Here is a 144,179-nt window from a genome sequence, read left to right as displayed (position 1 = left end):
CATTTTCCCCAGTGAATCAGTCTTGAAACAGAGGGCTTGAAAAAACGTTACTGTGGTGTGCTAAAAGGTGTCTGCCAAAGGTAAATGTGCCAAAAACATAATTAAGGAAAATGGAAGTTGTTATTAATGAAACAAATTGAGATGCTGACAGTGAGGAAAGAGGTTTGGGAGGCTGTTATTTGGAAGCAAAATCAGTCATACCCACTTTAAATAAAAAAGAAAAAAATGGTTAGGCAGGCAGGCTTTGGGCTGGAATAACTGAAAGCAAAGAACTGTAAATCAATAATGCAATAAAGGGGGCAAAAAGCTAACGGTTCTTTTGTTTCCAATTGTAAATGGCATTTCTGTGTTCCACTGTAAGCCTTAAGTGAAGGCCCTGTTAATTACAGCATAGCCAACCTGCCATTTCAGTGCCCTGTACAACAGTTTCTACCTTATCAAGCCTTAGCTGTATTTACTCTGCATTTAGGTACGTTCAGGTGTGAATTAAGAGCTATCTAGCTATTCTAGCATAAGGAGAACCAGTTTCTCAAGACAAGATTTACATTTTTCATGATTAGGGCTGATCGATGAGAAGAAACACACAAAGAAGACAATTAATAAGTTAGAAATATTGTCAAGAAGTGAAGACCAAAATATTTTAAAATATTTTGTTACACTGAATATCGTAGTCATTATCTTTTGTGTTTCTATGTGTAGGGAATACAATGACAAATCTGAAAACAATCCTTATATTAAACTTGAGGGCCTAGCTCTTAGGCCCTCGTGTCCTAGGTCTTCTGGTACAGGCTAAACAGCTAACTCAAAAAAAAAATTAGAGAATACAGAATACCATGCTTGAACAGGCTGTTCTCTAATACAGGCTTGAGGTGTTTCCTGAACCCATCGTAATGAGCCAATGGTCCATTGGCAATTGGTTGATACTATTTTCTATATATTTTGTATATTTCAAATAGTACATATGTATATATGTTTCCATTTACAATCTGTCTGCAGCTTTCACTGTCTCCCCTTTTCGCCTTCTTCCCTCCCTTTCCACTCTAGACTCCCCCCACCCCCATGAAATTTAACGGGCAATCTGCATATTCATTAGCTTTTCTTATGTTACAAAAAAAGAGGCCTCTAATTGATTCCCAGTTTGCTAGTGCCCTGATTTATTGAGTGTTCTGTTACTCTATTACACATTGTAAGAGCTCTATGCTGGGTTTAATTTCAAAGAACGGTCTCCATATGCCATTTGTTATCATGGTGTTTAAGAACAGGGTTATGCCGATGACCTTTTTTTAAATCTATTTTATATATTTAAAATAGGTCAAACACAAAGACTTACCCCACCCCTGTATGTCATGTATCATTAATGCGGCTCAATTATCTTCCTTGGTACCTTCTTTTTTCATATTCAATAGGCTTCATCCTCTGAAACTCTCCTGTTAGAAAATTACTTTATAGTAATCACATCTCTTATCCTCAAGATTTTTTTTATGCAGTGGAAATGCTCTGTCATCTTAGAAATTAGATGAGAAAAATGGAATGTGTTGTGTAAAATGAGGGCATTCATTTACCATTGTATTTTTCTGAATTTCTCTTTATTCATATGTATGGTGTTCTATAAAGGAGTCTTCAGTGGTATAAATGCATTCAAAACATTGACATTTCTAGGATGGTAATAAAATAATGTGTTTACTAGGAGTTATCGGGAGGCAGGAAATAATTTTTATGTAAGCAAATACCACATGCCTTGCCAAAGAATACTCAAGGTACCTTTTATTTGATGGATGTGTATCTTTTGATTTTTTGGTCAGAGTCAGCATATCATACCAGGAAGTACAGGTAAGGAAGTACAACTAAGGAATAGTTGTACTTATCTTAAACATTAGGAACCTGAGCAACTCGTCTAACACAGATTGATGTTGAAATGCCTAACTCTGAAACCTATATTGTTTTCATTGTATATTACTAAAGCCCATGGTATTGCCATGGTAAAGTGGTATGACCATTTATAATTTTGAATGGATTATTTTTCTCAATCAGATGTTGCATAGCAACTAACTCTCCAGTGGCAGGTAGGAGTCGTGGTGCAAAGAAAGCGTAATAAATGTTCACTTTCTAGCTATAAGTTGACTACTTTACCTTTTTTTTTCTGATTAACACATTCCATTTCATTAGCACCTCTGGGTCACTCTTAAAATATTGAGAGTCCCTACTCTGAAGAGTCTGAAGCCATATAAATAATTGTGTAGTGATAAGAATGCTGATGATGACCCTTGCAATTTATATAGCACTTCTCTACGTATATGGTCTCATTTGATTTTCACTGTAACTTAAAGAGGTAGAAAAACAATTCAAACAAATTGATTTTTTAAAAGAGAAGCAATCTTCAAGTCATATTATAATTTAGTAAATTTAGCAATATTAGTAAATAGCTGTGATATGTCTACTATCCATGTACTCATTTTCCCTGCCTGGGTCTTCTGCTATATAAGGGGCCCCAAACTCATTTTCACTGAGGGCCACATCAGTCTTGCAGTTGCCTTTAAAGGGTTGAATGTAATTTTAGGACTGTATAAGTGTAACTACTCCTTAACTGGGGGCAAGGAGCTCAGCGTCGCCACCAGCTAGAGATAAGATGCCAAGCCAGATAAAACAAGGTGGAGGGCCAGATTCAGCCTGTGGGCCTTGTGTTCGCCACCTGTGTGCTACATCATATTATCTTCCTTTGACTTACCGGATACAAGCTTAATGCAACATTATAGGTCTGTTAACCCCAAATTTATATTCACTTGAAAATAGTGATTCACATATAATATTCAAAAGGATCTACCATTCACTTTAGCCAATGGCCATTTAGTGCTAGCCAGCAGCTAGCACTTTCCTTATATCTTTACCCTTGTCTCCATGTAAATATATGTGATATTTTTTGCAAATTGGCTTACTCTGCCCAAAACCAGTATATCCTCACTGTATTGGGAAACTTCCTATTTCTAGATCAAGAGTTCTACATCATGATACTTTTCATGAAATTTTGTTTTATTATGACTGAGATAAGTGGAAATCTTTGAAATCTCTTGTGCTTTACAAGAGACTTTATAAATATTGTAAGCTTGAAAATATTCTGAAGAGTAGGTAAATTAATTAATTTTTAACCTAATTTAATGTGCAAGTAATGCAAGTGAAATGTACAATGCAAGTCATTGTATTCAGGAAAGTCCATAATTTATTCTCTTCCTTTGCATAGTAGCTGAATCATTTTATCAAAATAAAAATCACTGTCTTTTCAAAATTTCTGAGATCTTGAATAAAATAATAAGGTTCCTATTATAGGAACTTTAATAATTTAAAGTTCCTATAAATTATTCTTTATTAACATCGCTTATGTTCTTTAAAAATTTTATGAATTTTCCCATATTGGTTTTATATATTTATTTGTGTGTGTGCTACTTAAAAGGTATTATACTATATTGTTTTTAATATTTTGGATTAGATTTTTTCCTTTGCCTTTTATAAATGGTTATTCTTGTAGGGTTCCCATACATTTTACATAAAGATTAGTTCTTTGTGTACCGTGGTTTGCACGACTCATTCTAGGATCAGAGCAGATGGGATGGATATGGATGTAAATATAGGCAGCCCTTACACACATTATTAACTATATTTAATAAGAAAGTAATCAAATGGCCATCTTTCTATGACTGTCTCTCCTTGTCTTTCTGACTGTTAATATGAAAAGGTTTGCAGATTAAGAAATGTTTACCCTAGACTAAGTCTCCATGAGAATAACTTCCTTATCTCGTCTCAAAAATGCAAGGTTTAGTGGGGGATCAAGAGTGAGTCTTAAAAGAGGTTACTGTAGAGGTCCAACAATGAGAGGAAATAAGGAGAAAAAAGAACAACAGAATGATACAGGGGCTGGACCAGCCTCAAAATATCTACATTTTAGGCTACAGATATGCCACGACTAGTCAGGCTACCCTTGTAAATCTACCTCTCATATACCCCTCTTTGACAAAGACTGATGAGTCTTACATTACATATCTAGTTCAAACAAACATCTTATTTTTCTTCAAAATACATTAGACTTGGTTTTAGCCATGTCTAAACCTCTGCTATCCACTATAGCAGAGGAGAACAGAGAGAAGAGTATCAAACCTGGATTCACGAAACTAACAGTATTCGCATGAGCCATAATTGTATGAGAAAAAAATTGTGAATATAGTGTTCTTTCTTTTCCTATTACAAGAAATCACAGGATCAAATTTTTGCCTGCTCAACCAACATGTTTCATTTTTTATATTTTTGATATTTTGATCTTTGTTAGACACAGGGCAAGGAGCAGAATATATCTATCATACATAGATCCACTAATACACTTATCTCTTCTTTTTCTTAAATGTATCATCCTAAAATAAAATAACTTTAAAATTTCCAAATAAAATGTGCAATTGGATGCACATGCCCTCCATTCTATCTCTGTGGCTAAGTTGATTTTAAGAAGATTATTGAGATTTCTGCTCTGGCCACAATGAAATGATTGGAATGGACTTATCTTCTTACCATAAAAAATGAAGAATGGGGCAAAAACTGTAAGACAACTTTTAAAGACATTGGACAACAGGAAATACAAGACTGTGATCCATGAAAAAGGAAAAACAAGGTGATTTCTATGAGTACCTTGGATTCACTTTCTAGATGGTCACATAGATAGATCACATCGGTCTTGCTGAGCTGAGAACACAAAGATGGCTACTTGTGGCGATTGAGATGGTTTGAATTAGTAGGGTGGAGAATTGGAGATGAAGCAGCTATGCAGAGAAATATGATAGGGACTTGCTTTGCATCTGTTGAAGAATATTAAGCCAACATGAGCAGAGAGGAACCGTATGAAGCCAGGAAAAGAGAGGACCCTCGCCAGGTACTTCAGTTGGTTGGAGCATTGTCCTGCTATGCCAAGGTTGTAGGCTCAATCCCTGGTCAGGGCACATTCAACAATCAACCAATAAAACCATAAATAAGTAAAATATCAGATCTCTTTCTCTTTCTCTCAAAATTAATAAAATCAATAAATTTAAAAATAAACTAAAAACAAATATTGATATCAGATCTTCATGAAAATGTGGAACAATGCTGATATAAATACAATATGGCTCAAACACATTGGGAAAAAAATGGGAGTGGTTTCTGTAAAGTTAAGCATCTACTTAATATACAGGCCAAATATATCAAACCTAGGTATTTATACAAGAAAAATGAAAACATATATCCATGGAAAGACTCATATAAATCTTTATCGCAACTTCATAATAGCCTTAAGCTGGGAATAACCCAAATATCCACCAGCAGGTAAATGGATAAGCAAATTGCTATATATTCTTACCATGGAATGCTACTCATCAATAAAAGGAACAAATATTGCTATGTGCAGTGATATGAATGTATCTCAATAGTAGGCATAAAAGGACTTATACCATGTGCTATTATTGGCATGGATTTTATTTACATATATAAGGTAAGTCTAATCTTAGCAAGAAACTGGCAAATCTGTAGTTGCCTGGGGACAGGAATTGAGTAGGTAATTATCTACAAAAATACATGAGAGAACATCATGTTTTTGTTTTTACTTTGAAGTGAGAAGATATTCTATATCTTGATGGCAGTAGTAGTTACATGGAGACATACACTGGTCAAGACTCATCAAACTGTACCCAGGAATTATGTATTTTAATAACTCATAACTTAATAGATTTGATTTAAAGAATATAAAACCTATTTAAACTCTAGTAGAAAAATAGACAAAAATCTTGCTTTCCCAATGGCAATAATTTTTGCCCGTAATAAAAAAGAAATGATTCATTGCTGCTAGTTTCATATTTTTATTAATATTTGTTCCAAACTAAGAAAATGATTCTTGGAATATTATGAGTGGCATAGGATATTTAACTCTAAAGAAAATTTTCTGCTGTGCAAACACATGTTAATCATATCATTCCCTAAAGAAAAGTCTGGGCTAAAGAAGAGTAGTAGGGATTGTATAATTTTCTCATTCATATAATTTTTGAACTGCATCTTAATTAATTCTCTTTTGATCATAAAGGAGAGGACAAAGAATAAGAAGGAACCAGTGACAACTCTGTTGTGCTACCTAAACGCCAGCTCTCCACAGTCTCAGTCTTTCAGATCTTTACAAATCACAAAAATCACATAAGGGACCCTACATCCATATAGGTATATTGATTATGTCAAGATTATACAGTGTTTTGAGTCAGAGTATCTGGTTTACCAGATGACTGAGTGATTGATTCTTCCTGCAGTCTTAATAGAAAGAAGGAAATGCTTCACATGAGGTGATTAAGCTACAGTTAGGTTCTCATAGAAGTTTATTACTTACTTTAGCTCATGGTGTAATGTTGCAAGGCATGACAAGCCGGGCTGTTAAATATGATTGTTATGGCTCCCCATAGGCTAAGTTATAAGCCAAATATCAGCACAAATTCTAGAGAGGGGTAACCTTCTGGGGCTCTTCCCTGCTTTTGCCTCTAATTGCAGAAGGCGTAGACAATGAGGTATACTTACCTCTTGGAAAATGCCTCTCTATGCTCCCGAGAAATTCTACAATGACAATGATCCGTCACCATTGGTTTAGTCACTGGATGTGCTGAGCACATATTGGTAACATATATGAAAATGGAGCAAAGTTTTTATGTATAAAAAATAAATAAAATGGTCCTAGCTAGTGTAGCTCAGTGGATTGAGTGCAGGCCTGCGAACCACAGGATCGTGGTTCAATTCCCAGTCAGGGCACATGCCTGGGTTGCAGGCCAGTTCCCAGCAGAGGATGCATGAGAGGCAACCATACATTGATATTTCTCTCCCTCTCTCTTTCCCTTCCTCTCTAAAGATACATAAATAAAAAATTAAAAAACAATATCCTTAAAAAACAAAGAAACAAACAAACAAATAAATAAATAAAATGGTAAAGCATCCCAAGTTTCTAAAAGCGTACACAATATCAAGAATATGAATTTCTCTACAAATCATCCCAACACTTACCCCAGGGTAAGTGTTTTTTATACATGGAACTAACTCAGTGCAAAGGAAAACAGAACGATGGCAATCTTTCCTGATTCTTTATCTTAACATATGGCAACTGACTGAAAACAACAATAAAAACAAAACAAACAAACAAAACCCTGACCCTTTACTATGCCTTGAAAGAGTGTACTTGAGAATTCTCATTAGTTTGTTGTTGCATGAAATTGTAACTCAGGTTTTCTTGTGAAAACAAGCAAGTGTATTTTGCTGAGTGTCTGATACAATATGGTATATCTTCAGCAGAGTCTGTAGTAACTGGTCAATTTGTTATCTTCAGAAAGAAGTATAGGACCATGTTTTTTTTACATATATTTAATCTGAATAAGGAAATTCATTGGCTCACTAAAATAAAACATTTGGGGTGTTCTACATTCAGATATGGCATATTGTCTTTTTAGAAATCCACGTGTAACCACTTTTGACATCAGTTTTGACAAAGCCAATGTAACCATCAGTAACCAGTTTTGAGAAAGCTGATGTTGCCTGTCTATGAGGATTCATTCAGCTGAACCTCCCCACAACCTCTGCCCCATATTTCAAATGAGGAAATTGATTAAGTAGTTTTCTCAAGGCAAAACAGCCAGTCACAAGCTTCTGCCACAGTTTAGGTAGGGTGACAAATGATTCCCATCCATTTTCCCATTTAGTCCAGTAAAATGATGATGCTGTTATGGGTAACATTGCAATTTTAAAAGTGAAGACAGGAGCTTCAAATGGTAGCATGAATTGCCCAAGGATATGGAGCTAATACATGGCAAAGGTTTGATGCAAGGTTTTCCTGAATCCAGGTAATGTGCTGGCAAATAGAATATGTTCTGCACTGTAGCTCATGTTAGTTAGTGGCAGAGCCAAAAGTGTAACTAAACATGGTCATAAGCATATACTCCTGGGGCCTGTGGAATTACCCATATCTCAAATCATACAATTTATTTCTCCAGTTAAGGAACATATTTAAATTCATTAAACCCCTAAACCAGGAACTTTATTGCCTCTTTATAAGAGGGGAGCAGGACCCCAAGCCATCTCATGAACAATTAATATATAAATCCAAAGACTCCTAGAGATTCTCATTGATAAAGCCAACAACCTTGGAGAGGGCATCATGTTTTAAGCCAATTATTCAACAGAACATAGCTCCTTGAAGGCAAGCATTCTGTAGAATTCATCTGCAGCTCCAGAGTACCTTAGCATAGTAGAGAATAGAAAAGATGCCCAGGACATGTTCGTTGAAGAAATGGCGAATGATGTTTATTCTCTGAGCTCAGACTTGACTTTGCATATGTATTCCCCAACATGAACTTGCAACAGTACTGGGCTGAAGCACCTTTCAGTGCCCTTCTCAGATGGCACCAGTAGCACATAACCACACACCCTTACTCTCAGAAGCCTTAGGTGTAAAACCATTTAAGGTTTCAGAGGCACACAATAATGAGTGTCTTGTCAAGGACTGTTTTATCTTTCAGGCGTTGAGGAAGGCAATGTTTCTGTCTCTAACTCCTTGACCTAGAGTGTAGTACCTCCAACAGGTATGCTACTGTCATTTGGGACAGGAAAATTTCTTGTGTGGGAATACTCTGTAGATTATTGCAGGAGGTTTAACATTCCTGGAGCCTGCTGTCTTATGTGCAGAGCCCTTGCTGCCCTAGTCATCGTGAAAAACAAAGAGTGCCCTGAGAAACAAAAAGAAGCTTCTAGTAGAAGGCAGAAGAAAGCTAAGAAAGAAGTAGCATCAGTTAAGTTCAGAGAGTGTGCTTTGATTCAGCTTGCTAACTTGGAGAACAGAAAGAGGGTGGAGATGTTCTCTGACAGAAAAAAAGTCCATAAAAAGCTGTGAATTCTCTGAGTGTAATTTCTAGCAATACCTGGACTTTCAGGCAAGTATCAAAATATAGTAAGTATTGGAAAATGCACACATGCTACCCACATCCTGTTCACCCTCATTTCTAAACCCTTGTTAGCCAGGGAGAGATTTTAGAGGAGACAAGAAGGCACAGATTGATGTCTGGATGTTTCATTACTGAATGTATGTTTCATCGTGGAATGAATGTCAAGTTCATAGTAAATGATTTAAAAGAGTCAGTCTCAACAGGAAGCAGATTGAAGGAAAGGTGGCCGATTTCATGTTGTTAGAACTCTTTCATGCAAAGAAGAGTTTTAGAAGTAATGCTGTGTGTATGCATATGTGTGTGACATTTGCTGCTTCCATCATATAAAGGATGCTACTGTACCCATGGAGAAGGATGATAAGGGGTGCTTCTGTGGTATGTACATGCTTGGTACCCAACTATGATGAACTCTAAGAAAACACGAAGAGCCTGATGGAAGGAAATGGACATAAAACTGAAGCCCAGACCTTACTCTTGCATGAACCATATACCCACTGATTTTTGAATGGTTAGAATGAGAAGTGCTTATGTTTAATTCAACTTCTAAATGATGTCAGTGAAAACATTAGAAAATAAAAGAAAGAAAAGAAAACATGTCTTCCTTAGGATGCTTCATTACATCTCTTATTAGCAAAGCCAACAGTTTGCCATTTGAGGAGGTTTCATTTGACCAGTTTAACTTTTGAGATAAATGACTCATCAACCTTTGAAAAACAACAGCTTTGAAATATTATTCAAATACCAATGAGTCTTTTGCATAGGGAGAAAATGCCCAGTCCCAGGCTCACTGGAGCAGAACACGCCAGTGACGGCTTTGAAGACCTTTGAAGTCCCTTGCAGCCTGAAAAAAGAAGCAAAAGTAGATTTTCCTCCAGAAAGAAAATTAAGCTAATGAAATGCTTCATAATAAATGAAGTTGCACCCCAGGTTTACTAGAGAGGTGAATCATTTTTAGTTAGCATAGCAGCAAACTATATAAAAATACTTTAGGAGTGTTAAAGTTTCTTATAAATAATTTCTAGCCCTAGGTAATGTATTAGTTTCTCAGGGTGCCATAGGGGCTTAAACAATGGAAATTTATTTTGTCACAGTTCTGGAGGCTGGAAGTCCAAGATCAAGTTGCAGGGAAGGTTGGTTTCCTCTGAGGACCATAAGGGAAAATCTATTCCACCCCACTATCCCTTGGCTTGCCCAGGGCTACCCTCTTGCTGCCTCTTCACATGGTTGTCCCTCTGTCCATACATCCCTGGTGTCTCTCTGGGTGTCCAAATTTCCTCTTCTAAGGACACCAGTCAGATTGGATTAGGGTCCCCCTTAAGGTCCCCATTTTAACTTACTCACTGCTTTTAAAAGCCCTCTCTTCAAATACAGTCACATTCTGTGATACTGGGTGTTAGGGCATCAACATATGAATTATGGTGGGAGCTGGAGGGATACTTTAGCTACTAACAAGTAATTTTAAGATACTTCTTAGAATTCTGGGGGTTTCATTTATTTTTGCTCATTTTCTTTTCACTACATTGTTGCAAAATAAAGGGTCCTAAAACTGACATAATCTGTTTCTCCATAGCAGCTTCTCAACCTCAGCACGATGGACATTGGGACTGAACAGTTCTTTGTGTTAGGAGTTCTTTTCTGCATTACATTTTCAGCAGCATTTATAGCTTCTTCCTGCTAGATACCAGGAGCTCGCCCTGCAATTATAATAACTTAAGTTGTCTCCAGACATTGCCCAATGTTCTGTGGGGTGCAAATTCTCCCCAAGTTGAGAACCATGGCCTTAACATAAAGGAAATTAAAAAAAGGAACAACAGTAATGAAAGAGTTGAGTCTGAGTGCACCTGATTAGGACTCTTTTTCTGAGAAATACTTAGCACCTTTAGTGTGAGACTGGCCGGGTTTTACATTCTGGCTCTAATAGATCAATGCTAGCCATATGGTTTTAAGTCAGCTTCTCCTAAAACTGAGATGTCTCTGTGTCTTAGTTTTACTTTTTGTAAAGTAGTGATGATGACAGTCCACACCAGGATTTTTGTGATAATGAGTGAAGAACTCACACAGTTCTTCCTGTTTGCAGTGGAAGGTGTTTGCTGTAGTAGCAACGGTTGTGGTAGAATTCTAACCTGTTAATAGAGTGGCCTCAGTTGTAAAATGTGCGGGGACCCAGGACTGAGCCGAACTTTACCTTGTAAACTCGACAGACATCTGTTTAAAGATACCTGAGAATAGGGCTTCTAATTGAAGATCCATGAATAAATGTCCGTCTGGTAAATAAACTCCTAAAATCTGCATGCAATTTTTAAAGAATGTGCGAGCATATGTGTTTTCCTGAGGGAAAGACCATCCATTTTAATCATGGTCACCAAGAGTCCTATATAACATAAAAAAATATGAAGAAGTACTGCTTCACATATATTAATGAATCAAAATATTAAACTAAGAAGCTGGTCTTCTTGAAGAAAATTCTGAACATGACAAACCACTAGCTAACCTAGTTATAAAAAACGGGTATGAAATACATACACACAAAATAAGAAATTAAAGCATAAAAATTAATAGAAAAGCAGAGGAAATTAAAGAATCACTCCTAAAAGACTGCTTTGATGATCTTTATGCTAATAAAGATCCATTATAAAAGTATTTATTATTATTATTATTGTTATTATTGTTATTATCATCATCATAAGGTGTATGATGCTTTGGTTCTGATCCCGGGTCTCTCTTTGTTCTCATCCCATGACAGTGTGTGGCCCTAGGAAAGCCAGATGGCCTCCGGACCTGGGGCTGCAGCCTCAATCCCTCAACAGGTGCCTGGAGACTTCCCCCCTTCCCAGGGCATCCTGAGCCCCAGGACAAGGGCCCTGTAGCCTGTAATTCCTTGAGGTCAACTAGTCTGGGCCATGGCATTTTAGTAGCTTATATAAAGCATCTGCCTGTCTGCCTGTCTGTTTTCCTGTCATGTGTCTATCAGACGGTGTGTTTAAAAAGTGATTTGCTTGCTCCTTCTCAGATACAAATAGTGCAGCTATTTCAACTGAGAGTGACATCATGCTTAGTAGAACTCGCTAGAAGCGTGCCCATTAAAATACTGGAATCAGGATTATGACAGCATGTCCTTTATCACCAATGGTGTTTAGCCTAGCCAGCAAAATTAAAGAAAAATATATGAAGTAGGAAAACTGGGAAAATTAGAAAGGAACATGGAAATGATCACTTTGTGCAAATCATAAGATTGTTTATGCGGAGGCCCCAAGAAGGTCAACTGGAAGCCTCTTGCAAATGATAATTCAGTAATTTAATTATTTGAATTTAATATGCAGCATATATACACATTTAAAATGTACACAACACAATTACACAATGTGATGGCAATAGCTCATTTACAATAGCAAATGGAAAAATTTTAAATTATAGTAAATACTAGGGATATATATATATGTGGGCGTTTATGTTTAATACATATAGATTAATTTTTTATATAAGGTCATATTAAAAAGACTGAATAGCTCGGGTGGCGGAAAGGGACTTACTTTACATTTTACACAACTCTACAATGTTGAGTTTTGTATCGTGTGTATAAATTGCCTTTTTAAATTGCATAGCTAAAATATATTTTTAAATAATCATTTATTTTTATTAATAATACCAGTGTCCACAATATTCAAAATTAAACTTTCCTTCCAGGAACAACAATAAATTTGAGAATGCCTCAAACCACACAGTGGGATTGGAACCACATATAATTTAAGTGGAGTTAGTATAAGCAAAATTACATATGATAAACAATAAATAACCTGTATTCTACTTCTTATTTAAATACACATTTCCTCCCTGGTAAAGAATTGTAAAAAACTCCTAGTAAAATTTTATTCAAAAATAGTCTCTTCTAGGGTGGATTCTTTCAGCCTACATTCTCTAAATTGCCATCTGTTGTCTGTTCCAACCAGACGTTATTTCATGTTAATTTAGTCCTTGTTTGAATCATAGCCCTTATTAATATGTTTAAAGCTGTATTCAATTTCTTTTAAGGTGCACATTAAGTCAACAACATCTATCAAAGATAGTCATAGTATACTCATACCAATATGTTTTGTGCATTTGCCTTCCAAACATTCTTTGAATTTCTCTTCCTGTTTCTCATCCGTCTGTTCTGAAGACAGCTCAATCCTCATTTGAGGGGAAGATGTTCCATTATTTCTCTGTTCCCTCCATGCTAGGGAAATAAAAGATAGCTTACCCTTTAGAGAGAAGAATCATTTTGTGCTGGGAGAATGAACTGAAGAAGAAGAACCTGCCACTCGTACGTATGAGCACTAAACACTTTCTGTGTAATGCCATTAAGTTTTTAGCAGGATCAAAAACACCTCAGCAGTTTTACTCCTTATTCTTTTCAGGTGCGATGCAGTACTGGCCACAGCAGTATGTTACCATTTTCTTATTGTTTTCACGTTTATTATCTTATGCAATGGTTTACTTCAAACAAACTTTGAGGTGGTTATGAGTAGACTGGGATTCTGAGGAATGAAACCTCTATTTATGTAACAGAACACTGTAATCAGTCATCGGTGTTTCTAGATATCTAAGTTATTTTTATCATTAAGAGAGAAAGTCAGTGTAAAGCATCTTCAGGAAAATTAGTAGGCAGTCGAACAGAATGGCTGAAAACATAGACTATGGTGTCAAATACTCTTGGATTTGAGACATGGCTTTGCCATTGATTGGTTATATGACTTTGGAAAGTTGGTAAGTACTGTAATTGTCAGTTAACTCAAAAATGTATTGAGATCAGAATGAGAGTTTATAGAGTTGTTTATTTGTTCGTCCAAAAGCGGTGAGGGTCAATAATGTGAGAAACAGTATGGGTATTATGGTAAGTCAAAGCAGGAGTTTCAACTCCAGGAGACAGAGTTTGTTCAAATGATAACATTGATAAGCAAAATGAACACGATTGCAGTTGCAGTGATGTAGAGACCCGCTGCCGGAGCGTCAAAAACATGCTATTTCTGGGTCTTCATACTTATTGTTGCCATTGCGTGCAATCTTTTGCCCTCAAAAAATCCCCCTGAGTCATCATCCCTTCCTCATTCTCATCTGTCTTCAAATGTCACTTATCATAGAATCCTGGCCTATTTGTCTAAAGTAGCCCCCACGCTCATTTATCTCACCTTTATCTTGCTCTGTTTTTAGCCATAGCACTTAATCCACCTGACACTGAGTATTTATTTATCATGTATGATGCGCCATCCATGATCAGAACATAAGCTTTGTGAGAGTCAGAACCTCATCTGTTGTGGTTTGTATCCCATACTGAGAGAAGTGTCTGGCACACAGTGAACACACAAAAATAATATGTGTATAAATAAATAGAAAGATTAATTACTTAACAGCAGAGAGATTTGGAGTTAGAGCAGACTTCCCCAAGAAAGTGATGCTTGGAAGAGCAGAAGAATAAATAGGAGCCAAGCAGGCAAAGTTGTGTGGGATGTGCATTTCAGATAGAGGACAGCAGCTACCAAGGCTTGGAAGACAGGAATGTGTGTGTTAGGCCACAGGGCCGGAGCAAGGTTAGTGTAGCTGCAGCAAATCAAGTGGAGGGGACTCTGAGGCCAAATGAGAGAAGGAGGAGGTAGACCCTCCTGGATCTTGAAGGTCATGTTAGGAGGTTTTTGTTTACGTACCAGTCACAAGGAGCCTTTAGAAGTTGGAAAGGGGAAAGGTATGGTGACAGGAAAAGATGTGGTCAAATTTTTAAATTCGAAACATCTCACTTTCATTGAGATTGGAGGGTGTGCTGGGCAGGAAAATGACCCTCTAAGGATGCCCGGGTCTTCATCCCAGCACCTGTAAATATGTCAGGCCACAAGGAAGGAGGCCACAAGGAAGGAATGCTCATGGCCTCCAGAAGCTGGAATAGGCAAGGAAGTGAACGCGCCCCTGGGCCCTTTGGAAAGGAAGGCAGCTCTGTCAACACCTTGGTTTTAGCCCAGTGAGATCCATGTCGGACCTCTGATCTTGAGAACCGTAAGATAACAAATGAGTAATGTTTTAAGCCAATACCTCTTGAGAAATTGTTACAAGAGCAACAGGGCACTAATACAGAGGGGGTGATGAGCAATTCTCTTCAGAATTATTTGAGATAATATACATAAAGCACTTAGTAAAGTGCCCGGTCGTAGTAAACATTCATTGAAACAACATAAACATAACATTCTGTCATTGATGTTGTTGACATCGTTTTTAAGGTTGTTGACCTCACTAGAAATTCATGTTTATTAATTCTAAGGAGATATACCAGATATAGCTCCTATACTGAAACCTTTAATTAATCAATATTTTAATCATTATGATTTCTTAGCAAAGAGTCTAATGAACCCCAATTGGCCTTCAAGGCCTGGACCCTTTCCACACCACAGGTGGTAGATTCAGATGAGCAGTGCACAGAGTGTACAACAGCCATTTTGGATCCTTCCTTCCTGATGTTACTATAATATCTGCAACGCTGGGCTCTGCGGCAGACACACAGGAGACAGAGAGGGAGGGCACAGGCTCCTCTACACTCAGACATTGTAACAAGTCAGAATAAGGATGGTTTTTATATGACCTCCTCACAGAGAGACCCAAAATTAAAAACAAATGGTGTTCACTCAAATGTAGAACAATATAGCACTAGCCAATAGACAGACAACTGTCCCGGAGTGGGGCAGAAAATGACCGATCCCAAGTACTAAAAAATTAAAACACTGCATTCATAGATATGCAAAAGCACTTTCTCTTTACACCGAGGATTATAACTATCAGCTGTAAAAATAATTAGGCGCATGTGATGCCAAATGATAGCTTTCTTAGTTTCCCGGGGGCGCTTGAACTGCCCAGTCTATTAGGAAATGCCACCCCCTTGCTATTTTTCCTTTTTGATGACACTGGCTTACATATCTAATCATTATTTAACAGATCCTAGTGCACAATGTTATAGAATGAAGAGCCATTGGTTGCTTCTGACAAAGGAGCTTTCCTTAATCACAAGGAAGCCAAGCCTTAATTAGAAAACGGTAATGAATTTGAAGAAGAAAACAATATTTCAAGGCTTTCTCCTTCTGTCTATTATCTCTCTGGAAACGGGAAGTACTAATCCTGTTTTCAGCTGCAAAAGTCTCCATTCTTAGGAGTCTAACTCTGCTAGGTTTATTTATTTTTAAAAAAATCTCAGGGATGCCTCAAAGATGCCTTTGAAAACCACTCAGTAGAGTGACTGATCTGATGTGATTTCAAAGCTGGAGAGAAACATTATCATAGGAACAAGATCTTGGCTGATTTGAATTTCTTCTGTTCCTGCTGCTTATCTCTTCCTTGTGAAGTGATAATGTCCCTTTATGACTTTAGTCTTTTTCTGCTTTACCAAATGTATTGTTAGGAATAAAATGTGGTGATTCTAGCTAGGAATAACAAGGGCAGATGGAATTCTAAACTACAAAGATTTCATATTCCTATATGAGAACAGCTTTCAGGATTCCCTTTAGAGTTCTATCTGAAATTCTATCATTAAACCTGATAAAACCAAAGTTTGTGATAAAGAGCAAAATTTCTTACTCGATTCGGTAATCAGTGAAGTTTATTAGAGGGCAACTACCAGATCATTCTAAACTGTGATTAGATTGAAAAACATTTTATTAACAAAATTTCTTTGAAAAATCTTTGTTAGGGGCCAGACCCAAAATACTGTGTTATTTTTATTCGTATCATAATATATTGCAAAGTTTATAAGGCAATACAGGAGTGAGCAACAGTAGGTTTATAGCTAATACAATATAATACCAAAATTAATAAATAGTAATACAAGAATGAACTCTGTGTTTCGTGTACTTGCAACGGTAAATCTCCTTTTGCACACCCTTGTTCTTGTCTGTGCCCAATAGAAAGTCATGGATTAATAGGTACCCGCATAGCAAGATGTCTGCTGGTTTTTCATAAACAAAAGATAGAAAGAGATATAGCTCCTCAAACTTCCCAAATGGGTTGTGCACGGAGAGCATTAACCGTTAGGACCTGAATCCAGTGGGGAGATATGCTGATGTCCTGTATTATAATGAAGTCGACCCATGTAAATTGTTGCTAATCAGGCACCCGCTGGGTTTGTAGAGTGATAGGGAAGATCTGGAAGTCCTCAAGTTGTGGTGTGTTAAAAAAAATGAAAACAAAAGCTAGAGGTGTGTGTGTGTGTGTGTGTGTGTGTGTGTGTGCTGAGGTTGATGCACATACAGCGTCCATAATACCTGCTTGAGCGTGGTTGGTAGGATGATAATGTGGATGTAATAATTTATAGTTTTAATTCGAACACTTCACCTAACATGTCATATGGTGTGCTTTGGTGTGATATTATGGCAAAGCATTACATGCTGATGCTTTTGTAATAAAAGATTTTGTAGTAAAAAGGGGGCATTATTTGTGCCGGACCCTGTATATTTTGTGCATATTCATTCAAGGGGAATGACCAAAGTATTGAGGGTATTGTTTGGACAAACACTATTTACCTTTACAAATGTGTTAATATGCAATCTTGGCTCTTTTCCCTTCCCCTAATTGCTTAGGATTCTATGTGTTGGGTTCTTTTAATGACTTCTAAGACTGCATGGACAGCCTATCAGATCTTTTGGATCTGACTTTATTTTATCAGCTAGAAAGGTCATCAGCACAATCCATTTACATGGCCGTTAAATAACAGTCCAAGGATCGGTGATGAAGGGCTGATGGCAATGGCCTTAAGAAAAATGTCAGCTGCTATTCGCTTCATGCCCAGGGAGGCATCCATTCTTTACCTCTGAAGACAAATTTATCGTAATTTTTAAAAGACTTTTGAGTGAGAACACTTATTAATGGTCTTATAATTGCCCGGAATCCTGTGCCTTCAAATTATATATTCCTTGCCTCTGTGACAGTTGGAGTGTTTCCTGAACCTTTTCCAATAATCTTCCCAAGCTAAGCTTGGACTCCCAGGGGACTGATCCAGACTGTCCACACAGGGTTGTCCTTAGAGAGGATCCAATTGACTTTGAGATATTTTGTGAGTTGTAGAAGAAAGAGTTTGGGTCCCTGATTATTAGTAATATTTGGTCATGTAGTGTAATTCGCTCATGCAATGAGATTAAGTAGAGCAGTGAGTGTTTAATTTCTTCTCTAATTGAAGTGGTATCAGTGCAGGGGCTAGTGTTTAACTGTTGGTTTCTGTTAGGTCTCTTCTCCAGGTGAATTTACCAACCCCTATAGTTGATGGTAAAGTATATTTATTTCCTTGGAAGTAAGTGTGTATTATTGCTGATTCTCCTATGCAAACCTGGATCAGATTTTGGATGGGGGAAAGAAAATAGGAAAAAAAAGCTTGACCTCTTAATATCTGCTAATAAAGTGAAGACTATCTGGGAGATATAGTCTAAGAATGACAGTAGTTCAATGTCTTTTACTATTCCATAGCACATTGTCGCTGCCAAATGTTGTAGGTTTTTTTGTGTTGTTTTGTTTTTTCTCACAATGGGTTTAAGAATGGTGGAGTCCAAGTCCTTTACCTATAAGATGAAATCAGAAATGTCTTTCTTTTTATATATCTCACTACATTTTAATTTTTAGGTGACTATATTTTTAAAAATTATTGGTTTTGATAGATGCTATAACTAATTATCTGATTTTCTGTCCATTGGTAGTTTCCCCACAACTACACTAAATCAATTCTAATAATATTTTCAGAAGCATAATGATGGGGAAATTTATGGGCCTCTTCTTACGACTTAGTAGTTCCTGTTTCTCATACAACTATTCTTCCCCAAACCACCTACATTAATTCATTTCCTCAAAATTTGTTAAGGATTTCAGACCCGAATGTAATTCCTTTCTATTAAAATTTTATTTATTTATTTAGAGAGAGGGGAAGGGATGGGGGGAGAGAGGGAGAGAAGCAATGATGTGTGAGAGAAACATCAACCAATTGCTTCTCGTGTGCCCCCAACTGGGACCAGGATCAGGACTGCAACCCAGGCACGTGCCCTGACTGGAAATACAATCTACGACCTTTTGCTTTGTGGATTGATGCCCAGTGCACTGAACCACACCAGTCAGGATTCGATATAATTCTTAATCCTTTCCTCTAGTGAACCCCAAGAAGATTGATTTTTACTACTTGCTGAATAAATTTGCATGCATTTTGGGGTCTTGTGTTCACAGGATGAATGGGAAATTGACATTTAAAGTGGGTAGATGTTAACTTTTCAATAGCCAAGTATTTATATGGTCAAAATTTATTTATTTATTTGTTTATTTACATATTACCACTGAGATAGTGGACAAGGGTAAGATACAGTATTAGAACTGAGACTTACAAAGTCTGGAATAAAGAACTTGAGCTTTCTAGTTCATGCCTGAAATACAGAAGTCTTATCTTTGACTATTTGCCTCGTAAGTGGGAAGAGCTAGTGTGTGGTAGAGGGAACTCATAATCAACAAGCTAAGCCTACATAGCTCTTTGGCCAGAGACGCAGGCTATGTCATTTCATCAGTTCCAACCTCTGGGTCCAAAAATCAACTTTAAGAGAGAAAATTGTTACAGTTATGTATTTAAAAAAATAATTCTGAGAATGGCATAAGATGATGTGTTACATACTCCATAATAACAAAATCTACATCCATAATTCTTTTCAGAGCCAGGCAGGCCTAGATTCATATATTTTTGTCAACAGTTACTATCTACGGAGCTTTGGTAAGGCAGATACTCCTTTGGGTCTCCCCACCTTTCAAATAGGGACCAAAGTATTTAGCCCTTAATGAGAAGATTAAATAGAGTAAAAATGCCTTAACCTAACAAATGCTCAGCAAGTGTAAAGTAATCCCTAAAGAGAGGTAGTAGAGCTAGACCAAGTGGTAGTTACTTTGCATGGCTTATTTAATATTCAAAACAACCCTGGGTGTTAGGTGTCTGTCTTAAGTGCCCAGTTTTGTGACATTGTTAACTTAAAAAGTTTAAGCAACATATTAGTATTTAGACCCCAGAGGAACCACGGGGAAGTGATGGTGAAGGCGACTCAGACTGTGGACAAGGCAGGAATCGGACCAGGTCTCTCGCTGTATGGGATCTCTTTCTCCTCATGTCCTTTTCTGCGGATGTGTGATCTCCCACAGATCTGAGTCTCGGCACACAGGAGGAGCAGATTCGGCTGGTTGAGCTTGCCATTGAGTTCACTTTTGGGAGACTGACACTGAGTCAGAAAAGCCAATAACAGCAAATGAACTAGAGAGACTGTCATTCGTAAAGAAAACCAGGACTTAAGCCACTGTGTTGGCAGAGGCTTGCATTTTAGAGGCAAGTATTTACTCTTCTGGAGGCCTCTCATCCAGTTATTTTCCTCCTTGAGTAAGCTACAGTTTGAGTTTGCTGAGAGATTATTTATTTTCTGCCAGTCAAGTGTGAGGGTCATATTTATATTTGAAAATGGTTGCATAAACTTTGCAGTAATTTTGACCTTAGGGGACTTTTACTCAGGCTTTAACTGTGAGAATGCATTTTTAAATTTAACAGAAAAAATCAAATTATAGAATTTTTTTTTAAAAAGTACGCATTAACATTTGATTGCATTGTATTATTTTGTTTTACATAGAAAGGTGCCCCAAGAGTAGATTTCTTGGAATTTAGAACTTCTTCATACAAGGTCAACACTGACAACTAAGGATATTCAGTGTTGAGTTATAGTTGTCAGAAAGAAACATTCAGGGAGTAGTGAAGCTGCTTCCATTCAATTAAATTCAGTTTTTGAAGAAGACTGTTTACGTTGGTTAACTATGGCACATTAACGAGACATCCTTTTCTTCCATAGCCCCATGATCCCGTATAACACACTTTTGCTTCAGCTTCTAAAGCTATTTTTTCTCTAGCATATTATAGTGGAACAGATTCTGGGGTTTGTCTGTTTTTAATTGTGACCAATATATTTTCCACATGTAAAGTAGATGGAAGAGAACTGCATAGAAGGCAAAGAAGTAAAGAAAGAATAATGCGTTACAGGGAGTGAAAATGAATGTGATACTTAGCAGAAATTTGTTGAATTCACTTTAGGAAGAGATTGTGACAAATGTAAATGAAGACACTTAAAGTGAAGCCAACACTTAATTGTCCACTGCCATTTAAATGCTTATGACGATTCATAGCATAAGACAGATGAATTTCATCTTCCAAATATTACAACAAAATCTAAAATCAAACAACAAAATCTGTGTAAGTCTGCTCTGATGCACAAAAGAAAAATGGACTAGAAATTAGGATATTCAGATCCTTGTTCTATTTTCTAAATAGTTTTTATGCGTGAACTTATCCAAGTCATACATTTTTCTCTCAATTTTTTAATCTAAAAATGATGAGAAGTGATATATATGCCTTCCATAGTCTCTTCTATCTCAAAAAAATGTTTTTGATGGGAAAAGTGATACATTTATTTTGGTGCATGTTGAGTTTGAAGTACCTGTGAAACATCCATATTTCTTCTTCTTTTTTTTTTTTGCTTTTGCTTTGTTTTATTTTTTTCTGTAAGCCTATTTCTATAAAACTATATTTATTATTTATTTCCTTCTTGAGAATATATTGATATTTTATTTTATGCATTATATTGGGTTGGCCAAAAAATTTGTCTGGTTTTTGCCATAAGTTGGCTCTAGTAGCACTTAGTTGTCTTTAACTTTATCTGAAACAATTTTGTTAGATTGTGTATGATAGTTGTCATATCAGCATGCATTTTAAAAAGCATCAAAATTGGTGCATTTTTATGTAGCCATACTTATACCAAAGATGGAATATGCAACGTTTTCAGCATATTATGCTTTATTAGTTCAAGAAAGTTAAAAATGCAACTGAAACACACAAGAGATTTTCACATTGTATGGGGGAGGTGTTGTGACTGGTTGAATGTGTCAAAAGTTGTTTGCCAAGTTTCACGCTGGAGATTTCTCACTTGACGATACTCCATGGCCAGATAGACCAGCTGAAGTTCATAGTTATTGAATTGAGACATTAGTTGAGAACACCAGAGATAGTCGACATACTCAAAATAACCAAATCTAAAAGTTATTGGTGAAAATGAAAAATTGTATCTTTTATTTTATGGAAAAAACATTCGGACCTTTCAAGAAGCTCAATATTTGTAGTACTATAACATAAGTAACAAATGGTAAGAGTAGTAGAAGAGATACTCTTTATTTAAGGGAAATTTTAGCACCTACAGTTGGCATGATTCCTTAAGGCTAAAGTCATATTCTACATCTCTATATAGCTGCCAATTCTCTTTCTCGAATTTACAATCAAGTTCATAGATAACCGAAAGATTATTATTAAATTAATAAGGTAGGCTTCCTGTAACACCTCATTTTGTTGGCTTAGTCACACATTGCTTCAATTTGGCACCATAATTCCCTTTTAAAATAATCCTATTTCATTGATGCACTTGTTGAGTCTTTAATGAACAGTTACCATAAAATAAATATTGTACTAGATGCTGAGTATGTATTGCTGGGAAAAAATACCTCAAAGTTGGTCACAGTCTGACTAGAAGGTAGAAAATAACAGAAAACAAAAAATCAGTTAATAATTACAAATATGGACTTCACACACATAAATGAAGAATGAAATTAAGGGCAGGGATGAACTGTTTAGATAGAACCATCAGGTTGGTGGTATTAAAACTGACTTGAAGAGTAGTGTGGAATCAGCCAAGGGGAGAAGAGCAAAGGGAAAGAGAGGAACCCACAGAGCAGTATTAGAGCATGCGTCGTGATTGGGAGAGTGGCCTAAGATGAGTCTGGGCAGGCAGACAGGTGACAGTGGCAGGACCTTGGAGGCTGTGCAAAGTTTCCTCTTTTTTTCTCAAAGTCCAGAAGGAAATTGTTGAAGAATAATAAGCAGAATAATAATATGATACCATCTTTTTAGAAAACAACAAAAAATAAATCTGTATTGTGGTACTTAGGGCATCCTTCTAAGTTGACATATAGTTTTGTCCATCTTATTGGTAAAAAAAAAAAAAAAAACTAGAGTTTAAGAGAGCTAAATAGTCAGATCAAAGTTCCCACAATGGGAAAGTGGGGGGCCAAGAAATTCACCAGATAGCTTTGACTCAGAAGCCAGTGCCCTTTCAACTACGCCTCCCTGCCTCTGTAATGTGCCAGTTTCATCATAGAATTGTTGAGGATATATGGACTTATCTCATAATAAAGAACACAAATGGAGATCAAGTTGCAAAAGCATGTGGTGGGCAGGAATAACCTCCATGGGAAATAGGTTTTGAAGAGTCCAAGGTGTAGTACCAGTGAATTTCCAGGGAGTAGGTTTTGTGACATGTCAGAAGGAAAGTCACTTGGCTTTAGGCATTGACCAGAGACCAGACAAGTGGCGAGTGACAGACGGAATGCAGGCTGTGGAATACAGATCTTATGGGATGATCATTCTGGTACATGATGTTGTGTAGAGCAAGGCCAGAAACAAAAAACATGGAGTTGGGCAACGTCAGGAATTTGAGGCTGAGATGGTAGTTATGAGGCCAGAAGAGTAGTTGGAGGGGCCTGTACTGAAGGCTTTTTTTTTACAGTAAAAAGGGAAGGAATAAAAATGCATCACATGTGTTAATCCTGTCTTGACACTAGAAGCCCAACTAGCTAGTTTCTTTTGCCTTTTATTTGGTCTTCAACGCTTTTATTTTGGCCCAATGAATTGCCAAAACGTTTCTACGAGATTAGATGTTGCAAAAAATGCTAGTTTGTATTAACATACATTAACTTAAATTTAAATGAATCAAGAATGATTATTTTAGAACCAACTAAACCTACTTTAAACACTTTTGTTTTGTTTTAGAAGTAATATATGTACATGATTTTCAAACAGTACAAGAGGCACAAAATTTTAAAACATAATAAAAGTCTCTGATGCAGAACCCTTCCCTGCCCTCACCCACACACTTACATGTATACTCTTTAGAAGTAGCTGCTGTCACAGTGTTTCAGTGTCTTCTGTGAATTTTCTGTGGTTGTAATAATAGAGAAGCACACACACTGAGCTAACCAGGGTGTCCTCATCGCCTCTACCACTCTTTGAGAACACAGTGTGACCCACGATGTTACCAAGATTCCAGTCTTTCTTATTTTCTTATATGGATCTATTTTGCTGGTGACCGTAAGGGACTCACTCCACCACTATAGGGTATGTGGCCACAATAGCACCCATGAAGAAAAGAAGGGAAGTGAAGCTATGGGAATATATTGGGAAGGATGAGGTAAAAGCAACTGCTCTTGGGCCCCTGACTGTGTGAATGGTTATCTCACACATTTGTCAATCACATCCTAGAGATCTCCATCAAAAACAGAATCCTGTGGTTTCTTCAGTGGATGTGACTACAGAGAGGAATGGATTCTCCTTATAGAGGGTCAAATCCCTCCCTTGCTATAATGAATAGTCTCATCTCCTGTGGTCAAGTATCCCTCTCAAGTATGGGAGCTGCTGATTTAAATTATTTTAATTTAGACTGAAATGAATTCTTCTTGCATCACTTGAGACATACCCATGAAAATATGATTACACCCCTTTGCTCATGAATAGTACCTATACATCATACTATGAATCACAGATATTTTATTTTATGAATTAAACATGAAGCTTATTTTTCATGATTGAACTATTCCTTGGGGGGGAATGGGAAGATTATAATTCTATACTCTTCTGAGATCTCTATCAAATGACACAAGATGATCACTTCCTTTGCCCTAAACAGAGGTCATAAGCAAATTTCAGCTACTTGGAAGATGAAGATAAAGTGATCTCAGATCTCCTAGAGCCCAGCCTTCTTCCCCTTGTCTGAAACCCCTGGTTTATATAATCTCTATGTCTCACTTGGCCCCTTAGGCATTCTCTTGTACTGCTAACTATCTTTTTATTAATTTATATCCCTTAAGAAACCTGAAAGCAGAAATCAAGTGTATTAATTTTTCAAACATTTTTTTCAGAAGATAATGATGACCATACAATAGGGATCAAACCAGAGCTTTTCTGGTAATTCTTTCATCCCCCTGATAGCTCTGGTCAGCCCTAGGGATCCACAGTCCTTTCTGATTGTTTGAACTTGGTTTCCTAAGAATGAAATAAAGGAAACAGGTCTGTGAGGGAAAGAATCAAATAGACGTTATCTTTATAAGACCATGGCATAATGAAGCTAGCCTGGATTTTATAATTCAGGTGTGTGACCTTTTATGTCACTAGGCAATAAAACAGCTCCACAACTAATGAGAGAAGGAGGTGGAAGTAGGTAAAGAGCAGAGGAGGGAAAAGAAATGTGAGCCTTGTGAAAACAGGCCCAAGTCTAAGCATCCAAACAGGGGGATAGGCAGGGCACAGGGTAGAAAGAGCAAAGCTGAAATGAGAGGCGGATCTAGGAGCAAACCCCTCACTTCCCAGTATGGCTTCAGAACTCCAGGAACTAATTCGATTACAGTTATTTATTTATGTTTGGTTATAGGACGGAAGGGAGGTGAACAGTTTTCAAAAAGAAATTTTGATTCCTAACGCAGTTTACATGTGATCTCACTAGCCATTTTGAATGAGATGGTCTTCATTGGTCCGGGGAGAGATTGCGAAGGCCACAGAGTAACCGCAAAGCTCTACCGCTGACACGGATAACTGTGGTGTAAGGGGTGATAATGATTCCCAAATGACAGTGTACAAATGTAATTTCTTGCTGCAAATGTTCCTTTATAATTCTCTGTTGGAGGATGGGGAGCAATACAAAAACATGGCGGTGTGCATGGACAAACATAATTTTGCTCACTTTAATTACTGCAACCAATCTTGGTATATTCTCAGTAGCAGAATACTCACCATCCAAAAGAAGCTTTGATTTCCTCAGTAATATTCATGACAGATGGAATCAAACTGCTCATTCTGTCTCTCTTTGGAAAATGACAGACCTCACATTAAATAGTTAGGTGTAAATCTAAGATCTAATGAGAGCAAAACTTTCCTTGAGAAAAGACTGGTTTTATTATAGAACTTTTCTAACTTTAATAATATTTTAAGTTGATTTTAGCTATTGTCTGCTACTGAACAATTAACCTCTATCTTCTCCCCCTGGAAGACTAGAATTAAAAATATTTATGGTTTTCAGTAACACGTTCACAGTTAAGGCAAAATGTTGCCAATTGGTGTTTTTCTCCTCTTTTTCAAAAGATGATTACATGTTCACAATTTACAAGGTATTGTACACATTTCAGCAGGAAATTGTAAGCCTTTATCTTTTGACAGCAAGACGGAATTACTGCCCTTTTTAAAATAGCCTCCCTATTTTGTCCAAATAAATGATTCATGCTGGAGACTTCATGATGTCTTTTGTTGGTTTCTGCGAATTTCAACACAGGCAGTCAAAAGGGAAAAGAAGTAATGCATTTCTGAAAATTTCAGAAAATTATAGGGTTTCTATGGGAAGGAGGATGCATTCAAATATCTTTAGTTCTGGTGTCTTCTTCCTTCTGTGCCTTATTAATGCAAGGCTTACATCCAGGGAAAGAAAATAAACGAGCGGGTAGAAAATTATTTCTTTCTCTCTTCAGTGACTGCTCAGTGCTGGTCAGTTTTCTAACCCTGAGCCCAGTAAAGAAAAGTACGGGAAGCAGCCAGCTGACCAACACTTACCACTGGCATAAAAAAACCTCCTACTAGTGTGATTTCTTCCAGAAGCTTCTGAGCTAGTTTTTTGGCTAAATAATAAAAATGTAAAAAGAATATTAAGTTTGTGTAGTAACATTATTTTTGGTGCTATTTTACTTATAGTTCACTTGACTCCTTCATCTCTTAGGGGTAGTTGGCAGGTGACTTACATGTCCTCCGATTTTGCGAATGGTTGTCCCCTCACACACAGCAAGCTCCTCCACAGCCACAGCTAATCAACCAGTAAGCGGTGGTACAAGTTTGCAGTACTTTTACTCCTGATGGAATCCTGGCGCTTTGCCTCTATCTCTTGTTTACCCAGTACCCCAGGGCCTCTCAGCTTCAGCACTATTGATGTTTTGGTGTAAAGAATGATTTATTGTGGAAGGCTGTCTTGTACGTTGCAGGAAGTTGGGAAGCATCCCTGGCTTCTTCTACACATGAGATGCCTGTAATATCCCCCTCATTTTCAGCAACTGAGAATCCCTCCCCCAAATCACCACATGTCCCCTTGAGAACAAAATCACCCCTAACTGACAACCACCACCCTAGCTCATATTCACATACCAATGTGTTTCAGAAACCATTACACAAGAATGCCTTATCTTCTCTGGTATTCGGTGGGGGGTGGAAATTGTGCAGGTATGGCTAAACACACATTTTCTTTTGCCTAATCTGAACATATAAGTTGCTGAGCTATTGTACGTTTCACACACACGGAGACACACACATTTGCACCTATGCGTCTAGTTTTTAAAATCTCAATGTCTGTCCCATGTCACTTATAACAGAGTATTGATTTTTGATATCAATTATTAGAAGTTTCTTATCCTTGCATTTTCAGAAATTTAGTACATATCTCCATATCTTACATCAATTGGAAGCCAGTTGTTTTCATAGCAATTAGTGGGTGTATTTAGACATAACTTTGTTTAAATTTTCTTTGCTATTTAGTTGCATGTCCCATTAGAACCTTACTGGGAAAACTGAGTCAATAACAACAACAGTAACATAACAACAACAACGACAGTATGATCACATGATTGAAAAGCAAAAATAGATCAATGTGTGAAAGTATACAGCACAGTGACTGGCACTTAATCTATACTAAAACAACACAAACAAAACAGAACATTACTTTCAACTGTTTAAATCATTAAGTATAAATCAGTACCAAAAAGTGTAATTTTCTACTCCTCAAACCTCCTCCTCAAACATGTATTTCAAAGAGTCATTAAGAAGTAACGAAAAAGGCTTGAAGCTCTAGGACTTCAAAAGACTTCAAAAGACCAGAGATTGACTTCGAGCTCTGATTCTTACTTGGTGTAACAATTTTTAAAAATCGTTGACCAAGGAGGAATTTCAGGGGGAACGACTGCTCCAGCTTCCAAATTCACTGTGACCCAACCTGAGGTCGCAGGCAGGGCTGGGGCCTGCAAGGGCCCTCTCTGCCTACCCAGCTGTTTGCTGTTAGAGCCGGGTCTGCAGCCCCCACTGCTCAGGCCACGGAATGGAAAGGAACAACCACTGAGTGATCTTAATCTGTTCTTCCACAAACTTGTAAACAAAATGGAAATAAGGTTGACAGAAAATAAAGTTTCTAAAAAAACGAGCCACAGTTTTCTTGAAAAAGATAAATAAACACATAAATTTGAAAATACTTATAAATTCTGAAGCATGGCAGGAATGCATGGCTCTGTTTTTATGATGGATAAGTAATCCGGAAAGACAAACAAACAGATGGATGTGTCCCCACTGAGTATCACGTTCCTACGAATGCCAAGTAATTTATAAACTTGTAAGTCCACAGAGAACTACAGAGAAACTAGCAATGCCGGTAATCAAAATACAGAGGCTGTGAACAAGTTGGAATGTTCCAGGGTCAGAACAAAGCTGCTAAAAGGGTCAGCCCTGCAGAAAAAGGGCAAGATAACTGTTCGTTTCTCAGTGTGATTGACAGCAACCTTCAATATCGAGCTGCTCAAGCAGGTCCCTGACTCCCTGTCAGTTGGCACAGCCGAGCATCAGAATCCTCATTCTTATTCTAGTGGCCCTGCCTACAATTCTGTAAACAGCGGTTCCCACCCCCTCCCTGCAACTACAGGGGACTCATTCTCTTTAGAATAAAAAGGTTAATGGGTTTGGCAAATTCAGGGAGAAGTGGGCAGGGGAGGGTTCCTTTTTCAATACAGTTTTTAAACAGTTATGAAGTGTAGTGTTGAGACTCTTAGGAATCCATGACCTATTGGATATGGCACATTATGGCTTTTCTGGAGATGCCGACTTTAATATCTCTGCCTGGGTGGGCGCAATGTCATGAGCACTGCTGTTGGCGTCCATCCAGTTCCTTTCAGCTCATGGCAAACATCTGCCATGACCCCCTGCCCAGATACCCAAATGTGGATCAGAGCGCTTTTACAGGACCTGCAGTAAGAATTGCTGGCATGGAAAATCACTTCCTCGATGATTAATTCCAATAGGAAAACTGATGCCATGAAGTTTCCTTTTTTCAATTCATCATTATTTTTAACATCACGTAGATACAAACAAATATTCGTAATCACAGTACTACAAAAGTTTATGTACCTACTGCTGTCTGCCAAGGGCCCATACGTATCCTCCCCTCCCAGCTTAGATAACCGCTGTTCTACATTTTGTGTTTATCATTCCCTCGCTTTCTTTTTAAAGGTGTTACTGCATACATTTGGGTGCCATTTGAATGTTTTGCATGTTTTTGCATTTTATGAAAATAGGCTCATACTCTATGCTATCTTTTAGGATTGTTCTTTTAAGTCACTGTACTGTTCCTGAAATACATCTATATTGTTGCAACCCATTTATTTCCTCGGCTGCGCTTTGTTCCGTTCTGTTCTGAGTGGCTTTGCAGCATTTCCAGTCCTTGCTACTATAGATGGTGCTCATGCACACACCTGTCCATCGCACCTAGAGCTCGCGTAGAATGTCTGAGTCACATGGTAGGTGCATATTCAATAGTTCTACATAATACCAAAATGCCTCTCCAAAGTAGTGCTGCTGTTTTTCACTCCCAACCACTGTGACAATTTTGTTGCTGCTCCATATATATATACTGACATATTTGTTTGCCAATATTTGGTATCATGTGGCTTTTTCAAAAATAATGTGCCAGTTCTGATGAATTGAAATGGTATCTGGTCAAGGTTCTGAATTAAAATTCCCTGATTACTGAAGAATAAAGACCATTTTTTAAGCTTATTGTCTATGTGATTTTCCTCATCAGTTAAAAGCCTGCTTAATTCTTTGCCCATTTTTCTACTTGGGGTTTGTTTCATATTCTTTATGGAAAGATAACACATTTTGGAAAAATAACTTTGACAATAGCATTTGTTCTATTCTTTTCACTGTATTTTAACACTTTTGATGGATTATCATTATTTGGACATAGCTGAATTAATCCACTTTCTCCTTTATAGTTTGTGCTTTGTGTGTGCGTGTGAGTGCAGCTAAGAAATGTTTTGCTACTCCTGGTCATTAGGTTTCCTTCTATAAAGTTCTCTAAACATTTTAAAGTTTGTCTTTTAAATATCAATCTTTCTATGCAGAATTCATGTTTTCCATAGTGTAAGGTCATGGCAGAGTATTATTATTTTAATATGAATAAGTAATTTTCCTAGATACCTCCATTTAAAGTTCGATTTTTGCCACTGGAAAAATTATAGTTCAGTCATAATTAATCAAGTTTCCTGAAATACATATATTAGTGTCTGTCTCTCTGTGCTGTTCTGGGGCCAATTTTTATGTTCTCCTGCTGGTACATACCTTTCTATTCACTATAGCTTCATAATCATTGGCCTCAGTCTCTTGCTCTTCTCACCCCCATCAATTTGTTCATTTTAGGCATTATTTCGTTATTTTTGATTATTTGGTCTTTTATAAAAACTTGAGGAGCTTGGCAAGGCAAAGACACCACAAAAAGGTGACATAAATGACTTTGCTTTTGCTGTGTAACTACCACCACCAGGCTACGGATATGTAACCATTTGTTTTTCTCCCAATTCTGTGGTTTGCCAAAGGGAACTGGGCTCAGTTGGACGGTGCTCCTGGTCTGATCCATGATTGGCTGCTGTTAGATAAGTAAGACATATACTAATACAAATTGTATTAACAGACTCAGGGTTAAGTCTGTACTGTGTAAGAAAATACCCTGAAACTTAGAGGCTTAAAAGTGATAGATGCTTACGTTCCCTCATAATGTTAAGGTCAGGAATTTGGAAGTGGCTTAGGTGGGTGGTCAGGCTGCAGCCCCAGGGTTGCCCGAGTGCAGTCATCTGACCGTGTGACTGGAGCAGCAAGATTTGCTTCCACAGAGGCCCGTGCACAAGGCTAGCCAGGTGGTGCTGGCCGTGGACCACTGTTGAGATCGTCAGCGTGTGGCTCCTTCCATGGGGCAACATAGCAGTTCTCATGATATGGCCTCTGGCTTCCCCGAAGCAATCAATGCAAGAGAGAGCAAGGTGAAAGCTTGCATGTCTTTTATAAGCAAACCCTGGAGTTACACTCCATCACTTGTACAACATCTTACTGGTTATCCTCGTCAGCTCTATTCAGTAGAGGAGGGGACTGAAGGAGGACGTGGACACTAGGAGGTATGAATGGTCCAGAGCAATCTTGGAGACTGTTTTCTACAGGTTTTGTTATTGTTGAGACATAAATTACAGTGTATCTACATATTATTGTAAGCAAAATGTCTTTGGATTTTAAAATGCAAACATATTTAAAGGCAGATTTAGATCAGGGAGGAGGGAAACCGGAAAACTAAGTTTATATTTCTAAATATCATACTCAGAGTGTGGTTTTAAAATAGTTCTTATTATAGAGCAACTTCTCTGAAAATAAATTTTGGCACATAATGTATTTTAATACTCATGACTACACTTCTCCCTTCTAAGTAGGTATTCGTATTCTCAGTTTAAAGTTGAAGTAATAAATTTAGAAGGCTCACATCACTTGTTCAAATGTAGAAAGCTACAGAGTGACAGAGATGGGCTTCTAACATTGCCATATTAGTCCACATCTCCTACTCCTTCCAGGTAACCAACTGCCCAGTGAATAGGTAAGAGGACTTTGGTGGTATTACCAGATAAAAATATTGGGAGTAACTCTCTCTAGATACAAATTTCCTAAAGGCCATTCTGTTTAAATTTTAAATACATGGCAGAACTGCAAAATACGCTTAGAGTCATCCAGTTAAGAACTCTCTTGTTCCTCAATAATACGGAAGGGATTCCTTTAGATCAGAAATGTAAAACAAATAAACAAACAAAAAACAAAAACAAAGCAAAATGTTCAATTGAAATCAATCAAATACCTGATGGAAGACTTCCTACTTTTTCACTAATGTATTTTCAAATATATCTAATACTCACAATTCATATGATTTTAGTCTGGAGTCTGTAGTGTCTCTAGAATCTCTCTGTAAGGGAGCCGTGAGATGGTGGCTTTATCTTGCTGGGCTCCCTTTTCCTTCTCTATAATCTTGCTTTTATTTTCTATGCTGTAATGGTAAATTCTTTAGACTCAGTTTAACATATTAATTACACAAGCAGGATAACATTGATAAAATGAAACATTGCTACAGTGTTTACAAACACTGTCTTTTTGTGATTTCTTTTTTCCCTAGGAAGAGCTTTGTGTAAAAGTTGTCTTCCCGATGCTTTAAAAGTTGTGTTAGAGTCTGTGTCCTGGGTTCAGCAGACAGATAGTATCTTCGGAAAAAGTGGTACCTAAAAAAAAGACCCTAAAACGTGCCAGTTACTCAAAAGTTCTTCATTATTGCTTCTCACTCTTATCCTCACAAGTTTATTTGGCTACAGAAGCTCAAGTTTAATACTTTTTTCAAAAACTCTTTTGTAGTTTCTGGTTTTGACTGTTAGCTCTTTAAGGCTCCTGTGCATGAATAACACAAATGTGTTCTCAGTGGGGCACTGGAAAAATCCGGTAAGTGAAAATCAAAGTCTTTTAGGTCAAAATTTAAAAAAAAATGCAAACCTTAAAGTGTTGTTTGAACTATAATTAGAACGCAGTATATTCAAGATAATGTTAGCAACTGAGAAAATATTTACAATGGCTTGAGATACATGCCTTTTCAGAAAATGTCTATTAAATAAAGCAAGCCAAATGTGCAGCATTTATCTTTAATATCACAGCAAACTTTAATTAAGTCAGTAACTTCATCAAACCTCCCTGGAAATTCCTTCGTAATTTCAAGTGACAACAATTTATCCTTCCCTCTAGACCTCCTGCATTATTAGATGTAGTTATTTTGTACAATTACCACATTGCTCTACAAGGAAGTTTGTATTTTACTTTTAGGGTTTTAACTTTTATTGCAAATGTTAATGCAACATTAAAATTCAGCATTGACGTTCCCAGGAGGGAGGAAATGCAAAGGGCAATGTTCTCCTAATGTGATTAATTTGCTATTCTATCTCAGGCTTCTCACTGGGACACATATTATGTTTCTAACATATAAATTTAAGAAAAATTAAGCTCAATTTTTATTTTATTTTACTTAGAGGGGAGAATATCTTTAGTTACCATTCATGATAAAATGGAAGTGTTCTGTTTGTTTGTTTTTAAACTCTGTATCCACAAATTATATTTTCTTTCCCACCTCACAGAGCTCCCTAATTTCTTGATTCAGGTCATGTCTGTATAGTATCAACCAAACTAATTTAAAAGTTGAAAGTCCAGCTAAACATTTTCTTTTAAGTCCATAAAAAAGCACATGCCAACCTATATGCTGTTAACAAAAATTCTACCTATTTCTCATCAATACTAAGGCTACACCTCTATAAAAGTCTTTCTACCATATGCACAGTATAATTTATGATAACCAATCTACAGTTTTTAAAATACTTATTATTCTAAAATTTAACGAATAACTGCGGAAGATATGAGAGCCCCTGTTTTAGGTCTAAGTAAGCAAAATTTATGACCATGGACATATTGAAAAATTTTAAACAAACCTGAGGTTCAAACTTGGGGCCACCTGAATAGCTGTGACACCCTGGATAACTTACGGTTTGCCTTGAATTTCTCATCAGTAAAATAGGAATACCGTGGAACTTAACAAATTGGATTACTATGGTAGTTAAATTGTTAAATATGTATATGTGTAAAGGTACTTTGTTATTCATACATATATACATTTTATATTAATATTATTCTAAATTATGAAATTTAACATTCATCTCAAATATTTGTAATTATTTAATTTTTAGCTTTTCTCTTCAAAAATACATAAATTCCTAATGAATAGAATTTATGTTTTAGCACTTCAGCCTAAATGTTCTTACAGAAATCATGATAACGTACATGAATAGCCTAGGTGTATACACACACACACACACACACACACACACACATATATATATATACACTCAGAAATAATTAGACATATTTTACTTTTTAAAATAATATAGTTCCCTGGGGAATAGTATATATAGTAATATCACAAATAAAAACAACAGCTATCATTTATTGACCATTCATGATGTTCCAGGTACTGGCCTAGGTGCTTGGCATATATTATTTTCTTTAACTCTTACCACATTCCCAGGACATAGAAATTATTAATATTCCTAATTTTCAATTTAGAAAAGTAAGACTCAGGGACATTATTACCCAAGATTATGCAGTCAAAAAGCATCGGGCTATGTTTTCCAGGTTTCTAGCTCTTCACTGATGTCCTCTGTGACTGTTATACTCCATTCGCAGATTTCTCAAGGTATTAGACCAAAGCCCAGCATCGCTGGGGGTGAGGTTTTGGGAAGAGTTCCATAATTCAGTCACCAAAGAGTCAAATGTGAGTCACATGTTATGAGCTCGAGTAAGAAGTATAATCTGTTCTTTATTTCATTGTAATTTTTTTGATTTGGGAAACCTCTCACTGAAATTCTCAAATATAAAAAACAGGAGTAACTGAGAATGTAAATGTCAGGTACAGTTTCTATGTAATTATTCTTTAAAGGTTCAGCTCTTCACAAGCTGTTAAGAGTAATTGCTAAACATGCAATGTCAACAAAATAAAGCTAAATTAGAGAGAAAGAAAATATTGACATCAGAGGACAACTGGGGCCTTGCAGCCTGATTATGAACCGTTATCAATTACTACTTAATTTAGAAGCAGCTCATCTCCAGACTTGAATAAAACATATTCTACGTCCACATAAACTACTTAGGACTTGTTTTGCCTTGTTTGGCTGTTAAATCTGGAGTCTGCCTTAAATTACATGATTTGTCTTCTAATAAGTTAATGCTGTAATTATCTCAATCACTCTCAAAGCGTGTAAGACTGTAAAACACCCCAACTCTTGACTAAAAGAGAAACAACCCTTCTTTTTCTTCTTACTCCTCGCTATTTTCTCTTACACTTTCTCCCCTTTTTCGTTGCTCCCACCTCCTGCTCAACACTCTCCTATTCCTCTTTCTGCTAATATTCTACATTTGACCAGTAATGGACAGGTAAGGGAATAAAACTAGAAACGTCATTTCATGAGTCATATTGCTTCTTGCCAGATTGTTTGATCATATGTTATTCTTCTATACAAAAAAAGCAGAACTGAACACAAATTTGATTCCTTCTCTTCCTCTTTCTCCTTCTTCTTCTTTTTATATAACTAAAGGAGCACTTCCCAGCTACTTGCCCACTTACTCAAATCTGGACTTTGCTGGTAAAGTTAGACTAAGGTTTCTGAAACTTGGTGTTACTATATTTGTGACCAGATAATGATTTGTTGTGAGAGCCTGTCTCTCGTGCACTGTAGAATATTTAGTCACATCCCTGGCCTCTACCCGCTGCCTATAGGTACCATATTCCCCCAAGTTGTGATAACCCAAAATGTCTCTAGACATTGCCAAATGTCCCTGGGATTTAAAATGGTCCTCTATTAAGAACCACTATGTTAGACACTTTCTTTTTTTAATTGCATATAACCTTTTTGTTTCATCATCATTTTTAAGTTTTTTCGTTGTATATTTTTTCATTACGTTTTAGTCCCCTTATGCCATACCCTTTCCCCCATAATCATTACATTGTTGTCTATGTTCATGAGTCCTTTTTCCTTTTTGCTCAATCCGTCTACCTCCTAACATCCCCTCCCCACCTTAGCTGTCATCCTGCTCTCTATCTACTAGTCTATCTCTATTTTGCTTGTTAGTTCAGTTTGTTCATTAGATTCCACATATGAGTGAAGTCATGTGGTATTTGTCTTTCAATGACCGGCTTATTTCACTTGGCATAGTGTTCTCCAGGTCTGTCCATGGTGTCGTAAAAGGTGATTTTCTTCTTTCCATTGTGTAAATGTCCCATAGTTATTTTATCTACTCATCTACTGATGAACACTTGGGTTGCTTCCATATCTTGTAAATAATGCTGCAATGAACATAAGGGTGTTTATGTTCTTTCAGATTAGTGTTTTGGGTTCCTTTGGATATAGTCCCAGAAGTGGGATTGCTGGGTCAAAAGGCAGATCCACTTTTAGTTATCCGAGGTATCTCCATACTGCTTTCCATAGTGACTGCCCCAATCTTCATTCCCACTAACAATGCATGAGGGGTCCCCTTTCCCCACATCCTCTCTAGCACTTGCTGTTTGTTGATTTATTGATGGTAGTCATTCTTACAGGTATGAAATGGTATCTCACTGTGGTTTTAATTTGCATTTTCCTGAAGATCAATGACATTGAGCATCTTTTCATCTTTTCATCTTTTGGTCATCTGTATGTCCTCTTTGGAAAAGTGTCTATTTAGGTCCTTTGCCCATTTTTAAAAATTCTTCTTCTCTTTTAAAGATTTTTATTTATTTATTTTTAGAGAAGGGAAGGGAGGGAGAAAGAGAGAGAGAGAAACATCAGTGTATGGTTGCATCTCACACACCCCCTACTGGGAATCTGGCCTGCAACCCAGACATGTGCCCTAGACTGGGAATCGAACCTGCAACCCTTTGGTTCACAGCCCAGGCTCAATCCACTGAGCTGTGCCAGCCAGGGCCTTTGCCCATTTTTTAATTGGGTTCTTTGTTTTTTTGATGGTGAGTTTTCTAAGCTCTTTATGAATTGTGGACACTTTCATTTACAATTTTTGAAAACAATTGATATTTATTAAGTACCCAAAACTGTATGATAAGCATATTCATGCCTTATTTCATTTCATCTTAATAATGGCTATGTTAGGCAAGTAGCATTAGGTCTTATTTCTTTTTTTATTTGTTAAATAAAGTTTAGGTCTTATTTCAAACCAAGATAATTGAGTTAAGAGGTTAAGTTGCTCAAGATTGTTTAATGTTGATACCTTAACAGCTATTAAGTAAAGATGTGACCTAGGTCAGTGTGTGTGTGTGTGTGTTTTAAGATACAGGTTTCATACATTTTTAATTGTTTTGATGTTTTTGAATTTTTTATTGTGGTTCAGGTACAGTTGTCTCCATTTTCCCCTCACCACTGCCCCCCCCCCACCGACCCCAGCCATCCCCATTTCCCAACCTTGATCCTACCCCTCTGGATAATTTTTATATTCCTTCAGTTAATGCATGACTTGCTAATGTTCTCATCACATTTTAAAATACAGATTTGTAAAACTCTTTCTGCACAGAGCCCAGAGGTAATGAGATCAGTGTTAAGAAACTTTCATTTGAAAGATGCAAATGTGCAAATAGGCAGCTACAGCCATAGGGGTATGTATAGGAAACAGGCAAATGCTGGAGGTGAACGTCTTGGTGCTGATATTATTTGAAGATGTGAGAGTGCATACGGTGATTGAAAAAATGTATAATTACAAGTCAGCTGAATGTAGTACTTTCAACTAAGGAGATATTTATACTAGTATGTTACAAAAGGAAATCAGTCTAGGAAAGAGGGAGAGAAAGAAATGTTAAAGATGAAGAAAGTTCATATATAAGCCATTGTAAAATATATCACTCTGATATAAAAATCATCACCACCACCATCACCACCACCATCATCATCATCATCTTACAGATCGCACGTGCTATGTGACAGGTAGGATAAGAGTATTTGCCTGTATCATTTTATTCAATCTTCATAGCCCTTGTCTGGGTAGATTAGCTCTATGCTCAGTCTAGAGCCCGGTCCTCTGGTCCAAAGAGCAGCTCTGTGACCCGCTAGCTTTCTACTCTTGGGTCAGTTGTTTAAGCACTGTCTGCTTCAATTTCTTCATCCGTTGTTTGATCATTGTGAAGATTAAAGGAGTTAGGACATGTAAAGTTTCTGTTACAAAGTTCCCATTACATAGAGTATAGTATGTGTCACCTATTATTACATGTAACTCATGTTAAAAATATTTATGTACTTTATTAATTGGTTTGAGCTCTTGAAAGGCTTGTGGCATCCATTGTGAATATTACAAAATAATAAGGATATAATTTTTTAAAATAAGATCACACACATACATATCATCGAGTGTAGTGACTCGATGGTCCTTAGTGAATAATAGGTGGACAGGTTTAACAAATAGAGTATATATGGCATAGAATTAAAGTATCAAAAAATACAGTCAACCAATATTGAAGCATCTTTAATAATTTGGCTATAATACTAGCTTCTACATAATAAAAAATAAAAGTAGCCAGTTGTAAATCATTATCTTTAGAAAGTGAGACAGAAAAACATAGGATGGCATTTTAAAAAGACAATAATTCATTTCAACTTATTTCAGCTGCCTACTACTTATTAGACATTGGAATGCATATATAGCATTCGAAATTTGAATAAGCTGTATTTTGTACCCTAAAGTCTTTAAGCTGTGTTAAGGATAATTAAATTAATGTGAGCAAAGAATTTTAAAATGAGAGAAATATCACTCATCAAAAGGTAGTTCACTGACAATGTAAATATAATAGGTGGTACATATTTTTAGTAGAGAGAGGGAACTTAATTGTTGATGAGAAAAATAAGTGTTCCTAATGAGCAACAGATAACAGGCAAATAACAAAAATAAAACACAAATGATAAGGCAATAAATATGTGGGATATTCATATGTAAAATATTTTCAACCACATGAATAAATAAGTGCAAATTAAAATAGCAACAAAATTTCGTTTTGCACCAATCAGCTTGATCAGGAATAAATTATGTTGGCTCTGGCCAGGCTGCTCAGTTGGTTAGAGCATCATACCAATACGTGAAGGTTATAAGTTCAATCTTCTCCAGTCAGGGCACATACAAGAAGCAGTCAATGAATGCATAAATAAGTGGAACAACAAATCAATGTTTTTTCTCTTTCTCTTTCAAATCAACCAATAAAAAAGAATAAATTGTACCAATGAAAATATTCAAAAATGAGTACCATCTTGTTGTTAGAAGAGAATGAGTTGGCCTAATCTTTCTGCAGAAGACTTTTTATATAACCTGCATAATTAAAAGCAAACATTTGCAGTTAAAAACAAAGAAATACATGAAGGAAGAGAAAGTTGAAAGAAGAAAGCAAAGAAAGAAGATAGGTCACTTAAAGGTCTCCAAAAGTTAAGTTTTTAAAGTTTGGTAAGACAGTTTGTTCTTCACATGATATGTAAATCAGTTATTTAATTGAACTAATCAGTGCCTTGGGAACTAGCCAAAGACATTATTTTTGTGCAGAAGAGACACATCTCTGTACTGTTTTATATTATATTTTATTTTTGTCTCAATATCTTTTTTTGATAAAGTAACTGAAACAGTAAAACAACAATCTTGAGATACATATGGATTTCAACAACTTTTAAAATTCTCAATGGCATAATATCCTTTTTTCAATGACAGCTTTTAAATAATGGCAACTATACCACATCTATAGATGTGGTATAGTTTTATATTCAAGGTATGGCTATTGAAATAGAATTGATGTTTTAAAAAATATTTGGGTGTATTCTTTTTACCAACTTTTTCAATTCTGTAAATAACATAGTTATTGTATATAAAATCCCTTAAGTAATTTTTTGTTTCCAGTTGTGGATTAATAGTTACTTCAGAAACTGAAATTATGTAATACATTTTTTGTGGAGAGATAAGCCAGAAAATATTTTCATATTTAAAAGGATAAATTTTTTTAAAACTTCTTTTTGATTTATTTAAATAACAAATGACTAAATGGAGTGATTCTATCATATAGTTTTGCAATACTGAATAATTTAGATTGAGGAGTATTTTTCTTCTTGAAAATATTAATTTTCACATTTCCAGACAGTGAACTTTCTTGAAAAAAACAATAAAACTGTAATGTTTTTATATACATGGAAAATATAGGCCTATAAAAACATAAGCACCCATACCAAAAGGTATCTTCTACATTGTATGGAAATGCCCAGACATTTACAATCACATAATTACAGATTAAAGTCTTTAGACTTTCAGGGAGTTAAACGCTTTCAAGTGTTTTACCTCTTCTCTCTACCTTCGTCAGACAGGCTGCAGACCTGTTATTGTATGTTTTGCATGTTGCTCACCATTAACACTTGTTGAGAAACTAAAAAAGGCAGAGCATCTTTGAGTCTCTTTCAAGCTTTTCTTTTCCATGGTGTGTCACATTAACTCTGCCCTACAGGGGAATAATAAGAGAACCTTAATAGAATACGGTGGTTCGGAAAGGAAACATGACAGCGGTACATTACTGCAAATTGTACTTAATGAGCTTCTTAGCACTGGGAGAGTGACTCTTTGAAACAGAAGCTATTTCAATTGAGATCATTTTGATGATAATTAAATCATTTTACATTTACCACAGGGACACGTTTAATCTTAATTAGACACTTTTACAGGGAGGTGAAGCCACATGATTTATATTTTCTTGATCATATAGTGTGAAAGATTCATAATGTAAAGGATTAAAAACAATATGACTGTTCTTACAGGGGAAAATGAATGTGCATATTCTCAGTTATTATGAGCATGTGTTGAGTGGAGCAGTGTCAGTGACCTGATGTTGGCATCAGTACATGCATATCTGTAAATGGATAAAAGAAACCAAAATATGATTACTTTATCTTCTACTCCGTGGCTTTTTTTAAAAATACTGAAATTGTACTTTGTGTAAAAGATTATCAAATTAGGGGCCAAAACTGCAAATCTAAATGAATTTATTATATGGCTCCTTGTTTTGGTAGAAAGTGCACTTGAATTGGATTCACAAGATAATTCAAGCACTAACTCTGTTGTTTGCTAGCTTTTTAATGTGGACAAGTAACTTAATCTCCCTGGAACACATTTTATTGCCCCTAAACCAGTACTAATTGTCTACCTTTTAGAGTTAATATGGGTAATTACATAAGATAAGAATGTGAAAGTACATTGCAAACTTGAGATGGATATATAACTTTGACTTAATGAAAAGACATTAATTGTTACATTTCCATAAATTATGCTACATGGTGCTGAGATTTCATCTCTTTAAACATTCTTACTTCACACACTATGTGCCTGTATGAAGGTAAGTGAAAAATACAATAAAAGGAAAAGAACAATGAAAACCAATGTATGTTTCTATAATTGGTGTTTTGCCAACCATGAAATATCCAAAGACTGTCTCATATTTAAACAAAATGACATGACAGGAAGGTGAATGGCTCAAGGGATTTCTCTAGGATTAATCTGTTTGACATTAGACACTAGCTGTGAGTCTGAGCAAAGTTATCTTCAATCACTGAAGACATTCGACCATTTCCCAGGAACTGAAACATCTGAAAAGCACACCACCTGTTAATTTCATGTGGGAAAATGGCTGCTCAAGGAGCACCATGGAGCGTAACCAATAGGAGATACCGGATAATACGATGAATTTTAAAACCGGTTTAACAAAACCAACTTTTGCCTAAAATAGCTTTAAAAAACCAGGTTTTTTGAACTATATTTTTAGAAATTTTATCTCTTTGAAAACAGATTATTCAAACTATATTTTTAGACATTTTATCTTTATGCATATTTAATATGGGACTCTGTGTTTTTATTCTAAGCACCTCAATAAGATATAATAATAGTGGTCGGTCTGTTGCGAATACCCTACAAACCAAAATAGTTGCATTGTTAGTGAATGTGGCAGACTGTGGCCAGCAGAGTCCGCCTGTTGTGACTGAAGATGAGAACAAATACACAGGCTACGGCAATCCAGCAGAGAAAAAGGGGATGGCAGGGTCACGCTCTCAAGGGGAAAGCACCTCTGAGTGCCTGGACCACTCTCTTAAGAGGAAAGTTCCCTGACCTTTGCCTAGACAGACTTCTATTATTTCTCTTGGGTCTTGCATCAAGGAAGGATTTATTATCTATTACATAGAATATTATTGTCTACATTTTAGGTGCAATCAAGGAAATGAAAATAACATACACAGAAGGGAAAGGTGGTGAGCTGGTTAGCTCTGTCCTTGGGAAAATGTACACAGGCTCTGGAAATGATCTTAAAGATAGACAATGAACACGTACTGTTTCGGACTAGGGTGAGAGAGTTTTAGCAAGAGCATGCCATAACAGTCTGTATGCATTTTCTAGGGCTGATTCCCACAGGAAGACTTGGTTTGAGGGTCTGGCTCCTGCCCACCGCTTTGCTCCTGTAGGGTTTTCCTACCCAGCTGAGTCACATTTGCCAGGACAACACAAACCAGTTCCCTACAAGTAAACTGTTATTTCTGCAAGTGGATATAATTCTCACTAGTTCTTAGAATAACCTTTATGTAGATGTTTCTTTGTTGTGTCATTAACATATAGCACATAAGGGCTCTTATTATTTGAATAAATAGATTAATTGCAGGGGTATTATTTCTAAGGCATTAAATGCTTGTACAGCTTCCACCATTTCTTCATTTACTTAAGTTAGAGGCAGCATGGTACCAGGAAAAATGTACTAGATTAGACTGGATTCTAGCTTCCCTCATTTACTTACTATGTGTCTTTGAACAAATTATAGAACCTCTCTTAGTTTTGGTATCTTCATAAGGAAAAAGCTGGATAAGATAAACTTTGCTTTTCTTTCAACTTACATGATTTAAAAATATCGTTATGTTTTCCAAAAGATATCTGGGCACTTTCTCTTCTAGGCTGAGTCAATCTTTGTTTAGTCATTTGGTATGTTTTACCAGAGATAATATGGCATTTCTGAACGATTTTGAAATAGATCTATAGCTTTGGAGAGAATAAAGAGAATTCACCATATATTTCCTATAAATCTTTAGTGCCAGATCTTCTTGGAAATGCTTCAAACTTCTGGATGTTATACTGAATAGACTAGAGTAGGAAAATCAAGGCTTTGGTTTTATTCTGTCTGCCGAGCAATGGGTGCATTAGAGAGGAATGGGTGAATTAGGCGGGGGTTGTGTGGTTAAAGGACTCGCCCATCAAAATCTGCCTGTGGTATCCTTTCATCCAGTGTCTTCTTAGTGTTGTCATTTTTTCTTTCTTCATTCTTTCCAAAAACTTTTCCTTCCTCTTCTTTTTCTTCTCTCCCTTTTCCCATTCTGCTCTTGAAAATAAGATACGTGTGATGTGTCGGAGAAGAAGGACAATGTATGAAGCAGAATTGGTGAAGATGAAACAAGGGAAATACTACAAGGAAGGAATGATCTCCTTGAGCTCTGCCTTGAATAGAATATAATTCTTCTCCAAAGCCAAGAATTGAGAGAATACAGAAAAACTAAAAGGAAGTGAGAAACGTAGAAAAGAATTTCAATCTCGTGAAAACTGTACTAATGAGATAACATTTTGTGACTGTCAGAAGAGCAAAGCTTTTAGAATAATAATAAATGTTGTGAAGAGAAAGGTGAAAAGGGGTGTCCCCTTGTGCTATGCTGCACAACCATAGAAAAAGCAATTTAAAAATAGTTTTTATATTCTTAAACATGTTATTATGAATATAACTTTTAAGCATCACAGACAAGGACAAATATCTAGTTCAAGAGTATTGCAAAGGCTTTTTAATAATAGCAAGAAAGATGGAAATAACTAAGGTCAAAAGTAGGAGATCTGTTAAATACAATTGTACCTCCATATGACAGAACGCCATACAGTCATTAAAATTATATTTCTAAACAATGTGCAAAAGGGAATATAGTCATTCTAAGTTATTAAAAGAGAAAAAACATAGTCAAGTACAATTCAGAGGTTATTAAATAGATTTAGGATCAGAAAATGAGAGAAAATATGTTGCATCACTAATCACATCAAAGCATTTTTATTAACTGGCTTTTTCTCCATTGCTTATTCTAATATTCTCAAATGCTCTATATAAAAACATCAAAAGAAATTACTCTTAGATAATTACATGTTCCTTAGTTATAAGATAATAATTTACATACAAGTAATGCATTATAGTTTGAAAAGCATTTTCACCTATACCATTTGATTGGAATCCAAAAATAACCAGTCTCCTTCAAAGGGCAGTCTGCTCTGTGACACTCAAGTCATCTCCCAAGATCTAGTTCAATGGCACTCTTTTATGGCGTCTTTGCTAAATCTGCCATTTACTTCTGTGTAGATAATGTTTTAATCATTTGTGTTTCATCATAGCATGTGCCATACACACATTTATTCAGTGAATAAATAAAGAAATGAGGATCCCAACACTATATACAAAATGTTCTGTCCCCCTGTCCCAAATTTGTATGTTAAAGTGTGATCTCTAACTGGAGGTAGGACCTTGGAGTGATTGTTAGGTCCTTCAAGTGGAGCCCTCATGAATGAAATTGGGGTTCTTACAAAAGACACCGAATAGAGTGCTAGCTTTGTGCCATGTAAAGTTACACAAGAAGTAGGCTCAGGTTCCTTGGATCTGCTGGTCCCTTGATCTTAGACTTCCCAGCCTCTCGAACAGTGAGAAATAATGTGCGTTGTGTAAGTCACCTAGTCTATGGCATTTTTGTTATAGCAGCCCAAACTGACTGAGACATCAATAACAAAAATGCACCATGGGCAAGTTACAGGAGAGTCACTCTTCTCTTCACTCCGTACAGTCATTAAAATTATATTTCTAAACAATGTGTAAAAGGGAATATAGTCACTCTAAGAGGAGATATACTCTTTACTTTTTACTCTTTTTACTCTTTACTATAAAGTGGAGGAGATATACTCCTCCACTTTATAGAGGAGATATTGAGGCTCAAAAAGCTTTAGTTACTTCCCCCAATGTCAGAATCCTGAGAATCCAAACTAAAATACAATTTCCTTGATTCCAAACTTAGCACTTTAGTTAATATTCTAAAATCTGTAACCATGGGGCCATGAGGACTAATAAGTAAAAGAATCATCAAGTCTCTTTCCTGGTTTGTCTTAGTCTGAAAAAATATTGTTTCTTGGATTTGATTAATTTACACAAACATTTGGAATTATTCTCCATGTGTAGAAATGAGAGATGGTTGAAGGTAGAAATTTGCTCCTTTCCTTAGAATGCTTGTGGGAAAGAAACTAATAGAAAGAGGTGAACAGATGATGAACGGAAATACAGTGGGGGTTGTGGCAGAATCACAGACCTCCAAAGATATGCATGTCCTAATCCCTGGAACCTATGGATACATCTACCGAGCATGGAGAAAGGAACTTTGAAGATGTGATTAAGGTCTTTCAGATGGGAGGACTATTCTGGATTATTCAAGTGGGCCCAATGAAATCCTAAATGTCCTCGTAAGTGAAAAAGAGAGGGAGGGTCGGGGGACGGTTAGAGAAGGAAATGTGATGACAGAAATAAAGGTCAGAATGATACCATTGCTGGCCTTGAAAATTGAAGGGGACCGTGATCCAAGAATGTGGAAAGTTTCTAGAAGTAGAACAGGCAATGAGCTTGATCGCTGCTTCCATAAAACTTCCAGAAAAGAATGAAGCCCTGTTGACCCCATGAACGTAGCCCCATGGGGCCCATTTCTGACACTTAGAACTATAAGATAATAAGTGTATGATATTTTTAACCATTGTGTTTAACCATTTGTGGTCATTTCTGACAGCAGCAGTAGGAAACTGATAAAGGGTTATTTCCTTTTTCCCTTGGTCAGTTTTCCTCTGTTCCATCACCCTAGACTTGACACACTAGTGCTGATGACACAATGACCATCAAAAGCAGAGCTGTCTCTGCTTTCAGTGAGTATATAATCTGGCAGAGGAAGACAGTAAACCTATGAAAGTACCTGAATATTTCAGGGACATGAGTGCTATGGAAAAACTGAGAGTAGATGATCAGATGAGACTGGATAGAATCACTGGATGATTAAATCAATAAACAGAGCCAACATATGCAAAATGCCCAATCTTACTTGGTGTCTTGTCAGGATATTTCAGCAAAGTGGATGATTTCCGTCATAAAGCTTGCTTAGCATTTTGTTCTTTTTTTCATTGTATTAAGGTTAGTCAGTGAATTCTAATGCATGATATTTAATCAGACACTATGCATCCGGCACACAATATCTGTACAATATATATTTGAGAATGAAGAATTACTAGGGCCAAGGAGTAGGAATACAATAAGGAAAGAAAAATGCATAGAAGATAAGTAGGAAAGTCTGAAAAGATAAAAGAACCTAAGGGAAAAAAAGAAGAGGGCTAAGAAAATTATGAAAGAGTGTGAGAAAGACTGATGTTCAAGAGCAAGTATTCATGGGTGAACTCAATACATAGAATTTTTATAAAAAAGCCAGTCTACTTCCAGTCAAGATGGAGTTGTAAGTAGACACAACTTCACCTCCTTGCATAGCCATGAGAAGGATCACAACTACCCTAAAAGGATAAAATCATCCAGAACTGCCCGAAGATTGAACTGTGTGGAAGTTCAACAACCAAGGACTTAAAAAGCCATTTTCATCCAGACAGGTAGGAGGGGCAGAGACAGGGAGCCAGGATGCAGAAGACACATTGTGGCCCCAGCGAGATAGTGGTGGAGAAGCAGCGGTGGTGACATCTGCAGCAACTGCAGCAACTGGAGGAGCAGGAAGGGGCCGTCCCACGTTCACAGGTGCTGGCTAAAAACTTGGAAGGACACTTTGGGAGGGAGCAATCCCAGCCCCAGGCCAGACCGCTCAGCCCAGGGTTCCAGTGCTGGAAGAGTAAAGCTTTGTCACGTCTGGCTATAAAAAACAGTGGAGGTTGGGCTGGCGGATGAAACTGCTTGTCTCTCAGGAGAGTCCATTTAAAGGGCCCGTGTGTTCTAGAATGCACACAAACCCATCCGTTGAGGGGACCACCACTGGGGCAGCAGCAATTGGGTGCCCTTCACATATGAGAAAGGAGTGAAGTGACTGGAAAGAGGGCGAGTGCTAACCAAGCCTCCAGCAGTCACAGAGTGACATTGGCCCCTCTCTGACCACCCCGCACATACAGAGCCATAAAATGGTAAAGTAGGTTGCCCCACTCTGGTGAATACCTAGGATCCGTCCCATACAACGTAACAGTTGTGCTAACAAAGGAAGCAAAGATGCTCTACCTACTACAAAGAAACAAGCACAACGAAGACCAAATGAGGAGACAAAGACATATGGTTCAAATGAAAGAACAGAACAAAACCCTCAGCAAAGAACTAATCAAGATAAAGATAGCCAACTTATGAGATGCTACGTTCACAACACTGGTGCTGATCAGGACTCTTAGAGAACTCAATGAGCATGACAAAAGCATAAGGGAAGAAACGAAGGCTACACTAAGTGAAATAAAGAAATATCCTCAGGGACCAAGAGTGAAGGTAAGTAAGCCAGGGTTCAGATCAATGATTTAGAGTGTAAGGTAGAAATAATCAGCCAGAACACAACGAAGATAGAAGAATTCAAAAAAAAACAACAAGGACAGAATAAAAGGTTCTGGGGCACTTCCAAAAAAGTCAGTATCTGAATCACAGGGACACCAGAAGGAGAAGAGGAAGAACAAGAAATTGAAAACTTATTTGAAAAAAATAATGAAAGAAAACTTTTCTGATTTGATAAAGGAAATAGACATAAGTACAAGAAGCACAGAGTCCCAAACAAATTGGACCCAAAGAGGACCACACCAAGACACATCATAATTAAAATGCCAAATGTTAAAGGTAAAGAGAGAATCTTAAAAGCAGCAAAAGAAAAGCAGAGAGTTACCTACAAAGGAGTTCCCATAAGACCCTGAGCTGATTTCTAAAAAAAAAAAAACTTTGCAGACAAGAAGGGACTAGCAAAAGTATTCAAAGTAGTGAAAACCAAGGAGTTACAACTAAGATTACTCTACCTAGCAAAGCTATCATTTAGAATGGAAGGGCAGATAAAGTGCTTCCCAGACAAGGTAAAACTAACAGTGGTTCATCTTTATCATGCCCTATTATATGAGATGTTAAAGGGATTTATTTAAGGAAAAGAAGAATATCAAAACTATGAACAGCAAAATAACAACCCATGACGATCAACAACTGAATCTGAAAAACAAAAACAAACTAAGCAAACAACTAGGACAGAAATAGAATCATAGACATTGACATCATTTGGAGGGTTATCAGAAGGAAAACGTGCAGGGATTAAGAAACGTAACTGGTAGGTACAAAATAGACAGGGGACGTTAACAGTAGTGTTGGAAGTGGAGAAGCCAAAGAACTTACATGCATGACCCATGGACACGAACTAAGGTGGGGAATTGCTGGAGGGAAGGGGAGTCCTGGGCGGAGGGGGACAATGAGGGAAAAATGGGGCAACTGTATAGCACAATCCATAAAATATAATTCTAAAAAGAAGCCAGTCTACCCCAGCATATGCAGTGTGATGCTTGTGTGGTGACTCTCCTGTGCCGTCACGCGGAGGTGCAAAAACACACGTTTGATTGGCTGCCGGTACTAGCTGTCTCTTTAAAAGAGACTGTCCCCATTGGCCTAAAACACCTTGTAGTCTTGTGGCTGCTGGAACTTGACATCTATCGTGTCTCTGTGTAGCTATGGGAGTCAATAAAAGAAAAACAACAACATAATTCTGTGGCATTTTACAGGTCATACGCATGGGTGTGTAAAACACAAAGACAGCATTTAGCTGCTATTACCTCTGTAGCAAACAGCAACTCAGTTTCTCTAAATTATACTCATCAGCGGACTGCAATTGATTGCTACTCTCAAATCATTTATTTTAGAAAACTCAATAAAAGAAAGTGATGAAAATGTGCCAGATGATTTCCACGGAGAGTAAGAATAAAAGAGCTTGGAAGGAAAGCGGCCTCAATCATTGTCACTACTTGTTTTCTTAAACACTGCCCCAGTCCTGGATGGAAGTTTGTTCCTTCTTCATTGGCATCCCCAGACCTGATAGGTGCAGCAAATTTCCCTGACGTTGTGTTTATCTCACTCTTGCTTTTATTTGCTTTGATAAAGGCCTATTGATATTAAAGATTACTGATGGGTTATTCTGGTTCATTTACTTCCAGCTACATCAGTCCATCACCAAAAAGAGCTTCCAAAAGTAGCAGCTAGTATGCGTTGCTTTCCATCTCCCAGGTAGCAAATGCAATTGTTTTGTTTTTCACAGTCTCAAAATGACTGGATAGCAGCAGCATACACCCTGCAGGGCAAATCAAGATGCTACATAAAGTGTTTGGAATTGCTATGCTGGCATTGATAGCAGAATGGTAATAACAGAATACTGGACATAATAGGGCTTTTGATAATGTCAAGCACTTATTCCCCAGGTAGAGGATGGGCTGTGTCATTGTGTCATTCCAACCCCCCTTTTATTTTCCCTCCTCTTTTTTGACCTGCAGATTTTTTTTAGGATGAATTAACTGCTCCATCCTTGCCACAGACAGACTGTGAAGCAACAGCTGGCTCCGCCACTGTATCTCAGGTTATGTGGCTCAAAGATAACTCTCTCCAATAGTTTGTCTTCTCAAAAGGTTTCACGCTTATCTGGCTCACCTTTTCTTCTAAGTTTTTGCAGTAACGTACTAGATGTATTTAGCAACTAATAAACACCTTGATTGTGTATCTTTAAGGGGGGAGGAGGAGAGCAATATTGAGAAATTCCATAGATTATTCACATCCTACAGACACACACAGGCTTTGCTTTCTTTAAAATGTTGTATCCCATGCTTGGCAAGTTTTTCACTCTATTCAGCCATCTTTAGCTCAAGAATTGCTGCCTTAGAAACCAAATCTGTTCTTGCAAACACTATACAAATAGCATGCTGATCATTCTTTACAACTATTCATGTTTTTACCATTCTCTCTACCCACACTTTGAGATGGGATGAGTTTCATCAGCCGTCTGGATTTGTATATATGTCACTTCCTTATAAACTTAGGTGAACTGTTTCACCAGTTTTTCTCTAATGCCCCACAACCAACTTGTCTTATCTTTTAACTAAGGTATCAATATGTGTGAATGCGTTTGTCTGTGTTGCAGAAATCAACAATCATGACCCTTCCCACAAAAATCTGCTACAAGATTGCCTAAAGACATTATTTGCCTGGGTCATTGACTATAATATTATAGAGGACTTCCAATTTTGCATTCTGTATTAATGTCACAGGTGTGTTATATATAAGGCATTTGCCTTCATTGATTCTCCACAAAAAGCTTGTATTACTACCTTTTTATGTATCATATTTATAGATAAGGTCATTTCCATAGTGTGAATGCATTTGAAATGGAAGCAATCGTGTGGTGAGCTCATGAGAAGAGCATCAGCCTATTCATGTAATCCAAATCGGAGCCAAATTAATCAATTTGGGTTAATTAATCCAAATTAAGTTTGTTTCATGAATTCATGTAAATAGCAACAATTAGCAAGATAAAGAAGCTGAGAAAATACAGTTTGAAGTGTTGCTTGGAGTGATTTAGCTGCAGAGAATTCCCTTAGCTTCCTAAAATGGTGTGGCCATCATTCCACAAGAAAAGGGAATTCTTCAAGGCCTACTGTTGAGCAAGGGTTTCTGCCATGAAGATCTTTTTCTTCTACCTCCCCATCCTCTACTGATTCGAAGTTTCTCTCTTTCTTTGCCCTGTTTCCACTTTTGTTGTTAAATTTTTATATTCTAAGTTCTTGAACGGTGACCTGTAGATTTTAGATAAAGAGAACAACAGAGGTTTAACTCTCAAAATCATATGAAATCAGCTAGAAATTGCCCACCCCTGTGCGGTGAGAACTGGGGGAGTTGTGGAGAGAGAGGAGAGACACTGTGCTTTGTCTGCCTTTGCTCCCCCACCCTTCCGCCTGGAGATTGAATGCCTCCCCTGACGTTGTCAACAAAGCTATTATTCCACTCATTGGTCAATACATGTTCATTTTCTGCCCAATGCCTGGGGAAATGATGCATTGTATGCTGATCTCTTCCTTGGGTTCATTGTTTCAGGAACGATAATGCTGAATCTGTATTATGCACATACCTGATGATAAGGCTGGGGAGTGGGGCATTAAATCCTAACTTACCTGCATGGAAACTCACATAAAAGAGGAAAATAGAAATGATAAGTGTCTGTTTTCTAAAAAAGAGAGTGCTAGCCACTTCAATCTTCTAAGAAAAGTAAATTTGTGGCTTCTCTTTATGAAAACCTCTTCCTGTCTATGGATCACAGGTGAAACAAAAAAACTCAAATGCAACAGACTTCCAATCAGAAAGTCATTCCTTTAATGTGCCTGTTTCTTTTTTGAATGGATATTCTCGGCCTCTGGACTAAGGAAAAAGTTTACTTGAAATAAATACATGCATATGTTGAGAGAACTCTGCATGATGTCAATTAAAGTTTTTCGATAAAGTGTAAATATTTGATGTTTTATATAGACACACACACACATTTAACTAATTCAAGTTCTTCTCCAAATTTGTAACAGGAGGCAGACTGTAACCTAAGTTTATACATTCTAGTCACTTTCTTTGAAGGCCTTCCTCTAAGCTCCCCACCTCAGAAGAGAAGTAACTAACCTCTTTACACACTGATTGTTGCTTCCTCATGTGCTTCCTCTGTACACTGGTGTGTACTTATTTCCCTACCCTCCAGCACAGATGTTTGCACTTTGCGTCCCCTTTCATGAAGGCATCATAACACCTAACTCACATAGTTGCTGGAAAGGTCATGGGAAGTGAGATAAGGAGTAAAGGAGAGACAGTAAGAAGTGTACTGATAAGCATATTACTCTTATGAACCATTGGGGGTCAATTCAACTGGGGACACACTGTGAGACACTGAGGCATAGCGTACAGAATTGTTCTTCTGAGGTGTGGGAAGACTAAGACTTCAGTTCCTCTTGGATTGAGTGATGCTAATTCCCCCTGAACTTCTTGCTTGCATCTCTTACAAGCTAGAGGCTCTCTGAATGACAAGGGAACACCTCCAGTCAGAGAGAGATAGGAAGTAACAGGTGTTTTGGGGAACTGTCTGCAGGTGACCTGTGGGGTAACCCTAGGGGTGACAACCATGACAGGACAGTGTCTGCTACAGAAATTCTTAACTTGGAAAAAAATACTGATTAAGATATTTGTTCTGGCTTTGTGCCTTTATCAAAATTAGTGATATTGTACAAGGCAAAAGCTAAACTGGGGAAAATATAAATGTGACAATGGATTTCATATTTCATGTGTAAATTATGCATAAGGAAAAAATTAACAAGAAGAAAAGGCCGGTAGAGAAATAGGTAGAAATCATGAAAGCTAATTCATAAAAGACAGAATGAAAATGGTAAAAACATTCCCTGGGAAGGAAGTGTTCATTGTTTTACTCACCTGAGAAAGTTCATTAAACTTAGACCTAGCTTTTTCAATATTCTGCCAAGAGTTCAGTGAAAGGGGACTTTTCATACCCTGCTGATGGAGACAGCATTTTGGTAAACAGTTTGTGTATATCAAGGGCTTTAAAGTTGTTTAAAGTTGCTGAACTCTTTAAAGTTGTTTAAAGCCCTTGATTAAGTTATTCCACTTCTAAAAATTCAGCCCGGGGAAAAGAATGAAACTATATGAAAAAAATGCACAGTTTGCTTGAAACATTTGAATTACTGTGAAACAATAACTAACCTACATAGATAATATCATGCAGATGCTTAAATATACTATAGATCCATACAAAGTGTATAATACAAGCCCTTTTCAAGGAGTTTTTCAATATCACAGAGTCTTGTTAGTCTCACTTGTTTGACAGACACAAAGTTTCATGCAGAATGCATAAAACCTGTCATACAACAGTGAGAGCTTGGAACGATTTAGTCACTATGGCAAATCCTTTTATACATGGTGACTCCATCTTTTCGAGGATGTACTATTCTTATCAACTGTGTTTTACAGAAAAATGAACTGGGACCACTGAGACACTAAGTATACTGCCCAAAATTATAGCTATTAAATGATGGAATTGGGATTCACACCCAGGAAACATGGGAACACAGGATGGAAGACTCTCAACAAGCTGTTGACTACTTTTCAAAGGAGACTCCTGAGAGGATAAGCTGAACTAGGGATACTGGTAGGCCCTGGCCAACAAAAGTAACTTGTAACTCTCTCTCTGCCTTTTACTCTCTTTCCCTCCCTTCTTCCTTTCCTCCTATTCTCAGTCTCCATGAGTCTGTACTACAGGGTACTAGAAATGATTCAGGCAAGACATAAGTATCCACTGCAGTTCAATTCATTGGCCACTCCAGACTAAAGTGAATCTAGAACTCTGAGCTAAAAACTTCCCGCAAGAGAAATCATGGTTATTATTAATACTACTATCTATTAATGATATTTAATGCTTAGTGATAAATATGATATTATATTTATAACAATTTACACTAATCTTTTCTTATATTATAATGAAGCACATAGAGCAGACACAAAAATCCCGTCATTTTGGATTGAATAGACTTACAGTAATACATTTCTTACGAATAAGATTGATTTCACTGACTTGGTTCAAGTCCCATTCTACTGCCTACTGGCTGACTTTGGCAGGTTACTGAGCTTCCCTAAATCTCCTATAAAATGAGAAATCCAGTGTCCAAACACCATTGGTTATTGTGAGGTGTAAAGAAGATGATGTGGTAATTTTAGAAGCAACACTATTTTTTTACACATCTGAGAAGATGCTGTAATCTCTACTACAGTGTTAGTAAAGAATAAGCTCTCCATGATCCATTAAGTTAAAAAGATTTTATTTATTTATCTTTAGAGGGGAAGGGAAGGAGAGAGGGAGAGAAACATCAATGTATGGTTGCCCCTCATGCATCCCCTCCTGGGAACTGACCTGCAACCCGGACATGTGCCCTGACTGGGAATCAAACCATGGTTGTTTGGTTAGCAGGCCCATGCTCAATCCACTGAGCTTACACCAGCCAGGGCTATTGTTATCATTTTTAAAGATAGAAAAGAACAACTCGCTTCCTTTTAGCTCTTGTGGTGTTGCAGAGCTGGCCTTATACAAAAAGACTCACTGCCCACCAGCAAGAAGTGTGGTTAGACAAGAACCCTCGGGTGCTAAATCCTTCAGGGCATGCCTCTATCAAAGTCACACTCTTCTGGGGCAAACTCTAGCCTGTGACTCTGCAAGTTGAAAGTAGCTAACATTCGCTCTTCTCAGAGAAGCCCCTGGTAAAGAACTGAGCAAGGCTGTAATACTAGGTCACCAGGAGCCAAATCCATCCGTGGTGGGGATTCCTTTTTTCCAGAGGTCTTACTAGACTTTTTTTTTTTCCAGAGGTCTTATTAGACTAGAAGAGATTTTGTCAGGTCCAGGTCCAGATCTGACAATGGCCTGCAGTGCCAGTCTTGCTCTGGACGTTGTTCTTTCTCAGGTGATTCTCCTGACTGCATCTCAGCATGTGTTCTCACCAGTTCTCACTGCTTAATGATGAAGCTGCTGAAGACTGGGTTAAGACCAAGGTTTCTTGGTACCATTGACATTCTGTGTTGTAAGTTGTGTTGTATTCGTTCAAGGATCTTCAGCAATATCCTTGACGCCCATCCAATAGATACTAGTAGAACCCTTACCCCAAGCTGTGACAATTAAAATCGTCTCCAGATATTGCTTGACATCCCTAGTTGAGGGCCCCTGCAGACTTGCCTCCTATGTAGTCTCCGGAGTCATCTCTTATAAAAAAGTTTTGTACGCACCCTACTTCCCTGACTTCCTCACTGAGCTGAGTTGCATTCTGTGTTTATGTAGCACCTGTCCTTTGGTTGCTGCGGTCAGAGCTCTGAGCCAGCTGTCATCTACTTGTCTGGTTTTCCCCCTCCTGGAATATAACGGCCCGATGCTTTCACCATTTGGTGCCTAGTTCCTGAGTTCTGAACTCAGTAAATGTTTTTTGGATTGAAAGAATGACTGGTTAAAGAAATAAAAGCTGCCAGGTCACTACCCAGAAAATAATTATACAAGAAAAGAGAAGATTGTTTATTTTTTCCCTTGCTCTTTAGGAGTTTACTGTGTTCTTTCCACTAACCTCGGCTATGTTTATAGGCAAAGTTAACAAGTTTCTGAAACATTTCTATCAAATCAAATATGTCTGCGAATGTTCAGGCTGGACATTCAGTTTCATACTCACCTAAACGTGATCTGTGCAATGTGAGCAGCTCTGTGAGATAACATCTAACCCTACCAGAAGCTCATTTTCACTTGCGCTCTAAGACTTAAAAACCTGATTATGGAGTAATGAATCTGTAATGCTGTACAGGAAAATCTTTTGAATTACTAAAAAATAATTCAAATTCTTTTCATAAACCTCATTCTATTCATTGCCAGGCATTATGAAACAAGAGTGATTACAATATCTTCAAGAAAAATAATCTGTAAAACAAGACTATTCTCATTTAAATATTGTTTATCCAGGTACTTATTATAATAAGATAATGATCTTACTCTGAATTAGCTGTTGAGTGAGATGTTCTGGTTGTTTGTAAAGTTTAATTCTATACAGAAATAATCTTGGGATATAGTCACTGTAACACCTAATGAATAAATATGAAGCTTATTTTCAAGTCATTTACACATTAGGAGATTTAAGTTTTAGCCCTCATTATTGTATTACATACAATACAAAATTATATGCAGGCTTTTCCTTAATAAGTGAAATAATTTGCATGTATCAATCACAGCAAGAAAGATAAGGTTTAACTTTTCTCATATATTAATACTGATGTTCAATTTGATTTTTAGCTTGAAAAGGCAAAGAGTGTTTATTTGGTTCAATTAGTGCAGATCTCATTGCTTGAAGAGCAATGTGTATTAATCAAGCATTATTTATTAAGCAATGATATTTACTTAGCACTGTGCTGAATGTTGGAGCACAGGGGTTATAAATAATTTTAAAATAAAATCATGACTGTTAGGGACATTATAGTCTCATTGAGAAGAGGCTAGATATGTGTGTGTGTGTGTGTATATATATATATGACAAACTCTGAAATGTTTGAAATGTTCTAAATTAAATTACACTGGCAGGAGAGTGGGCTGACTAACAAAAAAACTGCTCACATTACTGAATGCATGTTGGGACTTTGAATCAACCTCCAGGGGACGTTAGCAGTGCCTCCACGTCCAGACTATGTATCAAGTTCCCGGAACGTTCTGTGTAACCAATCAAAAGTAGTAAATGTTTCTTCCTTACAGACTGTGTACCTGACATAGAACTGCCCTCTTCCGACCTTTTCCCACCCCCTTACCTGCAGGCAAGGCAAATTCTTCTAAAACGACTTACATCTTTCTCCCCCCAAATGTAATACATAAAAGCACCATCCATCAACTCTAGGTTGGCAGACATAGTTACCTTCTTCACCTAATGCTGCTGCTGGTGGCTTAGACTTTGTGCACCATAACCTTTCGTGGCTAGCATATGGCTCCTGAAAGATATAGACATAGAAATTATCTCTCTCTATATAACTAGATATCGATATATATATGTGCTAATTCAGAGGCTCAGAAAGGGATATGGCCCAATGGCACAATGACTTGGGAGCCCCGGATTGAATTCTAGCTCCATCATTCCCAGCTATGTGACCTTGGGAATGTTATACCAAATTTCTGGCCCAGGAGTTCTCAAACTGCTGCACATCAAAATTGTGTGAAGTAACTTTTAAAAGGCCCAGTGCCCAGACGTTAGGGTTTTTGAAGATGCAGATTTTAGAATAGTTTCCATGAGCACGTAAGACTGACAATGACCAGTCTGGCTCACTATCTGTCACCTTTAATGTGCACACCAACTGCCCTCTGCTCTAGGGAAAGTGGAGGTTCTCACTTGGGGGGGGGGTGGAATGGAGCTGGGGATTCCGGCTGTCTCCCAGGCTCCCAGGTGCAGTCCTTGCTGATGACCTGGGGCCCACACTGTCAAGCCGGGCCTTCATTTTTGTCACCTTTAGAAGGGAAACACCTCTTGGAGGGTTGATGTAAACACACTTGCAAACACCTGGCATATGTGATCTCATAACAGCTATGGTCATGATGCTGATTTTAACTCAAATTCCCTCATATATTCACAGAGCTAGGGAGAGTCTTCTCTTTCTAAGATGGGTTATATATGATTTTTTATTTTTTTTATTTTAAGTACATTTTTTTCTCTTAATTTGGCAAAGGCTAGGCATTGTTCTAGGCCCTGAAATGGATGCAGACAGTTCAGCCCACACCTGTCTTCCACCAGCTCCACTGTGACCCAGCCCAGTTCCATATCAGAAATTACCTGGGAAATCTCCACAGCACCCCCAATCCCTGGGCCACCCTGGACAAGTTAAGTCCGTATCACTGGGGGGATGATTTCACTCCCTCCCTGTTCATCTCATTCTCTGTATCCCATTTAGTTGGTCTCTTGTTCAACGAGTATGCATTGATCAAGCTTTTACTACAGGTCAGCATTGTATTGGGCAGTGGCAGTGACACAAATATGAGTGATAAATAGCAACAATATATCAATATCTCGGTACTAATCACTTTATTATTTTTATAACAAATCTGTAGGGTAGGTACTGTTAATGTGATACCTTTTCAATGAGGAAACTGAGACTCAGAAAGGTCTTAAAACCTGTTCAGGTTCCCAAGTTAATGGGTGAGAACTCAACCACCGTGATCGTAGTCACACAGCCCTGCTCTCTGGGAAGTCACTGCAGAGTGTGTGATGAGGCTGAGAGAGAAGGGAGTACAAAGGACTGTGGGAACCTAAAAGTAGCTTTACTTTTGGAATATGTTCGTCACCATCCCCTCATCTTGGATTTCTTTCTTTTTTCTTCTTCTTTTTTTAATGATAGATTTACCAGCTCACGCACAGTGAAAAACCCTTAATTTAAGGTCAAGGACCATGTTTTATGGTTATAATGATTTTTTTATTACACCATTTTTACTTACCCCAGGACTGAGCAAGACTGAAAGTGTAATTTTTTTCCTTGCACTTCAATCCAGTCACTTTTTATTTCCCAAGTGTTTCACACAATTCCAGCAACTTCCCTCTCTCTTCCATCGTATGTTCAATCTTTGAGAGCAAGGAATAGCCAATAGTTCTTCATTTTATTTAGGATATCTCAAAGACTATGTGCTGTCAACTCAGTTATCAGGGAATAAGATAGTGGCTTTACAAACAGTTGGCCATGAAAAGTATCTAAACCATAAGGTGAAACTGTAATGTGACGAGAAGGTACTCCTTAATGTCATGTTGTTGGTGTGAGCAACACAGTAAGAACCACACTGGACAAAATTTTATAAGATGATATGCTCTTCCTTTACTCTGTTACCCACAGTTAACCACAGTCTAAAAATATTAAAAGGAAAATTGCAGAAATAGATATTCATAAGGTTTCGATTATGCACCATACTGAGTAGCATGATGAAATCTTTCTCCATCCTACTCCATCCTGCCTAGATGTGAAATTACCACTTGGACCAGCCTGCCTTTGACCACACTATATATGCTACCTGCCCATCGCTCACTTGATAGCCATCTCAATGATCAGATCAGCTGCCCTGGTATCACAGTGCTCGTGTTCTAGTTAGACTTAGAGAAGCCTAACACTTCATCTCATCACCTAGTCATTGTATCACCTCACCTTGTCACAAGGAGAGGGATGATGACTGCAGTACAATGAGATATTTTGAGAAAGGGAGAAATAGAGAGAGAGAGAGAGAGAGAGAGAGAGAGAGGGGTAGAGAAAGAGATCACAACTGCATAAATTTTATTGGAGTATATTATATTATTTATAGTATATTATTTATTATAATTGTCCTATTTTACTTATTAGTTGCTGTTAATCTCTTATTGTACCTAATTTATAAATTAAACATTGTCATAGGTGGTTATATATAGGGAGATATGGTGTATATAGAGTTCTGTACTATCCTCTATTTTAGGCATCTATTGTGGGTTTTGGAACATGCTGTCCCCTGTGGATAAGGGAAAACTTTGGTAATATTTCTATGGAAGACATTTATTCATTCCTTTAGTAAAGATTTATTGAATATCTTACTCTGTGTCCAGTGAAAGCTAATGAGGTGCTACCTTTTCCCCTCACATGAGGATATTTTTTGCATTGTTTTAGAGAGAGAATAAGGGAGAGAGAGAGAAAGACATCAATTAGTTGCCTCCCATACGTGCCTGGACCAGGGATTGTGCATGCCTAGACCCCAGACCGGAATCAAACCCACAACCTCAGTCTTCATTTCCATCAACTCTCCCTCCATTCTTTGAACTACATAATCAGGTTGCTCTCAAACAAATGAGGCTTCAAACCCCGCCTGACTGTCAGATTGCCAGTCCAAAGATTTTTCTCATGTAGAATGACAAGCACTATATCCTGTGCTTCCTTTACTATGTAAGTTATTGCATTACAACAAATAAAAACATATAAGACCCTTTCATGTGGAGAGTATTGTATATTGGGGCAGATAGTTACCAAGGATTGATTAATAATACTTGTGACTTGATTATTTTTTGAAAGGATACCCAGGCGGGGCGTATATCCAACCAGTATTTATGGACTCCTGTACTGGTTGTGTTGAATGACATCTCTTCTGGTGAGACCCATGTCTATTTTGATTTGCAGGTGTCCTTGCTCTACTGGCTAGTAAATGCGTTTATTACCTCCTCCGTTGGGTTGTTCTGGGAGTTCAGAGAAGTGTCAGTTGGGATTTTTAGGCACTGCTGCTGCTTCTGCCCTTCTCCTCTGAACATGAAAATAGGGGTAGTTTTTTCACAGCTTCGTAGGTCAGTTCCTGTCTGCAGTCCAATACTGTGCCTACCAGGCACACAAGGCTACTGAACACTTGAAATATGACTTGTTCACATAGAAATACGCTGTCACCATAAACTACACAGTGTATTTTGAAGACTTGCTAGATTTAAACTATCTCATTAATGAAATTTTACATTGCATGTATACTATTCTGGATATATTGAGTAAAATAAAGTGTGTCATTAGAATGGATTGCTTTGGGGTTTTTTTTTCACCTTTTTTAAAATGTGTCTACAAGTAGACTTGAAATCACACGCATGACCTCGTATTTATATCTTAAAACAAGGTTTTAGGCATACGATTTGATAACAATTATGCTTAAACTCCCTCATTTTGTTGTTTTGCAGAGTGAGGTCCAGCAGTGGGAAATGAGTTACCCAAGAATTCAGATTGGGGCGGTACTTGAAATAAGTTTGTCCTGAGTTTGGCTGTGAAACGTCTCCTCTCATCCTCAACGTTGCTTTTCAGGTTAACCCTTAAGGTCTTCAGATGAAAACACATTAATATAAAAACTCTTGGAGATATGAAGCAAGAGCTCTTGGACATTGATCATAAAATGCTATTTAAGGGAAAAGAAAACTGGAATCATAGATTTTACCTGTTTTTTACTCTGCTTCTTTTCTCTTATCAAGGGTTTCAGGAGCTAGACCTATCCAATATAAACCCCTTTCATTCCTTATGGAAAAAGAAACTTTAGACATTTAACAATTGTGTAATTATAAGGTTATGTAAATGAAAGAAAACAGACAGTCAAGTAATCTAAAACTGCCGATAGCTCCAAGTTCAGTCGTAGGTTTGTGATTTCATATTTTTTGGTGGGACTGAGGTGAGTTTTCATTTCAATTATTTATCATACATTTATAATTCAAATAAATTTGTTTGTTCTAGACTCATATTCACTCACCACTAAGTATGGGACTATCAGCATGTTTCGTGCTGATACCTAAAAAAAAATATTGAAACATGGATATGTGTAGTAAAATTAGTGTAATTTTATTTATAGCGTGCTTACTTAAATGAAGTGAGATAGAATGCATGAATTTAAAACCAATGTTGGGGTCAAAGATGAACAGGAAGTAACCAATTAGAAAAGCCATGGGAAACTATTTAGAAGAATTGGAAACTACTGTGTGGGGAATTGTGGTCATCCGTGATTAGCAGAACCCGCCCCTCCCCCAGGCTTACACCTCCTGGTGTTTCCTGTTCCCATAAAGGTTGCTCTGAGCTCCATGAAATAAGTCACCAGGGACACGGGTGTCTTCCAGCTCTCCACTTCGTCATTCCTGGGTCTTGTGCCATAGCCTTATTATCTAAGATAACAGGTGAATTTCTAGATATCAAAACTGTGTTTCAGAAAACTGATTGGAGGAAGCATAAAGAGGTATATTGCTTTTTCCTTTCAAGAGATGTTCTCGAAATCTCACAGGACAACTCCACGTAAGTCTCTTTAGCCATAAGGTCATGTGGGCACATTTCGGTGCACAAAGACAGGAAATTGTGTGTGTATATGTGTGTGTGTGTGCGTGTTTATTGAGCAGCAGAAACACTGCTAAGTATTGGTATTTTTGTAAGAAATATAAAAAAGTAGATTGTGCAGTTAGCCACTTGCAGACCATGCCATAATCATTTGCTTTCCAAATATCTCTGCATACACTTCGTCCCCCGAACTCAACATGGTATCTGGTTCATTTCTTCTCACATACTCTAGGAAATTACAGTGATGGGTAGTTCTTTCCCGTAGGATCAGATGTGATTTTATGTGGTCTGGAGACCAATGGATGAAAATTGTTACGTATTAGATGCTAACACATCCAAAATACTACAACTAAGAGGAAAGAGAAGTAAAACTCCCTTTTCAGAGAAGGAGAAGATATAAAAATCAAGAGTTGTTATGTGTGAATCATGCTGATCAGATCTGCTGAGCAGGAAAATGGAAAGATCCCGGCTCTGGTTCTGTCCTTTAGAATGTCTTCATCAGCCATTAATCTCCATGTCCACATTTTAAGGGGAAATTAGAAAATATGTCCGTCTTCAGGGGCTATGTTTTTGCAGACAAGGTTGAGATAACAGAAAATGCTTTTTAAGATGAATACTCATAGGCTTAATATTATTTTGATAACATGGTCCCCTAAAGTTTGTTAATTATTTGACCTGTGTGTAGGGAACCATACCCAATGATCTTGTATACGGCGATTAAACAGCATTTTTCAAGGTGCTCAGAGCCTGGGAACCATGTGTAACTGGCACCGACGGGGTGAATGCAGTCTGCAGAAAGGCCTTGAGAAGAGCCCTGAGAGTCGCGATGTATTGTTAATAAATAAAACGTTGTCATGCAGCAGGGAGGGACATGTGTCCCGCAATGTTTTTGCAAGCCAAATTAATATCTAGTCAAAAGAAATGATAGGAAGGCAGGTACTGATGGAATCTGAAAGAAACAAACATAGAACAAAACCAACACCCTTTCCAATACCTGGAGCTGCCTCACCTCTCAGAGTCTGCACGGGGAGGTTCCTTGACTAGGTCTCAGGGCTACTACAAAGGGATTTCTGGTGTAGAAGGTTAAATTAGCTAATCCCTAGGCTTCCATCTAACCCTGCCTTCTGTGTCTCTATGATTTTATAAAACCAAAGGCAAGGACTGGACAAGTATCGATTCAGAAAGAACCCGGCGAGGCATGAAGCAACTACAGAAACTTATCAAACTGTCTTGCAACCTGCCGTGAAAGATTCATGTTACTCCCTTAAGTGCAGCCCAAAAGTTATGATGGTTAAATCTTCATCTTCTAGTTGGCTGTGTGATCTACCTGACTTCCCGACTCAAGATTTAGGGGGCCATTTGATCTACTTTGAATTCGGACACAGCAGAATTGTCATGAAATTAAAGTTCTAAGTTGTATTTTGCTCTTTAGGAAATATATTAATGTTCTATAGGAAATGTTTAAGCGTATGCTTAGTGAGTTTGGAGTTTTGTGTCAATGAGATGGAGGCACATTTGTTTTCAGTGACATCTAAATCCGTGTTATAATATTTTAAAGCTTTGTTATTTTATCGCGTTGACTCTTCACACAAATAATGTGTGTTTTCTGTCCACATGTACCCTCATATTCAGAGATTTTGAATGATTTTTTTTTGTTAAGGATACCCTGCTATAAACATTTTTAAATTTAAAATATCTGCTTTTTAATTTGGTTTATGGGATATTCAAAAATGCCAATGCATCGAAGGAGAACAAAAGTTTTTTTTTTTCATTCAGTAAATAGTCACTGAGTTCCTCCATAGCTACTACTTGGTGTCAGGTGCTGAACTTGGCACTGATGATCAAACGGTGAGAGGTCAGACACAGCCTGTCTGTAAGGTGCACATACATCAGCAGCTGAGGAGTGATATGAAATAAATTGTGAAAGTGCTGTGGTAGGGGAAGACAATGATACTTGGGAAGAGAAACTAACCTGGATTTAGTAAATTAGAGAATTGGAGGTGTGAACTGTGAGAAACAAGAAAAAGCTGAGAAAACCATGGTGACTGGCTTTATTGATACTTTACTATCCTATTTCTGTCTTAATGTAACACCCCTGACGATAGCAGATCTGTCCCGTTCTCCCCTCGCTCCACTCCCGGAGCTTAAGTCATAAAATTTTTAGAGGCTTTCTTTAAGGAAAAAAGAAACCATAAAATTATAGGTACAAAATTAGATGCAAAGTCAAGTCGTTATTTCAAATAAGAAAAGTAACTGCAAGAAAATATTGAAATTCTTTAGAGATTCAGATTCTTGTCTTCTGAATCCTTTGTAGGCCATTTCCAGCAATGCTTTTGTAGACATGCTTTGTGATTGCCACCTGGCTTTCAGTCTCTCCCGGGTGCACTCTGCGACTCTCAGTAACTTTCAGCACTGGCAAGGTACGTCGTGAGTCAGTGGTCTTAATGCTTTATTACATATGAAGTAAACCCATCTTACTAGGGACCCCAAGTCAGAAGCAATGCTGAGTAGAAGTCCTGCCTTGTATGTGTTACTACTTTTGGTAATTGCTGCAAAGTTTTAGTAGAAATCCTACTTCCATGACCAGATTATGATGCAGATCATGACAGACTGGAGTTGAAAGTCTTGCTCTGCCTGTGATTAGCTGGGCAAGCTTGGACATGTGAGTTAATCCCTTGGAGTCTCTGTTTTTTCACCTACACAAGGGAGACAATAACAATACCCACTGTTTAGAGTTCTGCTAAGATTTAAATCAGCATTATAATTCTGTCATATTTGCTACTATCAAGTTTTTAGATTCTTTATCACTGAAGCTCATGGAGAATGTCAAGGCTTGCAAATATTGTTATAATTAAACAAGTGTGCACAGAATTGATAAACAAGTATTATAACCAGTGTTGTTAAATTTATTATAACCAGTATTATTAAATTTAGATATGCCTCATAGTTAACAAAGCATCTTCACGTCTACTGTACCATCTGGTCTCACCTGGTTTTTTGTTCCAGGAGCTCTCACCTGGAACTCTGTGGTGATTCGATGTCAGCATCTGTTTTGATTAGACAGTGTCCTTGCCATACTAGTTGTTGAATATCTTGAATTTTATTCTTTAGATTTAACTGTTATCTTATGCTTAAAAATATTTTAATGTGAAGACTGCAAATGAGAGTGACTTGCCCAAATACTCACAGGTCACAGAGAAGGAGAGTTACACTGACCAAAAATGAGCTTTTCAACAAGTCCAGTGCTCATTCCATGCTACCAGCACTCTTGTGACATTTAGTCTAACTTCAGATCGTCTTGGAATTAACAATGAAACTAAAATCAGGTAGGTAGGGTTAATTTCATAGTTATTCACAGCGACAGTACCTACGCGTTGGTCACTTCCACGAAATCCCCAAGTGAAAAAATGCTGACTTTTTACACCAAAGGACAAATCTTCATTATGGATGAGGGGACAGTGAAGCACAGGAAGAAGTCTTTATCCAGTGGAGGGAACTGTGTACCACAGATTTCATGTCACGATTTAACATAGTTATCTCAGTTCCTTAGAAAATACAGTACATTGTAAGTAGATTTGAAGTGGCTTTTGTTATTGTTTATTTGTTGTCATCTGGGGGAGGGGGAGGAAGTTCCTCCCGGAAAAAGAAACAAACAAATCTTATTGTCGGTGATGACAATGAAGAGCACTGGAAAATGTTGCTGTTAGCAACAATTAAAGTTATCATCAAGGGAATTAACTGTTCTCGTGACCATGAGAATATGATGTGGTTGGTTGGGTTTATTATAAGAGAAGAGCTATCATATCCACTGTTTCTTTCATCAACTCAGTGTTAAGTGAGAGTATCTTGGGGAGAGCTGTAAGATTTTGAAACAGTTGGACAACTAAGTTTAGCTAGCAGAGATTTAGACTAAACATAAATATTTATAGGGAAGAAAAGCACCAGTAGCAAATGATATTCCCTCCTCACAGTGCTAAGTGGTCCAGCTGAATCAGAATATGAAGTAGGATGCTCCAGTCTGGGGTTATCCGTAGAGTTACTGAGAGTACGAAGGCCAATTGAGACATAATAAAGGGTGTTGTGTATGGGATGGCTCAGGGGTGCTGATGAAAAGGCAACTCTCACGCCAAAGGCAGTTACACAGAGCAGACAGAGCACGAATAGGATCGACGTGGGGTGAGTGGGGCGAAGGGTAGTGCCGAAGTTGGGGGACAGGGAACAAAAAACAACACCCACCAAGCTCTCCATGTAAAACAACTATCTTAAAATTCCCAAACCCAGATCCACTGACCTGAAATTTAAAAGCAAGCGTAATTGAGCAAAAAAGGAAAAAGAACTCATGGACATGGACAACAGTGTGGTGATTGCTGCGGGGAGAGGGGCATAATGGGACTAAATGGTGATGGGAAGATATATAATAACAGTTAAATATTTTTAAAAAATTAAATAACAAATGAAAATGAGTCCCCAAATTCTTTGACTTTGAAGGTAAGGCTGTAAACTATTTGCTTCCTTTCTTCTAACTTTTTGGCTTATTATTACAATAATAAAAGGAAAATTCTTTATCTCTGGCAGGCTGCCTTAGGAACTCCAAAAAACACATTCATAGCAATTAGTTGTTTTGAATTCTGTGATTCCAATGGTGATTAAAAGAAAGGAAAACAAAATGTGCATTTATTCATTCAGCTATTTTTCAACAATAGAATCATAAGCTTACAGGAAATTTATAAGAAAGTGCTTTGACCCCCTTTGAAAGGAGGACAACCCAGAATGAAGCACCTTTTCAGAATTTATATTTGCCTGTAAAAACACAGCCACCATAAGGTCTCAGACTAGAGGCACAGAGGTTAGTGCATGGAACCACGGATCAAACTGAGGCCCAGGCTCTCATAAGTTACACGGGCGCCTCTGTTCCTGTTACTCCTCTTTGAAGACGAAAAACAAAAGTCAGTTCATCTAGCCCCACAGTTTCTACAACTTTTCTTAAAGTACTTTGGCTTTAGAAGAGAAAGGATGAAAGAAAAACTCTCTACTCTCTCTTCCTTTGGGCCCTTATTTTTAAAATATAAAAGAGATCAAACTTTAATTTATCACTGAGAGTTCTCCAAGGTTCAGTTTCTCCTTCCCTTACCTATATTTTCCTCTCTCATTATAGATTGATGACAGGGAGCAACAGAGCTTTCCTCGGACGTTGGTATAAAAATAGTAGAAAATACAAGAATTTTGTACAACAGGAGTTGGGATGGAAGAGAAGCTATGGTTTTCGAGACAAGCAAAAGAATAATAAGAAGTGCTCTTTTCCTCCCCAACTTTTTTTGTAGCCAATATTTGTGGTTAAGACCACTAAAAATATGTTAGTCTCTCTCTCTCTCCTCTCTCTCTCTCTCTCTCTCTCTCAGGAAAGCAAATGACTACACATAAGGATATATGCTTGGAAAGACGGCCAATGTTAGAATTATTTATCAAGAACAACCATTTCACCATTTTTAAAAAGTGCTCTTTGAAGCCACAGCAAATGTTAGGTGTGATTTACTATAAAAGGAAGTGAGAGGATGTGTAGCCACTTTTAGATGCCAAATGTCATTTATAAACATGTGTAAAACTAAAAGAATGTGAAGATCAGATCAGTGCCAGCAAAATCACCTGGGAATATTTTGAAAATTAGTATGCCTCAAACGCTGATCAATCATTTCGCTGGTGTGATCTAGACCTGTGTTTTTATTTTAAAGAAAAAGAAAAAGAAATTAGGTAATTGTAATGCCTACTCAGAACTGGAGCCACTGATAACCGAACATCTTCGCTGCTGGGTAACTGTGTTAGCTACCTACTGGTGCACGATAAATCACCCAAGCTAAGGTGCTTAAGAGAACATGCATTCATTATCTCACAGCCCTGTGGATCAGAAGTCCAGGTACAACTTAACTGCTTCCTCGGTTCATTTTCCAGCAAGGCTGCATTGACTGGGTTCTGCTGATTTCAAGCTCAAGAATCTTCTTCCAAACTCTTATGGTTGTTGGCAGAATTTCTCGTGATGTTAGGACTGAGGTACTGATTTTTCCCCAGCTGACAGTGAAGGGTAGCCCTCTGCTTTTAGAGGGCACCACAGTTCCTTTCCAGGAGGCCCTTCCACGGCCTTCTCACAGACTACAAATACAACAACCCATGCCTTCAAGTGCAGCTGGAGAATCTCTTGCTACAACCAGCTAAGAAACCATCTTCCTTCAGGTAACAATCACAGAGCGACTGTTCCATCTCCTTTGTCAGATCCTATGACTAGAAGCAAGACTGATCCTGCCCAAGGGAAGTAGACTATACAAACATTCGACTCATTTGGGGTCACCTCATTCTTTATCCACCACTAGGGTCTAAGTTTCAAGGAGCTCCACTGACCAGTTGTGTTTATATAACTAATAGGCAGAGTGTGGGTTTTCTTATTAGTTTTAGGTGGTCTTTCAATAGAAAACACAGGTAAAAACAAAATTTTGGTTGTTTTAAATAGGGCATAAGGGTGTAATGCTGACACAGTGAACATGTGTTTCTGCATTTGAATTTATACATAGGGTATAAAATAATATTTTATAATATTTTACTAAACAAAATGGAAAGCACTCTACTAGAATTCAAATCATCAACCTCACTAAACTACAGAAACAAAAGGACTTTTTGTTGTCTGAGTTCTTTGGGGTTATTTGTTTCTTGCTCTTTAATGACTTGGGAGAATTTGTCTATAAAATGATTAGGCTTGATTTTTGTTTGAATTGAGGGAATGGAGAGGTGGGTGTAATGCCTACTGGAGAGTATTTTATTTACTACCAATTCAGTTTATTTAATGGGTATTTGTTTATGCAAGTTTCCCGTGTATACTTTAACCAGTGTTGTTATTTAATATATTTCTTAAAATTATCTTTTAATAGGCTTTCCAATATTTTGGTATTCAATTTTTCATGATATTCTAGAATAATGTTTAAATATCAATTATGTCTTTAATTATAACCCATTTTCATTCAATCTGCTGTTGTTAATGTCGTTTCTATGAATTTTTTCAAATATTTCTTTTCATCATTTATCTTTTTATGGAATCAATTAACTCTTGGTGACAATCGCTGTGATCCCTTTGTCAATGTTGCTTTTTTCTTCAATTGCTGCATTCATCCCAAACTTTTATTTTTAATTTTATTTTACATTCTTTTTAAAAAATCTACTTTTTAAAGTTAAAGGCAAAACTCTCTCATATGTAACGGCCAGTAAGGCATTCCAAAAATGCATATGAATAAGTAAAAATAAGAGCCAGCATTTATTTAGTATTTATCATATGTCAGAAGTAGTGCCTTCTGCTTTCTGTAGGTTATCTCATTTAATACTGACAACAGTCCTTTCAGTGAAATATTATTGTTATCCCCTCTTATGAATGAAGAAACAACTCTGCAAACAACTGTCTCAAGGTGACGAAGTTAGTGATTGAAATCCTGGATTTCAGCTAAGGCCATATGGCTTTTAATGAGTACAGATAATTATAATGTTATTTTGCCTCTCAAAGAACATATGAAGGGAAGAATAGCTATAATGTCCCTTAGAGTCACACTTATTCGGAAAATCTAGCTGAAATAGTTGTGAGATTTGGCGTCCTCTTATTCCCTGCACATCTTATTTTGGTGTTTTTGGAGGTAGGTAAACTTTAACACCTACGAGAGTACCATAAACCTGTTTAAACCCAAATTTTGTTTCCAAACATATTAGGAAATAGATTGTGAGAATGAATGAAAGGAAAATATATACTGACATCAGTTCCTTTTTTGAAATCAGTCTATTAACATGTTTTTATTGAGTTATATGAATTGTGATTATTTATTATACCTCTGATTGAAGACACCAGATAGGGTGTTGTCATTATAAATACAATGATTCAGTTCTTGATTGTCAAAATTTCATTGGGATTGGAAATGCTGATGACACAAATGCAATAAAGATTGCTTTATTCATTTATATCCAGCAAAACAACGTTAGAAGATGATGCATTTCCTCTTCCTTATGGTTAGCAATTTGGGTCTCATGACTCTATATTACATTTATTATTTGTCGGTATATAATTTGCGAAGATTTTGTTTTTTGTATTAGTGTCACTGCTTTGGCTTTCACTGTAAGTTATGCATCCACGCTCAAGTGGTGGAAATATATTCTTGGGGAAATAATCATAGTAAGTGGCACACAGAAACTGTCAGTGTAGGAAGGGGGCCGGTCAGATGTGCGGATGAGAGCACATACTGATACTGAACGCATGGGAGCATAGGTGTCTCCTGGATTCGAAGAATCGGGAGAGGATCATGGTGTCTTCATTCCACTTAACTCTTTTATTTTTTAATTTTTATTTAATCTTCATCTTTATTTTATTTATCTTTTATTTCATCTTTATTGTATTTTTCCCATTACCTCTTTGTCTGTGATACATTCTGCAAAATCAGCAGCAGTCATGTGGCAAAATGCACAATTGGAAACAGAGAGTTGAGCCCTTGTTAGAATGGATCCCTAAGATAGACCTGCTGCAGCATGGGAGGGAGATGAGCAGGATTCTAACAACGTATGAGCCGTAATATTTAAGTATCGTGCTGCAGCCTTAAGGGCGGCTCAGATCAAGCCTGGACGGGGAGCAGAGGTGGAGGGTAGGTGTTGTAAATGCTACTCGAGTTCTGAAGCCACATTCACTCACTGTTTGATTCTAAAACCCCTGCCCTTCCTAGGATATACAGGACACATGTAAGGAAGAGCTAATATTTGTCCAGGCATGGCATCTACTACAAAATAAATTCTTTTATTTTAAAGATGTACTTTAGGGCTTCTCAGGAAGTGTTAGCTCTTTGATTCAGGCTTTGGAAAGGCCACAGTGATTGAATGCATCTACAAAATGTCAACTTACATCCTCCTTCTGTTACGGAACAGAGGTCCAAGGCCCCTCCTGTTTTATAGGAACCACTATAAAAGACACATGGACAAAACCAAGGCAGGGGAAGCAGTGGAGGGAGGAAGGTTTGGCTGGGGTGGGGTGGGGGTGGGGAGTAAATGAAGGCAACTGTAATTGAAGGACAAGAAAATAATTTTTAAAAAATCAACAAAAATAAATAAAAACGATGCATTCTAGGCAAATCCTCTTAAATTGTCTTGAGGATTATATGGGAAATACTTTTTAATGTTGTTCTTCTGGCTGCTCACAGGTAGCCAAACAGAACTTGTTAAATGAAAAAGAAATAGCAGAAATATTTAAAATGCACAAAAGTGAGAGATTATACTTAATTAGAATTTTAAGTTTCTGCAGAATTTTCTCATCAATTCATGTTAAATAAAAGCAGCAATTCGACACTGCTCAACTACCCATCCTCCTCAGAGGCATCCTTTTATCCTGGCAGAAGTTCGACAAATTTAGTGGCCTCATGATACGTGGATTATATTTTAACAAAGGGATCCACAGTTCACGAAGTACCATACTTTTGACTCTAGAGGGAAATAACACTTTTAGGTGGAAACCTGCAATACATTTGGACATCTGCATAATGGCTGAAATTAGCATAGGTTTACATAATACACAACTCCATTAGAATTTTGATGCCTTAGAAAGGGACAGAGGTATTAAATTTTCTGAAAGAGAGTCTCTGGAGGGTGTGAAGGCCTGACACAAAATGAACCCAAGGTTAGGGGTATGTTTTGAATGGATGAAAAGACATTAAAAACTGAGTTCATCAAAAAACAAATGTGTTTAACTAACAAAAAATTGTCCCATTGCTGCTTATGTGCTACAGCCCTTTTACCTTTTGAAGGATGTTAATAACAGGTGGCCTCTCTCCATTCTGTTTGTTGAGAGGTGATGTAGTATAAGCCTATTTATTAGATGAATATATATGACCATAGGTACCTCATAGAATGAGTTGTGTGGAGGGAGAGAAGGAACATCAGGGAAAGTGATAAGACAAAATGGGAGAAGTAAGGGAGAGTAGAAGAGAAGACAGAAGATAAGAGTTGGGATGAGGTGGACGAAAATAAAAAAGTAAATAAACAGAGAATCTGCTAGATTGTATGGATTAATAGTCATGTGGTCCCCAAAATTTCTAGACCATGGGACTATAATTGGACAAAAAATAATGTACTCTGTCAGAGACTCTGAGATCTGCCCAGATTTTCAGTCACACTTCTTACTCGGGGAGAATAAGAAATCACTCCTGTCCTTCAGTGGTTCTCCAGTTGGTACCACCAATGGGAACTTGTACCTGAATTTGTGAGCAAAAGGTAACTTCAGTGCCAAGCTGACCGTGGCTATGGGTTTCTACGGAGTCCTTCACACTCCATGGGCAACAGCAGAATACGGGAACGTGGTTCCCCAGATGGTCACCACCAAAGATCTAGATCTTTCTTTGTACCACACAAACCCCATAATTTAATTTTTTCCCAACTGAACAGAGTCCATGGATTTTATAATATTTAGTGTTCTTTTTCCATATTCTTATTAATCAGTCAGCTATCTCCTGCTTTTTTCATTCCAGGTTGATATTTTGAAACATGATTTCCTCCTGGAGATGGTTTAAATACAGCCATAAAGATGCTTAACCTTTATATTGCCTTTGTCTTATTGGGGATGATGGCAGCCACTTCCTCGTTGAAATATTAAAAATGGCTCATTGGTACCAGTTAAGTAGGAAATTAATAAACATATAAAATCATAATATTGAAATAGAAAGGGAAATGGATTCAGACAGAAGACTTCAGATGAGCTGATGAATAATAACCAGGTGAGTGAGGTCAAAATGAGCCTCGGGGGCCTTCTGATGGTTCTGAGCTAGTTGTAATGATTTGCCCCTCGTCTGTCTCCCTGATTTTGACAGGTATGTGGCCAACTTGCCTATACTACTAGTCCCAGATCAGTGAACAACGCAGGAGAAGGTAGAAGCAAAGACAGATGAGTCAGGTCCTGCTCCGAGCAGAACAAGTGATTCAAGGGACTTTCCCTGTCTCCCAGAGCTCTGCTTTTCCACCCCCAAAATGATGAGGTCGGCTGTGTGATCCTGTTATCTCTTTCTACAGTGAAGTGCTGTGATTGTTTTTTGAACCTCGCTTTTTCTGAGCCTCGTTTTCCTTATCTGTAAAAATGGGAAGAATGCCTACCCCACAAGGTGACTCTAAGGACTGACAGATAGCAGCTGAATATCTCCCCCAACATTCATCTACTTGATTCCTGAATTTAGTTATCAAGAATTCACAGAACGAGTTCAGGTAGGGAGCGGTATAACACATAATCTATTTGAGTTTAGCATTTCATATAGCACATGGTGAGTTTTGAATAGCAAGGGTTTATTAAAAGTTTTTAGGTCCTGAATATCTACAGAAGCACCTTGCATATAGGCAACACTCAATAAAAGTGTACTCTGGTCTCCTTGACCTTGACGATAGGGACAGCCTTGTTCAACTTTGCATCCCCAGCATCTAGCACAGTGCCTAACAGTCAGCAATACTCAGCGGGTGTTTAAATGTACTTAACAATATCTATCTGCCATAAAGATTTTGTAAAGAATGGTAAAAGATCATTTCAGAAAAAGTAAGAGAGGTATAATTATAACTCTCATACACATATAAAATAAATAGTTGGTAAAGATTTTACATAACTCATTAATTTATGAGATAACCAGGAGTATTATAATCAGTTAAAAGAAAATCTAAAATAAATACATACTTCATAAAGCAGGATTATTGAAATTAATATGCAAATTGAGGTAAAATTAGCTTCTCCCACAAGGGAGAGGGAAATAAATTGAACCTCTACCAGACAAAATAAAATTGGTCTACCTGTTGAAAATAAGTATTTTGTACTGCTAATAGTTATTTACAAGTTATAGAGTTGTAAATTCTATAAAATTCTTCTGTGGACTTAGAATCATATAAACTAGACAATGTATAGTTTTCCATTGAAGCACTAATTTTCCCCCATGTAAATATATTAGATAATCATGTAAATTGATGAATTGGTGCCTTGTACCTAGGAGACTTCCAAGAAATGGCTATTTGCAAAAATTGTAACAATGAAACAATAGCAATGGAATAGATTAAATGTTTTGAAGATACTTAATAACTCAAATCAGAATTGGAACTGTAACATTTGCTGGGTCTGTTTCTTAGGTTTGGTATTCATCCTCTCTTGTAATTCAGGCTTCTCCGCTCCTTCTAAAAACTTTTAGCTCCACTTTTATTTTAAATATGTGCTAGATGAGTACTGAACTTGCTGAACAAACTCATTTTTCTCTGACGTTACCTGTTATCATAAAAGGCATTCCTAGACTAACACAAAATGGCAACGAGTAAAACTAAGAATGAGACAATTCTGACAAAGGTGTTCACTTATAAACATTTGTCCAGGAGGCTCCTCAGCCATCATGTCTCTTTAAGCAAAATTTCAAAGGTATTGGGAAAAGAAGTATGTTTTATGGAGTAAAATGAGGAAATACTGAGATTGTATCCAATTGGCAAGTGTTCTGTTGAGATAGCATATTAATGTATTTTTGAAGCAGGGGAAACTTTCTAACTTGTCCGTTAAAATGAGTAGAGGGTTTTCTGTGGCTGACCACTTTCTAGAACAAGCCAGGGTCCCTGGGGAGCTTCGATGCTGTCCAAGGATCCTATTGGTTGGGAGGATAGGACTACTGTGGCGAATGGTTTCTTAATGCAAACCAGTTAAGCTCTGGCTGGTATGGCTCAGTGGATTAAGCATGGGGGCGGGGCACTGGCTTGATTTCCGGTTGGGGGACATGCCTGGGTTGCGGGCCAAGTCCCCAGTGGGGGACACATGAGAGGCAAACACACGTTGGTGTTTCTCTCTCTCTTTCTCCTTCCCTTTCTCCCTTTTTAAAAATAAATACATCTAAAACTATATGTATATATAAAAAGAGGTATTTAAACCTATAAAAAATATAAACCAGTTAATATAAGAAACAATGTAAAATGCATAGTGTGGTTTAGTTACACATGAAATGATTTTGTTGAATTTAGTGGAGAGTCCCATTAATCCAAAACAGATGTGAAATTCCAGGCAAATGCACTTGTGATGGGGAAACAATAAAGTATGTGGTTAAGGAATTTGACCATAATTATGATCTGATATATCATGAAATGAAACTTAGTATCAATCTCTCTTTGGAATTTACCATAGCTCAAGGCCTTTCTGTCTTAGGAGACTTAGTGTCCAAAGTGTTTTAATATTAATTATTTAAATAAAATGAAACAATAATCTACGGTCTACTACCACAACTGAGTGAGCAAATAATAAGAACAGCAGATTCAGTTTAGCTGGTCTTGCAATCTGACCTCCCCAATTTATACAATATTCTCCTATGATCTGAAAAATGAAGTGAATAAAAACATCTGTCAGACAGAAAGCCATCAGTAGTAAGTACTTAGAAAGGTTGTACTGATTGAATAAGATCATGTATGTATGCACGCACCTATCACAGACAAGCTCGTGGTAACTTCCCAATGGTCAAAGTGCTTTTTACCTTCTCAGGGGATGAAATAGCAAGCGCATTTTAATCAAATCTATTACATCAAGTATGTTATTAATAAACTCCCACGAAGCTTTTCTAACCACCTGGACTTCTACTAGGTGTAATTGCAGAGGCAAAACCATATTAACATTTAATATAGTTTTTTAGCAGAGAAAATCTCTCCATCACTTTCTGTTTTACAAATAATAAAAATGGTCAAATATTTTCGAGTGCAAGTAAGGTTATAAAGGTTTCAAGTGTACGTGATCTGTGTATTGCATTGTATGCTCAGCCCCCAAAATCAAGTCATCCGCCATCATCATATATTTGTGTCCTTTTATTCTGTTTTACACAGGAGTTACTGGTGCACAGACGTATCTAGATTGCCAATATGGAAACGTCCTGAAACGACTTTGGAGTCTCAGTGTCAATACATCGACCGGATTCATGTTTAGCAAACAGGGAAACCGGTCCATGGCCAATTTACCACAGGTAAGTGAGACATATAAGTTACTTCATTAGAATCCTTCAAAGATTTGTTGACTCTGGGGTAGTTAATTACATTTCAGATGATTTTAATATTCCTTCAGTACGGCTGACAGTTTCTCTCCTCTCCCGTACATACCCAGGTGGATGACAACATATGGCTAAATGTCTGCCCATTTCATCTTTTTCACTTGGGCTTCAGACAGTTACAAATGGAGGAAGCAGGGGGAGAAGGTACCCCCTCATGAAACTTTTACTAGTGGTGATTTATGCAGAAGGGCGGGAGTCAAACTGTTCCTGGAACAGATGTTTCTTTGCACTGCCCCAGGAGCTGAGAGAGTGGCAGATTGACCTGCCCAGGATTCAGGATGAAACAAGCAGACAAATCGTGATGCCCTTCTGCTTTTTTTTTTTTTGAAACTGGGGCAGCAGTTTGGTCATTAATGTGTAACAAAGTGTTTGGGAAAGGTGTCCAGCTGGTGAGATTGTGTGGTGACAGCATGGAAATATTTTCTGTTGGGCTACTGTGAGCATTGAACTTGGCTGAATGAACCAGTGGGGAAGAACGAAAGTCTGTGTGACTCAAACAAGTGGCAGTTGTGAGCTGGGGGCCCAGGTTGTAGCATCTTCTGTAGCTAAATGTGCCACCACCAGTGAAGGCCACCAGAGCCGACAGAGAGCACCAGCCCAGCTTTATGAAATGAAGGTCATCTGTTCATTCTTCTGTGGGCTTCTCACTGTGTTGAGGAGAAAAGAAAAAAAAACACATCAAATTACAGTGGTATTAAGCTCTGGCAACGGAGACATTTACACTTGCCATTTTAATTGACAAGTATTTAATTAAACACTTGAATCATTGATGTCGTTTTAGTGTTATAAGAACCTCGGGACTATGGCAGGTGAAATTTCTCATACATTTTTCTGTTAATATTTACTTCTCTCTGGGTTGCATGTTTAACAGCGGTCTCTCCTGAATTCCTAACCCAACAGCTTAGAAAGATAATCACTTTTCAACAACTTTATCACCGTATGTAGATTGAGCTAAACTGAAGACATGTTATATGTGCTCGAGGAGACCCCTTTGTTTCGAGAGGCACGTAAAGGCCTAGATATGGAGGTGTTTTGTAGCATGTAATGTGCTCTCTGAAGATGTGGAGGCAATGGTAATATAAAGAAAATGTGCCAGCCCTCAAAACAAACATGAAACAACAAAGAAAAAATCTTAAGGGTGTTTCTTTTTAAGTGTATGCATCCTGCTTCTTTGCCTTCAATGTTAGTACTTCTGTCCATCCCAAATGGAGGATATGGTTTTCTTGAGTTAGGCTCTTTTGTTTAGGGAAGGGAAGACTCATGTAAGTAGCCCAAGTGAAAAGAGAATTATTCTGGTAACCAACGTGGGCTGGAACTGAAACAAAATTCAAAAACAAGACAAAAATATATTATTTTTGTAACATTCTCATGAGCAACAGGGAATTTAACTCTTCATGACTCTACTTCTCCTTATCCCATTTTTTCTCTTTTCTCTTTTTTCATTCAACATGATTCTCAGGAGATTAACTTCAGTGATTGGATGCACAATAGTTTGTTCATTCTCTTTCAACTGAGTGGTATTTTTTGGTAAGGATATACAACTGTTTGTTTCATTTCTGACCCGTTGAAAGATGGCTTGATACTTTTGCAGTTTGGGACTATTATTTAAAAAGCTGCTGTAAGCATTCATAAATAAACTTTTGTGTGAATATAAAATTTAAACTCATTTCCTAGAAGTGCAGTTGCTAGATTAAATTCTGGTTGTGTATTTGGGTTTTTTCCTGCCTTATTCAGATATAATTGACACATAACATGGCATAAGTTTAAGGTGCGCCATGTGATGATTCAATGCATGTGTTCATGGTGAAAGGTTTACCACAACGTGGTTATTTAACACATGCTTCCTCTCACATAATGGCCATTTTGTGGTGGCCATCGTTACGTGACAACATTTAAGATTTGCCCTCCTAGCAACCTTCGACTATACCATTCAGTCTTGTTAACCATGGCCATCATGCTATCCATTAGATTCCCCAGAACTTATTCATCTTATAGCAGAAAGTTTGTCCTTTCTGACCAATATCTCACTGTTACTCTCACCCCCCAGCCCCTGGTAACAATCCGTCTACAGTGCTTCTCCCTTATCAGCAGTTTTACCTTCTGTTACTTCAGTTACCCATGGTCGATCGAAGGGATACCAGTGTATCCCTTAGCCAGCCAAGCAGGGCAGCACAGTGCCAGTTGCCCCTGACATAGCCACTTCTTGTGCTGGGAGGGGTTAGGGTTGCTGTTAGACCAAACAGTCTCCAGGACCTGATGGTCTGGGAACGCCCCAGTCCCCAGCCTGTGTCCCTGATAGGGAAAGCCAGGGGGAGGGAAAGGGAAAAAGAGCCAAGACTCTGCCCGCCCTTTCCTCTGGGCCCCAAATCCTTTGTGCCCTGGAAGCATCCCAGTTTTCTAGCCAATCCCAGCTAGACTGGTAGGGCTGCCCCTCCCCTTGCTGCCATGTCCCGGAAGTGGATAGGAGCGTTTCTGGCCACGTGCAGAGTGTCTGCCCAGGGTGGGGTGTCACATCCTCATTGGTTTACCCTCCGCCTGGGGCTATGGATATCTACCACACACAGGCGGCAACTTCAGTCCAGCTGCCTGCAGCACTTCCCGGCCCCTCCCTCCTCCAGGGCCTGGCGGGGAGGGAGGCCCTCCCCACTCCCCAGCAATCTCACTAGATAAACCCCTGCAACCGTCCTTAATAGACATGTAGTTGGCAAATGCTTTTTCCCATTCTGTAGCTTATCTTTTCAACCTCTTAAGACGAGTTCATACAGCAAAAGTTTTTAATTGATAAAGCCCCATTAATCAGTCTTTCCCATTAGATGTTGCTATAAGTATCCAGTCTAAGAACTCTTTCCATAATCCTAACCCTCCAAACATTTTCTTGTATGTTTTTCCTAAAAATTTTATAGTTTTACATATTATAGTTAAGTGCATAATTTATTTTGAGTTATTTTTTCTATGCAATGAAACTTAAGTCAAAGTTCATTTCATTTCATGTGGATGTCAATGTTGTCTTCTTGGTTTTGACTTCTATTGATTGTCTTTTCTATTCCATTTTAAGTCTTCTCAGTTGTTGGTGTCATGAGTAATTAGTGACTAATACCTGAAATTTGGGGGATTATATATGAGATTCTATATCTTGTTTAAACCTTCCATTTTAGCTGGCTTTTCTGATACTGGCCCAGTAGGGGAAGTGGAGGTAGAATTACATCAAGGAAAGTTCATGTTCCTCTGTTGACCTAAGAGTAGCTGGGTGTTCCTTTTTACAACTGGGTGTGGACAGGAGTTCCAGCTCCCACCAGATTTTCACTGATTCCTGCTCAGCGGGGAGGCTTAGGGGAGCCGTGTCACTGCTACCCACTTAGACACCACTGATACCCTGGGGGAAGGAGAGGCCTGGTTACTGCTATGTGGTCCTGAAACACACTGACTCTCCATGAAGGCAACTCTGGTGCCATGTCAGCATGTAGCAGGGACGTCCCTCTGTTACTGCTGAGTGTACATGGTTGTCCAGCCTCCATGTCATCCCTACTGACAATGGTGGAAGGTGGACTTATTGCTAAAGTACTAGTTTCCAGGGGGCCTTGTCTGATACCATTCTGGTGGGGAATTGGGGGGACCTCCTCATAGCCTGGTGATGGTGAAAGCCTAGGTCCCTGCTTTGCTGGCCTGTGTGGAAATAGGGCCACCATTTTTTCCATGATGTCCAGCTGGATGGAAGTAATTTCCATAATTTGCTGTCTTCCTAAGCTCCGTTTTCCTTGTCCTTTGGGCAAGGAGAACAGGCTTTAGTTGTTGTTGTTTTAGAGGGGTTTTTTTTTGTTTTTTATTTGTTTTTGTCTGAACCTCACAGCATATCTGGCCTCTTCTATATCAGGTCTGGGATATATGAGGCAAAAGGAAAACTTAGGAACGCCCCACCATCTCATCAATTGGATATACGTTTCCAAGATATACAATCTGCCTTTTCACCTTTCAAGGTTTTAAATTTTACATATCTATATATCATCTGTCCAAACGTATCCAGCCACGTAATATGAAAAATAGAGGTATTTACTGAAGAAGATAGAAGGTATAGGAAACATTGTACATAGGACAATGATGCCTCAGTCCCCTTTAAAGTAGGCACCTTGGGACAGCTGTCCTCTCATATTTTCCTGAATCTAATAGAAGATCTGAAATAACTTCCCTTTCAAAGATGACTTTTGTTATGGGAAAAGCCAGAAGCCACAGAGTGCCAAATCTCAGCTGTCGTGGGGCTGAGTCACTGGGTGATTTGATGTGTTGCTAAAAAACTCTGCAGGAGACGTGATGCATGAGTGGGCACATGGTTGTGGAAGCTGCCAGTCACCAGTTGCCCGTAGCTGTGACCTTCTGAATCATCCAAATAATTTCCACACAGGAACGAATGTTCAAGCTTAATGTAAAATTTGATGCGGATTTTGTTGCTCTACTCAGTCTTTGGAATGCAACAGCCACACAGTACATGTGCTCACTCAACAATGTCAACCACCCCCACTGACTAGTATAGTGAAGTTGTCATTGTTCACACATGTGCATTCAAGTCCACTTTCTTTGGCTGCCAGGTTACATGGATGGTGTGCAAACTGTTCTTGTTATATTAACAATGGCTGGGCTTTTTCTGGACAGAATATTATATATATATATAGCAGTTCTTTACACACACAGACACACACATAATTACATAATGTCCAGATCTAAAATTTTACTTAATGACATGGATAGGAATAAGGAAAGCTCCTCTATCTTCCTGGAGTTAAAAAGTCTCTTGGAAGCATTTTTTAAAATACTGTAATGGACTATTTTATTGCTAAAGTCTAAAAATGATACTTAATGTTCAGCCATAAAGCTATAAATACTAAAACAAAACAAAGCAACAAAAGAAGCCCAACTTTTCACTAAGTCCATTGTTCTGTGTTTGGGTAGGAATGGACACAAACCTGTCTCAAAGAGATGATTATTTCACATAGTAGCAACTTAAAAATAATTATTGAGTGAAGAAATAGTTTCTGAATTAATAAATTTAACAAACCATCTCCTATGTATTAAATAATATTCTAGGCACTGAGAAGAGCCCATTTATATGATACAGACCAAACTACAAAAGTACATAGAATCATTACCAGTGCTAACCTAGAAAGGCTACTGTAGTACAATGTGAAAGGTAGAGTGTTGTCTTTTATCCCCTTGGAGCAAGGCAGAATCTTGTCTATCTTGTCTGCTGCCAGTGCCTGATATAGCACATTACTCACTGTGCATGACTTACTATAGAAGTTTAGCGAAGGCAGAGGGAATTTCAGAGCTGCTGGGAAGTGATCTATCTCATATTCTTCAAAAATTCTGAAGAAAAGGAGTTCTGTAATATTTCTAGGTAAAGTATTTTCACATTTTGCATCCTTTTGGGCCAAAGTAGAGAGTTTCTTATGTAAATCCTATCCCTACAAATGAACAGAGGTATTTATTGTTCTGGCCTTGGTAGCGGCAGGTGAAAGTGAAGAATAATTCTTCATATATAAACTTTTACAGATTTAAGATCAAGTGCCTCCTTTATCTCATCATATGTGCTCTGAGCTCAAATGTCAACCATAATAGCAAGATGTTTTACCTACCACTCATGTACATAGACTGGTGATCTATGAGTCCAATGTTAATCCTCTCCATCCTATCACACGCAAGATGAATACATACGTACATACACACATGCATGCAAACATATAATGAATAAAAGAAATAGCAACATTTGTTAGCAAGATGTTTTTAAAAATATTTATTTATTTTTAGAGAGAGGGGAAAGGAGGAAGAAAGAAAGGAAGAGAAACATCAATATGAGAGAGAAATATCATTTGTGTGTGCCCCGACTGGGGACCAAACCCACACACAACCTGTGCATGTGCCCTGACTGGGCACGGAAATCAAACCTGTGACCTTTGGCTTTGTGGGATGTTACCCAACCAACTGAATGACACTGGTCAGGGCATGATCATTTAACATCACTCTCCTGTAAGGTAGGTATTAATTCTTTACACAAATATAGCCCAAGAAGGATCTCTGAATTCTATTAATTTATATCAAGTCTCTATGGCTTGGGCTCATATAAATAATGGCTTTCCAATGACCTCCTGGAGGGATTTTATCCACAAATATAAAAAGCCTTTGACAGAAAGTCAGAATCATAGCTAACCAACTCTTCAGTACTTCACTCCTCCTGGAGGGGAGGAGGACAGGCTTCGAGAAACTAGCAAGAGCCCCAGCAGAGAGCACCAGAGACCCTGCTGCTAAGAACCCTGGTGGAGCAGGAACACCACGTTTACTGCAAGGCCAGGGCCCTGCTCACAAAAGCGGAAATGTTCTCATTGCAGGCAGATGTAAAGAGACGTCTCTGACCTACATCATAGATACTCAGAGGACATCAACTTTGAGTCTTTAATAAGGCAGGGTATGCTCATGGGGCTTTCTAGAGGTGAATATTTATAGGAGCAATTTTTGTTTTTAAAACATCCTGGTTTTTATTAGCTTGGCTTTATCATAAGAGTCTTGCTCTTTTGGTAAAAAGCTTTCCTTGAGTGCCTAGTGCTATAAAATACACAGAAAGTGAAGTTTTACCAGCCTCCTCTAAGGCTGACTTCTACCTGGTACAAGTCTCAGTGAAGAATAAGGATAGTACATTAAAACAGATTATATTTATACTTGGTGCACCTTGATTCATGGAAATTGAATTTAGTAAGTTTTCTGTACAGAAGATCAGAATTAGCACTCATACTCTTCAAACCTCCAGGAATTTGAAACCTTACTGCAGAATTGTGTCTGTCATTTGAACGTTAGAGTCACCACATGTTGAGATGGTTGGGCGCCATGCAGTGATCAGCACAGAAAACAGTCGATGCTAACATACAATTCTGGATTTGAGAGATTCCACTGTTCCTAGATTTTAGTAATTGCCCTGCATTATGCTATTTCTTTTAAGATAAATGCTGTTATAGCCATACTCAAATGGATACAAATTCATTTTTTCCACATTTTTTATTGTTGTTCAAGTACATTGATCTCCATTTCCTCGCCCATCACTCCTCCCACATCCAGCCATCCCAACTTCTCTCCCTTGATCCTACCCCTCCTTGGTTTTGTCCCTGTGTCCTTTGCACGTGTTCCCGAAAACCCTATCTCTTTTACACCCATTATGTCCTCCTACCTCCCCTCTGGTTACTGTCAGTTTGTTCTTAATTTCAATGTCTATGTTTATATTTTGCTTGTTTGTTTATTTTGTTGATTAGGTTCCACTTAGGGGTGAGATAATACGGTATTTGTGTTTCACCGCCTGGCTTATTTCGCTCCGCATAATGCTCTCCAGTTCCATCCATGCTGTTGCAAAGGGCAGTAGCTCCTTCTTTCTTTCTGCCGCGTAGTATTCCATTGTGTAAATGTACCATAGTCTTTTGATCCAGTCATTTACCGATGGGCACTTAGATTGCTTCCAGCACTTGACTATTTACCTGGCAATTCCGCTGCTGGGATCATATCCTAAGAACCCTAAAACACCAATTCAGAAGAACCTATGCACCCCTGTATTCACAGCAGCACAATTTACAATAGCCAAGTATTGGAAGCAACATAGTTCAATTTCTTTTAAAAGTATATCTCCACATTATCATAAACAGAGCCATTATTAGAAACTCAGAAACAAAATAACAAGATAACGCTTTGTTAAGGAAGAAAGCTTAAAGACATTAAAAAGATATGTACACAAAAGTGGCAGTTACTTCTTACTACAATCATCCTTAATGGGATTTTGCAGTTTTTCTGACTGTATAATACACGACTTAGCCAGTTTTTCTCAGCCTCCTTCAGATGACCTAGCTGAGAGCTGAGAGGTGATGAGTGTGAATCACAGAGAATATAATCAGAGTAACTGTGTCTTCTTGCTATATTCCAGTTTGTCAAACATTGAATTACAGAAGTTTTCAGGCAATTTGAAGCACCTTTGAGAGAAAAATCAATTCATTTCCTACCAGCCTCTTATCTTGGCTGTCCCACTAGGTAAAAACAATTGGCAGTACCTCAATTTTCTCAACTCATTTTTTTCCAGTGACAAATGTGCTAAATATCATGGGAATTCCTTATGCTTGATTTCTCACATTTTACATCTTTACGCACCATATTCATGTTGCAAGTATAATGACATATCTCTGCAGTAGAGCAAAATGTTTCACAGTGCACATTTATTGTTAGAGAAACCAAACCATAAACCAGAAATTTCAAGGCACTAAAACAATTTGAGACAAGCATTCTATTCAACCGAATGGTATGCATCAATTTCAGAGAGCAACTCCTAAATTGAGTGCCCTGCACAGAGAAAGCACACCACTAACATATCGTTGAATGAATGGTTGTTTATTTCATGCATTTGGAAATAACAAGGTAGAACTATTGCTATCCTGAAAAATCAGCTCTCTGAGGGGGGGAAACAGCTCTGATTTGTAGAGTTTTCCTATTTCTGTGGGATAAATACTCTCCCTATGGCTCATTACAATGATCAATGTGATGTCACCGAACACAGATGGGAAGACATTAACGGAATATCTCTTGCAGGCTTGTGCAGGCTGGCTCTAGTACCTGACAGGTTAAGAACTTTTGACTTGCTTTCATGTGATTTGGAAAAAGAAAATCATGCTGCCTGATTTCCTGCTGGTTAATTAGTCGACTTGATATGGGTAATAACAAAGTGTTACTTTTTTCAGGTAGGTTATTGGCAGGAAGAAAAGTTACAAGAATGCCTACTCAGGAGTCCCCAAGCTTTTGCCAGCAAATGAAAGTCAAGGGAGGCTTTGAGGATTTTCCTGAAGTTGAAAAAAATCTCTTTAACAAGGACCACCTCCTTCAGGGTCTGGGTGCTGTTAAGCGTGCCTTGAAGAATTCTTCTTAGTCACTGCAAGCTCAACAACTGAATAGAAAAGCCTTAGGCAAAGCAATATTTTAGCAACATGATCTATGAAGTCTTAGAACGTATAAAAAAATTCCCAACCCCCCATTTGAAGTCAAGAAGTTTAGTACATTGAAGAATGAAAGATATCTTGAGAACAGTTTAACTACAATTGAAAGAATCATTTGTTATAGAACTTTTATGCACCAAAGTTGGAGCAGAGCATTTTCTCTTACTTGGTATTTTTAGTTTAATCCATGTGCCTTTACTGCATGTGGTAAAAGTAGAAATCTTTCTATTTGATACAGATTACAATGGCATCACACAGATTATTAAAAATAATATTTTAATAACAATAGCAATCACTATTTGTTTAATATTGACTATGTCCTAGACATTTCACACTTATCATTTTACTTAATACTCAACATTATTTGTATTTTGTAGATGAGATAAACAAGACTGAGATAGAGTGTTATACATGAGGTCAACAACTAAGAAATTATAGAGGAAGAATTGGATAACAAGTCAATTTTGCTCCAAATTCACTGCTTGACATGTATTAATTCTCCAAATGTTTATTGAGCACCCACTATGAACCAAGCACTATTTTGGCTTTGGAGATATAGCTGACAGCTGCTCAAACACAAATTCTCACCCTTGCCCTCACCAATTTATATTTTAGTGGGCAAAGACCACAATAAGCAACTAAGTAAAACAAGATGATAAAGAAATGCTATGTCAAATAATTTCTATAGAAAAATATAAAGTAGGAAAGGAACAAGTAGTACTAACATGGGAGTGCCTTGACATTTTAAACCCATAGAGGAGGCATCACTAAGAAGGTGAGAGGGACCAAAAGAAGGTGAGAGGCTAAGATATGCAAATAACTGGGAGCAAAGAGGTTCACATCTAGGAGACAAGTGAAGAGGCCTCGAAGTGAAGGCATGCTTAGCGCATCTGAGGAACCTCAAAGCCTATAAAGTAGCTAAGCAGAACTAAGCAAGGGAGAAAGTGATGAGAGCTGAGGTCCTTAAAGTGGGAAGAGTGGGGTGGGATGCTAGTTCTTTTGGCTTCTGTGTTGAGTAGAGACTGAATGGAGATGAAGCTGAAAGATTTGAACATAATTAGCAGGCTATTGCAAAAATCCACATTAGAAATAATTTCATGTACCACAACAGTAGAGGTGCAAGTGTTCAAGAGCTAGTTGGATTCTGAATGTATTTTGAACAGATATAATTTGTGGGATGATTAAACATAGGAGGTATTTTTAAAAAGAGGTTCATGTAAGATTTTTGGTCTGGGTAAAGAGAAGCTTGGAATTTCCATTACTGAGGTGGAAAATGTGCTAAGTTTAAGATGGAATAGAGGTTCAGAACAAGCTAATATTATCCATGTCAAAGTATAATTATACATTTCAATGAGCTAATCTGTGTAAAAGCACCATTAATATTGGTTGGTTCTCTTTCTTCATTCTACTCTCAGAGTGATAAAATTATGTCAAGAGTTAAGACATAGATGCTGGCTATAATAAAACTGATGAATTGTGGGCAACTTTTTTCATATATGGCGAATAAGTGTTTTGGTTCATTTCACTTAAAATTTAGAAGAGGCTGATGTATATTTGTGGATACAGTTTCTCAGGATAGAAGTGAGAGTCAAGAAGGAGAAGTCAAGAGAGATGAAGGAAGTGTGGAGTTGGTACCACTGAAGTCATTTTAAAGGTCTGTAGAGCTGTTAAGGACAGAAATCAAAGAATCTGGCTGACTTGAAGAGTAATTATCTCTGGATGTGAACCACCCTGCTCTGGGTATCCAGACACCAATGTCAAATGCAGGGTCAAGTAGGCAGTGATTCTTCTATCTCAGGCACTAGTGTGACATTGCCAATAAAAGGTCTCCAAGGACCATCAAAATAAGATGGTTGTGCCTCTCAGCACCACTCCGAGGGTGCTCACTAAAAATGGAGGTCGTAGCACAGCACCTTGACCAAGAAGACAGAGTGAATGTGTATTTTCTAAGCAACAGCAGGTGCTCCAGAGATTCCTGGGGGAAACTGTGGACAATTGCATGGGGAAAGTGAGTCTTCCGCTCCGAGCAAGTTAGGAAGTCTCTCATCTGGCCATTTATGAGGTTTCCTTTCCTGTCTCTGGTTTGAGACACCACATGTTCTGTAAGACAGCCATATCCCCTGGCGATTCCTGCTAGATGGTAATCTGCCCATCCAGAGTCATTCAGGATCTTTGTGTGCATTTTCAAAGTGAAACCGCGCTACCACCTCTCTGTCCTGAGCTTGCCTCTTTTTGTGTGGCATTTTGTGACTTTTTTGTGTGGCATTTTGTGACTTTTGTGGCTTTAGGGATTTAGGTGGTTTCTTTTACTTCCTGAGATGCCATTACCCTTTCTATTCCCAATCAACCCTGAGATGGTGAAGTTTTCCTATCTCCAATTCTATTTGTTCTTGTAAAAAATTATTTGGTGCTTCCAGCTGGCCTTCTCTTACCCGTGAGTCATATTCCTTGGGCTAAAGGCCTCACACTCCTGCCATGCAGGGGACTTCCTCCTTCCATGTGCCACTTTTATGCAGTGGCTGGAGATGTGTTGGCAGCAGGCTGCTGTGATAGACAGCCTATGGGAGAGCGCCTCCTCCTTGGCATCACTCACACAACCTCCCGGGCCGTGAGTGTCAGGTATTGATTATTGTTCTTGACCTGGGAACAGGTCCACCCTAGACCCTACTGGGCTGCCCCAGGTTCAGAGGAGTAAAATCTGGCTGCTTATCTGTGCCAAGACCCACCAGACATGGCACATTATCTTTTTTTCACATCTGCTTTTTACTCATGCATTGCCCTTTTTTCCAGAATAGCCTTCTCCCCACTCCTCCTTTTTAAAATCAGCCTTTTCTTTACTACTGGGGCAAATATAATTTATATGAAGCTTCTCCTGATTGTCCACTAGTGAATATGAACTCCTTGGATTGTCAATGCATTTTGGTGGACGTGTGTTATAGTCTCTTTAAATACACTGATTTATAATGTGTTTGAGAACACATTCTTTTTCTCCTACTTGAGAGTGAGCCCCTTAAGTAGGGCTTGAACAATGGGTCACTTAGCTCTCCAAAGTCTGAGTATCCCTAGAGTAGTTGAGAAATTTCACATGGCCCATAGACCAGAAGTCTGGGATATATTAGGAAAGGCTGAAGCAAAATCTTGCAGACAACTAGCTTTAATTGTAATTGAACTTGAAATTTATTTCAGTAACCTACATCCAGTTAGGGTTCTAGAGCTCAGGGTTATAAATTTTATCACTGATCACCAGGATGAAACAGGCAAAAATAAGAAGAGACTGGTAAACATAGCAGGCTGTTAAAGCTATCACTTTGACTTATTTTATTACTATTTTATTTCCTGGGCAAGGGTTGTTGGGAATATCTTTGCAAGACTGCCTTAGGCTAAGAGGAAAAGTCTTTGAGTTAAAGACAAAAGCCTTTCAATTTGATAATGTGTCTTAAAATTAACCAGGCACTGTCCCCCCTTTTTCTTTAAATTAGTTGAAGTAAAATCAAACGAATCTGACACAGTAGAATCCAGATCCAATTGCTAGCCACAGACATTAAAATAAAGCACTTATATTTTAATTATATTTTCTTTATTATGCTATTACAGTTGTCCTAAATTTTCCCCCTTTGCCTACCTCCATCCACATAGTACTCCCCGCTCCCTCAGGCAGTCCTCACATCATTGTTATATCATGCCCATGAGTCATGATATAAGTTCGTTGTTTACTCCATTTCCTACACAGTACTTTAAATCCCCATAGCTATTCTGTAACTACCAATCTGTACCTTTTAATCCCCTCACCTCTTCACTCATTCTTCCATACCCTGCTCCCCTGTATGGCAACCATCAATTCATTTCTAAAGCAAACTATCTCTGCGTGTAGGCACAAATATGGCAGTTTTGAGAGTTAAAAGACGGTTGCATTTATTCCATGCATAGAGAACTAATAAGACTTACATATTTGAACCAGGTGGGGCTTTCATAGATTATTTGAGAAAAATATGTTTATTACTATCTATGAACTCTGCAAACAACTTATTTTTTTATCTATAATAAACTTAAAGATGCTTTGGTAAATATGTGAGGTCTGCCCAGAAAGTATCCAGCCATGTAATATGAAAAATAGAGACATTTATTGAAGAAGGTACAAGATACAAGAAATATTGCACTTAGGACAATGACACCTCAGCCCCCTTCAGAGTAGGCACTATGGGACCTCACACAGTTCTTCCACTCACCATCAGCTGCCCCATTGCATTTTCCTGAATCTCACTGAAGATCTGAAGTTTCTTCCTTTTCAAAGGTGATTTTAGTCTTGAGAAAAGCCAGAAGTCGCAGGGCACCAAATCTGAGCTATAGAGGGGTTGAGTGACCTAGGGGATTTGATGTTTTGCCAGAAATCTCTCCATAAGGTGTGATGCATGAGTGGGCATGTTGTCATGATGAAGCTTGCAATCACCAGTTGCCTACAGCTGTGGCCTTCTGAATCATCCGAATGGTTTCCCTGGAGGAATGTTCAAGCTTACTGCAAAATCTGATGCAGACTCATTGCTCTACTTGCTCAATCATTTTGAATGTGGTTGCCACATGGTACAGTCTCACTCAACAGTGTCTACCACCCCCACTGACTAGTACAGTGAAGTCATCATTGTTCATGCATGTGCATTCCAGTCCCCTCTCTTTGGCTGCCAGGTTACATTGATGTTATGCAACTGTTCTCATTATATTAACAGTGGCTGGACTTTTTCCAGACAGACTGTATATATATATATGAAGTTGTAGTATCTTCAAAGGTAAAAAATCAAGCTACTTACATCATAAGAAATAAATACACGCTCAATGGCCTTTAGGTTAGAATCACTTAGAATTAGGAATGATAGTGCTTTCTGACATTGTCTACCCTTTATTCATCAGGCATTCATTCTGAACCTTTCACCTGGTACTAATGCTGTCATTGGCCCTGAAATCCAGGAAAAAATAAACAAATTAAAACACCAAAAGCCTGGAAGTTAATTGTGAGCAATAAAAGGTTCTTAGAGCATGGCTATGGCCGGGCACTGTACTCTACCCACCGTTGTATACAGTAAGGGAGAGGGGTACATGCCTTTACAGATGACATTATTTACCCGACATTGTGCGCACTTCATTTAGTCTGCAAAATGGCCTCTTAGTTTAGAATTTCTTTTTCTCTTTATTTATTTAGTTTTTATACCTTCATTGATTTTTATGCCTTTCATAGGCTCATGTCAAAGCAAAATCCATCATTAAGGAAGTATTAACATAAGTCAAAATTTCCCATAACTTTATATTCCTAATATACAATATTTTAAAGATAAAAAGTTATGAAAAAATACCTTTTGTATTAATCTTGTATATTAAAATATTGTGTATTATTTGTCTATTTGTTAGCATGAGAAGAACCCTCATTTTTAGAACAGGGCATTAAAGCTCATACATGTAATTTCACCAAACCATTATTTCCATCACTACAAAACTCATGGTAGGAGTGGGGGGGGGTGTGTATTTTCACTCCTTTTGCCTTTTATAGACATTTCACATTCTGTGGACAAAAATGGCTTCTCTTTTCTACTTGTCAATGTTCTATGGGCCCTACCTGATTATTCATTCATTTGTTCAGCCATATATTTATTCTACCACTTATTAAAAATAAGTATGAGTAAGCATTGGGGAAAGGAAAGAGCATTAGAAGAAGGAAAAAAAAGGTAAAATGGTTGAGAAAAGGGAGCTAAGTAGCCTTGGCAAAGATAAAGAGAGTGAATTTCATTTAGGGAAGAAGAAGCTGAGTCTGGATTAGAACAATCTTCCTCTCTAAACTGTGCTTTTAAGCATTGCACAATGCTCCTTACTTCTGATGAGCTTGTTTAATCGATAGGTTTCCCTGAAGGTTTTCATTGCAAAAGTATCTTCAGTGCTCAGACCCTCCAGAGTCTCATCTGCAGAGGGAAAGCAACACTGGCTAAGAACCCCACAGCACACTAGGTATTGAATTCATGGATAAATAAGGTGAAATCCTTGACTTTGTGGTATCCAAATCCAGTAAAGGGAAATCCTCCATCGCTCTTGCCTATGAGGTTTTGCAGGATCTTCCTCAAATTACATGAGTCACTATTGCTGTCAACAGTATTGAAGGCCATGTCTAAAAGGCATACTTTCTTTCTGTTCATGTCCCCACTTCCTTGTTCTATTCCTATATTCCTTTCATCTCTGTTCTGCATAGCATAGGCTAATCCTAATGCCTCCAAAATATAGATATTCAGGGGTCAGTGCAAAGAGAAGCATCCAGGAACAATCTCATCAATCTACTTTCTTCTTCACCCCAGTAAGTTTTATGAAGCTTTACTTAAGTTCCCTGGATCACAAATGCTTCCATGAATTATTCTGCATTTGTGCTTTTTGAGGTGTTTTTACCAATTCAGTAATGGCTGGAGTCCAGAAGATCACACAAAATATTTCACTTTTGAGTCTGGGCCAGCTTTTCAGAAAAAAAAAAAAGCCTAATTTTTAAACTCATTCTCTAATACAGAGCCATATTTTTCTCAAACACATATCCACTTACCAAATATCGTTAAGATGCATGTGGTAGTGAGGAGAGCAGTGTAATTACATCAGTGGTTTGCGGGAACAGATCTAAGGCTGCCACTTTCTATGTCACCCTGGCCAAGTCTCTCAGCTCCTCCGAACTTCAATTTTCTCTTTGATAAAATGTTGTTATTTATACCTGCCTCAAATGTTTGCTATGAACATTAAATAAAACAATATTTGCTCAGGGGCTTTGTTGATAGTTTTGTGTTATATAGTAACTAGGAATTATAACATATCACACTTTATTCCAGTAGGATCATTGCAAGCTTCTGAAGACCAAAGAGATTACAATGGGGTCAAATATGCTTTACATGCGTAACATAACTGGCAGATAGAAGACAATAAAAGACAGATATGGTCAAGTGATTACACAATACTTCCAGAATGCTATGCTATGTGGGCCTTTGTGTACCTTTACTTTAGCAATGCTGTACTATTACAGCCTTAATTCTCACACAATCCTTTGTGTTAAGAAAACATCCGAATGAAACCAGGGGAGAAGAGAGATGAGGGAGGCACAGCTAAACCCTTTCTGAATCTTCCCCATTTTAAATAACTCACAGTATTGGGGGAAAGAGCAGCAGAGAATTCCTAGGGTAAAGCCATCATCTTTCCCATTTTGCAGCCGTTATGCCAGTCACAACATTGAGCTGTCACATATTGAAATTGCTAGTGTGACATCTTCATCAGTTTCAAGCTGACTGCAGCCCAGGCAATTACGGGGGCACCACGCTAGCTCCAGCCTCCATCTCCCCGGAAGCTTAGGAGAATCCGTGCTCTTCACGCTGCACACATGTCCCGTGTGAGCTAACTTTCGTGGGGATCAGCCAGCACTTGGCACACACAAGTAACCCAGTCAGTCTCATCTCCATATTTAACTGCGGCGAGAGCCCTCGAAAGAGCATCAGATAGTCTGCTCATTTCAGTGAACGCCAAAGCTGCTTTCTTCCAGCCGTGGGAGTGCACATCAGACATTCAGGGGACAGATGAGGAAAGTCAGAAGACTCTCCCGTTATTCTCTAAAGGAAGTCAAGTGAATTCTTTTATCTGCTTTTAAAGGGCTTATATTTAATTTTTTTGTGCCATTATTACTTCACCTTGAGAAATTACACACAGAAATGGAGTTTCTTTTAAATATCTCTGTTTCAAAAAGCACAGAAAGTGTACCCCCAGGGAAAATGAACTTATTCATCAGTGGGCCGGGAAGGTAAAAAGCACATTTCATATCGTAAAACTCTCCGTCTGTTACAAAGTGGAATAGCTTGTAATTGCAGGAAGCTGTGGGGAATGTTAAGATCGCGGATGCTTCAGTCACTGTAGCCAGAGGCCACTTTAACTCTGAAAGGCAAGCAGCCAAAGAATGGGATTCTGTTGTATTTTGGTGAGAGTATATGCTGGCAATTGAATTATACTGGCATTTTATTGTATAGCAACTCCGAAGTCAGAATCCCAGCGTAACCATTTCTTTGTGTATGACCCCGGACAATTTAATGTTTTTCATAGGTAGTATTATGAACTACAATAGTACTAATTGCGAACTATGCAGTAATGAGATAATGTACTTCATATAGTATCACCCTGGTTGTGTAAAGTAACTATATGAAATATGTAGCTCAGTGTTTGCTGCATAATAAGATCTAAACGGACATCAGCAAATGGCAAAAGTGGTGGTAGTGGAAACCCGACTGTGAATCAAACAAATGGAAGGGAGGTGGAAGGGGATAATGGGGGGCAAGGGGAAAGGTTTTCAGGAACATGTATAAAGGACACATGGACAAAAACAAAGGTGGGTAGGATCAAGGGTGGGGAGTGGGGATGGCTGGGATGTAGGGGAGTGGTGGGGGGGAAAATGGAGACAAGTGTACTTAAATAACAATAAAATACATTAAAAAAAGCAAGGGGATGTATTTAAAGTTCTGGGTCTCCACAACATATCTCATCTAAGTATATGTATTTGTCCCACTGTGATTCTTATACTTATGCCTTTTTGAGAAACGTTCACAAGATTTTCTTAAATATGGTTTTGATTTTATCTAAATATAAGAAATTTTATCATAAGAATGCATCATAAAATTCACAAAGTCTACAATGAAATCTTACTACAAAATGAATCTTACTACAATATTGGTGATTGCGGTATTGAGGAAATATTTTAGAGAGAAAATCTAATATGATATTTGACATATTCCCTTCTTATACTAGAAGGGAATATTAACTACAGTTTAAATATGCTCTATATCCATATCTACTTATATATCACTGTAGATTATATAATATACAGTCTAAATCTGTATAGACAGATAAAGATGTCTGAATGCAATCGAATTAAGAGCAAATGGTGCCCTACTATTAACATCGATCATCTAAACTGTGTGAGTGGTGGGTGATGCAGGCTGACCTGGAAAGAATCAATGAAGCCAATGGCATTCCATTTGCATGTGGGTGAGAAATCCATACACTGTCAAAGGTCTATGCTCCATTTTCTCCATTGAAGCTGCAGTGACACAGGTGAGGGACTGAACAAGTAAGTGTGTGTGACTTTGAATGAATTTATTCTTGTCATCAGAAAGTGTATTTCCCGAAGTATATGTCTTTGGGGCCCGAGCAGTCTCTTCCTGTAGGAAAGTAACTTCAACCCATAGAAACGTGTCTCAGATGGGAGCTAAAAGGCTGAGAATCAGGTAGGGTGTATGGAAAGGATCCTGGTAAAAACTTTATTATATGGAAGATCTAGCCTGGGCAGCTATGGGATATTTGATTGAGGGAATCAGGGTCTCTTTCTTTAAACATATGGTTAGAAGGCTTACAAAGGAGCCAGTGGACCTTTTAAAATGATATTTGTGACAAAAAGGAATAGCTACCCAAAGCAATTTGTTTTCAATAGGTGAATGGTCAACTGTTGATAACAATGTTCGAATTATAGATTGTTATCATCAGCAAACTCAAATCAGAACCAATTTTCGCTCTCAAAATAATAAATCAACGTTTATTATTTTTCTTTTCTAAAGTTAGTAACAAAGGACAAAGATGATTTAATTATAACTTGCTAAAGGGTATGTAATAAGCTGATCAAAAGATGAGAGCTCAGATTTTTTATTTGTATTTTTACCACAAAAGGCCAGAGTTTATTTAGATATCAAGTGAAATAAAAGTAGAATTTCTTATTGAGAAAATGCATATTTTTCTACTTTATATAAATACAGTTAAGTATAGAAATTAACCATTGTATCAATTTAACACTCAGATTTTCAGACTCCATCACACACAATGAAAATATCTCGAATTCACTGAAGAATTCTCTAGTAATTCTTTTTTTACATAAAAATATGGCTCTGTATTAGAGAATGAGTTTAACTAGATATTTTTTCCTGCCTTACTAGAAAGGTGAAAAATAACAATAAAAACACAGTGGCCTTGCAAAGACATTTGACATTTTCAAATGTATTTCCTACTATTTTTTGGTTAGATCTGCAATGGATTGCTGAAAATACATACATAAACTTAACACTTAAAAATTTACATCGTGCCTTAACAAATATTGACTAGCAATATCACCATGAGATCAGTAGCTACCCCTAATTTATTCATAAGAAAAACCAAGTGTGATTAATTGATTTTCACAGGGGGCTTTTACCCTGAAAGAGGCCAAGTTAGGTCTTGTCTATGGACTCTGTCCTATGATTTTTTTCTAACAGCACACAGTGTCTTTTACACGATTATGGTAAAAACTAGGTGGTTGAAAATAACTATTTCCAGTATAAAATCTTGCAGTTACTCTAGGGCTTTATAATTTTCAAGTGCATCGTGTCCACTAGCCAATTTGATGCTTAACATCCTGGATAGGTTAGGAATCTTGGTTTCATGTATAAAACAAATGAAATGAAGCAGGGTACCAAATACCTCCTAAGGACCAGAGGTTGGGACACCATTACAAAAGCACATGCGATACACGAGTCTAAGTCCAGTGCAGCTTCTGTGATAGGAACTGGGACTGAAGCTTTTTACAGGAGGACATTTTGATAGTAATGAACAGGAATTTAAATTTGGAGGAACACATCTTCATGTTTGAGCTTCATAGTATGTAAGTGTTCCAGTGGAAGAATAGAGGCAGAGAAGAAACTGTATTCTCTCAACTATGTGTTTTCCCCAGGGAAGCAATCATAGGCTGACTCTAATCTACTCTAAACACCAAAGGGCAGACTCTTCTTCATGTGCCATCTGGAAGGAGGTCTTAGTATTAGAGCAGAGCTTCCTATTCAGGCAAATGATGCTCACAATGTAGTTTTGCCCTCGAGCAGCTTCGGCAGAATTTTATTTTCTAAGCACAAAATCCTTTAAAAATTATGTTTTACAGAATGAGGCATACTTCATTCCACTGAAGATTCACTTCACTCCAAAGTCGGGCACTCATTTCCACGATGCTTGATGAACTCACACTAAAGACATTTAACTGTGGACTCCCATAGTTTCCAATTTTGAAAATCATAATCTGTGCTTTAATATCAAGCTATTCCTCCTGCCTCATTTAATTAGTGATGTCTCTCTCTCCCTTTCTCTGTCTCTCTCTCTCTCCTCCTCCACTACTTTCCATATCCCTCTCCCTCTCCTTCTCTGCCATTCTATGCTATTATAGGAATTCCTTTTAGGATAAAATGGAACCCTAAAGGGTAATGTATGCATTTGTTTAGCAATTTTCAGACCCATCCTAGAATATGGGAAATGAAAACAGTAGAGCTGAAACTTGTTTGTTTGCTTTTTTTTTTTTTTTTTTTAATTAAGGAAACTGAATTACACGGGGGATGAACAATTAAGAAATAGAAAGTGGTGTTAGATCTACGAGGCTTAAATGAAAACATTGAAAATATGGAATTGAGAAAGAAGAAATTATTCTCATTACATAATAAACAAAATATACTTATTTTATCTATTGAAACTTGCAGGTGTGTATGTATCATTCATTCTGATTTGGTATGTAGATATGGAGTACCGAGACTGAGATAGCGTAGGAGACTTATTCTGCTGAGAAGGCTTCAGGTGGAAAGTGATCCCAAATTGCTGCCCTTTAAACAGAATGATTCTGACATAGCTAAGCGAGAGACAAGAGGAAGAATTGTGTATGTATGCCTGGGTAGTGCCTATCAGAACACTATGTGGAATGTAATTAAANCTTGTTTGTTTGCTTTTTTTTTTTTTTTTACTTAAGGAAACTGAATTACACGGGAGATGCACAATTAAGAAATAGAAAGTGGTGTTAGATCTATGAGGCTTAAATGAAAACATTGAAAATATGGAATTGAGAAAGAAGAAATTATTCTCATTACATAATAAACAAAATATACTTATTTTATCTATTGAAACTTGCAGGTGTGTATGTATCATTCATTCTGATTTGGTATGTAGATATGGAGTACCGAGACTGAGATAGCGTAGGAGACTTATTCTGCTGAGAAGGCTTCAGGTGGAAAGTGATCCCAAATTGCTGCCCTTTAAACAGAATGATTCTGACATAGCTAAGCGAGAGACAAGAGGAAGAATTGTGTATGTATGCCTGGGTAGTGCCTATCAGAACACTATGTGGAATGTAATTAAAACGGGGCAAAGACTGTGGAAGCCAGATTTTAATGATTCCAAGTTTTATTGTTTCCTTCTTATAGGGCTGGGTGCCTGGTGTGGGGGCTGGGCAAGAGATGGCGTGACACTGGGCAGAGAGGAGACTTCATTCATTCATGCATGCATGCATGCATGCATTTATTTATTTGTCAAATGTTTATTGAAAAACTATAATATATCAAGCACATATATAAGTACTGGGGATACCATAGCCAACAGATATTCTCCTGGCACTTATCTTTGAGTATGTAAAGACAGAAGTAAATAAGATAAATTAAGGAAACCCATAGCATTTTGATGTCTATAAGTGCTAAAGAAAATAACGAAGAAGAGAAAGGTAGCAAGTGTCTCACACTTACAACTTTAGATAGAATGACCAAGAAAGGTGTCACTGAGAAGATGCCGTTTAGGTAGAGGCAAGGGAAAGGTGATGAAGGAAGCCATGAGGATATCAGGGCAATGGGCATTCTAGCAGAGAGAGTGACAGTTCTGAGGAACAGAAGGATGCTGGGTCAGAAACACAGTGAGGGAAGAGGAATGTGTCAGAGGGTGAGTCCAGGAAGGATGTGGGTATGGCAAATGGTAGAGAGACGAGAAGAACAAGTAGGGTTGTAAGACTCGCTGAAAAGAACTTACCACTTTTATTCAGAGTGAAAAATAAAACCATTGACTAATTTGGGGCAGAGGGCAGAAACAACACAACTAATGATTTAATAGGATCACTTTTGGCCGTTCGTCTACGATAAGACTGGGTACGAGGAAAGGGAGAATAATTAGAAAAGGTACATAAGAGAATTTTGAGAGGACTCACATAAAGAGGATGATGAGTTAGGATGGAATTGGCAGAGGTGGTGATGGTGGTCATATTCTGGACAACTTTTGAAAATAGAGATGACTGGATTTAATTTACACAGAGTAGCAAGTCACTTTTGCTCAGGTACTTTATTTGGAATATGACAGAGAAGGAATTTAAGAAAATATGAGAAATTTTGTAACAGTAAATTATATGATATACAGTGGCTCAAACTGATATGGAGTATTTTTTAAAAACGTACTATAACGAACTTTGTAAAAAGTTATTTTAAATTGAGAATTAGGTATAAAATACCATGATGATTAAGAGCATGGGCTATATCAATAGATACAGCTATATGAAAGTAGGAGCCATGCCAATTATTAAACATGTGACCCTAGGTGCCTTATTTAAAATGCTCTGGAAAAAGGACAATAATATGCCCAATGTCACAGAATTATTTGCAATATAACATGACCTGAGTTGCTTATTGTAAAATTTGAACTATAGAAAATGCTGACAGGCTTTTATTAGTATATAAATGTACTGGACTTGAAATTAAAAGATGTAAGTTCAAATATGGTGGTCATTTATTCAGCCATGTGGTTTATAGATTGTAAGACATTCAGGTCTCATAGCTTTAGTTCAATGTGTTTTCTATTATGCTGCTATTTCTCAAGGACACTGGTACCCCAAAGTTTAAAAACATTGCATAACTAGGTGATCCTATAATAATAAATTGGATCTTTTGTTCTGACCAAACCAATCAGAGTCACCTTTTGGCACAGAGTTGGTATCTGTGAATCTTGTTGGCACATCATTAAAGAGCCAAACCAAAGACTCAGCTTGTCAAATAAAATACCACTTGGGACACATCGATTGGTTTTCTATTACTGAACTAAAACTGACGTTACCAAGGTTATTTTTTAGGACAGGATTCTTGACATATAGTTCAGTACCAAATTTGGGGATTTCCCTTTGACCATAGACTACTACGAACTGTCAAAAATATTTTCTTTTAATTTTTATTGTTGTTCAATTACAGTTGTCCCATTTCCACCATTACTCTCCACCACTCTAGCCACCCTCCCTCCCACATTAAAGTCTCCCTCCCAGCCATTGTCTTTGTCCATGGGTCCTTTATACATGTTCCTTGATGACCCTTCCCCTTCTTTCCTCCATTATTCCCCTCCTCCTTTCCCTCTGGTTACTGTCAGTTTGTTCTTTATTTCCATGTTCTGGTTCCATTTTTCTTCCTTGTTTGTTTTTTTGATGAAGTAATATGGTATTTGTTTGTCACTGCCTGGCTTATTTCACTTAGCATAATGCTCTCCAGTTCCATCCATGTTGTCATGAAGGGTAGGAGTGAGTTCCTTCTTCTTTTCTGCTGCCTAGTGTTCCATTGTGTAAAGGTACCACAGTTTCCTGATCCACTTATTATCCACTGTTGCTGGTGTAGAATATTTTGAGATCAAACCCTTGTTCAAGGTGTTATTGGCAAATATATTTTCTCATTTGGTTGAGTTGCTAACCTTTTAATTTTGCTGATGTTTTCTTTAGCCATGCAGAAGCTTTTTAGTTTGATGAAGTCTCATTTGTTTATTCTTTCCTTTATGTCCCTTCCTCTAGTGATAGGAGAAAAGTCAACTGGAGTCTAATTCAGAGGTACTCATTAAGGCAACTTCATCTTAACCAAGTTGTACAACCTTTTCTATATCTCAAGTAAACTGAGGTTAAACAGGTACCTCACAGTGAGTTCAGAATAGGAATTGGGAAACTGCTTGATCACAGAACATTCTTCTTTTTGTTGACAGATAGGACACACTGAACGGAGTAGTATCCAGCTTCATGAGGTACTTTTTTTTTAATGAATGGATAAATGCATTTACATTTGAATATTCAAGTGATTTCTTATATCTTGAAATGTATCGGGTTGGCCTAAAACTTCATTTCTTTTTTTTTTTCCGTAAGATGGTTCTAGTCACTTTTAGTTGCCTTTAACTTCATTGAAAACAACTTTGTTAGATTGTACGATAACATCTGTCATATCAGTGTGCATTTTTAAAAACTCCTCAAAATTAGTGAATATTTATAAAGTTATTCTGATATTGAAGTTGGAAGAAAACACACAGCATTTTTGGCCTACAACATCTGACCAGAAGGTACCCAGCCATGTAATGTGAAAAAATAGGAACATTCATTGAAGAAGATACAAGAAACACTGTACACAGGACAATGACACCTCAATCCCCTTCAAAGTAGGCACCTTGGGACCTCACACAGTTCTTCAAATTGCCATCCGTGCCCTGTTGTATTTTCCTGAATCTCACTGAAGATCTGAAATCTCTTCCCTTTCAAAGGTGACTTTAGTTCTGGGAAAAGCTAGAAGTCACGGTGTACCAAATCTGGGCTATAGTGAGGCTTTACCAGTTGGGGGATTTGATGTTTTGCCAGAAATTTCTCCATAAGATGTAATACATGAGGGGGCACATTGTCATGATGACACTAACAGTCATCAGTTACCCATAGCCGTGGCCTTCTGAATCATCCACTTTCCATAAAGGGATGCTCAATCTTAACCCCAAATTTGATGCAGACTTGTTACTCTACTCACTCAGTCATTTGAAATGGGATGGCCACACAGTACAAATGCTCACTCAATGGTGGCTACCATCTCCACTAACTAGTGCGGTGAAGTTGTCGTTGTTTACCCGTGTGCATTCCAGTCCACCCTCCTTGGCTGCCAGGTTACATCAGTGTTGCACAACCCATTCTTGTTAGTAAACAATGGCTGGACTTTTTCCAGGAAGACCTCGTATTATGCTTTATTATTTCAAGAAAGATAAAAATGCAACTGAAACACCACAAGGATATGTACAGGAGAGAAGGTGAGTGCTGTGACTGATCGAAAGTGTCAGAATTGGTTTGTAAAGTTTTGTGCTGCAGATTTCTCACCGGATGGTGCTACATGGTTGGGCAGGCCAGTTGAAGTTGATAGGGGTCAAATCAAGACATTAAGTGAAAATAAAGTTATACCATGTGGGACGTCGTAGCTGACATATTCAAAATATCTAAATAAATAAAGCTATTGGTGAAAATGAAAAATGTGTGTTTTATGGGAGAAACTAAATGACTTTTTGGCCAGCTCAATAGAAAACAGTATTGTTCCACTCCAGAAGATGCTCTCTTCACACATTCTCTCTCCACACACCCATACATACACACATGATTTTAAAAACAAAATAAAATACATTTTCAATTTCTTAAAATTTTGACCATTTAGAAACAGTGTTTATAAGGTGCTAAATTGTATAATATAGAGAAGAGCTTTATTGTTTAATCCTCTCTGTGGGGATGAAAATAGGGTTTCAATGCTGTCGTTGAAAAATAAAAGCTCCCAGGAGATAATGCTTTCCCGTAGGTCCCCTGTGCAGTCTCCAGGGAAGCAGCGACCTCCTATTATAAAGAGGTAACACTTGTGTGCTACTCACATTCAGCTTGTTATCCAGAAGCCACGAGAGAATGGCATCTAAATAGGTTTTTTTTTAGTATGTGGAACATTCATGTAACCTTCATTTGGCAGAAGAAATTAATTTTGTTAATCCAATATCAACGCTTTGACACTTGGCACCAATGCAAATAAAGATGGTGAACTCCAAAATAATATCACTGTATGAATCACAGGAATTACTTCAGGCACTTCAAACTTTGGTTAGACCTTAAGTAACAGTAAAAAAAAATGAGTGTAAAATCAAGAAATTTATTTTCATGGATGGGTAATTAAGCAAAGAGAATTAGGTCAATGAGTGTCCCCATTGCTGGAATAGTCACAAGAAAATCATTTAAAGCAACTAAGAGAGACAATGGTTTATGTCTCTCAACATTTTCTGAACTGTCTTTCTCTGTAACTTCTTTTCTATGAAATGGTGAATAGATGTGGTTTTTAAAATTTTTTTGCCCTTTTAAGTTCATTTTTTTCAATTACCATTTACATTTAGTATTATTCTGTATTAGTTTCAGGTATACAACATAGTGGTTAGACAGTCACATGCTTTGCAGTGTTCTCCATTATATTTCTAGTACCAATTGGCACCATACATAATTATTACAATATTATCAACTATATCCCCTATGCTGAACTTTACATCCCCATGACTATTTAGTAATTACCAGTCTGTACTTCACCTTTTCCACCCAGTCCCCCAAATCCTCTTCCCTCTGGCAAAACTAGGACATCCTGTGTATCTATGAGTCTGTTTCTGTTTTGTTTGTTCATTGATATTATTGTTTAGATTCCACCTAAGTGAAATAGATGCCTTCCATCTAAGTGAAATAGATGCCTTCTTTAAGAAAAGGTTTTGGAAATAAACATTGCAACCTGTTAGTTAGATGATATCTATGATTATTTTTAACTGCAAAGTATCAATGAGTCTCTACTAGACCACAAATTATCACAGCATATATAATAAATTTAACAGTGAAAACATGTGGTATTTTCTGTTTCTCCTTTATAGCTCTTAATAGTAGAGAAAATCTGTTCCTATTAGATAATTTGGAAAAGCTAATCTCGATGATAGCAAAACAGCCTATTAATTTAGTTACTTCAATAAAATTATGTTTGTCCATAATGATTTAATATTATTAGTTGGCCGTAACTGGTAGCCTTATATAGATATTACCTCAATGTATCCTTTAGAGGAGATGAATATTTCTCTTAAGGGGACAGATTTTGTTCAAAACTTTCAAGAAGTAATTCCTGTGCATGATATGAGTACTGCTTATTGAAAACTTTCTACAATCCAGACACCATGCTAAGCATTTCACGGGTGTTAACTTAGATAATGCTTTCTTTTTTAATGATTCAAACAACTTGTTAAAGTAGACACAATTGTTTTTACCATGTTATGGATGAGAAAACTGAAACAAAATGTGTTTATGGGATTTTCCCAGTATACACACAGCAAGAACATGGGCATATTGAGCCAATCTTTCAGCTGATAGTGACTTAGTAACCATCCTTTCCAACCCCTTCTATAAACAAGGAAACGGATTTATCGCTTGCTCGTTAACAAGACCCTGCAGGTCTTGGTAGATCCTGAGAAAGAATACAAAGCTCCAGCAGCCAGAATTGAGTAATATAAAATAAGGGTGTAACTAAATAGATGTGTGAGTAAGCAAGTAAAATAATCCCCAACAAACTCACCATCACCCTCTCATGTTTAAAAATTGAGTAAAGGAATTAGTAAATAGTGGATTTGTGGGTAGATTTTTTAAAAGGTGCGTTTTAGCAGATAGATCTTCCTCAAAGGGAGTGTATGATTATTGGGACCTTATAACTGAAATAATCAGTAGACATAATCGCTGCAAGCGTTTTATTTGCCATAATAAAAGTATTTCCTAGCTAAGCATATTACACACGCTCTATAATATAGATATTATGTTTTAGAGTTTACACAGAGAAGAGAAGGAACGCTAGGTACATTGTACAAAGTCTCATCTTTGAGAGCAGAAGAACTTGGGCGCAAACCCAGTGCTCTTCTCTACTCCGTATATGGGATCCTTTAGCACAAAATTTAAACAAAATGAGGCTGGGTTGATTCATTCAGGTCATTCTCTAAAGTACAGTTTTGGAATTGAAATATGAATTACAATGAAAGGAAAAAGCAGCTCCTTTATGTTCAGAAGCTATCCGGAACAGCAAAGCTGGGATATCGCTTGCCTTCCCCACTGATCTCTCTCACTCCGTCTTCCTTTAAGGTCTTGTTGTTGCAGGCGTGGAGTATATGCCAGGCGGAAGGCGAAAGGAAGGGACCTAAATTGCTGCCAACTGGTCCTATGTTTGCTGTTGTGATTCTCTACAGAATCCTTTGCGTAGAATCTTATCCTCATCTCCGCTGTCATTACGGGTCACACATTCATTCTGTTTTGGTTGCTTACATGGAACTGTGACCAAATAAAACTCTTTCCAATTGGGGAAGTTGATTTGATCATATAAATTTAAAGTTGAAATTCATAAAAGTATAATTTTATTAAAATGTAAAATTTTATTTTAAAAAGTTCTGCATGAAAAAATGCTTAAAATGATAAGAAATTTACTTAAGTAGATGTTGAAATTTGTACTAGAATAAAGAAAGACCACTGGATTGGAAGCCATGACAGGTTGGTTGTAGTTACTTTGTCACTAAATGTCAGTATGGACTTAGATCAAATTGCCTACACATCTCTAACCTCATGATCTCTGAGAACCCAAGCTCTTGAACTAGAGTGTTTGATTCAAATCCCAGCTCTTCATCTAAGCTTTGTGGCCTAGGGTCAAATCCTTAATTGCTCTGTGGTTCAGAATCATTATCTGAGTAATAATTCATTTAATAATTATTTTCTGGAAAATAAAGTACCTATCTTATAAAGATTTTGTGCAGGTTAATTGAGTTAATACACTAAAATCTCTCAGAACAAATAACACTGATTGAGAGTTATTAAGCACTCAATAAGTGCTAATAATTATCATTCTAAATTCATTCAACTAATTTCACTGTGTGCAGACACTAAGCAAGGAGGAACTGAAGATAGTAAAAAAGAATAAGACAAGGTTCTTCCCTCATGAGGCTTATAGTTCACCATATAACATGTAAATAAATACAGTCATGATCACATTCAATGTGAAGCAAACATTAACAAAAATGTGTCATGATACAGAAATAATTTGGATAAGAAAGTGATTTGCCCCTAAGATTTTGTAACAGATTTCCATAACAGAAAAGGTTTTAGTTAATGATAGGTAGGCAATGGGAAGATAGGCATTGGGTTAAGGGTAAATGAACAGCTGGTTCAGAATCATCTATTATGAAGCTGCATGGTATGTCTAGACAACTAGAGGTAGTTAGTACTGCTGATGTAGCAGGGATGGTGAATGATAAAGAAGGTTAGAGGTATAAATGAGGGCTAGATACAAGTCAACTGTATGTTTTATCAGTATTTCCCTGATGATTAGAACTATTAAGAATCTTCCCACATACCTTTTGGCCATATATGTACTCCTTTGAATAGTGTCTATCCAAGCCCTTTGCCCACTTTTTATTGGATTATTTATTTATTTTGTGTTATTGAGTTGTAAGAATGCTTTATATATTTCAAATTTTAACCTGTTATCAGATATATGGCTTGCAAATATGTCCCTGTGTTCCCCCTCCATTCTCTAGATTGTCTTTTATTTCGTTGACTGTTTTGTTTACTATGCAAAAGCTTGATAGTGTGAGGTAGTCTCATTTGTCCAATTTGACTTGTGATGCTTTTGCTTTTTGGGTCAGATCCAAGAAATCATTGCCAAAACCAACATCATGAAGTTTTCTCTCTATGTTTAGGAGTTTTACTTTTAGGAGTTTTATTGTTTCTGTTCTTACATTTAAGTCTTTAATCCACTTTCTGTTGGTTTTGCTTATAAGATTTTTGTGTATGAGATCAGGGATAAGATAACATTTTACTTTTGTTCTTTTGTATGTAGCTATCTGGTTTTCTCAGTGTTATTTGTTGAAGAGGTTATCTTCCCCGCATTGTTTTACCCTTGACAATGATCATGTGCCTGCATGTGCTTGGCCTTATACTGGGCTCCCCGTTCTGTTCCACTGCTCCATCAGTAAGTTTTTATGCATTACTATTCCATTTTGATTATTGTGGTTTTCAAATATGTTTCGAAGTCAGGATGTGTGAGGTCTCTTTCCTTCTTTTCCCAATCTTGTTTTGGCAATTCAGAGTCCTGGTCATTCATATGAATTTTAGAGTTTTTTTCTATTTTTCTCTCTGCAAAAAGAAAGTGCCATTGAGATTTTCATAGTAATTACTTTAAATCTATAGAGTACTTCAGGTATCATAAACATTTGACATAACTGAATTTACATGAACATGGAATGTCTTTTCATTTAATTGTGTTCTTTAATTTATTTCACCAAAGCTTTTTAACAAAATTTCAGCATATTTTTATTTTGCATTTTTATTTAAGGGAGGCCATCTATCAATCCCCAAAAGCTGAAAGTCATAGGCCAAAATGATTACCTTTTTGGAAATCCATCATATTGAAAACTTCCTTAGATAATAAACTTTCAGATAATATTTACCTTTGCAAGAATTATTTTTGTTAAATAGGTTGATTACCATAATATTTAAATTAAAATTTCAGGCGGAGGTTTTATGCTTAGATGAATGTTTCTTTCTCCCATTTTCTATATGTGAGAGTGTATGTGTGTCTCTATAAATGAGGTATAACATACAAGCTTGCATAAAGTAGATTGTATTTTGTGATGACCCAAGGTCAATACATAAGCATACAAAGAGCTTTTAGTCAAGCATTATGTAGAACTTTTAGCAACTGCATTAAATAGGCAGAGACTTCTCACAATTTAAATTATTTTGTCAAACTGTTGGATAGCATATGTGATTATATATTTTTCTATAATTTTAATATCTTCTTATAACAGCCCTTTTCCATTTCAATCTCCAGTTTATTTTGAGCTGTCGTAGCTTGGGAGTCTGCTAATCACTGACTGAAATGTGTGTCTAAATTACAAATAAATCAGTCTCAGTGAGGGCTTGACGGCCTCTTCTGTGCTATAAAGTAAATAAACTCAGAGAAGTCCCTTTATGCCATAAAAAAAGCTTTTTAAAAAACTTTTTGCCATATTCTAGAGAATTGGGGTTGCCCCAAATCTCTATACACAATCTATATCTGCTTACAAGTCTGCAGTGACATTTGGCCACTGTCTGCTTTGTGCATGAGTTTTGTTTTTCTCATAAACTCTGTTAAGATCTGTATTGCATTTTCTATATTAGCATTCCAAGTTTGTGTCTGCACACCTTATATGTAGTGTTGCTGGGAATTAAACTCACTTGAATATTAAGACAGGAGCCAGAACAATCGTAAGATGTGACTGAAGTGCAGGAAGCAAGTGTTGGCAGTAAGTAGTCCTTTTCTTGCCTACTTTGGCATTTACTTACAAGCCCACTTCCACTCACACATCCATCTTGAAATGGTAATTGCTTTGGTAAGTATCAAAGTCATTGCTGGTATAATTTTTGGAGGAAAAATTCTGCCTCAATGGTTTGATATTACCATAACAGCATATTTGGTGTTCAGATAACTTTATCTGCATTGCTGCTGGTCATTGTCCTTGGACTCAGTTCCTCTTCCTTCTATTGTCTTGTCATGTGCCTATGTTCCATGCCCTTTAGTCAGAGTGGCTTTGGTGTCTCAAGTGCAGTATCTCCCAATAGTGAGGAGGTGCTATGTTTGTCTTTTGCCGTTGCTTTTTTAAGGTTTTCTTTTCTTTTTGCCCTCTGTATGAATATCTCTTTCTGGGAAGATATAATATGGAGGCGTGTCTCAACAAAGGCACATTCATGAATTGCTCGGAGGCGTGTCCCAAATAACATCAAGAGTCATAATTAGAAACAGATATATGGTGAGGCTAATAAAAGTAATCTTCAAACTCCTTTCTTACAGTGTGCCTTCCCAGACCCAACACTGTATTGTGATTTTACCTTATTTTTGCTTAAAGAGCCCTGATTTGGAATAAATTATAATTATTACAAGATCTGGTTTGGACTGTGTGGATGGACATTGCCAGGAAGACCACTGATGACATCTCTTTCTCTTTTCCTTTCCTCCTTTATTTTAACTCACCATTTTCTTAATTCTTCATTTTCTTTTTCTCCATCTCTTCTCATTTTCTTTCTTTTTTCTTAACATCTTTCTTATATTTTTTATTTCGTGATAATTTAGGGCATTTTTCTTCTCTTTGTATTCCCATGGTTACCATCAGTGCATTTATCATTTGAGTAAAAATAGCCAACCCTCAGGAGACCAGCACTCATTTTCACTTTTGTTCTTTTCTCATGAACACAATTTGCACACGTTGATTTCCACCCCTATCAAAGCTATACAGAATACACACCTCCAACTGGGATTTCAAATGAGTTTCTCAAGAAAGAGGCCACAATATTTGTACCTGTTAAAATATGTTGTGAGACCAGCAGGGTAAAAACAAATAAAGCTCTGTTTAAAGTTGTTGAAAGTTACTTCACTTGGTAGATATTCTTATCTTTCTCGATGTAAGAGAAATACAAGTTAGCCTTACAATTTTATCTTCCAACCTAGCATTGACCACAGTACAAAAAGATAATTTTTAAATTATTTGAACAAGATATATTCTCCTACGTGTATTCTTGACCATAAAAAATGTCAATGTAATTATAAATAGAATGTCAAGTAATTCACAACATATTAGAAAAACCATTCAAGTACCTTATATCAATTAGGACCATGATGGATTAGACCCAAATTTACACATGAATAAATTATTTTAGGTGATATATTAAATGACAAAATGATGATGATGATGATGATGACAATGCTGATAAAATGAAAATAGAGTTACTATCCCAAAATAATTAGATGTGCCAATTGAGTGATTTCTGAATGTGATTGATCATCAGAAATAACCTAGCCATATTTGTTCATTTATTTTAATAGTAGTTCATGGGCTTTACTCCAGATATATTGAGTTGGAACCTCTAGAGTTGCAGACGTAGGACTTGTACTTTTAAAAATATCCACAGGTAATTATGGTGACCAGGTAGGTTAAATAATCACTAATGGAGGGAATATAAATCATGGGCCTTTAGAAGAAGAAGAAATAGCTTTAGGTTCGCATGGCCATGAAGGAAGAAATATTTGGCCAGGGAAAGATTGCTAGAACTTGACGAGCATCAAATATTAAGAAGGGAATTTGGGGCAAGAGAAAAGAAAAGAGTAAATATCTGAAGGCAAAAGTTAAAACCATCAGGGAGTAGTAGAAGGACTAAATTGATACAAAGTAATGACATTCAGGGAGAAACAGAAGATAAAGCTAGAGTATCAGAGAGAGTCTAGATTGTGGAGGGCCTTGAAGACAAGAAAGGGAAGCATGAAGGGTTTACTTGGTGGGCATCATTGCTTGTTTTAGAGTAGGCTGTACTATCATGAAAGTATGATTTTAGAAAGATGTATCTATAGGAGTGCAGAGGCTGGGTTGGAGAGACACTAATAGTGGAATTAAGTCTAATTAATAATAGCAAAAATCTAAGTTGCATTTCTATACGACGTAGTAACTGATCTTAATCATGACACTTTCATGACCTTTGCAAGTGGTTTTCTACATTATGCTGATATGCATAACATTTTGGTGACTTGTTCCTACAAATATAATGAAACCAAACACAATATTGCCCTATATTGAATATACCAAGAGAAGGTGTTTTGTTTGTTGCATTCAAATTTCTCATGTGTGAGTGATACAGACTACCATAATTACAATAAAGTATCTGGTCCAATGTGGCCCTGGGGAATACAAAGAGATAGGTTATCTCTGGTTTAGAGGTTTGATCAATAAGATTGGTACTGGAGCTATTGCTCTGTAAATTCTATGAGGTTAACTCATACAATGGTCCCCAACAGAGGCAGGCCAAAAGTTCTAGGGGTGTACAAGCATTTAGTGCAGAGTGAGGCATGCTATCTATGTGAAAGATAGTCCTGCTAACAAATAGCTGATTACCAAAACACCAGTATCATCAGAAACACTTAATAATAAAGTGGTTTTGAATGTGGACTTGGAGTGAAGCCAACCTGGCATTGAGTTCAAGCTCCACTATAATTTCCTGTGTGACTTCGGGCAACTGACTTAACTCTCTATAAGCCTCAGTAAATTAATTTGTTACTGGAAGCCAAAGTATAATACTTATACACAGAGCTCTTGTGAGAAACTAACAAGATAATGTCTTTAAATCGTTTGGCATAGTGCCTGGGATATAGAGAATAATTATAAGCATTAGTGGCCATTGAGTAGCTGTGAAGTCCCTAAGTTGAGCTCACATTTTCCAGTATTTCTGGCTGTTCAGATTTCTTCCAAGATGATTCTATTCTAAGTAGCAAACTATAATAGATGCAGAGATAGAGCTTATGACATCAATTATTGAATAGCTTCAGTGTTTATTCTTGTACTATGTGAGAGTACACTGGCCCCACCATTTTTCACTTGTCACCAAGATTGTGCCTCTAGAAAATTCTGAGAGTTGAAACTCCCTGACCTCACCTCTGTTGGACATGCACTTTAACTAATCACCTACCATTGTCTCCTTTGTGCTCAAAGAAAGGCATAGGCCACAGGAGGCAAAAAGATCCCTTTTATTGGAATTTCTTCCTTGAATCCTTGTGTGTTCTTCTATCCTGATAAACTTAGCTTGCTTTGTGGAAATTCTAAAGTACCTTTTATATCCAAATTTCACTCTTCGTGTATTCATTCTTTCGACAACCATCTGTAGGATAACCACCATATGCTAGATGGCATTCCAGGCACCTTAGTGTAGCTGAGGATACAGCTTTGTAATAGACAGAATGCACGTCTCCATCTAGCATTCATTCTACTGGAGGAAGCAGACAATGCACACGATGCCCAGTAAATAAATATTGTGGGGTATTTTTAGAGAGGTGAAGACATCATAAAAAAATGACACAGTGTACTTTGGTGAAGAATAATAAGGTAGCTGTGGGGCAGTAAGGTATTCTGGAAGGCCTTTTTGAGAGGACATCTGTTTGAAAAGTTGAACAGCCAGTGAAAATAAAAATGTTGGGGTGGGGATGGGAAAGTGTTCCAAGTAAAGGTCCTAAGCACTAAAAAGGTCAAGAAACAGGAAAGAAAAAGAAAAGAGATGAGAAAGGAAAAAGCCAGCACTGCCATTAAACAATAGTATAGGGCAAAATCAGTAAGTAGGCAAGGTTGGAAATGTAGGCAACAACCCATTCTAAAGCCTGGGGTTGATCCAATGTAAAGTAAGCTTTGCCATCTCCACTGAGCTCTCTCCTCAGCAGGGCCCTGCTTAGCATCTGAGGGTGAGCAAACCTCCCATGTTTTAATATGACACTCAACATCTCTCCAGCGTCCCAACCCCACAAGTCTGGTGCAAAGTGAACTGTAGAGTAATGGCTCTGTGGACATGTCATTGTACCCATCTTTCCTTTATGCTAGAACAAGTGCCTTGGAACGCTCCCTGGACAAAGCAAAATCAGAGTTACATGAGAAGATATGCCTCTAACCGAGATAAGACCTGTGTACAACTGGAAAAATTAATTAAAGAATCTAGTGTATAATAAAAAAGGCATATCAAGGTATAATAGAATTCTTAAAGGAAACACAGATGTGTGGGCTTAATCAGGACAAGACATCTAAATATGTGCTGAAAGAAACAGAGAATTTGGACTCACTTGATGATAGAATAGAACATTTCATGTTGGCCTTCATAGTAATAACACAGATCATTCTCTGAATTTTTCACCTGGCACTTAACAGCCAACATGTTTTCGGTGCTTACTGGGCAGGGTGCTAAACGCATTGACAATATCTGTGTAACAGACTGCTTTGGGACATGTCTGCCCAAAGTGAGATGATTTAAGTGGTAGATGAACAATATGCCATGTGGCAATATTTTCACTGATATATCCCCTAGGTAGGGGATGTATTTATATAAAGGAAAGAATAAACAAATGGGTCTACATCAACTAGAAAGCTTCTACACAGCTAAAGAAAATATCTGCGAAATAAAAATGATATGGGAAAATATATTTGCCAGTGATACCTGGAACAAGGGTTTTTGATCTCTAAAACATATAACAAACTCACATGACTCCACACCAGGAAGACAAAAAAAAACAATTAAAAATGGGCAAAAGACCTTCTCAAAATGAACAGACACTTCTCCAAGGAGGACATACAGAGAGATCATAGACACAGGAAAAAATGCTCAACATCACTAGCCATTAGAGAGGTGCAAATTAAAACCACAATGAGATACCACTTTGCACTGGTAAGAATCAACAAACACGTGTTGGAGAGGATGTGGAGAAAAGTGAACCCTAGTGTACTGTTGTTGGGAATGCAAACTGGTACGACCACTGTGGAAAACAGTATGGAATATCCTCAAAAACTAAAGATGGAACTGCCTTTTGATCTAGCGATTCTGCTGCTTGGGACTATACCCTAAGAATATTGAATTACCAATTCAAAATAACCTATGCAAACTAATGTTCATAGCAGCATTATTTACCATAGCCAAGTGCTAGAAACAGCCTAACTGTCCATCAGTAAATAAGTCAATCAAAAAACTGTGGTACATTTACATAATGGAATATTATGCAGCATAAAAAAAGAAAGAACTCCTACCCTTCATGACAGCATCAATGGTACTGGAGAGCATTAAGCTTTGTGAAATAAGCCAGGCAGTGAAAAACAAATACCATATGATGTCACCTGTAAGTGGAACCTAATCAACAAAACAAACCAATGAGCAAAACAGAACTAGAAACTTGGAAATAAAGAACAAACTGACAGTGACCATGGTGGGGGGTAATAGGAGAAAGAAGGGGAAGAGTAAGCAAAGGAACATGAATGGAGGACTCATGGGAACAGACAACGGGGAGGTTGACTGTGGGAGGGGGGCAAGACAGGGTAGGGGTGAGCAATGGGGAAAAATGTAGGGCAACTGTAACTGAACAAGAATAAAAAAAATCACACACACACACACACAGCCATACACACACCCATGTTTTTCCATGGACCAAAACCCAAAAATATCTTTTAAGTTTTCTTCTGGTTGGGTGTGAGCCCTAATGTGATTGATTAGAAGAAATCTGGATAAGTGCAAGTGCTTCGGAAATCTTTTTATTTATTTTTTGGCTCATGGGAAGAGAATAAAGGCAATGCTTTTGCTCTTTTAGTTGCAGCAAGATATATCCACTCAACATTACTAAAAATAACTAGACTTTCAAATGTCTTATGTGGCTTGTTTTCCCTTAGGGATAGTTTCTCTGCTACTTCAGAGGGAAATTTTTAAAAAGCACCTATGAGCGACAAATGATAATAGATTGCATTCTGAAACAGGCATCCAAGCAAATAAAAAAGGCTTTCAAACTTTAATTGATCAAGCCTCACAGCAGTCATCTGGACTTCATGCTTGCTTATGGGCTTGGTGGTAATAAAGCCCTTTCACGGACAAAGATATTATGCAAACTGCTGGCAAATTTTCTTTCTGTTATCGGGCCCTCAGTGACTGCAATCTCTTTTTATTATTGTATTATTATTGGACTGACTGCTAAGTCAATGTGTACAAAAGGCAGTCAGCCAGGGGACCAGTCAGAGTGAATGACCTTACCTGAGTCAACTTTCCTGAAGCCCTGTCTACTAACTTACCTTCCTCCCTTGGATACAAGCCCTTGTCCTGCATGTTCTTTTGGTCAATAGGACTTAAATTGAACTTAAACGTGTAGCAATGGATTTCTTCCTTCCTGCTGGATGGTCCTCAGCTCACTTCTGCTACATATGTGACTGTGTTTTATGCAAATTTAATATGTGGGTCTTAAAAATAAGGTCGAGTGGTAGAGGAGTGAGGGCGGATCTATGGCAGGACAATGGAGATTATAGAACTGTGAAGTCACATTAGATAAAACTCCCAGGATATGGGTCTTAATAAGTACTTTGCAGTTGGAGTAGGAAGATTGAGCAAAGGATTTAGAGTCCAATCAGATCTGGGTGGGAATCCAGACACTTCTGCTGACCTGCATGATCTTAGAAAAGTCAATTCACCCATCTGAAGCTTAGTTTCTTGACTAATACAGTGTAGATAATAGAAGATAATAAATTTAAGAACATAAAGTTCCAAGAAGAATAAAGGCTTATTACCAAGTGCTAATTATTCTGTTAATACCCTGGGTCCAGTTGCAGAACTTCCCTAAATATAGTCAGAATAGAAATAACTATGACTCCAGAGATTGTGGTTTTCCTGTGCATATATGTAGCAGTATGACTCTCAATCCACAAATATGGCCAATAATATCATGTTTCTATTTTTTAATTACATTTCTAATTGATTAAGAATAAAAGAACTATCTGATTTCTATATTTTTAAATTAATAACCTAATTTTGAATCTCGTTCTTGTAGGAAGAGTAGGTATATTGAACTTGAACATTCTCAGGAGCCACTCCCTAGGTTTTTGCCATGGGTTTGGGGGCTTTGTGTCATGTCAAGATATGTCCCCTTCCTTGACAATCATGGTTTTATCACTCTCCAGTGCTGAAACTTGCCTTTTTTCCACATCCATGATCCATTCAAATTTGGTGGCTCTGTGCAGTTTCTGGATGTCGTTGGGAACATAGGTCTCTTTGGTGAGGATGGCATCTGTGTCTGGGGCTGTATGCACTCCTCAGGCATCTCGCTAGCTCCCTGGATTGCTGTAAAGGCTCTGAGCTCCGCAGACATTATTCCAGAGCCACATTTTTCCTCAGCTTCTTTATGGCTACTATGCTTCTGCGAAGAAACACCCTATCCTTTTCTTCTACCTCTTCCAGAACCCCTCAGTATTTATCTTAAATCTTGAATTACTGGGGAGAAAAAAGCAGCAATACACATAGGTATTTCTGCCTTCTGTCTCTTGACAGATAGTAAAGTATAGAGTTAGCCGTTCGAATAGGAGGAGAGGAAAAGAAAATTCAGAGAAAAAAACCTGATATCTTCATATTTAAAAGCATGCTGACTTCCTTTATTATTAAAGTGTCATATAGATTATGCATCAAAGAATGTTTCTGTGGGTAAAAAAGGTCAAGGATTGTTTAAAGAAGAGGAAAAAGAGGAGGAGGACGAATGCAAAAATGTTGGGGACCAAGGATGTGGGTTCAGATAAAAAACACTGACATGTTCCTGATACTGGACTCACTACTGGGCTTTCAGTTCCCTGCTTTGGGGTAATTCTAAGACCACCTCCCTCCTCTAAGAGTTAAACAATCTCTATTCAATACTTCTCTAATATTTTCATATTATATTAAACCAGTCTCTGAAACATCTAGGTAACACTCTATTGCTTCAATGCTTAGAGATTACCTTTTACTGTGAATTTCTAAAATAATACCTAATGTTTTAAATTTTGAGGTATTTATTCTTGGTTTAGGTTAGTAAGCACATTGCTCTCTTTTTCAAACATTGTAAATGAAATTTTCTGGGGCCTGGAGTTCAATCCATCACCGTGATCCTAGAGAAAAAAATAGAAACAGATTATGCATGGCTAATTAAAAAAGAATAAATAAATTCTGATACATCCATATGATAGAAAACTATACAACCATTAAAATTCCCCATGTAAAAGAATAAAGTTAAATCTACTACAATCCTTCTTTGTTATATATGTCTATGTTGTATATATGTACATAACAACTAAATATTTTGTAACACTCAACTGAGTGTTAAACAAGTTTCTTTCTTTTCTTTTTCCCAATGTGCCTATACAATATGAATTAATATTAGAAAATGAGAGAAACATTGCATGTTATTGTGATAATTGCTCCATATATGTTTAGACGACTATAGCCACCAGAAGTTGTCCTGAATCAGGGATGTCAGTCACAGGGTGAAAAACCTATGTGCATATCCCAGGTTTGTTAAATACCAGGAATGTGATCTCAGCTAAGGTACTTAACCTCTTTTTATCTTAAAAAAAAAAAAGAGGAGATTACTTTCCACCTTGCATTTTTAAGATTAACTAAGAGGAACCACATACAATGTGTGTATGTAATCAGCCACCTAATATTTCAGCCATAAACATTTTAAATTGGTTCTTCCTCTTCATCGTTAATTAGGGAGGTTGCATCGGCCAGTAGCAGGAGCTCCGAGTCTCCAATCAGAGAAACCTGCCAGCAAATTAAAGCTTTGCAAATATTTGGTACGTCCTAGGACCAGGGCACTAGTGTCTCTGGGCTCTTGTTTTCTCATCTATAAAATGAGGATAATAACTCTAGCCCCTCGTAGAGTTGTCCTGAGGATTATATAAGATGATGTGCACAGAAAACTGAACATAATACAGGACTGAGCATGTAGTCAGGGGTCAACAAATATTCGTTCCTTCTATCTTTCCTGGCCAATTAAGAAGCTAACGTTTAAGTGAAGAATGGTTAGTCTTCTACAGGGACTTCGAGGATAAACGGGCTCATAGGGTGAGGGAGGGCAACCAGAGTTAGGGAGGCTGGAGGCATAGGAGTTATGATGTTGCAGGTGACATATTTGAGCTGCCAGAGCTTCAGCCACGTGGTTACCGAGTTTGCGCATTGCAACGAACATGAGCTACGTATTTCAAAAAAGACTTTTTCTTCTAAAATTGTCTTTTCTTGCTTTATTTCAGTCACATTTAAATTATTTTAAAGTTTTAAATAGCTCTAGAGGATATTGTGGGATTTTGATTTAAATTAAATGAAAGTATGGGCTTTAAAAAAATGTGAAAAAAAGCTGAGTTTTTGATTTTTGTATTCAGGGAGAATAAATTTTAGAAGACAGAATAAACCCCTAAGCAATTTTTAGAACTCTATATGTAGGAAACACCTGTTCAGAAAAGTCTTTAAATATCATAGCTGACTCTCATTTTGTGGATGGGGAAACTGAGGCATAGAATAGGTCATTGTTTCATCCAGAAACAGCTGAATGGGAGAACTAAAATCTAGATTGTCTTGGTAGCAGAATTTTCTCATCACTGCATATCTCCGTCTCTGTGCTTTTCTCTCTGTCTGCTGTTCATACAACAAATATAAATATATATTTACATTGTATACTCACACTAGATACAGATGTGAGTTTAGAGGTTATCTTGTACACATAATTAGTGATTTGTGTCCTATGATACCCCTTGCGCATATATGTGCAAGCATGCAAGAGATACAGAGAGAGAAAAACAAACTCTCCCATGTATAAGAGGTTGTTAGTTCACACCTTCACTTCAAAACTGTTTAAGCCAAGGTAGCTTTGAAAACTGTACATTTTTATTCCTGGTCATGTGATTATCCCCATGTGGGTCCCTCTAAAACAATCTCTTCCTTTGTTTGACAGATTTGCATAGTGTCTCTGTGGCTTCCCTCCGCTCCTGTCCTGAACGTTCAGACTGAATAATAAAGCCTGAGAGGCTGTGCTGGCTTGCAGTTGCCAGTTGAAAAATTGTCATTTGTATTGATTAGTAAATTCCGCCTCTTCAACGGCCTATCACAAAGCTCCACTGGAGTCAAGAGTTTCTGCTATATTATTCCAAGGGCACTCTTGAGAGAGAGAATGTGTTTTCAGTAAGATGAAGCCCTCCATCTCAAAGACGAGGAAGCATATCCTAAAGCGTTGCCTAAAATAGTCAGCATTCTCTCAGCCAGAGACAAGACAGGCCCCACAGAGCTAGCTTGTTTTTTCCTAGGTTACAGGACTGCTGTTTGCCTTTCTCTGGATCAGACCATAGAAGCTATGTTCAGTCTCCCAGAGGGAGACAGAGGCGAATGGGCCCAGTCCGCTGGGAGGAAAGAGACAGCTCAGTTGGAATTTACAAAACCCGGGTGTCAGTCCCGTCTGCTATTTATTGGGAGTGATTTAAGGGAAGTTACTGAAACTTCCTTTGTAGGTTTGTTATGTGTAAAAAGGCAGGGCTTCCTAGTAGGGTGTGGAAAGGACCCAGAGTAGCCCTCATTCCTCCTCCCACAGGTCTTTTGTCCACAGGTTTTGCTTTCCTTGGAATGCGCAGTGGTCCCCAAGGTGTGTTTCCCCGACCGGCAGTGTCAGCAACACGGAGAATACAGAAATCCGTGACTTATGCACATTCTCGGGTCTATCCCAGCTGTATCTATTAGCAGCTGGGAGAGGGGCTCAGCAGTCTCAGCGTTCAGTCATCTCCCCAGGTGACTCCATGGAACAACACTGGGGTAAACGCTGCCCTGGTAACTCCGGCTTATCACTTCCTGGAGAAAACCTCCTCTGCCCTCTCCTGCCAGATCCAACGTCCCCGTCAGGGGTCAGTGGACATTTACAATGAATTGTGTGAGTATGTAATGCTCCATAAGGCCAGGGCAATGCCGATGTTGGTTCCTCATTGTGCCCCCATGCAGCAAGGCACCTGCCACATAGTAGGCGCACAATAACCATCTGTCATTTCGATGAAAGTTATAGCCTTGAACAAATCATTTAAACTTGCTGAGATTCAATTTACTTTTTTTTTAAATGGGCACAATAAACCATATACCTTGGGAGATGTAAGCTAAGAAATTATGAATTTAAATCTCAGTCAACAAACCCAATGTCTTAAAATTTTTTAATTCCATATATATACATATACATATATATACATGTATTTGTACACTTATGTATAAATATACATGTATATATTTTTTATTTTTACTGCAAACCCTATTTCGTTTCTGGGTATCAGATTTAGTTTGAGTCTTCCTTGTGTTTTCTTCCCAACCCTGGGCTGAACCACCGTTCTACTAGTATATATTACAAAGAGCCTTGGTGACGCAGAATGCATGCGGAAGGTAGATAATCCTCCAAATTTAGGACACTCAGGAACCTGCTGAAATGCTCATATTCCCAACCCACGTTATAGCCCTGAGAAATCTGGCTCTGTGCTTTTCTGTGATTTCTTTGTTTAAAATCTGTCTGCAAAGGTCATATAATGCTATCTGCCTCTGCCCAGTTGTCCCCGTTTAGTTCTGAGGTCTCTCCCGCACCCCGTGGCACTGCCAGGATACCAGCCAACCTCTGCTCTACAACCCTGAAGCCTCTCTACTCCTACCCTCATCACTCATATTTGTTCAGCCCACAGGAATCTCTTCACCGCAGGCTAATCTTTCTTCTTCCATGGTGTAGCCTAATGCCTTTGAATTCTCTTTCCTTTACTTTTGGCCAGTGCATTTTCTAACAATATTTTTCTCCATTTTTGGACTTAAGCTCTTTGAAACTGAAGCCTGGAAAATGAGAAAGTGTTTCTCTTCTTTTTTAACCCTGCTTTCATCCTCTACCCAAGACAGTCAGTTCACTGGTTTCTACCTGAGGTGGGGAGAATACTGTCATCAAAATAAAATAATAGGCTTTCATACCCGTGTTTCACACGTGAGGACAACTTCATTCTCCTGATGACATCTGGTAATCTCTGGAGACATTTTCACTATCACCACTTAGGGGTATGGTCCAGTGGCTTCTGTTGAGTAGAGGTCAGTGATGTCACCAAACATCGTACCGTGCACAAGGCTGCCACCACCACAAAGAGTTACCAGGTCCAAAGTTTCAATGGTGTCAGGGCCAGGTTGAAAAACCTTGCTCCACACAAAGTTGCACAGTAAGTACTGTGAACAGTGGCACAAAGTTGGTGTTTAACCAGTGATTTCTGACTTTAAGTCTTGGTTTCTCCCATCTCTGATATCCCTACAACCTCAGCATGTTGGAGAGACTTTGGAAGCTTTGTTCTGTCACAGACTTCAGCACAAAGCACAAGTCCTAGCCTTCAGCCACACTCCTAGTGAGCAGATCTACATGTCACCTGTTTAAGTTGCTTTTCTGAGCTAAAAGCCACACATTTTATTACTTTTATTTGTCCCCATTGCATATTAATTTGCTAGAACAAGTAAGACTAAAGTCTGACTTGACTCTGATATATTCGCTATTACATGAGAAGGGAGAAGTTAATATACTACGAGTATAGAGTACCATGCCATTGGCTAGGTAGCTGAGTATGGAATGCTAAGGAGGCAGGGCAGTGAAGTAGACTGAATAGCAGGTGGAAATGCAAGGGTCAAGCATGCAGTGAGGTTTAGTCAGTGAGATGTTGCTGAGTTAAGGTAGGTAGGAATTTTCAATGAGGAAAAATGAGGAGTGGAATATGTCAGGCAAAGGGGTTATACCAAGGTGTGCCCAAGACACAGAAATGAGAAAGATGGTTAAAGTTGGCGGGGCTGGCTACAACATTTGCTGAAGTCAAGGCAAAATGAAATGCAGAGCCTCTTATTTGAATAGCAGGAAAGCATTCCCACGAAACATATTAAAAGGTAAAACGTTTTTTTCTTTCTTCTCCAGTCTCTCCCTTTTGACCTTTCCTAGTATTTTGTATTTGCTATTCATTATTACAGTATTTATGGTATAAGTTAGAGTCCAATGGGTAAAATTAAAGGACAAGTAAGAGGAAGTAGGTGATTTAAGTTGTCTGGGATGAAGTTGTCTGGCTCAGGGAGGAACCCTTGTGGCAGGAGATCATGGGATGGGTGTTCGGAAGGAGAGGATATAAAACTGAACCAGGGGAGAAGTAAGTACCAGAAAAAACGTTGCTAAACAATATTTAAAAAAACCTTTAGGCATCTGGTTGAGCATGTCTGTGAATGAAATTGATGATTTATTTTTTTAAGTAAAATAGTTTAAGTATAGCAAAAGTCACTGTTTAGTGCTATCTGTTGCTTGCAACCCATATATAACAACTAATGTACTAATAATCTGATAGTATAATATTGTAATTGTAAAATCATTAAAATCAGTTTGAAAGTAGAAAAGAGTTTTAAAATCTTGTATTAAAATATTATTTTACATATTTCCTTTTAGGATATATAGATCAGAAGTAATATTTTTGTGCTATAGAAATATCATTATACGTGCCCCCCTTTTTAAATTTAATATTACCTATAAATATTTTCTGTCTAGATGCCTGGTCTTAATTTTCATTTTTATGGCTTTACAATAACTCATAGGAGAAAAGGGTTGTTACTTTTCTTAGACTTTCCTCACTGTGTGATAACTGTTTTTTTTTTTCCCTTGGTATTCCTGAATATATATACAATTTCAGGAAACTTCAATATTTTGCATATATAATTTTAACCTTCTTGTTGATATTTAGGCCCCATTTTACAGTCATTTTTGCTTCAGAGCTAGCTGGGTAACACACCATACTTAAAACTTAAAAACAAAACAGAATTAACATACATTATTGTCAATAAAATTAAAACATAACAAAACAGACAAATAAAAGTATAAGCTCCAACCCTGCTAAGAACATGTTAGATTTAAAATACAAAGAAAATAAACTTGGCTGATGGCTGGTATTTGAAGACAAATGCATTAATGAAAATCATCAATATTATTAGAAGCATTTCAAATGAAATAGCATGGGGCAATGCCTGGAAGGTGTTTTAATCATCAATTTTACAAAAAAAGAACTCCAGTGTCATAGAAAATAAATGACCACAATTGACCCTGAGTTACATAGTTCACTGGTGCTTCCAGAGTTGAACACACGGATACTTGATGGGGCAATTTTCTCTTAGTGTAATTAGCCAGTTTGGACTTGTTAAAAAGCACATTTTCCATGCCCCAAAGATTACGGTTTCAGGGAAGAGATCGAAAGAATTGAAAGGGGTGAGAACTACAAGACCAGGCTTGATGCTTGAAGGAGGCAAACAATTTAGGAAAAAATGCCAGTACTGCTTGCTTCCACAATTATTCACTGAAACAGATGTCTTCCAGTACAAGGTCATGTTTAAGTAGCAATAGTGCATCTGAACTAGTCCATTTAACAAAAAGAAGCAGTGTTATTGAGTCCAAGCTAACTATCAAAACTCATTTAACTACTTCAGAACAAAATATTGAGAGGCAAGAGTTTAAAGTGAATGTCCATTTATCTAATTCTTCGTCAAAGGAAAATCCTGTGTATTCGAGCTGAGGCTTTTTTATTGGACTCTTACGGATGTCATACATTTCACCAACAGCATTTTCTTTGAAGGACTATGCTATTTAAGATTGGAAAATTGAGATTTGGCTTTTAATGGGGAATTTACATTTGTGTTTCATTGTATAGATGAAATGTGTCATCAAGTTATTCTATGAAGAAAGTTCGTGTGTTTATTTATTTATTTTTGGTTATGGATACTTATTACAAAAATGGATAAGATAAAGTGTATTGCTGGTTTATTTTGAGAATGGAAAACATCAGGTAATGAATGCATGTATTTCATTTCCAGAGGACAGCTGGTAAAATTCAGTGGGCTGCAATAATTTTCAATGATTTTCTATATCCCTTTCCCCTTCTTTGTCCTTGAAAAATGGAAATGCAGTAATATAAATGTGATGGTACTAACTTTAAGGAACAGTTAGAATTTTCTTGTTTAATAAATGAACACTGGAAACTTTCAGGAACATCATCCATGAATAAGGAAGACATTATTCCAAGCTCAGATGCACTGCCAGGTTTCCACGTCAGTTTTCTAGTGTTTTGTTCCAAGGTTTGCCATGATCCTAAGCACATTTAGATAATTATAATTATATAAATGTTTACATAATTATTATTTTATTTTATCCTTGGGAAGAAAAAGGATTGATTTGGTCAAAACATTACATTCAAAATTTAGTTTCTGTTTACTCCTCTGCAGGCACCTCCAGAGCTAGAAAACAACATTTTTTTTTTTTTTGCTTAGAAGAGCTAGGTCTTAGCAAACCTTTCTTTTTTCCCCCTCCAGCTTTAGTGAGATATATTTGACATAAACATAAAATTTAAGGGGTACCAGAGTTGTTGTGATAGCATATATTGCAGAATGATTACCACCACGGTGTTAGCTGACAACTTTATTACATCATATAATTACCATTTTTTATTTGTGATGAGAACATTTAAGATTTATTTTCTTATCAGCTTTCAAATTAGCAGTTGCTAATCTATGCAGCTGTTCTGTCCTCATGATCATTGTATTAAAAACCTTTGACTTGGCTTACTTCTTTTATTTCTATAATTAAAACAGTGGATAAATTTCCAAGGTCATCTTAATTTGGTCATTTGCTTAACTGCTCAGAGGCAGAAAAATAAACGTAAATTGGAAAAAATGAAATAAAATGAGGGAAACTATAATTTTTCCTCCATGTTTGCTCTTTTTATGTGATTTATCAGGCTAATTTTATAAGCAGAAAAATGTACCCATTAATTAAATGGGAGGAAAATGCAGCCACATTTTACAGTCTGCCCACCTGCATTATCCAATCCCCTGCTGTGTGAAGGTTTTCCATCTACTGTTTATGAGAGTTGTGTAGCTTAAAAATACTTGCTTATTCCCAGAAATAGGTCATTCTCGTGATTACTGTTGTTTGCCATTGATGAAAAAGTTCTGTCTTCTGAATAAGAACTCTCAGTATGTTTTACTCAGCCTTAGGTCTTGCAGAAAACCAAATTTTTCATTTTTTAAATAAAATCCAATTAGCACGGATTAAATTCACAGAGCCATACGGTGTAAACTTCAGGTTAGAACTCAATCGGTGTAAACTTCAGGTTACACTCAATCAGTGTAAACTTCAGGTTAGAACTCAAATATTTCCCTATCTAGTTATATGCTGTTTCTAATGCCTAAATTTTTCTTTTGGTGATTTGACTTTGGAGCCCTGTTATTGTACAGACAGAGTGATGGGCACATCTTGGCTTGCCTGAGACTTCACTAATTTTAGCGCTGAAAGCAAACTTCAGTTCCCAGGAAATCCCTTAGTCCTGGGGAAACCTGAATGGTTGGTTACACCATGACATTGCTTCATTTTCTTGCTCTCTCTTGCTTACACATACACTGGTGGGCTGGAAACCTGAGATTTCTGTAAGCTGTATTGTGTTTGCTTTCTTTCATATCCTGTGCTGAAGAGGGCTGACTGTATGGCCCTGAAACATGGACAAAAGGGGCATCTTCCTTGGGCTCCTCGGAGACTGCTGCAACCCTCCATTGCCTGTGCCCCAGTCCATGGGGTGGTCAATCTTGCAGCCATCAGGTTGTGCCCACACAGAGATGGGCACAACTTTCTACACGACTCCAGCTACCAGACACGTTGGAGATCACCTTCTGAGGTGTGCACAGACCTCTTCACCACCATATGAGCACATCCACTGTCAAGGTGGCCAAAGGCAGCTATTGTAAGACCTGGTGAGGAGCGTGCGGAAGGATCTTGAATGAGTGAGCCCAAGGAAGATGTGCACACATCACCCAGCGATGTGGGAAGGGTATCGGGTGAAACGAAAGAGAAGGGTGAAGCCAGGAATTGGAGCCGCAGCTCCCCCCTGACCTATCCTGTTCCTGCTCTGACTTCTAAGGCTTTAGAGAATTCTGTATTCTAAACCTGGCCTTCTAGATTAATATGAAGGGACATGTGTCAAGATGGAAGGCTTCATATGTTATATTCTACAGTTGTTTACCTTGATTTATAATTTAAAAATACTTATCCATATGGTGTTTGAGTTTGCATTTGTACACTTGTCTCAGGCTCTGCAACCCTTAGGAGAGGGCCGGCCTGCTGCCTTCCTTGGGCCAGGTGTGTGCCTGGTATCACCCCTAGAAGCATGAAGACATGATGGCTCTCTAATCAACAATCAGGTAAACTGCCGATGCATGCATACTCATTATGCCTGCTCTTTATGTCAAGCTCTCAGCTTGTACTCCTCTGGAGCCCAACTCCATTATCCCAGCTTGCCAATAGCTTCAAACAATTGGAGTCATCAGGAGATTCGGTCAGCTCTCAGGTTAACTCTGTTACTGAAAGTAAATAAAAAGTCTCTTCGCAAGACAGGGAAAAATGGAGGGAGTCGTCCCTGTGACATGGGTGCAGCAGCGCTGGCTGAACTGCACTTATCTGGGGAGAACGATATTGTCTGACGTAGTTCAAGGGGAACAACTATATATATTAAATATATTTTATGTTTTATATCATACTTGTTTTTCACACACAAACACACATACTCTCACTTTTAACTGTACACATTGCTACTTCATTAGATTCCTGAGCTACTTTAACACAGTAGCCAAATTTCGGACAGGGGGAGGGGAACACTAAAAACCTAACAAATAGCAGTAGCCACTCTTCACTGAAAAATGCATCAACTTTGAGCTAACTTGCTTACCTCCATTGTCATAGTTAGGTTTTACAACAACATGACGTCTGCGTGGTTCCATTATATAACTGGAAAACGGAGGCATAAGCGTGTATCTTACCCAAGTGACATCATTAGTATGTAGCAATGTGTGCTCTGTCAAACCATTAGTCAATTAATTCATCCAGGAAATATTGGTTGCCTACCATTCATTGGCTTGTGCCAGGTTCTCTAATGTACTGGGTAAATGGACAACAAAAACAATTTTTTTTATGAAACTTACTCTCATCTGGAAGGTTTAGAATTTAAGGGGAAATCAGAAGAGGGGCACCAAACTCAATCTTGGGTGGACCAAATATCTGAAAAGTTTTCTGTGCATAATCCACACTGGAGCTGAGTCTCACAGAAGAAATAGGTAGTCTTGAAGACTGATGAAGCGGGGACAGATGTGTCAGATGAAGGGAACAGTGTATGCAAAGTCAGGGAGGCATGGATATTTCTGGAAAGTGATATCTAGAGAATGGGAATTGCTTTCCTGTTGTCAGAGGGCTAAGGAGGAAGGGCAGATGAAGGCAGAGCATTTAAAAGAAGATGAGAATATAAAGAAACATCCCCCTGATCTTAAAAATACCAGTGAATTTTGCCCTTCATAGATTCATAGGTATAGAGATCATTACCTCAGGAAGAACTCTTGAAAGCTTTCTATTCTCTATAATATCTTAAAGATAAAGAGCTGAAACCAGGATATGCTCATAGTTAAGTGGTTTGCTCAGTCTCAGAACTAAAAAAAAACCCAAAAACCTGGTAGTTATTTTCTATTGCGATTCTTTTTGAATCCTCAATCCCGATGCTCAAGGCTCTAGTAGTCACTCGTGGTGCTATTGTTTTATTTTCCTTTAACTGACCTAGCAAACACATTCAGATATGATTTAATGAATGTTCTCTCATTGCAGACTGGATATTAGTGAACATATTTTTTTTAAACAAACTCACTTTCAGTTCACTTCTTTTTTTTTTAAGAATTGTATTTATTTATTTTCCTTTAGAGAGGAAGGAGAGAGGGAGAGAAACATCAATGTATGGTTGCCTTTTGTGCGTCCCCTGCTGGGAGTTGGCCTGCAGGGAACTGGTTTGCAACCCAGGCATGTGCCCTGACTGGGAATTGAACCGTGATCGTCTGGTTCGCAGGCCTGCACTCAATCCACTGAGCTACACTAGCCAGGGCATTAGTGAACATATTTTTGTAGAAGACCAAATGAATGTGCATAGACTGAAATGGAAGCAGTTCTTCATTTGCAAAAAGATGTATAACCATTTCATTTTCAATAGTCATCTCACTTTTTTAATGTAAAATACTTTTATAATGACAACTATTATTTGCATGTAGAGTGTGTTTTTTGAAAGGTGATCAAACTCATGTTAAAATTGAGATCTCTCCGAGATCTCTCAGATCTCTCAGATTGGTCTCAATTTTAGGACCAATCCTAACTCTATATGGAAAGAATCGGGTGTCAACATTTTAGATGGGCATCACAATTTAAATAGCCAGTCATTTGTCTTGTTCCCCAAACTGGGACCTGGACTTCTATTCTGACAGGGCCCTCATATTGTTATCTAGCTCTGCCTTTCTCTTCCCAGTCTTCTCCAACTATGTGTTGAGCTCTAAACTCCAGCCTATAACTGAACTCCATTTTTTATCTATGATATTGTTGTTTCAGCCACCCTTTTGTATTTCTAAGCACATATACTCATGGATGAGCCCTTTCCACCTTTTGGAACATAATAAATAGAATTCGCCATTAAATGCCTCTGATTGCACCAACATATTGAGCTATCATCTACTCTTACTCTTTCTCTCAGATTGCATTCATCTGGATGAGCAGGGATAAACTCTGGCACTTTTAAATTACTGTCTCTGAAAAAATATTTATATTTCCCATTAGAACTTAACTGCTTTATGCATGCATTATGTTGAATGAGGTAGCATTCTTTTTATAATGTAGGTCATGGTAGTCCTTTGTTAAGGATTGAAATAATGGCATGATAGAGAGTAAGACAAGACCAAGGAGGTTGTGTGATGAGATTCCTTCGGGAGAAAATACAATTCCAGGCAGGAGAGGTCAAGGGAAGCCCACGTTTTGTGAAGTAGTCAGTTGTATCTGGGGGAAATTCATTTAAATGAGGAACACAATGAACAACTGCTCTAGAGATAGGTTCTTTTTGCCAAGTGATTTGGAAAACCTGGTAAACTGCCCCTTTATCCTTAAAATTGGGCTTCTGTCTTTGTCCAGCTCTCATTCTTCATAAAGAAAAGTTGCCGAAGAAACCTGAAGCCCATGTTGTGAGAAAATGTTCTAAGCCACAGGAAATATTTGAAGATCTGTGTTTGTCAGAAAGAAAAGATGGGAAGACAATATAATGGAAAATTTAGGATTAGATATTGTTTTATTTAGAAAGAGCCCCTGAACTATTTCTGATTTTCAGTGGAGCAGGTCTGTATACAAAGAAATCATTCGGCTGGATGTCAAGAGCCCTGTGTTCCAGGCACATTTCTCACGATAACTGGTTCTAAAAAGGTGCCCTTGACCAAATCAGCTGAGGTATCTCTCGTAGCTTGACCAGCTAGATATTAAAGGGAATTAAGAGTTTTATTTTTACTGCCTGGCTGGTGTAGCTCAGTGGATTGAGCGCGGGCCTGCGAACCAGAGGATCGCGGTTCGATTCCCAGTCAGGGCACATGCCTGGGTTGCAGGCCAGTTCCCGGCAGGGGCCAGTTCCCAGCAGGGGATGCACGAGAAGCAACCATACATTGATATTCTCTCCCTCTCTCCTTCCCTTCCCCTCTAAAGATAAATAAATAAAATATTTTTAAAAAAGAGTTTTATTTTTATAGCCCTATTTACCTTGGAAATTCTGTTCTATGAGGGAACATAAGTACTCTCTGTGAACACTATTAGTCAACATTGCCTGTCATAATATGCACAAAGACAATATGCCTAAAATATTTTTAAAAACAGTTTGTGGGTATTGAACATTAGTAGGCATTTTAGTTTTTACTTTTTGTAATTCAAGCATGTGCAACTCAGTGTAGTACAAACATTAATTGAAGCATAACCATTTTCTCACCGAAAGCCTTATTTCCATTTTCACCTTCCTGTAGTCTTTTTTCTGCCCAGCAGCTGGGATGATCTTCCTAAAGCCTACGTAAGGTGATTATATTCTATTCTTTGATATTGTCCTCCTGAAGTTTCTCTTGGGACCACGTCCAAGCATCTTGTTGTGGCCTCTATAGTCGTCTTTACAAACAGGGCCCTGCCACCCACTCAGATCCTGTTGCCTGCCACACCTTGCCTCTCCACTGCATTCAAACCGCAGGACCCTCTTCCAACCCTTCAGATGCCTCTTATCTGTATAATCCTAAACTATCCCTTATTTAGGATTATTGCACATGCTGCTTTTTCTGCCTTGGACTTCTTCTCTGAGATCCCGGCATCACTGGCTCCTCCCTCCTCCACATCATTCAGGTGTCAGCTGCATCTCTTTGCAAAGACCTTTTTCCGACCAGCCCAGCTCACATACTGCCCACTGCTGAATCCTCTTTAACTTGATTCCACATTTTCTTTCTACAGGTCATCCATTTCTACCTCATATTTTTGGCTTGATTGTAACTATTTGTTTTCTCTCGTCAGAATGTGGGCCCCATGCTGGCAGGAACTTTATCTTGTCCACTGAGGTATATCTTGTGTTTAGGCTGATGTTCTGCACATGGTTGTCATTCCCAGAATATTCATTACGTGAATGGGTATGTTTCCTTGGAAGGAAATTCAGCTCTAGTCATCTAGATCAGATCCTGTATATGCTGTTTATAGAAGCCATAATTAAATACTTATTTTATACCAGCAGCACAGTTTTGTTCCAATATAGTTATATATTCATGAGGCTACTTAGGTACAAAAGATGGAAACTTAGAGACACTATTTACAGGCTGGACATCATAATATATATATAGTTTTGTAATAGTGAAAAGGGTATAAAATAAAACTCTATAGAACATTGTATATTAATACATTTATAGATTTTTCTTGTCTTTAAAAATTCTTGAATCTATTCCTTCTTAATTTCTTTATTTTGTGTTTAATAAATCAGAGATTTTAGTGCATGCCACTCTTTTCTTGTGTATTCAATATTCACAATGGCTGATGATATTTAAATATTTCCATTTAAATATTTGGGGTCTTAGAAGGCAAAAGGGATAAGGGTGCCTTTAGAGCAGACATTATAAAGAAAAACAATCAGATTCCAAAAGGATATGGTGTGAAAGAAAATGAATACATAACATATATTGAGCCACTGTGATGGAGTTAATGGTACCTCTGTATCATGAATGAACATGTAATTTCCCCAAACAGAGTACTTGTTGGGGACTTTCTTCACTCTTTACATGGTGTTAACATTACAGCTGTATAGATACAAGGTATAAACTCTTCAGGTGGAGTGATGTATACAACCCCTTTACTTATCTAGAAGTACAACCAGCCTGACATTGTAGTACACCTGTACCACCGGTGGCAGCAGCAACACTTAGTCTGGCCATCCTTGGCCACCTCGCTCAGTGAAAGTCTCCCATGTCAAACAGGCTTTGAGCTGGGCACTGTTAGGTCTTCCAGCCACAGAATTCTAGCCTTTTCTGCCATACTGAGTGTGGTCTCATCTAATGTTAATTTGCCAGTATTGATTTTTCCTCAATATTCAAGTGGCATTTATTTAATCCAAAATTTTGAGAACTTCAAAGGTGCATAGAAAAATAATTCATGTCTGATCACACCACTCAGATATGGTGCTATTTTGATACATGTTTTTCTAGTACTCATATGTATGGCTATATGTGGATATATTTACTTAGAGTGTATATATATACGTGTGTATATGTCTGTGTAGTAATAAATGCAATATGTCTATCTTATATATGAACACATTCTATATCAGTAACGTTCAAATTAATGCATTATTTACATACACACAGTTTATAAGATACCATATTTTACAAACTATGGTAACTAATCTAATTTGATTTTACTCTAAACATTTTCTATGTCTGTAAATATTCCCCAAAACATGAATTTCATGATTGTTCAGTATTCAACTGTGTAATTATATCATTTATTTTTGTCTCATTTAGCTTATTTTATAAAATATTATGAATACTTGACTTTTAAAAAGTCCCATTAGTATGGGTAGATTAAAGAAGCTCATCTTTACCAGTAGAATGGTTGGACTCCCAGTGATCACTTTCTTTGTTCTAACCACTGTGCTAGAAACTTTATGTACGTTATGTCATTTAATCTTCAAACGTCCCTGTAGAGTAGGTATTGTTATTCCCATTTTACAGTCAAGTATTACAGTCAAGAAAAGATATGCAAATATATACATACCCACATAGAAATATTTACATACACATATAGTGACTCAGAAGAGTCCCTAAATTTGGTCATATTGCCTTTAAGAGTAAATACATGAGCTTAGAAAAGAGTGTTCAGTCTCTTGTGATAAATATAGTTTGGGAAGTCTGTATGAGTTAGGGAACAATAGATGCTCAGAACTGTTTGGGTAGGACACTCAATTTCTTCTGACTTAACCCTGTTGTTCTGCAGAGGAAAAACCTGGGCTCAGATGATCATGTTCACATATCGGTTTCAGCATCAGAGTTCAAATCCAGGCTAAGTTATAGCATCATTTGTTCATTAATTGTTTCTTCAATGCTTTTTTAGTACCTACTATGGGCTAAACAGTGTAGAAAGGCCCACACACATCAATAGACCAAATTATCTGTTCTCCTTGAGGTAAACTCAACAGTTCATTATTCCTGAGATAGACTCTTTTTTTATGCATTAAGTCTGAATCAATGTATAGTTTCTCTAGCACAATCATTTAATTATCTCCTTTCAACCTCTCTCTTCTGTCAGGTGATGACAGTGTCTCATAGTTGACTGCATGGATTATATGCCTGTGGTAGGCATATAATAGGCATTGATAGATTTCTTTCTTTGTAAGCTCATGATTCTAGGGTCAGGGGTAGCTTTCTGTTCTCTTTGCTGTGTGGTAAATACCAGGTTTTAAGTGTGGGCCAGAAAGAGTTTCTTCTCATGTTAATCAAACCTTCCAGGTTTTAACCATGACTCTAATAGTATCAAGCAAGTCAGATTGGGTTATGTGCTGAAATAAAGATGATCCTGCTTATGTATTGTTTTGTAACAAACTACACCCAAATGTAGTGGCTTAAAACTACAAAAATGTGTTATTTCACAGTATCTGTGAACCAGAAGTCCAGGGATGGCTTCGCTGGCTCCTCTGGCTCAGGGGTTCTCATGATCCTGGAATCAAGGTGTTAGCTGGGACTATAGTTGTATCAAGGCTTAGTTGGGGAGGAACCACATCCAAACTCACTCATGTGTTTGTGCCTTTTGTGCAGTACAACTGAGGTCTCAAGTCCTCTCAGGAAGATGGTAAAGATATCAGACCCTTTGCTGTTGCTGTCTCCTTAGGGTGACTCATAAAATAGCAGTTTTATTCTTCCAGAGATAAGGTGCTGGCACAGAGTCAGTGGAGGCTAGCAAGATGGAAAGTGCATTATTTTTATAGCGTAGTCTCAGAAGTAACATCCCACCACTTCCCCTACATTCTATTTATTTGAAGCAAATCACTAGGTGTCACACACTTTCAAGTGCAAGGGATTACACAGGGACAGAAATACTGGAATTGAGGATCCTGGGGAGCCATCTAAGTAGTTGCCTTGCACAGACATAAATCAAAGAGAAGGAATGGATTATTATGACCAGGGATTTCCAAACCAACTTCATTGAAAATATAGTATTGGAACTTGACTTTGAAGAATACAACCTTAAGGTGAAGAGGGATTTCACAAGAAAACAAACAGGAGGGAAAAGGTGCCAGACTAAAGAAAAGCCCACAGGAACTCATTCATGTTCAAATGCTGTTACAGAAAGACTACCACATGCCAGAGACATAGTGTGTTAAGGCTATGCACAAGACAAATCCAATGTCTTATCTGACTCTCAAATAAGACAGACCATTGGTCTAAGAAAAACCATTAACCCATTGTTCTTACTACTGCTAAATGATGCTATATCATTTTTTCTAAACCAGAAACTGTATATCCAACTTCCTTATAGAATCCCTGGACTGGAGACTGTTACAAGAATTCATGTAGCTTATCTCATTTTATGGAAAAAGAATAGACTTCAGTATCAGAAATACCTGAATTCCCATCTGGGCTACTTATCAGCCTTTTCCCAAGTCATTAACCTTGCTAAATCCAAGTGCCCATAGCTATAAAGTGGAGCAATTATAATTACAACAAACCGCTGTTGGAAGGATTAAAGATACAGCGTTTGTGGAAACATATAACACCCAGTATTAACACGCATTCAATATGCTTTGCCCCACTTGCCTTTCTTTTCTGTACTTCTTTGCCTCTCTTTTCCCCACATCCATTTAGCCATTCTCACTTTACACAAAACAAAAAGTGATTCCCCTGTGTTTAAATGCCTGTAAAAGGAAGTTAGCCACTTTTGCATCATTCTAAAGCTTTGATGTGTTTGTTCTCCTAGAAGCAAAGGTTAAGAACTTTAAAATTAGGACAAAATTAACTCCATTTTAATTCCATTGTGCTTAGTTAATATAGTGCACATTATATGTACACTCATTAGATGCTTCTTAATTGAGTTATTTTTCACTTCATAGTCAAAATTATTATAACTCCTCTGAAAGGTAAAGCTAACACACCACTAATTGTACAAAATCTAGAGAACTATAATGAGTACTAAGCAAACAGATGGTTAGTTTAAATGAATTTAGATACTGTGTGTTTTTATCTTAAGAAAGACGTTAATACCTGGGCTAATTATAGATACAGCACTGCCTGACACATTGTAATTTGTGCTTCTTTTCTGATTTCTTTTTTATTTAAAGAAATTATGTCCCTTTGCATGAGGAGTTCCATGCAAACTCCGGCTAAACAAAATTCCAATATTTGAAAATGCTAGCTTTAACCTGCACCTGCTTAAGAGGGAAAATTATATTGCTGCTTGAGCTCATTAGCAATAAAAGAAAGAAATGGTAGAGCAAAAAGTAGATGCGTACACATATTTCCCTTGTTTAGATCTTCTGTTCATGTACAAAGAACATTCCCCCATCATCATTGTCCAATGTAAAGATCACATGACATCACCAACCTAATTGTTACAGATTTTGATTTGTCTTAATCTGATATATATATATATATATATATATCAGAGACTTCATATTCAACATATAAACATTAGAAATTATTGATCTTATGGGAGGAATCCTACATGTCTGAACAGTTTTGATGTGTAGCTAATATGAAAAGTGATTGGTGTCACATAATTATATGCAGAATTAGATATTGAACCAACCAGTTGAACATCCAGCATGCAAACCTCACATGTAGCTTTTTTCTACTTCATTTCATTTCTTTTTCTTTTTTTTTTTTGAGTAAAAGTGGTCAAAAAATTGGAGGAAAATATGTGATATTAGTAAAAGAAAATACCTTTGGGAAATTTGAAAAGGCATTTAATTTAGGAAGATAAATAAATAGAAGAGATATGTAATTTTAAGAGAAATATCAATCTTAGTTGAATAATTGAAGAATCTTTATAAAAGTTTCTATGATATGAATTTGAAAATATTTGAAGTTTCATTAGGTATTTCTAAAGGTTTAAGAGTTTTTGCTCTGGCTGGTATAGCACAGTGGATTGAGTGTGGGCCTGTGTGCTAAAGGGTCACCAGTTCGATTCCCAGTCAAGGCACATGCCTGGGTTGCAGACCAGGTTCCCAGTAGGGCATTCATGAGAGGCAACCACGCCTTGATGTTTCTCTCCCTCTCTCTTTCCCTGTCTTTCTCTCTCCCTTCCCTTCTCTCTAAAAATAAATAAATAAATAAACCCTTTTTAAAAGATTTATGAGTTTTCATAGATTCCCAAGTTATAGAGATTTTTCTTTTTCCTCTATGGTCAGAAATATAACAAAAAAAGCAAGAACTTTCATACAAAACAGATTTTTATGGAACTCAGAAAAGTGTTTTGTTCATTAAGGTGGTATATCTGTTTGGGAAATTCAAGAAACATAATGAGTTTTTTCACCCATTTCTTTTCTGTTTTACAAGGTAGTCTAGGCACTCAAACTTCACTCAGCATCGGCCATTACATTTTCTAGGCTTCTCAGGGCTATCCCATCAGTGAATTTGCCTATTATGCAGGGTCCTTGCCCAGATGTTAAATCCTCTGTCCTAAGGAAATGCTCCCACATCTATAAATGCAGTTATATGTCCTGGCCCAGTTTGATAAATCACCCTCAAAATCCAGTCCTAGGTGTTCTCTGGCTCTTGGGGATATGTATTAGCTAATTCCTGCAGCTTCCTTGGAGGTCAATCTCTTTTCTTAGTTTTTGGGTAAATTTACACTGAAATGTACCCCTTAGGTATTAACCTGGCAGATAAGAGGAAGCAGTAGCAGCTCCTAAGAGCAGCACCTACTGCCTTTAGGGGGCTGAGAGTTCTGTAGCATCTTCTTGCACAGGGGAAGCAATTAGGGGAACTCCTTCCTGACAGGTGTGGGTCATGTCTTCGGGTTTGGAGGGTTCAAAAGATTCTGCAAAGCCAAATCCCTCAAGAGCTTTTTCTCCAGATGTCTATGTTCCGTGTTTCAGAGTTCAAGATTATCCAAATCTGCATGACAGATCTGCCAGGACCGAGCAGGTATTTGTCTCAGGAGCTCTGTGCCTTCAACTATTCACACTTGTATTTGCTATGGGCTATGTCTGCTCTTCCACTGCAGGAAATAAGGACTTCTTTGTATGTGCCTCACATTTAGCCTTTGACTGTTTCGTAACCACCCTTATTTTCTCATTATCCCTCTGCCAGGTCTCCATAAAATTTAATAGCAGCCAACCCACTCTACCATCTTTGCAGGCATTGTTATTCCCACACATTTTCAGAGTTTGAATCATCTCATGCTCAAGGGCATCATCCTCTACCCGGTTGTTTCCTAGGTTACCACTAGTGCACTCTTCAGCCATGGGTCCATGGCATTGGAATACATTATCCTGTATTCCACATTATGCGTGGTACTTCCTGCCAGCTGGGTAGGGAGTGATGAAATTTAGAAACCTCATTATACCACCTGCTTTTTCAGACCATACTCTATACTAGTAGTGTCTGTTTGGGTCATCTAAGGAGCTGGAACCAAAGGAAAATTGGATGTACAAGATATTTATTGGCAGAAGTGCCTGTGAGTGATAAAGGAGAAAGGGAACAGGAGTAGATGGAAAGAGCTTTCTAATCACAAAGTGAGCCTGAAAGGAGCAAGCAAGGGAAGGAATGATGATTGAGTAGAAAGAGCCTGAGAAGAAACACCACACTAAAAATACTTGAGTTGGATGGAGAGACCTCGAGCAAAAATAGCCCAATCGAGGAGGTACAAGTTGGACAGAAACAGTTCACCTTTAATGTACCCACTTAGCTCAGTTATTGGCATGGGGCAATCCTGAACAATGTCCTCTCTAGTTTATTTTAATTTACCCTGCATTTTAAGTAGGGATAATAATAGTGTCTTTCAAAGACACAAATCTTTAAAAAATTGTATTTTTAGTCGACATTTAGAAAATTTAGTTGCTTCAAGTTGGTAATTAGAATAACATACCAATTAGAAGTTTTAACATGTATTATGGAACATGTATATTTTCCCTTGGCAATTTAATTTAATTTTTTTAAATATTCTTTCCCTTTTAGATAAAAAAATTTATGGTTTGGAAATCCCTATACCTCTAGTCCTAGCAGAAGACATATAAACCAACTACATACTCTTTGTACTACCCATGTATGTGATATTTCCTTTAAGTTTATTTTATACTTTCAATATAATATCTAATAACACTGTTTAAAACATGTCTGCTGTCTCAGGACTATAAAATCGTTGTTCAATGTACTCTATTATGGCTAACAGATTACAGGTATTCTTCAATTTCAGCCCCATTAAAGACTATATGAAAAAAATCTTGACTAATGGTTACCAAACAACTAATACTTGCTTTAAACCAATAGTTTATTAAATCATTTGTGTGTATATGCTTTTGTGCTTTTGTCACCTATATGATGGTATGTTTAACCTTCTTTAGGGGTTCTACCAGGCAATTAAAAAGAAAAAAAACAAGCAGACCAAGAAAAAAACATTAACCTCAGAACAAAGAATGAAGATAATTCATCAGTGAGCAAGCAGATATTAGATAATGTGGAGATATTGCTGGCAGAAGCCTTAGAGATCACATAGTCTACCCACCTGTTTCATACATGTTCAGAGAAGTTAAGTCACTTGCCAAAGGTGACTCAGGGAGGTAGTAGCAGGGTTTGGACACAAGCTCACACCTTCAACCTCCAGATGCAGGCGCTTTTCCCTGTATGAATGTGGTATATGTATACTAAGAAAACAACATCTTATGAGCCAATATGACCCATCTGGATGGAATACACAGGAAGATACAACAAAAACTCTTCCCCTTCTTTCCCCAAGTTTAATGGATATCTGTTTCTGTGATAATGGTATTTTGGGAGGAGAAGTTGTCTAAATATGCCAATATGTTACACTGGGAAAAGGAAAAAGAAAAAGCATTGGATATTTATTGACCTTTGGTCCTTGGAAAGAATCCTATGTACCTAAGCTCATGTGTTTCTTAAAGTAGCTCTCTGAAGTGGTATGTTTCACTTTCCTTCTTTTAAAAAATTATTTAATTCTTTAATTGTGATTAGTTATTATATCATTACGGTATGTAATGTGCAATAAGTTCAGCATTGATAATTTGATTTAATTTCTTTGACCATTATTATAAAATGTTTGTCATACAGAAATCTGTGTTCCTGAATAAGCCAACTAGATAGAATTAATCTGTCTACAGAGCAACACTAACAATGAAGTAGTGAAGATCTGAGTAGATTCTTGAAGCAAAAATGGGTATTTATCAGTTCAGTGGACATCTGATAATATCAAATGGCTTTATAGGAATCTCTTCAGTTTCTTCTGTGTGTTTTATATACAGGGGCTGGTAGAAGTAATGCCTGCTTGAGTGTTGTTGGTAGGTTAGTAATATGGGTGTAATACTTCATCGTTTTAATTTGAGCATTTCACCTAAAATGTCATATGGTGTGCTTGAGTGTGATGTTTCAGAATTTTATCCTTTTATTTTGTAATAAAAGGGGTGTTATTTGTGCTAGACCCTGTATTTATATATTATTAAACACTTTATATGTATATTATAAATATTTTGATTATAAAATATTGTTTATGAATGGAGATTATTCATAACTTCAAAACCCTGACTCCTTTGGCACTTCTCAAAGACCGTATTTGGTTGATGTACACTGACTCGGGCTTGAGAAATCACCTTTGAACTTTCACAATGAACAGCGTCATGTATAACCACATACACGACAAATAATGGAATTATAGCTCAAGCACAGGTCTTCTGACTCCAAAGCTCCTTCCCTTTTCTCAAAATCACTCCCCTTATTTTCTACCTTAAATTTCTCTTAGTAAATTTTCCAAATGCATTTCTACCCTAAATATCATCCTACAAATGAAACAGGAAAAGTATGAAAAAGTTAAACTTCTATTATGTACCCACACACACCCATTTGCACCCGAACATATACCACTGCCTGGTTAGTTAAGCTAATGGATCATTCTGTTCCATTCTTGGCTGCTGCTCTACAAAACTAACAAATATTTAACTAATTTTACAATCCCTCCCTTGGTTATGGTGGGTCTTAGGGTCACAATGTTTACTTCTGTGCATGCATAAATCTTGCCATGGGGCCTGATATTTGCTCTGTGCGTTCATTTGTTCTACAATATCATTTAATATAGAATTATTTTAAGGACAGAATCTTCTCCTATAGGAGAAATTGCCATTTGTCCTAAATGGCAATAGACACCTGGAAGTTGAGGACAATCCTATAACTAGTCACCTAGAATATTCTCAGAACATAGCTCTTCAGACAGGCTAAAGAATTGGAAGAAAGACTCTAAAGTGGACTCTTAATTGCGGCTCTGACTCATACTTTGCTCTTGCTGTATGAAGGTATCAAGATGTCCAGGCGAATTCTTCCATTGAGGAAGCCTTAAACTCTGACGTGGGTAATCCAGGAATAAACTGAAGATATTTTGCATGTATATTTAATTTTACTTTCACTCCAATCCATTTTAAATTTGTGTTTTTGTAAGGTAAGAGGAAGCAAAGGTCCACCTTCATAGACACGATCGGTTAAGATTAGAAAGGTAAATCATTGTTTATTTGTTTTACATGTGCCGTAGTAATTTTCATGTTGTTTCATACTACATTCTTCCCTAACTATTTGTTTGCCTTCTCTGCCCTGACCCAGAATATTATTTTTAGGTAGATACTTAATATTTAGAAGTTAACACATTTTTTTTTCACCACAGCTACATTGTTTGTTCTTGTGATTTTAACAAAAAATGCACATATTTTTAAGTCCAAAAAATTCCAACAGTACAGGGAGACTGTGTACTTTTGGGAGCAGGAATTACATAATGATAACAGAATTAATCAAAGTGAGAGAACCAAGAAGAGAAAGATGCTTAGGGAGATAGTAGAAGTTCTCCTTAATGAATAGATTCTTAACATTGAATTATTTTCCTTTTAGGGGAAAAACAGACCATAGAAGTACTGGCTTTGGATATTTTAGCTGCAGCCTGTGGTTAGTGCTGATATAGATGTAAAATAAGACAGCATGTAAATGAAGCCAGCACCCCTTTCAGACTTACTCTGCATGTTGACGATCTTAGTTCAGTGATAACTGGACAGAGTTTAAGTAGGATTTGTCCAATTATCTAGTCTCCAAAATAGTAAATTAAAAGGCTTCCATATTCTAAAAGTTTGTTATCATCTTAAATGAGTTTTTATTCATTCGGTACATTCATTTTAATTCCGACTCCTAATAAGTTGTGTGCTTTTCATTTAGCATTCCATTCTATTTAAATCTTGAAACCTGTATTTCTGAGCAATAATTGCAGTGCAAAACAATTATGATCGTTGGTGTACAAAGACAGATCTTTTCATGAATAATTCAAGTATGCAGAGTGAATCATTTTTATAGTGGGATAGGATTAATCTTTGGTGGTGTTGCTCTAGCATTTTCTGTGAGTTTAATTATTATTAATCTGGATAAATTTTAACTTTAAAAATGCTAATTTTGTTCACCCGGTCTCCTGGCTCATTAATCTCTTCAATAGCGCCACTTAGGATAAAATGGCTCATCGAACAATAGGGATTCAATCATAAGTATGTGGAACTGGAATAGCAGCCACAGTGAAGGCTCATAGGATTCCAACCATTTTTCACTTCTCAGCATTCTTCATTTTTGATAATGTCAGTCATTGTTGGAGATTTTTCCACTCCATTAAAATACAATTATCCATTAATGTGACTTTTGTTTTTCCTCAGACACAGGCACAGACATGATGTGTGTATACACACACCCACCCCTCTTCAAAGATCACGGAAATGTCAGAGAGTTTCACCTTTCCTCACCTAGAGAATGAGCATAGTGCCTGCCCCATGTACGTCAAAGAGGGCTCGAGATAGATGGTTCTTGAACTAATAAAGTGTAATAACAATATAAGCTGGTATGATGATTGTTGTTATTAGGGACTGCTTTGGTTCCAAATCACAAATTTTTCAGTGCAACGGCACTTTGTGTAGATGATAATCTTATGTTCCAGATGCTGTGTTTTTGTGTTTTATGCACAGTATGAAAAATTTTCACTGTAACCCTTCCAAATCATTGCCGTTATTTGTACTATACATGTGAGAAAACCTAAGAGACCGAGTGACCCACTCAAAATTGAGGAAGTGGTGGAGCCAAGGTTCAAGTCGGGTCTGCTCCTAAGTCCTTCGTCTCTCCACTGTTCTTTCTGCATGTTTCTTTTGCTTGAACCTCACTGTAGTATTTGCAATTGGTTCTCAAATAAGAAATACATAAGACTGATGCGCAATTTTTGTTACTGAGTTGAAACTAGAGAATAACCGTGATTTTATTTTAATCTTAGTATATGCTAATGGCATTACATGAATCATACTAGTTCACTGTCATTTTTTTGTTTTGATTTTGTAAATTTCATTTTGTTTTGTTTCATTTATGGATGTGGAGACAGAAAAAATAATGACATATGCTGCCGCATCATCTATAGGCTAATAGGATGTGGCAGAAATGAACTTCTAATTCTGACGGATTTGACTCTTTTAAAGGTTTTTATTTATTTATCTTTAGAGGGGAAGGGAAGGAGAGAGGGAGAGAAATATCAATGTACGGTTGTCTCTCATGAGTCCCCTGCTGGGAACTGGCCTGCAACCCAGGCATGTGCCCTGACTGGGAATTGAACCGCGATTGTGTGGTTCGAAGGCCCGCGCTCAATCCACTGAGCCATGCCAGCCAGGGCTTGACTCTGAAACTCTTAATCATCATATATGAAAGTGTTTCATGAGAGGGAACATACTTTGCGAATTCTTCTGTTATTATAGCACTTTGATTTTGGGTCTTTTGTCCATTGTAATTAGCCATCAGCTTGAACTCTGGAGGTGACTACCATCTGTTTTGTGTGTATTATTTTATCCTAACTTTTGTTTTGGCTATGGTCACACTGCTAACTCCTTAGGACTAAATGTGACAGCCCCAGAGAGCGGCCAGCTTGGTCGTTCACCCACGGAGCCCAGGCCTTGGAGAGCCAATGATTTACAATCAGCAGCCAGCACAGAAACAGGAGGATCCATTGGAATCTGGCATCCATTGAGACATGTACAAAACTCGTTTTCACATGTGATTTATGTCATTAGGGGCAAACAGCTGATAATCTTCCTGAGGCTATGACCAGACTCTTTAGGCCAGTGAGTGAAAATGTCACAGGATTTATTCCTGTCGCTAACTATTTCTCTTTCTACAACCTCTCTCTAGGTTTTTAGTCTCACTAAGGGGAAAATCTATGGGTTTAGATTTATTGGAACAAAGAAATATCAGAGGAAAGCTAGAGCCATCTGTTTTCTGTAAATGGAATGTTTTGATTAGAGACCCCAATAGGATATACGCTCCAGAAAGCATGGCGTACCATACAAAAGAACGTTATTTCCTGCTATGATTAAAATATGCCAGACTTGGGACTTCCTCTTTTAACTGTAAGTTCTCTGTTTTATTTTTGTCTTTAGAAGTATCAGAATAAGATGAAGTCAGGGATATAGGTGGAATTTCTTTTTTGTTATTCAAATACAGTTTTTTTTAATTTTCCACCACCATTTTCCCTTGCCCCACCCAGCCCCACCTCCCACCTTCAATCCTTCCCCCCTTTGGCTTTGTCTGTGGGTCCTTTATACATGTTCCTTGGTGACCTTTTCTTTCTTTCTCTTTTAACCCACCTCCCCTCTGGCTACTGTCAGTTTGTTCTTTATTTCAGTATCTCCGGTTTTATTTTGCTTGTTTCTTTGTTTTGTCATTTACGTTCCACTTAAGGGAGGGAGCTAACAAGAGAGAAAAAATAATTTATTCATCTCATTTTTGATTGGGTCAAAGTGAACATTTTACCCTTTTTGGTCCTTATAAAAGTTTTAAAAAGAATATTTTAAATAAATTCACCTCAAGGTCTACATTTTTAAAGCATGATTCCTTGTTGTTGCATTGCTTTCCCAAGAATTTATACTTCATTGTCAGAAATATGACCTGTTGCTTCCCTAAGTTTTTTGTAGAAGAGGACATTCCCCCACTTCTTTAAAATTGTAAGTTCATCTGCTAAAAGCTGCTTGTTTCTTCTTCAGAAATATCTACATCTGAGTGCTAGCAGGAAACGTTTTTAGAGCACACAGTGGGAGGAATATAATGCTGGTCTTTGAAGCCAGAGGAAGAACTGCAATAATATTATGCTTGAATTGGGATATCTAATTCCTGAAAATATCAGGAAGCGCATTTTAGAGAGAGATTTTTAGCACAAATATACATTTTTTTTGGCATCACTGACACAGAATTAGATTAGTAAGATTAAAGCAACGATACAAAAGTAACATGCACTCACTGGCTAGGGCTGGTCCTTTCTCCCCTCACAGGAGTCAGCCACCTGCCCAGACTGGGATGTAGATAATTAGTAGATTTGAGATAAACAAAGGTGACATACATTTTTCCACAGTTTTGCACTTTTTTATCTGCAATTTTGACTCTTTGTTGGTTGCATGCTGTGCTGGTCACCCCACCCTCTGGAAATGCACCGTTTCTACTCCCAAAACAACCTTGGGGGTGCCTTCATTTCTTTGCCTTCATTATTCTCTGTCTCCCCTTATTGTAATTAGATCTTTTATATCTATTTTTCTTTTTACTGTTTTTCTATTTTTCCCAAGATAGGCTCTTCCATTCTCCTTATGGATCCTTATTTCATGCACTTAATACTGTTGTGATACAACATTAAAAATTTGTGTGTGGTTGGGAGAGAGATCCAGAAAATTCAATATTTTTCTATAAAATAAAGAAAAATACATATTCCCCTTAAAGAACTTAGAAAAGACAAAAACGACATTTAAAAAACTCTTGTAATTCTCCCACCCAGAGTTAACCTTTGCTGCCATATGTGTAGATTTTTGTTTCTGAAAATGTCTGCATGGAGTTACAGCAATTTGTGCAGATATTTATGTTGCTTTGAGTTTAAATGTAGGTTATATGCAGTGGCATTTACATGTTCAACAGACAGCTCTCAGGGGACAAAATGAATGCATGCGTATACATATGTACATATTTTATGAAACTTTCTGATATAAAGAATATTTGACATGCAATTTACAAATAACAGTAAAATATAAAACATACTCTTTATTGTAAAATTTCATGTGCCCAATTGATTCCCACAGAAGGCTTTTGCTGATTTTTACTGAAGTCTTGTGTCTCTAGCCAACCCATTGTTGCAAATGACAAATGGTTGTTTATACAATGTGAATATTTATTAATCTTTTAATTTACATTAGCATATAAGACAAAAGTGAAACAACAGAGACATAATGAAACTTCACTAGTTTGTAAATGAAGTGAGCAGCTTCTTTGTTGAATTAGATGATAATGTTCAAATATTGGAAGAATAATTCTCAATTTGTTGTTCTATCAACAATGTAATTTCTACAGACCAGAAACTCTAAGTGTAATTTGCATTATTAACATTTTCTTCATCACTTTTTTAAAAGATTTTATTCATTTATCTTTAGAGGGGAAGGAAAGGAGAGAGGGAGAGAAATATCAATGTATGGTTGCCTCTCATGCATCCCCTGTTGGGAACTGGCCTGCAACCCAGGCATGTGCCCTGACTGGGAATCGAACCAGCAACACTTTGGTTTGCAGGCACGCACTCAATTCACTGAGCTACATCAGCCAGGGCTCTTCATCATTTTTTAATCATTCATTCTCTATGGGGTTGTAATACGGCCCTAGGAGGGCAAAAACTTGTTTTGAATTGAGGTAAAAAAATGTTGTTCTTTTATGTATAAAACATAGATATGAATATAGTACCTAAAGAGTAATGTATCTGCTGTTTAAGTATTTTATGTTGGGGGGGCAGTTAAGACAATAATATCTAAAAGGGTTTCTTAGGGTGGTGGAAACAAAAAAAGTTAAGAAATATATTTAGACCCAATCAACAAAACAAGGTATAAAGCCCTGATTTGTAGCATTTGCTGATTTCTGTGCTATAAATACTCCCATCGTGAACAATTTCAAGCTACCTATGCCATATGAACACGGAGTTGAGAAAACAGGCAGGTAGCATCCCATTATATTTCCCACCAGGTAAGCATTATAGGTGTAAAGAAACTCAAGAGTTTTTTAATATTTTAACCTGCTTTATTAAAGTGGGTGGTTATATAATTTTGTTTTTATTAAAGGCTTTATTTAAATAAGCAGCTCTCCAAAATTCCTGAAAATTTAGCTACCATCTTTCATGAGCAGATGTGAGCCAGCTCCTATGTACAATGAGATGGTAAATGCAAAATCATCTAGGGGCTGCCTCATAGCCCCCCGAAGAGACAGCATTTTTCTACCCTATTAGAAGAATGCCTAGAGAGGATCCAGCTGTTTCCGTTAGTTGACTGATATAATGTATACTTTGTGTACATCTTTAATTTAAAAAATAGTATATGCTTCTAGAATTAGGCTTATTTGGTTTAAGGTGTAAACCCAGTTTTGGGACTGGTGACTAATATAAAATTATTTCTACTAACGTGGTATTAAATTACACTTTTTCTGGTAGGGTAGGAGATTCCTATTTCAGTACATAGTATGCTTTTCAAAAATGTTACCATAAGAAAATTATGGGATCTCATTATTGAGCGGATAACAAATCTAAAAGTAAAAAATTTCATAGCCAATTGGAGATTTTATTGCGCCAAACGATAAAACCACATGAAAAATAGTGAAAACCTTAGTTCCAAATATGTAAGGGTTATTTGAAAGATACCTTAATGTGTTTTTCCTTTATGCCTTAAGTGTTTAGGTCTCTCATATTGTAGGAGATGTTATTTATAAATCACTGATCCACTTCTAGTGACAGGATTCTCTCTGCCAGTATAGAAAATATCATGCTTACTAACACTTTTATAAGCCATGTTGTTTTTATGATAATGATAATAGAGAAAAACATATTGCCAGAATCTGTTTCAATTAAAATTGTGCCACATCAAGAATATGGCGAGATATTAAAAGTTGTCCTGGATTTGATGTATATGAAAATGCTATTTGAAGATAAAGATTTTAAAATACATTCCCCTAAAAACACTGAAACATATTTTTACTTCTAAGCATTTTATATGTAGTTACATGCACTTAAAAATCTCTTCAAAATCTGACATTATAACTTTTTTTTTCCAGGACTAAAGTAGATTATTGAGTGTCAGGAACTTTGTCGAGTGGTGTATCAGGACTCAGATAGACACACAATATTTAGTTAAAGTCACGTTATTATTTTAGAATAATTGCAA

The sequence above is a fragment of the Sturnira hondurensis genome, unplaced genomic scaffold (genome assembly GCF_014824575.4).
Source record: "Sturnira hondurensis isolate 20B ecotype Veracruz unplaced genomic scaffold, ASM1482457v3 Scaffold0002638, whole genome shotgun sequence".
Classification (NCBI taxonomy): Eukaryota; Metazoa; Chordata; class Mammalia; order Chiroptera; family Phyllostomidae; genus Sturnira; species Sturnira hondurensis.
This window is presented reverse-complemented; position numbering follows the sequence as displayed.